Genomic DNA, 143,342 nt, shown 5'->3' on the forward strand with positions numbered 1-143,342 from the left:
TGCAAGTTCATCAAAGACACAAAGGCAAGTTCATTATAAAAATCGGCAAAGATTTGGGTCAGATTCGGCCGGTTAAGCATTCTGTTGTTTGATCTGGCTGCTTGGCAACTTGTCTGTGTCTCCCAGGTCTTCCACAACTAACTATCAAACTAACAAAACAAAACAAAAAAATAAAAAGTCTCTCGCCTCCTCCTCTGGGATGTGATTGGTTGGAGAAAAAACTCGGAGCAAGCTGTGGGAACACACACATGAAAAAGATCTGCAGGGATTGCAGAGAGGAGCCATGGTCCATTTAATCCCCCGAATTAAACAGCTGTGAATCTGCTGCGAAGCAGATTCGCTCTTCAGATACCCCACGGCATGAAGCCATGTCTGGATAACTTCCTGCTGAAATAAGAGCCTCCCCATCTCTGAAAACTTTTTTAAAAGACACATTATTTCACCCAAGGTTTTTTAGTTTAAAAGCTTGGTTAGATTTGTGGCTTTAAATCATTTAAAGGTTTTTATGTCTGTTTTGATTTGATTTATGTTGTTTACAGTGCCCAGAGATGGAAGTTTGGGGTGGTGTACTAATTAATATAATATAATATAATATAATATAATATAATATAATATAATATATAATAAAGGCACCTCAGTGGGCTCCATAACCTGGAAGAGGAGGGTAGTACTGAGAAGCCTCTTGCACTGCCTTTGACTTATGTGGTGGCTCTGTGCAAAGTGAGAATTCTTACACAGTTGGGTTGGTGGACCCCTGTCACTGTGGCCACCAGCGATCAACCTTACCACACTCTGAAGCCAGCCCGGCAAGTCCTTGCTGTATCTCCTTAACCATCAAATTCTGTCCTCCTTTCTACCCATTCCTGAGCAGAGGAAACCACATTAGTTACAATGATGTTGGAAAGGGGAAGAGCCACTCACATTCTGAAAGTACCCTTACTATAGGTGTCGTCATAATAAGCAAGATGAAACAAGCACAGTGCCAAAAGATGGCCTGTCCAGATATCCTGAAACAGATGGCAGAGAGTGGTTCACTCTTCAATCCTGTGATTTTCAATTCTGTGATTTTCAATCCCCGCCCCACCCCCGCAAAAAGGACTGGTGCCGTCCATTGTTGGTGGCATAATACTAGGCTAAGTAAGTGGACTATGGTCTGTGTGTGCGAGTAACTAGCTTTCTATATTCTAAACTAAGAGGGTCTAAGAGGAAATGTGTTTCTTTACTCCTCTGATTGTCGGAGAAGAAAGAATACCCTAGTCCTATGAATAGTAAGTTTCTCAGGATGACTGGAGCTTTCATTCTGAATATATCACTGGCTCTGGCTCATTTGTCAGCTTTAGCTACATCTCCTAACTTCAAAGGCAAGTCACACAATCCAGTTCTGGAAATCCTGTGACTATGATGATAGTGAGGCAGCAGCTCTATATACACACAACTCTTCTTGCATAAGATGTGTTATGTGACATCAGAATATATGTGATTCTTTGATCCATTTGAGGGGATGGAAAGATTGTGTGAATTCTTGTTTTGTTTTGATTTGAAGATATGTTTCTTTTGCTGGATAGTTTTTCTTTAAGGCAAAAGAACAACAAATCCCTTGCAGATTAAGAAAAGGAGTGTGTGTGTGTGTGTGTGTGTGTGTGTGTGTGTGTGTGTGTGTGTAAAGGTAGGAGGGATGCAGGATCTCTCTTAAATGAAGAGAAATTACCAGTGGCAGGATTAGGGACATGAGCAAAATTCCACATCCAAGATAACTGAAGCAGTTCACAGATTTTTCTCATGCAATAACAGAGATTGTATAGGTGAGAACGAACCAACAGGCAAGGTGAAACTTGGCTGAATGTTGAATAGAGCTTTCTCAATTTCTTAAATGTCACAGACTGTATCCTCTTACATTTCATGGCCTTTGCATCCTCCTGTTTACAATTTTTCTCTCTATACTTATGAATGTATATATTTATATAAATCTGCTAGCTGAGGGTCTGCTTCATGTTATTTGATGAAGCAGACTCTAGTCCAGGAAAATGCGTGGATGCTATAATAAATCGCTCAGTCTTTAATATGCCACAAGATGCCTTCTTGTGCTTTCCCAGTTGTAAGTCATATATTTTAATATCTCTGTTAAGATTTGGTATGTGGTGCAAAAAGCTTCTTTTTGAAATGGTTCAACTACATAAAGATTTTGTTGCAGATTTTAATAGGGTCAGGTATTTGGAGGGAGTAAAGCTAAGTGACCACTTTGAGAACTGAGTACAGAAAGGGGGAGAGAGCATGTAATGTTGCTGTATCTAAATATTTGGCTCTAAGGGTTTTTAACTGATGACATCATGGAATTATTTGTTCATAATCTTAACACTTTTTTAGTGCATGGTTAAATGGTAGTAGAAAAGATGTTGTTTTACATTGTTGGAATATAACAGAACAAGCTCAATGTTTGTTTAAAGGATGTCATATCTGTGATATGCAAAATTTCTAACTGAAGTTATAATTGATCCTCATCCAATGTTTATAAAGACTCTTATATGGTTTTACATAATCTATTTACATCTTCTATAAAGGGCCATATGACCCAAAATATGAGGTATTTTATATAAGTAGAAAGTACATTTTAAAATTTGAATGAACAGTGTGGTTTGACAATAAAGACTTTTATATTATTTCAAGACACTGTAGCTTATTTATATAGACTATATATTACTCTACCAGTTATGCTGAATGTTCTCCTGTTTTGATTTTCAGGTTCCAATAAGTGCTTTTGGGAGGGTTCTGAAAACTACTACTACTACAACAAATATTTATATACTGCTCTTCAGCCAAAGTTCTCAAAGCAGTTTACATAGACATAAATAAATAAGATGGAACCCTGTCCCCAAAGGGTTCACAATCTAAAAAGAAACACAAAGGTAGACACCAGCAACAGCCACTGGAGGAATGCTGAGCTGGGGTTGGATAGGGCCAGTTGCTCTCCCCCTGCTAAATAAAGAGAATCACCACTTTAAAAAAAGGTGCCTCTTTGCTCAGTTAACAGGGGTAAAACGTCCTCAATACGCACTAAATTGTGTGAAAATTCACCCATTTCTATTCTGTTCTCTGCATCTCTACTTCGGCTTCAGAGCCACGTTTCCCTTACTGTAATCTTCCTTGACTGGCTGGGATCACCCACATGACTAATCAGCTATCATGTTGTGAAAGGAATGACATCACAATGGCCAGTTAATTTCACTATCTGTGTATGTCAATGAGGACAAATGAAACCAACTCAGGAAACATTGTCCTTTCTCTGAACAGATGAACATCTTGCAATTACCCAAAAACAAAATTGAAGGGTAGTCATCTTTCAGTGCTGACAAAAACATCCACAAACATGCCCCTCTGTGAATTTGTGCTGAAACAAGTTTGAGAGTCACAGTCTGGTACTGTGACTTCTGGATTTTTCCAATGGACTGATGCAGCTAACTACAATTTTTGTGAGGTTTGAGAATGTTTCTAGGTGGGAAGTGCGGTAATTGTCTTCACATGTAATCCAGCATTTACTAGTATTAAATTTTTCATTTGTCAATCCCGTGACAAAGGTTGTTTTTTAAAAAATAATAATAATAATTAGCCAATATTAGGTAAGTTATTCCCTTTTGTAAACCCTTAGAAAATCTCTTAGTACTTCCTTATATTTGGATGATATTCCTAAATGAATGTTCAATATGATTACATTATAACAAATCGACCACAGATGCTGAAATGTATAGTTTCGTGCAGAGAAGAGATTAAAAAATCACAGGGCCTGGTCTGAAGGCAAACTATGCAGCAGACAGTGGCTCAAATGTTTTATAGCAGGAGATGGGCGGAAGAAGTGCTGCACAGTTGCAGGGAGCCTTCAGCGTACCTACAGGAAGTGAGGAAGTGCTACTCCCACAGTTGAGGGGGAACGGGGAGTGGTTTTTTGCTTCTTTCCTCTTGCTACAAAACAGCTCTCTACTTGCAGGCATATGTCTCAGAGAGTTGTGCAACCGTCAGGGGTATGAATACAAATACAGCTAATATTTATATACCGCTTTTCCATAAAAGTTCCCAAATTTATTGCATATCAATAAATAAAATGGTTCCCTGTACCCAAAGGGCTCACAGTCTAAAAAAGAAACATAAGATAGATACCAGCAACAGCCACTGGAGGGATACTATGCTGGGGATGGATAGGGTCAGTTGCTCTCCCCTGCTAAACAGAGAACCGCCATTTCTCTCAAAGATAAAATTGTAAAGCACATAGAAGAACAGGCCCTGCTGGGAGAGAACCAGCATGGCTTCTGCAAAGGTAAATCTTGCCTCACCAATCTTTTGGAGTACTTTGAGAGTGTCATCAGGTGTGTGGATAAAGGTGATCCAGTTGACATAGTATACCTGGACTTCCAAAAAGCTTTTGACAAAGTTATTCATCAAAAGCTCTTGAGAAAACTTGCTGTCATGGGATAAGGGGACAAGAACATGTGGATTGATAACTGGTTGAAGGACGGGAAACAGAGGGTAGGTATAAATGGAGAGTTTTCACAATGGAGGGAAGAAGTGGGGTCCCCTAGGGATCTGTAGTGGGACCGGTGCTTTTTAATACATTCATGATAAGGTGGCCAAATTTGCATATGACACCAAACTATTTAGGGTAGTGAAATCTACAACAGATTGTGAAGAGCTGCAAAAAGAGCTCTCCAAACTGAGGGAGTGGGTGATAAAATGGCAAATGTGGTTCAATGTTGGCAAATGTAAAGTGATGCATATTGGGGCAAAAAACCTCAACTTCACATATAAGCTGATGGGATCTGAGCTGTTGGTGACTGACCAGGAGAGGGATCTTGGGATTGTGGTGGACAGCTTGTTGACAGTGTCGACTCAGGTGCAACAGCTGTGAAAAGTGCCAATTCCATGCCAGGGTTGGGATCATTAAGAAGGGGTTTTTAAATAAAAATGCTAATATTATAATGCCCTTATACCAATCTATGGTGTAGCCACACTTGGAGTAATGCATACAATTCTGGTCACCATACCTAAAGAAGAACATTGTAGAAATGGAAAAGGTGCAGAAGAGGGCAACCAAGATGATCAGGAGCCTAGAGCACCTTCCTTATGAGGCAAGGCTACAACACATGGGGCTATTTAGTTTAGAAAATAGACGACTGCACAAGGAGATATGATAGAGGTCTATAAAATCATGCATGGTCTGGAGAAAGTTGACAGAGAGAAAAATTTCTCCCTCTCGCATAACACTAGAACCAGGGGTCATCCCATGAAATTGATTGCCAAGAAATTTAGGACCAACAAAAGGAAGTACTTTTTCACACAATGCATAATCAACTTGTGGAATTCTGTGCCACAAGATGTGGTGACAGCCAACAACCTGGATGGCTTTCAGAGGGGTTTGGATAACTTCATGGAGGAGAGGTCTATCAATGGCTACTAGTCGGAGGGCTATAGGCCACATCAAGCCTCAGAGGCAGGATGCCTATGAGTACCAGTTGTAGGGGAGTAACAGCAAGAGAGAGGGCATGCCTTCAGCTGCTGCCTGTGGGCTTCCCAGTGGCATCTGGTGGGCCACTGTGTGAAACAGGATGCTGGACTAGATGGGCTTTGGGCCTGATCGAGCAGGGCTGTTCTTATGTTCACTTTTTAAAAGTCCCTCTTTACTCCGTTAGCAGGGGGTATATCACTGCTAGCAGAAAGGTATTTTGCAGCAAGAGGGGAAAAGCAAAAAAAATTTCCCCTCAGCTGGAGGCTTTACACACATGGCCTGTAATTCAAATCCACTCCAGATTGGAGTGTGCCAGTACACACATTAGTTGTATTTACCCCGACGTCTCTGCGGGCTATCATGGACCAATACAGACATGACTCTGTTTTCCCCCAAAGTGAGGCTGGGCATTCTGGCTTAGCCTGAAGTGTTTCTGGCTTTTAAAAATCCTGTATTTCCAGCAGCTTTTGAAGAAAACTTGATGTTTTCCTTTGTTGTGCAGAGGGGCTATTGCTGACAATTCGGCTTACTCACACTTTCCTCGTGTTTGTTTTTTTAATCAGCAAAGGAGAGTTTGACAGCTCAGTCTGGTGTGTTCTTTGAGTGATTTGCAATTGCAAATGCTGGGGGTGGGGGGAAGGGGTTGTAGCAGATTGATGCAATTCTGTGGGGTCCAAAAGGGGAGGGGGAGGGAGGGAGAAATTCCTGAGTTAAAAGCAAGCACAAGCAAAATGTGTGTCTTCCTGTGCTTTAAAGTTTGATCACCATAACAACACAGCTTACATATGCAAATGTTTGGATATGCAGATGTTTGGAAGCTTAACAATGGAGACTGCAGGTTGGAGTTAAGTTCTGTTGCTTTAGCTTGTCACTTTTGTGGACATCCGGCTGGCTGTCAAACTAAAAAGTAATACTGAAGGGAGGCGTTTTTTTCCAGTGGGAAGGAATGTCGAAGATCCCAGGGAGTGCAGGAGGAGCCGACAGCTATGTGGACTGTCAATTTAATCCCCCAAAGTAAACTTGCAAATCTGCTGCGAAGCAGATTCGCTCTTCAGACACCCCAGGCATAAAGCCATGTGAGAAAAACCCTCACTGTAGGTATGCTGAAGGCTCCCTGCAACCACACAGCCCTTCTTCCACTCACCTACTACTGCACAGCATGTGGGCTTCTTCAGCTAAACAGGTCTGAGGCTGGCAGTGCCTCACTGTGAGACCGCCTGCCAGGGCATCCTATATATGTCTCCATGAGTTCCATAATAATAATAATTATTATTAATTATTACATTTATATCCCGCTCTTCCTCCAAGGAGCCCAGAGTGGTGTACTACATACTTGAGTTTCTCTTTCACAACAACCCTGTGAAGTAGGTTAGGCTGAGAGAGAAGTGGCTGGCCCAGAGTCACCCAGCTAGTTTCATGGCTGAATGGGGATTTGAACTCGGGTCTCCCCAGTCCTAGTCCAGCACTCTAACCACTACACCACACTGGCTCTAATGCAAGAAAAGCACAATATAAATGTAATAAGTAAAAATAAATAAAAGCAATTCCACAGTTAAAATGCCTTTTAGTTCGGGCTGCAAGGATTACTCTACTAATCAATTGTTTGAGCCTATTAGTTGTATGAACTGGTTGAAATTGTTGTTCCACCCGAACACACTCAGACATTAGAACTCTCCTATACTCCTTGTCAGGAACTGAATGGTTCATCTACTCTACTGCCTAATTCATTCTCTTGTGGCTCCTTCCAGCCCCTCTTGCTTCTGCCAGTGCCAGTGGATCTAAACCGGATGCCTTTGGACACGGATTTGAATGAGGAGAGTAAAGGAAAGTGATAGAGATGTTTACAGAACAAGGCAGAGCTGAAAAGAACATGTGCTCTTTTAAAAGACAGCACTACTAATAAACCTGAAAGTTATGACTGCCATTCTGTACTTATGTCTAAATTAAAGGAGCTGCACATAATTGCCAAGATCGCTCTCATGGGTTTACAACCTGCATTTTTGTGCTTGATCACCATGACAGGGCCTGTTTACATGACTGCCTTGACAGGAATCAGTCTGGAAACAGCAGGAGCAAGTCTCCAGTTCACATATACACCCTCCCCACCCTCAAGTCTCCTTACCATATGTAGAGCATAACATTTAAACTGGGTTGGGCAGCATTTATATTTATGCACAGAATCTCCCCAGGATGATGGATCCTCACCACCCAATGAAATGTAGGAGGGAAGATGTATTGCTGAGTCTGGGTGGGACAGCCTGTGTATAAATAAACACAATATAGTCTGGTTCAAATGTTATCTGGGCAAAGGGTGTGCGAAGAAGGGCACTTGAGAATCCAAGATCGCCCCTGCTGTTACTGTGTTAATTATGGGAAATCATGTCTGACAAGCCTCAGAGTTGGGTCTTTTGTAGGAATGAGTGCAGGTTTCTCTAAATATTTAAAGAAGATAAGTATAAGGGAGAAAAGAGATTCGGTGGAGATGTTGCACTGGAACATACCTCACACAGCCATGAAGCATTGCTCCTGGGAGTTAGAGCTCTTGGGAGCTGTTGATCGCTTTGCCTATCCAGTTCTTGGTGTGCTTGTACATGCGCAGAATTTCAGCACTTTGCCCTCTCCATGCCATAGGTGCTCAGTGGAACAGCTGGTTGAACAAGAGCTCTCTATCCCCATAATTTCTCTTGACTGCTAGTTAACCAGAACTATGGCATCTCCTACATGTATCAATCAGCAGTGCAAGATGGCTTCTTGGGCAATCATGCTGGTTCTTCCCCTAGTGTTTATAGTATGGAATGATCGTTCACTCCTCTAGCCAATCACAAGGAAGCTTCCATCATACCGTTAACAGTCATCTCCAAGGATGCCAGGTCACTGGTTTCACCTTGCTTATGTGACAGGCTCCTTACATATTTCTGGAAGGTAAGGGCTGGCTAGAGCGCTAAGTATGACACTGTCTCCGCACTTCCTCAAGGTAGCTGGGGACAGCTAAGTGTGCTTTGGTTTGGGCACCTGGAGGGAGATGGAGAGGGGCACTCTTTTTCCTACCTGAGCTCAGTAGGGATCTGATGGTCTGCTTGGCCCATCAGGTGAATGAGGAAAGCAGCTAGGATGCAGCATCAGCACTTGTTTCCCTAGGGCAAGCAGGAAACTAGTGGTTCTCCCAATGATTACTTCTGGCTCCTAATCCTTTTTGTGTTCATGCTGAAAGGGCTTTCCTGCAATTGGGGAAAGGGGCAGAATGAGGTTTGACCCTTTCCTTCATTTGCTGCACAGGAGTGTACAGAATCATTTAAGGTCAGATGAAACCAACAAAACATCTTTGTCTTGGCCTTGGCATGAAAAGCATCTCTAGAAGCAGAGAGTTAGTTGAGCAAACTGTGAGATATGATAGCTGGTCATAGGTAGCTGGCAACTTCCAAGCCTGAAAGATAATCCATTAGTGGTGGCATACTGATACTCCTGATGAAAACGCTGAATATGATCTTGAGTTGGAGAAAGAAATCAGGAAGGCATCTAAGGGAGAAAGTGTTGTAATAATGGATGACTTTGATTACCTCACACACAGGGGCATAGCTATAATTGAACGAAAGGGTTCAAAGAACACGGGCCCCCAGCTCCTGAGGGCCCTCCAGCTCCATCCTTTCCTATTTTCTCCATTGTCTCCCTCAATCTGAGGGGCCGCCAGAGAGAGGGATGAACACGGGTCCCTTCTTCCCTAGCTACGCTCCTGCTCACACAGACTGGGTCAATTCATCTTCAGCTCATGGCAACATTTCTAGATACAGTACTCTAAATGACTGTGTCTTAGAACAATTGGTTGTGGAATCAGCCAGAAGGGAGGTGATCTTGGACTTCATCCTAAGTAGCACCCAGGACTAGAGAAACTAGTAAATTTTGAGGGGTTCAAGTTCCCAGATGAGATATGGGCGATCAGAATGGGAGCTCATATATAAACTGGGCTCCTCAATCTCCCATACACTTTGCAGACTCTCATTCTGCTGGAATTAGGAAAGACACCACCAAATCTAAGAGGATGACAGCATGGCTAACGAGTAGAGACAGGACAGCTATAAAGAAGATCTCCTCTGGAAAACTGAAGCTTTGCTAAATGCGAACAGAAAGGAACACAAACTTTGGCAAAAGAAATGTAAGCCGACAATAAAAGATGTGAAAAAGTAATTTGAGGAGTGTGTGGCTAAAAACATCAAGGCAAACAATAAAAAGTTACTTAAATACATCAGAAGTTGGAAACCTTCCAGGAAGGAAGTTAGATGGCAAGGGAGCAAAAGGGATGCTTAAGGAGGATATGGAGACTACAGAGAAACTGGATGAATTCTTTGTATCTGTCTTAACTACAGAACATACCCATGCCTGAACTGACCTTCTCAGGGAGGGAGTCTGAAGAAATTATTTAATCTGAGGCGACAAGTGATGAAGCTCTAGGGTATATTGACAAATTAAAAATTAACAAATCAGTGTGGCCAGACAACATCCACCTGACTTAACTCAAATGTGAAAATGTTGATCTTCTAACAAAAATATGTAACTTCTTCCTAAGATCTGACTTCATGCCAGGGGACCAAAAGGTAGCCAATACAACTCATTTTTTTAAAAAAGCGATCAAAGAAATTACAAGCTGGTTAGCTAAACATCTGTTCTGGGTCAATTCATGAACAATATAACAATAGCATATAGAACAAACCTTGCTGAAGGAGAATCAGTATGGTTTCTTCAAAGGTAAGTCTTACCTCACTATCCTTTTAAAGTTCTTAAAGAGTCTAAACAGGCATGCAGATAGAGGTGATTTGTTTGGCACTGTATACATGGAGTTTCAGAATGCTTTTGACAGACTTCCTCATCAAAGGCTCTTGAGTAAACTTAGCAGCCATTGGATAATAGATGAGGTCCTTTTATGGGTTGGTAGCAGTAAAGAACAAGAAATGGGGAGTGGGAATATGGACAATTTTCATTCTGGAGGGAAGTAAGAAGCAGAGTTCCTCTAAGAACTGTACTGAGACTAGAGTTGTTTAACTGGTTTATAAATTACTTGCAGTCGGAGTAAGCAGTGAGGGGGGCAAATTTTCAGATGTTTCCAGACTGTTAAAGGTGGTGGAAATGAAAATGGATTGTGAACAGTTCAAAAATTATATCACCAAATTGGAAGAGAGGGCAACAAAATGGCAAGTGAGGTTCAGTGTAAATAAGTGAAAAATGATGCCCATTGGAGCAAACCATCCAACTTCTCTTATACATTGATGGGATCTCAACTGTTAGTTACTAACCAGGAAAGAGATCTCAGGATTGTGATGGATAGCTCAATTGATTTTTAACTTTTTTAGTTATTTTAGTCTTTAAGCAGCTGAGAATTTATTTTTTGGTCACAGGAGTCTGGCATCAGGCTCCATTAATAGAGATATGTCTGGGAAATGGTCAAAACTTCAGTTGCCATTTCAGGGACAGTACAGATGTACTCAAAAGTTGGAGTCATGTATTCCTTAAGCACACTCCATACATCATCCAGCAAAGAATCTCTCCAGGACTGAGGTCAAGACAAAAAAAAAACACCAAAAACCCACATACACAGAGTTCTTCCAATTTGCATCAGAAGCCACGTGTGCACTGCAAACTACTTCTTAGAGTTTTTTAAAGAACAGTTAATTAAAAAGGCCAAATGGTTATTAAATATATAAATGCATAAGCAGCACATTAAACAAAGAAAGCTGCTAATCCACCTGAAGCATGGAGGAAAACGGAAGAGGAAATCAGTGTGGGAGTAGGTACATCTGTCATTCGTGGTGTGGAGGCAGGAGAAGCAGGACTCACCCAACAGAACCAAACAAACAAACATGCTGGCTCCTGTTATAAGGTATATTTGACCTTTCCTTCAGAGTCAGCTTATTGTTGCAAATCATGTTTTGACCCCTCTTCAAATGATCCAGAAAAGTTCTCCCGACAGAGCAGAGGAAATTCTATTAGCCTTTTCTGCTGCAGGCTTGAAAATAATCACTCGCCTCCTCCCTGGGAACAGGAAGAAATATCTTCCAGGCAACTGGCTCTGCTCACCCAGAACCTCTGATCTGGAGCAGGTTTTCACTACTGAGTAAAGTAAAGAAAGGAGTGAGGGAAGAGGAACCTCCATCCAGGCTGCTGTGTATGTAGTTCATTCTAAGGACTTGCAAGATTTCTCTGTTCCTAGATGTGCATGAGCAAATTAGAATTACTGGCTGATAATGAAAAATATGCTCAGGAGGAGCTCTCTGTTACTTCACAAGTTCTTGGATTTGCACCTCACATTCAGTGGGATTGGGTGGGTGTGTCTGGGTGGGTTTATTGGATGGTAGTGGCAGCCATGAGAGACTGGCACAGAAGTGAGAGCAGAGGCAAGAACTCTTTTTAAAAAAGGCTTCTTTCTGTTTGTAAGCAGCCCTCCTATCATCTCCATCAAGAGCTGTAGTGGCCAGTTCTGCAACAACAGATTTGTCCTGTTTGGCCACATCCTTTGTTGTTTGAGCTTTGAAAATAGGATCCCCACCTGGTTCTTCAAGGCATGATTGCATGCACCTGCTCTCTTACCAAAATCCTGATTGCAAACAGAGATGGCCTGTCCATCAGTTCTGCTAACAACAATTGCAGATCACTGAGGCCTTCATATTAAAGCCAAACAACCTGCTGTGAATTGCAATAGATCTGTAATCCTGCTAATTTAACAGCAGGCTTTTTCTACCTTAGAACTGATAGTCACTTTGGGGGATTATAACTGAGGAAATGGTGTAGGTTAGTCCATCCTCTCCAGGTATTGCTTTTCCTATAACATTAGTAGGTCCCATGGCTGCTTTCCAGTAAAGAAGAAGAAGTTGCCGCCTATCTTTAACATCATGTGTAATTTGGCCCTCGCTGAAGAGGCCTCCTGTGTCTAGGCTGTAGCGGTTAACACTGTCAGTGGAGGCTCACATGACTGAATGGGTATTTTTGCTAGGATTCATCAGGTGTTAGCACTGAACCTATGAAGTCAGTATAGATGAGCTGGTGCATTTTTTCCTTACCACTGAGTAATGACAAGGAGAATCCCTATACATCAGGAAGTAAGGAGATGGGCCTCCGGATCCACATCAGGACTGTTTACAAACAAGTTTGAGCCCCTGCATCTCTCCCTCCCTCCCTCTCTCTTATAAATAGAAACTAAGCCATGGCAAAAGGGTACCTCTATGCCTGAAGGCCTTGGCAGCCTCATGTGGACCTTTCCCAGTACTGACAAATGGAATGAACACATACGACAAGAAACGGAACGAGTCCAAGACTTTTTCTTTAAAGAAGGTAATATGTTCAGTTGCCATTCAGAGTGCCGAATATGAAGTAAGGGGCAAAATACAAAGTGCTGGTGATTACCTTTAAAGCCCTGAATGACTTGGGCCCGAGTTACCTCAGAGAGCGCCTTCTTCTGCATGATCCCCACCGCACATTAAGGTCATCTGAGGAGGTTCGTCTCCAGTTACCACCAGCTCGTCGGGTGGCGACTCAGAGGCGGGCCTTCTCTATAGCTGCTCCGGGGATGTGGAATGCGCTCCCTGCGGAAATCCGCAATTTGAATTCTCTATTAGCCTTCAGGAGAGCCCTTAAAATTTGTTTGGCCTGGCTTTCCAGGGTTTTAAAATCTGTTTTAATATTTTAACCTGGTTTCAGGGTTTCTAATTACTGTGACTGTTTAACTGTTGTTTTAAATTGTTAATTGTTGTTATATTGTTTTTAATTTTTGTTTTAGCTCTTTACTGTTTTAATGGTTTATTTTAATTGTAAACCGCCCTGAGCCATTTTGGAAGGGCGGTATAAAAATCAAATAAATAAATAAATAAATAAATATCCCATACTAGTAGGTATCCTATATAATAAGATGCTTGGTGTCTGCGTCCGTGTCTTTTTCGGGTGTTCTGCGCATGCATGGAGCGTGTGCGCAAAACACGGCGAGGGAGACACGGACGCAGGCACCGGCCGCCATGTTGGGTGTCTTGCAGGCGGCAGTGGGCAGCGAGCGGAGGAGGAAAAGGCCAGGCGAGCGGAGGAGGGGGAGGCCAGGTGAGCAGAGGAGGCGGCGGGGGAAGCCGGGCGAGGCGGAGGAGGGGTGGGCCCGGCCGGGAGGAGGCAGCGAGTGGAGGAGAAGTGATGGGCTGAGGAGAAGCAGCCACCACCGACGCTGGGCGGGGGGAGGAGGCGGTGGGGGAAGCTGGGCGAGGTGGCGGCAGAGCCGCCGCCTCGGCCAGAGGACACGGTGCGGGCGAGGCGGTGGCGGGCCTGGCCAGGAGGAGGCGGCGGCGGGGGAGGCCAGGGAAGACGGCGGCGAGCCGCAGCGGCGGGGCCCAGCGAGGCGGCGGGGCCAGCCGAGAGGGCGGGGGCAGGGGCCCGAGGATACAACAACCTCGGGGAGCCCGAAGACACAACTAGCGCCCGTAAAGGTAACAGGCATGCGTGACGCGGCAAAACCTGGTGGGCGGCGGGAGCAGCAGCCGGAAGCCACCAGCTGGCATGGAGGCCCAGGAGAGGGGCCTGGAGGCGGCGGTGAACGGCTGGGCCCTGCTCTACTAGGCTTTCTGGGCCGGGCAGAACCAGGACTTCCGCCAGCTGCGTGACGTGATCAACAATGGGCTGGAGGAGGAAAAGCCGCTCCCGAGCCAGGCCTCGGCCCAGCAGCTTGCTCGGCCTCAGGGTGGCCTGCACAGACTGGCAGCGGCGGGGGCGGCGGCTCCTCCCTCTCCCCACCCGGCTGCAGGCAGGAGCCTCTCCTAACCCTAACCCTACCTTGGAGGGGCTGACCAGGCAGGACCTGGGGGGCGCCTGCTGCATGATGCCAGGCAAGCGAGCTTCGCAGAGCGACCCCATCCCCAGGATTGCCTACCAAGCCAAAGCTCCTGCATGGAGCTAGCACTGCCGCAGCCCCTAAGAGGAGACAGGTTGCTCGGGTGGTTGCCATGGAGTCAGAAAGGGCCTACGAGCAGGGCTTCGTGGGGATCCGCTTCTGCCAGGAATGGTGAGGAAGGGGCGAGAGAAGCGGGGCGAGGGCTGTCGCCGCTTCTAAACCCACCCAAGCTTGGGGGCGGAGGAGTCTCCCTTTCCGTCCTCCCCGATCTCTGCTTCTGACGCCAAAAGGCAGGCGGGCCGGCCGAGGAGAAGCTGGCCCCAAAGGTCTACTAGCGCCCGTTAATTTAATGGGCTTAAAATTACTAGTTGCAATAATAATACTGTTGAATGTATATGCTGCTTGCACTTGCATTCTTTTTAAAAATATGACCATAGCAGTCACTTATACTGAAAGAAATCCACTTGGGAATGTAAGCTAGGGATGTGCACGGAACCGCGGTGGGGCAGTTCGGCATGGGGGGGGGTGTAGCTTTAAGGGGGGGTGGTAGTACTTCCCCCTCCGGCGCTGGTGTTTCCCCCTCCGTGCGCTGGTCTCCGCCACTGGTGCACGCGTGCGCAGTGTGATGTATGTGGCGCGCACGCGCCAGTGGCAGAGACGAGCGCGCGCGCCACGAAGGGCGCATGCGCGCCACCAGCTCTTCCTGCTTTTCAGCTCACAAGGACAACAACGGGAGCAGGAGCGGCAGGGAGGAACTCTGCCGCCCCAAGAACGTTTTGAAAAGCGCCAGCACCGGAGGGGGAAGAGCGGCGGGGTGGGTGGGTAAGTACTACCACCCCCCCTAAAGACACACACTCCCCCCCCCCCGGGCCAAACCGAACCCCCGGAATTCCGGACCGGTTCGGAGGCCTTGACAATGGCCTCTGAACTGAACCATGCACACGACTAATGTAAGCAACCAGTGCAAGGCAGGTGGGAGAATGAAAACATTAGGGAGTGCATACATCCACACGCACCATTGTTCCTGCTTCTGTATCAACAGGAGTGGGAACAATGTATAGCTTTCCCTTGTCAACAGAAGTTCTGAGTAATGTATTCATTAATACTTACTCTCAGAGGTGCACCTAGGTAATTCTGGAGCCTGGTCCTAAAGGCCTTGCCGCTGCTGCAAGTTAAGCATCATTTTTTAACATATAGGTTCTTGAGGGCACAGACCACACCACCCAGGACAGACTAGAGAGGATTTGGGGGTGCCCAGGGGGTGTGGAGGCCTTGGACTTTGGCCCCCAAATCCAGGGGTAAGAACGCCTCTGCTTACTTTTGCTTTTGGATAAAAAGAATTAATAGGTTTAAACTTGCACTCTATCACAATATTATTTAACACATGCTTATTGTTGGAAGTGAAGGACTCTGCGCTGTCTCATGTCTCAATGACAGAGGGGGACAGATTAGTGAGTCAGAGGGCTAGAGGAGTCAAGACTTTGGTCATCCTTTCTCTACTGATCTGACACTATCCCTTTGATATGTAGATTGCTACTCTCAGGGACTTCCTACCTGCCTGCCTCTTCCTCTTCTCCCTTGCAACACCCACACTCCTCTCTCCCTGGACCATGTGTGCAGAGATGCAGAAACCATCCCTCTGCATCCAGCTAGCTAGCTAGATTAGAGATCCTATCTCTCCACTTTACTATCTAGAATGGAGTTCACCAATAAAGACTCCTTATATTGATTTGAAACTATGAACTGGCTCCGAGTTTCTTTTACTCTCAGCATACACGCATGCCTCGGCAGACTCGGCTGTGTTGTGCCTCAGTGCACTCTGCTGTAATAGAAGGGTATCTCTTACCAGAGAGAATTCCCCACACTTATGTCACCAGTTAAGGCGAGTAAACACATTTTCATTATTCAGAGCTTAAAACAGTAACTTAGCATATTTCTTTGGGTTTTCTGAGTATCCTTTTTGTTTGATATTTGCCTGTAGGATGAGTCTGCTTTTGTGCACATAGGCCGAAATCCAGGCTAACCCTCTGCTGATACCCCAGGGTTTTCCATTGTGTGAGCAGCGATTTTTGGTGATTTCTCCTTCCCTCTACAGCCGGCTGTGCCTCCCAAAACTATCTTCCTGAGGGTCTCCCAACTCTCAAGGATGTAGTTTAAAGAGCCACAGGCAGGTGCAGATAGAAAGAGAGATCACCAAAAATTGCACACATATCCTGTGCAATGCAAATTGTGTTTCATTATATTGTTTTTTTTATTGTTTACTTTTTTATTCCAAGCTTCCATGAGCAGCAGCTGGAGGAGTGCGATATAAATACTTTAAACAAAATAAATGAAATAAATAAAACCTCAGAACTTTGATGGAAGGTTACTCTGGATGTTGGTCATAGTTCCTTACTGTAGCTCCCAGCATTTTTGCTAAAATTGCTGTAATGAGAATTTATTGTCCTAATTTGATTGAGGGTATCCTAATTGAGTGATATGGCATTGGTCTTTAAGAGGCATATTCCATATGATTTTTACATGTTTTGATGAAACTGATACATACCATTCCCGTGATGGTGAAGGTTTTACCCCACAAATTGTTAAATGCTTTGTACAATGCCTCAGCCATGCCTTCTGGCCTGGGGACTTCTGTTCTTGAACTCCTTTATTAGCCTCTTCTTCCAAAATGAGCATACAGTACTGTATTAATAAACTGCTTATCGTTTTCTTATCATTTGGTGATCTGTAAAGCTGTGACATTGGGGCTTTAAAAAACAACAACTTTCTCATGATCCTGAATTTCATGAAACTCCCTATTTTATCTTATTTTTACATTTATATCCATCTCTTTATCTCAGAAACTCAGAGTGGTGTAGATGGTTATATTTATCCTCACAACAACCTTGTGAGGTAGGTTAGATTGAAAGATGTGACTGGCCCAGTGTCACCCAGTGAGTTTCATGGCTGAACAGGGATTTGAACTCTGATCTCCCTGGTGCACAGAACTGGCAAACTTTCCACAATGTTGTAATAGGCCATTAGACATTTTGCCCCCCTGCACCCCTAAATTGTAACACCTTTATGTACCCAGACATATTTGACAATTTTCTAGCTAACATTCTGCCATGCTTTCTGTATTCAAGATTGTGAGTATCTATCGAGGCCTTTTGAATGTTACTTGGTGCCAGTTTTATAGCTGCTTTCCTCGTAAACATAAAAGCAATCTTATGTTTGTTTTAACTAACCTTTATTCAGAAACAACTCCGTTTTATCCTTCTCCTTTCCCTCCCTTTTCTTTCTGACTCCCCACCCCACCCCACCCCACCCCGCACACACACTCTCTCTCTCTCTCTCTCTCTCCAGGATCCCCACCAGGACAAACTTCTCATTCACAAAATATGAAAGGTTGCAAAATAGAATACAACCATTCCAAAATCTCCCATTTTTATATTGTACTATAACTTTTTGTTTATTGGCAGTCTCACAACTATTGTTCTCTAGGTGACTCACAAACAAACAACAATGGAATAAAACATGCAATTAAAAGTCACTCTAAAACAGAAAAGCTACAATAAAATATAGAAACATTTTTTAAAAAAATGTTAAAGACATTTTGGTATCCATACTCTTTAAAATCTTTTGAGTTTTACTTCCCATTCTGCCTGTCTGTTTTTTTCACATAGGATGCTTGGCTTCTAAAGCAGGCACCTACATTGTGATGTCGAGTCGGTGTCAAATCCTGGAGACCACAAAGCCATGTGGTTGTCTTTGGTAGAATACAGGAGGGGTTTACCATTGCTATCTCCTACACAGTATGAGAGGATGCCTTTCAGCATATTCCTATATCACTGCTTCCCATTATAGGTGTTTCCCATAGTCTGGGAAACATAGCAGGGATTCTAACCGGCAACCTCTTACTCACCAGGCAAGTTATTTCCCCGCTGTGCCATTAGGTCTAAGGCAGCTTTAAATATTTGCTAAGCAATTTGCTGATCAGTTTTGTTATCTATGTTTTCCTTAAAGGTAAATGTATTCTTTTTTCTTTACTAAAGTTATCATCTTGCAAAATTAGAAGACCAGGTTCTCGGTTCCCGCTTTAGTTCTTCACTCTCTCCATTCGATGCTATATTTAAATAGGTAATGGTAAGACCATGTAACTGGAATTATGCCTCACTTACTAATTTCAGCATGTTCTTGCTTAAATAAAAATAATTTTATTGAATGTGACAGTTTTGTTAAGTGTCTAAATAGAATGTATAGTCTTTTGCTGTTGTATTTAATTATCTCCATGAATCAATTAAATGTGTCTCTTTACAACTTTCAACAGTATCATTATGTTTTTATACTATTTGTTTTCCTTTCTAGACGATAAACTTCTTCGACTTCTTGGGGAAAGGCAACATCAATGCCTTTTATTTATTTTTTTAAACAATGTGCTCTTTCTCTTTTGACAGGCAATTCCTTCCTTCTACATTACAAGTAGTAATTACCATTTGCCTGCTCAGCTACCTATGATGAAAAATACTGTTGCCTTATATTAATATTTTGGGTCAACTCATTTGGCTATTTAATAGGGCTATGCATTTGACAAAACAATTCTGGATTGGATCAGATCCAACCCAGTCTCGATTATGTGTGTCATCAGTCTAATACATGGGGGCTGGATGCATCAAATCAGCCCAATAAATCATATCAGTTTGATGCATCAGTGGGAGGTGGAGGCCTTACCCAATAGATGAGCAGCAAGCTCCCTTCTAGCTTCTACCTGGAAATCAGTTGTCTTCTGGGCAGCGGAAGCACTTTAAAATGTCACCTCCCCCCGCCCGGCAATTGCCCCACAGTGCCACAGGGAAGAAAGCAATCAATGTCATTACACTGTCTTTTCCCTGGCGCATTACTTGGGGGGAAATGGCAGCCCTCTATAGGACTGGGACAGTGGCATGGAAGGAGGGTGGATTTCACCCTTTGCCCCTTGGCCTTACCACAGTCCCTGTTGCCAGAGGAGAGCTGGTCTGGCAAGAGGAGAGCTGATCATGTGGTAGCAAGTATGACTTGTCCCATTAGCTAAGCAGGGTCCACTCTGGTTGCATTTGAATGAGAGACTAGAAGTGTGAGCACTGGAAGATATGCCCCTCAGGGGATGGTGCCGCTCTGGGAAGAGCATCTAGGTTCCAAGTTCCCTCCCTGGCGTCTCCAAGATAGGGCTGAGAGAGATTCCTGCCTGCAACCTTGGAGAAGCTGCTGCCAGTCTGAGAAGACAATACTGAGCTAGATAGACCAATGGTCTGACTCAGTATATGGCAGCTTCTTGTGTTCCTCCACATTGTAAAAATCATGCATGTCATCCCCATTTTCAGTTTTAATATGACATGATTTGGCCCTCAACAGAAACTTGGGGCTGGGTTGAAGTGTGTGTGTGCCTGTCCTGGAAGGCAGGTTACATTTAGAAGATGGTGAAGAGGAGTGGGAGGCTTGAGCTCCAGAAGTCTGAGAAAAGCTGGACTACAGTGTTCTAAAACATTCTCATTCTCACTTTGTTCTACTAGGTATTGGACCAAACTGAAGACCTGTGTGTGTTGGCCACTTTTTGCAATAAAATATTTTGATTCCCTCCCCCCCTTCCCCAGAGTTTTAAAGCCAGATTAAAATCACAAGACCATGTCCGAACCTAAGCTTCTTCGGAAACCTCTGCCTCCAAAGGAGGAAATTGAACTGTATATGTCAAAGAGAAAAGGCCGTGAAGGTAATATGACAGAGTTCAAGGTTGCGCCTGTGTTGTTCAAAAAGTATTTATTTATTTTTACATTTATATCCCATGCTTCCTCCAAGGAGCCCAGAGCGGTGTACTACATACTTGAGTTTCTCCTCACAACAACCCTGTGGAGTAGGTTAGGCAAGTAAGCTAAGTATGGGCTTAGCTTGCAATATACCATGGAGTTTCCTGCATACCTGGAGGATATTTCACTTTCCAACACAACCAAGAAGGAGGGAATGTACACTTTGGTGGAGAGCAGACATTTGAAGCCCCATCCCCCACACACACCTGCTGCCATGCTTTCAGATTAAGAGAGTAAGAAGGAGCAGATGGACTAACAGCAGAGAGAGATCCTGATCTCTTCCTCCTTTGAGTCTGCCCTTCCTTCCTAGATCTGAACAATCCCTGCTATAGAAAGTACCGAGCAATGATCACTCATTTCAAGTCACACTGAGGAGTGGCTCTGCTGCCCTAGAGGACGATAGATGGATTTGGGTGTAGAAGATATAGAGAAGTCATGAAGTCATCTGAATTTTCTCCTGCCCTGACCAGGGGTGGCTCCCCCATAAAGCTAAGTGTGGTGAAGGACACAGGCTGTGAATGTGCTGCAGAGTGGCGCTAGTGAAGACACCCCCCCCTTCAGGAGTCACTGCCTCCACAGCTATGCTGCTGTTGCCCCATCTCTGCCCCCCCTCACTTGGCACCCCATCCTCCACCTCCTTGTCTGGCCTGCCCCCCACCTCACAAGCTCAGGTGCCACCACTCTCCCCCTCACTGCTGGTTTGCTGTTGGCCTCAGCTGCACTTTGGTGCTGGAGGGAAGAGACAGAGAGCTGGTGTTGGTGCAACAGCACAGAGGAGTGGCTGGCCAGCCAGAACTGCTGGAGGCCTGTGCCCTGCTGCCTCATGCTGTGCAGACAACCAGCAGCAGTGCAATATCCCAGCAGCTGAGGTTGGTGGCAAGGGGAAGAAGGATGGTAGCTAGGCTGGTGAGGTTGGGGAGTAGGGCCAGCAAGCAGGGCAGGGGGGCTCAATGTAGTTTGCCTCAGGTGGCAAACAGCAGTGTACCAGTGCTGGCCCTGACTTCCTTTATCCTTCTGCTTTTTGCTTACTTCCTGTTCTTTTTCCTTACCTCTCTCCCAATCCTTTCATGTCTGTCCTTCATCCATTTTCATCTTAACTGCCCTAATAATTAATTCCCTAAAGTTTTTTGTTTTCTTCTTCCTGCTCTAATCTCAACATTATCTCACCAGAATCTTCAAGTCTCTGTTTCTCCTGCTCTTTGGTGCCTAAGAATTTTTGTACCCCTGCCACTTTCTCTCTCCATCACCCTAGCTGTAACTCTATCTCACCCTAATTTGCCTTTCACCCCTACCCCCGCACTTTTCCTTCCACCCCATCTGCTATTATCTGCCTACTCCTTTCCTCCAAATTCTAGCACCCAGTCTGAAACCCTGGATAGCTGTTGCCTGTCAGAGTAGACAGTACTGACCTAGGTGGGCCAAGGGTCTAATTTTGGTAGCAATAGCAATAGCACTTACATACTGCTTTATAGCCAGAGCTCTCTAAGCGGTTTACAATGATTTAGCATATTGCCCCCAACATTCTGGGTACTCATTTTACCAACCTCGGGAGGATGGAAGGCTGAGTCAACCTTGAGCCCCTGGTCAGGATCGAACTTGTAACCTTCTGGCTACAGGGCGGCAGTTTTACCACTGCGCCACCAGGGGCTCTTTCTCTGCATATGTAGCTGCATATGTTCCTCACACCCTGCCTTACTTTTGAGTAGGAATAGCAAGAGTGTGTCTTTTGCAATTTGCTGTATCTCTTGGACACTAGCAAGCAAATTCACTCTCTAGAATCAAGATCAAGTTAACTTACTGCATTTTATTTAATTGGTCTGTGTCTGTGAGAGAGCGAGAGAGAGAGAACGTGCATATTTGCAAATATGAGAGTTAACCCTGCTTCTTTGTGTCTGCCACATTTGGTTCTGTAGAATATTTAGGTACTATGGATGAAGGCCTAGACTCCAAAGAAAAACCTGGAGCTGATGGCATCCAACTTCTGGTGCCTGTGAAGAGCCATCCAATTGATCTTTCTTTTCCTGTCTGTGATTTTGGAAGCCACACTCTAGGCCATATCATCATGCCAAACTATCAATCTTTTCCAAATATCAAGCGAGACTTTGATATTTCCCCACAGCCTACTGGCCCCCCTAGCTTTCCAAAGCAAAAACGTTCTGTACCCCTGAGGATGCAGTTGTCTAGACTGGCAGGGCATCCATTGAATATAGCAACTGATTTCATGCTGGAAGGTATTGCTGCAGCTGCAGTTACTTCTCTTCATGTACGAACTGTGAAGCCCGCACCTACAAAGCCGGTTCTTTCTCGTTTAAACTATGAAGTATTCACCAGCCAGTTGATTGCTAAACAGAAAAGAGGTTCACAGACAGCCAGTACCGTCACATTCCCTCCAGAAGATTCCCCCCATCTTTTGAATGTTGTTGAACCAAGAAAACCTGAGAGACAAAGGCTGATAGGTACTGTCTACTACAGTTTTATGAGTGTTGATTTGTTTCATGCACTGTATTTATTCAAGCTCTTGATCATTTCACTTCAGTTAATGCCATCCTTGAAGACTTGATCATGTTCTCCATGTCTTTGGGCACCTAAAAATGTGGATGGTGGTACTGAATTTGTCTACAAGAGAATGTCAGATTTCAATTTGGCTTTCTAAAAATCAAATGTACAGTTAAATTTGAAAATGTACAGAATCAAATTACTGTTGGGCTTTGGCAGTTCTTTCAGGGGCTAGAGATAAAGCAATGCTTTTTAGACTTAGTGAATGAATAAAATGAATCTGTTTAATGATGCAGACCCTAATCATTAGGTGTAAAAGACCTCAGAGACATAGAATTCTTAGCCTACAACGTTTCTGAACTGTGTCAGAAAGAGGGAGAGTAAGACGGTATCCACACCTTTCTCTTTCTCCCCCATTTTTCTTCTTCCCTTATCCCATTCTGTTCCTCTGCTGCTTTTTTTGGTTTATGCAACATGATCTTTGTGCACAGGAATAAATACATCAGATATGATGAGAAATAAATGGTCTGCCCAAGCCCATTCCCCACACTTGCCTAAGATGGCATGGTGAGCCACTTCTTCCTTCCCTTGTGGAGGGGGGGTGGGAATTGCCTGCCAATTCCCCCCCACCTTGAATCCAGTCTTTGTTGTGGCCACCCTGATGAATTATTTGAGAGTGTTTTGGTCTTCTTTCTACTTTCTTGCCCAGACTGTACATGGTCACTGTATAAAGAACTGGTCACTTTGTGACACTGGTGAAACAAGCCTAATTTCGTATGCTAGCTCCTGAGCATATCTAGTGTACAAATCAGGCTTGGCTCACAATATCTTCCTCCAGTTCTTGCCAGTTTCCCCTACTCACCGATCTTTGCTCTTCCTAATTGTTCCCTTGCTGATTTCTCCCACCCTGCTGATTCCCATGGTATCCCCCCCCCCCGATCAATTCCCCTTGCCCTCACCAATCTCAGCCCCCGCTTACCAGGTGGTGGTGGTGGTGGTGGTGGTCAGCATCACCACTGCTCCCATTCATCACTCCACCTGTGTTTTGAAAGGGAGGGGGGAAGCTGGAGCAGCAGGAAATCATACCTTGCAGCTCCAATTTCCCCATCCTCTGCCTTTTCAAAAGGCAAGGTGGGATGAGCGGGAGGGAGGATGATGGTGGTGGCAGTGGTGAACCCCTCCTTTATTCTACCAAGAAAACCACACTGCTCTGTAGTCACCAGGAGTCGATACCAAATCGACAGCATAACCTTTCTTTTTCCTTTCCTTTCCTTCCAGTGTTAAAGTGGGATCTGTACCCCTGGAAACACTCCCTGCCAAAATCCCAGTTGTGAGATGATTTTTTAAAAAAACCAACTAAAGTTCATCTTTTTTTTTTTTAATGGTAGCAATCTCTTTTTTGTAGTAATCTCTCTCTCTCTCTCTCTCTCTCTCTCTTTCTTTAAAGTAACCTAGTTTTAATAGAATGAATAGAATGTGAAACATGCTAAAACAGCATCTATGCTCCTAAGTGCCTAAAACGGAATGCCTGGCCTTCTGTCAAACACATGAGGCCAGGCCTCCTGAGGGAAAGGTGAGGCTGTGAGGCTTCCTCATCTGGCTTGACCGGGACCAACCGCCATTTTGACTCCTCCCCTCCGAGAGCCATATCTGTGGGCATGCCAGCTGGCTGTAGGGCTGGCCTTAGGATTAGCAGCGCCCTGGGTGAGGAGGAGTGGCGTTGGCACTTCCTCATGGCTAGTTTATCAGTGTTGCCAGGTTGTGTGGCCTAAGGAAGCTCAGCACCTCAGCGCCCGCTTCAGGTAAGGCACCCTGTGTGACTGCCCAGCTTGCCCACCCCTAAGGCCAGCCCTGCATCTGCATCAGACAGAGAGGTGAGGCTGTGAGGCTCCCATCATTGGCTCAGCTAGGTCCAATTGTTGTTTGGACTCCTCCCCTCCCAGAACTGTGCCCTGCAAGGGCCACTACCGTGTTTCCCCCCAAATAAGACAGTGTCTTATATTAATTTTAGCCCCAAAAAATGCACTAGGGCAATTAGCGGTACATCAGAAATTACTGCTAGGTCTTACTTTCGGGGTAGGTCTTACTTTCGGGGAAACAGGGTATGTAACTTAATTGGATTGGCTTGGATGATACTTCCAGCCCACACAATTAAAAGGGGGTGCATTGTGAATGCACCCAAGGGAAGGAGATGTCTTTCACAGGCATCCTAATGTCAGTGTGTTCTTTCATCATTTGTGTGTGGGGAGACTGTCCAAATTGCCCCCCTACACATGCTGGTATTTGGAGCATGTGTAAAGGGACAGTTTGGATGATCCACCCTCCACATGTGATAAAGGAGCACATGAGAGGATATCAATACATCACAATGGATGCACTTTTGCCACATCCCCTTTTTTAGTCACATGGACCAGAAAAGTATCATCTGAACCAGCCCACAATGTATGTAACAGTGTGAAGGAGCTGGTACCTGAATATGCTGTTTTGTTCTTTGCTTTCATATACTTCCCCCTTTTGTATCATGTCTCTTAGATTGTAAATTAGTAATACAACTATTATTGTCTCCTGCTAACTGAGCAAAGAGGCACCTTTGAATGTGGTGATTCTCTTTATTTAGCAGGGGGAGAGTGACTGGCCCTCTCCACCCCCAGCATAGCATCACTCCAGTGGCTGTTGCTGGTGTTTATCTTATGTCTCTTTTTTTAAGATTGTGAGCCCTTTGGGGAGAGGGAACCATTTTATTTATTTATAGATAGATAGATGTAAACCACTTTGGGAACTTTTGTTGAAAAGCAAAATGAATAAATATTTGTTCGTTGCATTATTATAAAATGTAAACTGTCTGAATGCTTTGGCAGGAAGGCAACATATAAATGTATAAACAAAATGCAGCTTTATTTACCAGGTTGTATAAGTCTCTATTTAGTTATAGATTTAGTTTAACCATCATACCAAGCAATTAGTGCACTTTCAACTTTATTTAAATCAGTCTTCTTTCTTGGTGGCTTAAATCAGCCTATCTTACCACAGGAGATTAAATGGTGATGCATACTCTGAATGAATGTGGTGTATGCAAAGTAGCTACTTTTAAAAGCCAAAATGAGTAAACATGTGTCCCAAGGGACCCTCTCATTTTGCAAAGAGGATCTGAAGATATTTCTTTCCCGTATGAACAGACTCTATTCTAATAAGGCTCCAGCTGCCAGGCTCCAGAAGTCCACATGAGAGGTGGAGTCTGGGGGTTTTTTGGTTTAAAAAGTGACCAGTGCTAGCCGGAGGAGCAGCCGCTGGAACAGGCTACCTGTAGGCAGCTGCCAAAGGGGGCTGGCCTTTGGTGGCAGCCTTCAGTGGTGGGACTGAGGGCTGTGGCCAACTTATTGTTTTGGAACACTGGAAAAAAAGAGTCCTGCTCACTTCATTGTTTAGTTTTCTGGTTAGGCTTGATACAGGTATGTGTCTTGGGTTGAACAGAGATGGGTAGGTAGGAGAAAACCCTGGGGCAGCTAGACCGTGGGGCAGTGGTGGTGGGTAATCGAAGATATGGCATTCATAGGCCAGCGGGTCATTATAGGGGAAGGGTATTCAGGAATTTAATTGCTGTTGCCCCTTCCAGCAGGCCTACAACCTCTTTGACCTTGGAGAGCAATGCCAACCACCCACAGAACCTCACCTTATTACTCTGTAATGCCAGGTTGGTTCACAATAAATCTCAGATAATGCATGACTTGATCATGGATGAAGGAGCTGACTTGGTATGTATCACAAAGACCTGGTCAGGAGAGGCTAGTGGTTCGGTTTGGTCCCAGCTTCTCCCAGAGGGTTACTCCGTGGTGGAGCAGGTGAGAGGATGTGGCAGGGAGGTGGGGTGGCTGTGATCCCTAAGAAAACTATCACTCTTCGCAGGATCCCTGTAAGGGATTTGGCCTGTATTGAGTGTGTGTACCTAAGTCTAGGGGCCAGGGATAAATTGGGACTTCTGCTGGTGTATCACCCCGCTGCCCAGTGGAGTCCCTATTTGAGCTGACGGACCTGGTTGTTGAGTTGGCATTGGAGTGGCACAGGTTGTTGTTGGGGGCCTTCATTTTGGGACCAGCTTGTTGGGAGCAGCTCAAGAGTTCATTGCGGCCATGATGACTGTGGGCCTATCCCAATTGGTCTCTGGACCGACACATGATGCCGATCACATTCTCAGTTTAGTCTTTTGCTCTGATCAGGGTGGTGTTCCATAGGTGGGGACTCCTGTCATCTCCCTGTTGTCATGGACAGATCACCATCTGGTTAAGGTAGAACTTGGAGCCTCAGCCCACCTCTGCAGGGGTGAAGGACCTATTAGGTTGGTCCACCCAAGAAGGTTATTGGATCCAATAGGATTCCAAGAAGCCTCGGAAGGGTTTAGGGTTGGCTCTGCTAGTGATTCTGTTGATGCTCTGGTGCAAACATGGAATAATGGACTCACTAGAGCAGTAGACACAATCGCTCCTAAGTGTCCTCTCCGACTTGCTTTAAAGACAGCCCCGTGATATTCAGATGAACTATGGGAGCTGAAGTGATGAGGTAGATGACTAGAGCACTAGTGGAGAAAGACCTGGCACGAGTCTGATTGGGTACAACACAGAGCACATTTGAAGATCTATGCTCTGGCAGTGTGGGTGGCAAAGAAGCAGTTATTGTTTGTCTGCACAGCTTCCGCAAACTGACATCCAGCTGAGTTGTCTAGCGTTGTGAGGGGGCTGGTATGTACCCCTCCCCCCTTGATTTTAAACTTGGAACCGTCAGTTACTCACTGTGACATTTTTAATAACTTTTTTGCGGATAAAATTTCTCGCATTTGGGCTGAGCTAGATTCTGCAGTTACTACAGAGTCTACTGTGGAAGTGTCCAGCAACTCCTCTTATGGGATTAGATTGGATCATTTTCAGTTTGTGACTCCCGAGAAAGTGGGAAAAACTGCTTCGGACTGTGTGTCCTACAATCTTTTTTCTTGACTCTTGCCCAAATTGGCTTATCTCATCTGATAATTATATTATCAAAGAGGCTCAGGTAAATATTATAAATGCTTCTCTGAGGGAGGGCAGGATGCCTCCTTGTCTTAAGGAGGCTATTATCAGACCACTTTTGAAGAAACCTGCATTGGATCCCTCAGAGTTAGCTAGTTAGAGACCTGTTTCTAACCTTCCATGATTCGGCAAGGTGATTGAGTGGGTGGTAGTCTCTCATCTCCAGGCAGTTTTGGATGATCCAGATTATCTAGACCCATTTCAAACTGGCTTTCATATGGGCTATGGGGTTGAGACTGCCTTGGTCGGCCTGATAGATTATCTCCAATTGGCTATCGACAGAGGGAGTGTGACTCTGCTGATACTTGTGGATCTCTCTGTGGCTTTCAGTACTGTTGACCATGGTATCCTTCTTGGACCACTTGAGGGAGGTGGGATTGGGTGGCCCTGGCACTGTTTTACAGTGGTTCTGCTCCTATCTCTCTGGTAGATTCCAGATGATGTTGCTTGGAGACTGTTGCTCTGCAAAGTGAGAACTGAAATAATGGAGTTCCACAAGACTCCATACTGTCTCTAATGCGCTTTAACACCCACATGAAACCGCTGGGAGAGATCATCAGGAGGTTTAGTGCTGGGTTTTATCAATATGCTGATGACACCCAGATTTACTTCTCCATATCAACCTCATCAGGAAATGACATATCTTCCTTAAATGCCTGCTTGGAGGTGGTAATGGGTTGGATGAGGGATAATGAACTGAGGTTGAATCCAAGTAAGATGAAAGTACTGACTGGGGGGGTTGGGACCTGAGAGATGCTTTAGATCTGCCTGTTCTGGATGGGGTTACACTCCCCCTGAAAGATCAGGTATGTAGCTTGGGAGTGCTCCTGGACCAGGTCTCCCTGGTTTCTCAGGTTGAGGTAGTGGCCAGGAGCATTTTTTTATCAGCTTCGGCTGATTCGTCAGCTATGTCCATTTCTAGAGGTGAATGGCCTTAAAATGGTACATATGATGGTAAGCTCCAGGCTTGACTACTGTAATGCACTCTACATGGGGCTGTCCTTGTATGTAGTCCAGAACTACAATTGGTACAGAATGCGGCAGCCAGATTGGTCTCTGGGACAACCTGAAGGGATGACATAACACCAGTTTTGAACGAACTTGCTGATATGTTTCTGGGTGAAATACAAAGTGCTGGTTATTACCTATAAAGCCCTTAACAGCTTGGGTCCAGGCTATTTAAGAGAGCGCCTCCTTTGTCATGAACCCAGGGGCATAGCTATAATTGGGCGAACGGGTTCACAGAACCCGAGCCGTGCCCACTCAGGAGCCGCCATTAGCGGCCCTGATACGCCCCCCGTGTCTGACGTCAAATGCAGGGGCGGGAGTTTAGCTCCTGAGTGGGGGCCGCGCGGCCCCTTTGAGAGCTAAACAAAGGCTGGCACTGCGTTCGCAGCGCCAGCCTAACTAGCTCCTGAAGGGGCCACCCGGCCCCTTCAGGAGCTAAGACTGGTGCTGCGTTCACAATGCAGGGAAGAGCCGCTTCCCCTGCAGGGAAGAGCCGCTCCTGGGCTGCGCTGCAAACGCAACACCAGCCTTTGTTTAACTGCCGAAGGGGCCGCATGGCCCCTTCAGCAGTTAAGCTGCTTCTCCTGAACGGAGCCTCAAGGCTCCGTTCGGGAGCCAGACCACGCCCCCCGCGTCTGACGTCAGACTTGGGGGCGTGGCTATCCCCTGCGTCTGACGTCGAACGCAGAGGGCGGGGCTATTGGGGTGCCTGCCACGGCCGCACACAGGCCGCCGGCGGGCTAGCTATGCCCCTGCATGAACCCTCCCACCTTTTACGATCTTCTGGAGAGGTCCAGTTACGGTTGCCACCAGCTCGTCTGGTGGCAACTCAGGACCAGGCTTTCTCTGTGGCTGCCCTAGGACTTTGGAGTATGTTCCCTGCTGAAATAAGAATATCTCCTTTTCTGTTTGTTTTCAGGAAGGTACTCAAGACTCTCCTGTTCTCGCAAGCATTTAATTATAATTTTAATAATTTGTTTTATAGAGTTTTTATTGTGTTTTATGTATTTTAACCTGTGATTTTTAATATTATAATTTGTATACCACCTAGAGATTTACATATCAGGCAGTATAATATATGATAAATAAATAAATGATACTTTTCAGAAAAGATGCTAGAAGAGAAGAACACACTCTCTTCCCTGGTACCTCACATTTCAGAAGGAGCTATAGAAGAGGGAAGTCAAATAGTTGAAGAACGTAAGCAGAAGAAAAAGAAAAGAGTGGCCTATGAAGGTAGAAATAATATATGTGATTAAACAATTATTACTACTTTTTAAATATTTTTTTAAAGCAGATGACTTTTGTGTACCTAAAGATACAACATATATGTACATAATGCAGTGTAATGAACAATTATGGGGAAACCTTCCATCAAACTTTCAATCAATGAACAGCAAGCCTTATTAATCAGTTTTTAAACATCATGACAATCCACTAGGTCAGAATTCACAAACATTTATTTTCATTTAGTGGCAACTGCTGCAAACTACTCAGTCTTGTAGGTTACATATTTATTTTGCTAGCAAACAAGCTAATTTCAAGAATATACTCTCTGTAGTCACTCTCCTAAGTAAATATATGTGTACATAATTACATAAGTAATTGAAAGAAAAACCTTTGCCTTGGGGATGAATATACTTGAGCAATCCACCATGGAGCACCATCATTCTTTAACCACAAACCCTCCATGAAATCTGCATAATCTTTGTTCAGAAGGTATTCTGTTAAGTCCAGGATGCATTCACCAGGTTGAATTTTTTTTTATTCTGGCAAAAGCCACCACCCTGCCTCAGAAATTGAATGAGGACTCAATGATGTAACAAGCTCTGAAGGGCCTGTGTGCAAGAACTGATTGAACATGGACCTCATCGGATAATTTCCTCATAGGGATTGATGGGAAACGCAAAAAGATTTATAACTCCCTAATGGCTGGGCAGAATGTTCTGACACAGTTTTAGAAACTTTTTAAATAATTCAATTCCAGAGCTTTTTGTTACTTTCTGTCATGAAGCAAAGCAGTTACAATACTTGTAAACTGTTGAATCTCTCACTCTGTCCAACATTCAAACCTCATCTGGAGGAAACTGCCTTTTGCCTTCATATGAAAGTAGTAGTGGTAACCCTAGAATGGCTGAGCAAAAAGTTCTCAAAATTCATATGCTGGTAGCACATGATGGTAGCATTAATATGTGGACTTTCAAGCAGATCATACTTCTAATGTAGGGATGCACAAGTCAAATACCCTGGTGGGCCAGAACCAACCATGACTTGGTAGGCAGGGGCCGAGGTAAATTTTCAGCACATTAATGATTACATTAAAATTAATTATTGAAAATATTAACGAAAGCAAGTATTAGTTACCCACAGCATGAGGAGGGAAGAGGAGGCTCCTAGCAACCTTTACTCTTCCTTGTCCCCCATGCACTTTCAACGCCTTCAAAGGTCAGTTTTGAAAGGGGGTTGACTCCCGCCAGGTCTATGGGCCAAGGCAGCATTTTGCACCTCACCTCAAGCACCACAAAACTTTGGGCCAGTTCTGGAGCCAATAAAGAAGTCCCCGTGGGCTGGATCTGGCCCCTGGGCCTTATGTTGTGCAGGCTTGATCTAATGCTATGTAGGAACCCCGTGTGAAATTTCAGAGCTTTCTGCTTAGCCATTCAGGAGTTACCAATATTTTTGAGTCTTCCATTGATCCCCTATGTAGGGATGTGCATGAACCATGGTTTGAACCACGGTTCAAGCACTTTTTGGGAAATTCAACTTGGATCTTTAAGAAAAAGGAGAGCAGATCCTTACCTGATCTCCACTGCCACTGGTTATTGGGAGGTGCACTGCCCCAGCAGGAAACTGAATGGGGCGGTGGACAGCAAGTAAGGACCCGCTCTCCTTTTTCTTAAAGTGCTTGAATCGTGGTTCAAACCAATGCATGCACATCCCTACCCCTACACAGAAACTGGACAGTCCAGGCCAGTTTTGAAGGTTGTCAACCTTACTCTAAATACGGAAGAATGGGGTTAGCACATGCTGTTCTAAGTAGCTGATTGATTAGCACTAAAATTTGAGTTTCTGGAGGTATATTAGAAGTTTGTCAGCACTGTAAACTAATCTCAAGTTATTACTTTGATTGTCCTAGACATTGCTAAAGTATGTGCTGCATAATTAAAACATTAACCTGTTACGTTGCATGAATTTTTGTTTTTGTTGCTAATGTCAGCATTATATTTATTCCAGAACCTGACATGGATTTTGGTGTATCACTTGTCTCTGGTACTGGATGCACTCGATTCAGTGCAAAAGATGAGGAGAAAATATTGATGACAAATGCTGAAATGGCAGTTCTCTGTTGTCTAATGCATAAAAAAACTGGACTTAGTCTTAAGGTACTCTCTCTAAAAGTGCAGATGTGTTCCTTTTCACAATATACTGTGCAGCTGCTCAACTTTAGCCTTCCTTCCTGCAGGTGTTGGCCTGCAAATTCCATAATCCCTGACTAATGACCACTGTGGCTGGGGTTTATGGGAGCTGTAGTCCAAAAATAGCTGAAGGGCCAAAATTGAGCAGCCCTGATCTGCTGTCATGCTAGCAACTACCCAGTTTTTATGTTAATGGAACTGGCCCAGGGGTGTTTGGTCAGCACCCCAATGTTTGGGCTTTGTGGGAGAATTAGCTCTTAAAGGGGGCCAGCTCCACCTGTTTTAATTTGTGCAAATGATTGGACTCAAGAAATGACTGGATTGAGACAAGGAGATAGTTTCAAAATAAAAAGATATTTATTTGAGGGAGGGGGGTACAGAAAAGAGAATTGTGTGATGAAAGAAAATAAAAATACGTTTCTAGATAAATCTACTACTATGAGGCGTTTTAGCTTAAAGTCTAATTGTGTAAGTTCCCAGGTGGGCATGAGAGAGAGAGATGGGGTTGGATTTAAGAAAGGGGAGCAGAGATCGTTTCTGGGCCGAAGGAGGGGCAAAGGTTTATAGTCACCTGATCTGGATGACGAGACCCCAGAGTCTTGCTCCTCAGTGTGGGAGGGTTGCAGAGATTAGTAGAGGGAGAGGTGTAGCAATGGCAGGTGGACAGCAGATTGCCCAAGTTATTAGTGATTTCAGGCTCTTTGTAGGTTGCAGGAGAGCAAAAGGAGTGTTGAGTCTCAAGTATAGCATACAAGGGGGCATGAAGATCGCTTGTTGGTGTCCCAGGTGGCAAGACCAAAGAAGCACACTGGGTCATGGAAGTGGGGATACTTATATTCCAAAACATGCCTTGGGGGCAAATTCCTACTGTCCTACTTGGCTGATTAGAGTGGCTGATTAGGGTGATTAGGGTGGACTGATTAGGGTGGACCTTGGCTGATTAGGGTGGACCTGTACTGAATGCATTGTTGCTGATCACTCTTTCCTGATCACAATGTGGGGATCACCTTCTGTATGCTGCGAAGCTTGATTGTGATGAAAATCGGAGTAAGCAGGTGTGCACAAAAGTATCTGTGCCTGGAAAGGCTCTCCAGTAATCCTATCAATAATTTTATTGGGTACACCTCTAGAGCTAGGATGCTGACTCATCATCTTTGTGATGGGGAGACCATTGCCTCACTACAGTGGCGGAGCCAGACCACGAGCGGCCCGTGCCGAGCTGCCGCGGCAGCCCCACTCACCCCGCCCCTGCGTCAGACATCAGACGCGGGCGGCAGGGGAGAGCCGTCTCTGGCTGTGCTGTGAATGCTGCATTGGCCATCCAACTCCCAAACAGGGCTGTGCAGCCCCGTTCGGGAGCTAGATTGGGCCAGCACTGCGTTTGCAGTGCAGCCAGGAGCAGCTCTTCCTTGCAGCACCACAAATGCAGCACTGGCACGGGCCCTGAGGGGTGGCGGCCCGGGTTCTTTGAACCTGTTTGCCCAATCGTGGCTCTGCCCCTGCCTCACTACCTTATCTACTTTTCTTCCTGCTTGGCATAATTGGCTCGTTAGTGCACTGTTATCTCTAGCGCGTGGATGAGGGGAGTTAAGGCAGTTCACTCTGCATTCAGAGTGGCCTTGGATATTAGTTAACTCACTATAGTTAACTCTGGAGTCTACTTAGTCTCATAGGGAGGGGGGAGGGGGTGCATCTTGATCCCCATTCCAATTTGCTTTGTTTGTAGCCAAATCTAGGGGCGACTAGCCCATTGCCAACTAAGTGACCTGTCCCAAATATATACATACACACACAATTGAGAGCTCACGTTGTTGTGAAGCTCTTGAGCATATCTAAAGTGCAATCTCCAAGCCTGGAGGTGCAACTGCAAACACGGAGGCTCCTGGAACCAGGCAGAATAAGCACAGCTAGCAACATCTACTTGGCCATATTTTAATTTATTTTTTATCACATTTGTTTCTCACCTTTCTTCCAAGGAGCTCATGGTGACCTAGAAAGATATTTCCATTTATCCTCACAACAACCCTTTAAAGTAAGTTAGCCTATGAGACTGGCTCAGAGTCACTTGGAGAGCTTCATTGTGAATGGGAACTTGAACCCAACTCTTCCCAATCAAAATCCATCACTATCTAATACACTATGCTTATATGCTGTGTATCTACAAATTGATTTCTTAAGCTTCTTTCTTGCATACCCATCAGTGGGCTGGTTGAAATGAACAGTGGCCCGCCACAGCCCCTACACACAATAACATCAGGGCTAGAGCAAGAACACACCCACCCCAACATCCCTCAAAGACATGCCTAATGTGATCTAGGCATGTCCCTTAATGACACATATATGGGGTGGTAATCCAAATCACCTCTCTACATGTGCTACAAACCCCTTTTTAAACAGGGTTTTGTAACGTGTGTAGAGGGGCAATTCAGATTATCACCCCTCATGGGCCATTTAAGGACATGCCTAGATTACATTAGCACATCTTTGAGTGACATTGGGGCAGGCGTGTTCTCACTGTGGCCCTGACATTATTGCATGTAGGGGCTGCTGAGGACCGCTGTTCATCTGAACCAGTCCAGTGAGACACACAAGTCTGATTCATACAGAATCTCAAGACTATGTACAGACTCCATGTGGGGCGCAGGATTGCACATGCTGCCCTGTCTTGTTTCTGGAGCCTCAAGTCTACATTGTGGATACCGCGCTAGAATGGTTCTATGTACATAGTCAAACATGCATGATCTTTACCATCTCTCCAATCCCAAAGTTAATAGGCAAGGATTCCGCTGATCAGGCCTTATACCCTCTGTCTAGTCCACAGTCCAGTGTTTCATCCAATGCATAGATGCAAGTCGTACCCAAGTGGTGGAGTATGCACTACTCTGCTGAATCACTGCATGTTAATGGAGCAATATTCACACCACTTCTTGCTTAGTAAGATTATATTGAGATTAATTACAATTTTATTCCACTCTTCTCTAAAGAGATCAGGGAAGTGTTAATGATTCCTTTTTTAAAAAATTCCTTACAGGAACCCAGTAAGAGGTAGGCTGAAAAATTGTGAATGGCCAAAGGCCACCAAGTGAGCTACATGGCTGAAAAGAGATTTGAATGCAAGTCTCCCTGGACCTAGTCAGATGATCTCTCTCTTACACCACACAAGGGCATGTAGGTGCAGTGAGAGGGAAACCAGTGTAACAAAAGTATACATGAGTTATTTGATGTTTGCTGGGTTGTAACTGCTTCCAGAGAACAATCTGATCAAACTTTAGTTTTTTAGCATTTTCTTTTTTCTTTTTACCTTGCATCTGGGTTCTTGGGAGAACTAGCCAGTGTCAGCTGTTGATGATGATGATGATGATAATAATAATGCAACACTTAGATTTGTTTTTCTTCTCTTGTAATTTTAGAAAATTGCAAGAGAAGAAAAACAAATCTAAGTGTTGCATGGACTGACTACAAGAAAGCCGCCGACTCATTGCCTCACACATGGGTACTAAAATGTTTAGAAACAACTGGTGTCAGCAAAAACATCCAGATATTTATTTAAAAAGCAATGAGCATGTGGAGTACACAGTTAACAATCAATGTCGAGACACTTGGACAGGTTAACATTAGAAGAGGTATTTTCCAAGGGCACTCACTATCCCCTCTGTTGTTTGTAATCGCCATGACTCCACTTTCACGAAGAATAAACAAAACAGGCCTCGGATACCAAACATCTAAAACATCAAGTAAAATAAACCATCTGCTGTACATGGACAATCTGAAGTTGTATGGAAAGTCCCAGTCAGAAACTGAATCACTGCTAAACACTGACCGCATATTCAGTAGTGATATAGCAATGGAGTTTGGACTAGACAAGTGTGCTGTAATAATAATGAACAGAGGGAAAAATAACAAAAACAGAAGGAATAGAACTGCCCAATGGAAGCAACATCAAGAACCTAGAAGAGAAAGAACATTACAAATACTTGGGCATTCCCCAGGCTAATAACATCGCACACACTGAAGTTAAAAGAAAAACTGGAAGTGTTAGGAGAGTTAGAAAAATCCTCAAGTCCAAACTCAATGGCGGGAACACCATACAAGCCATAAACACCTGGCCTATATCTATTATCAGATACACTGCAGGAATAATAGACTGGACCCAGGCAGAGCTAGAGACGCTAGATCGTAAGACCAGGGAAATAATGACCATCAATCATGCTCTGCACGTCCGCCCACAGTGATGTAGATAGGCTATATCTCCCTTGCAGCTCAGATGGAAGAGGAATGCTGCAAGTCCATCAAACAGCAGAGGAGGAGAAAAGAGGCCTTGAAGAATATATCAAGGACAGTGAAGAAGATGTACTTCAAATGGTCAATAATGAGAAACTATTCAACACCAATGAAACAAAGCAGGCCTACAAGAAAGAACAAGTCAAGAACTGAGCAGAAAAATGGAAAAATAAGCCACTGCATGGTCAATATTTGCACAATATAACTGGAAAATCAAACATCACCAAGACCTGGCAATGGCTTAAGAATGGCAACTTGAAGAAAGAAATGGAGGGTTTAATAATGGCTGCACAAGAACAAGCACCAAGAACAAATGCAATAAGAGCAAAGGTAGAAAAATAAACAACAAACAGCAAGTGCCGCCTTTGTAAAGAAGCAGATGAAACAGTGGACCACCTAATCAGCTGTTGTAAAAAGATCGCACAGACTGACTACAAACAAAGGCATGACAAGGCAGCAGGGATGATACACTGGAACATCTGCAAAAAATACAAGCTACCTGTAGCCAAAAAGTGGTGGGACCATAAAATTGAAAAAGTGGTAGAAAATGAAGATGCAAAAATATTATGGGACTTCCAACTACAAACAGACAAACATCTGCCACACAATACACCAGATATAACTGTAGTTGAGAAGAAAGAAAAACAAGTTAAAATAACCAACATAGCAATACCAGGAGATAGCAGAATAGAAGAAAAAGAAATTGAAAAAAATAACAAAATACAAAGATCTACAAATTGAAATTGAAAGGCAGTGGCAGAAGACCAAAATAATCCCAGTGGTAATTGGCACCCTAGGTGCAATTCCAAAACAACTTGAAGAGCACCTCAACACCATAAGGGCCACAAAAATCACCACAAGCCAATTACAAAAAGCAACATTACTGGGAACAGCCTATATTCTGCGATGATATCTATAATAATAGCAGCAACAACATTGATAATAAAATTCAGCCATCCCAGGTCCTTGGGAAGGACTCGATGTCTGGATAAAACAAACCAGTCAATAACACCTGTCTGACTGTGTGAACAACAACAATAATAAATAAATAATAATCTTTATTTTGTAGCTGCCCCATAACAAGTTGTTCTCTGCGGGGGTTACAACACAACAATAAAACATGAGATAAAAACACATTAAATCATAACAAAATATAGTACAAAAACCATTTTAAAAACTTTTTAAAAAATCAGTTACAATTGGATTTTAAAAATTAAATTTTAAAAGGCCTGAGTGAACAAAAAGGTCTTTACCTGACGTCTAAGAACAAAGTGATGAAGTTAGGCCAACCTCACTAGGGAGGCTATTCCATAAACGGGATGCTGATTGCATATGTTTGAGCTCCCAGCTCGCTAGGGACTCTGTACACTTTTGCTAGGTAGTTTTTGAGGTTATGCATTCGAAACCAATTACACACCAATTAAGAATATCGAGCTTCAGTAAATGTCTTATAATTTTATTTCTCTTATTAGCATATTTGTTTCCGATTCATTTTCCTGTATATATGTTTGAATGTGTAAGACTTTTAACAAGTTGGGCCTGTGTTTTTTGTTTGTTTACTTGTAGGCTTTTTTCCTGCCCCAACTTCCAGACCTCTCACCTTTGGCTGACTTTTTAGTGTACCTCAACCTGTCTTTTAATGACTTGCATGACTTTCCTAGGGAAGTGAGTATGTGCCTGCTATTTTTTCTCTTTTATTTATTAGAGCCCTTATTAATATAAGAATAACATAAGAATATGTTAGAAGCAGCTGCCTCTAACATAACTGTGACTTTAAGCAAACCTTCACAGCATAGGTGTAATATATTCCTCATTTCTTTCTCTGTGTCGATATTGAGGATTTAAGAATTAACTAGCTGGGCCAGGCACAGAGCATCTGTGCTTCCAGCTGGCCCAGCCACCGCCGCTGTTTCCCCTCACCCCCGCTGGCATGCCCAGCTTTCTGGCCGCCCACTTCTCGCCCTCCTCCCCGCGCTTTCTGATGGGCCAGTGGGCCGGCTGCTTTCTCTCCCTCCCACCCCATGCTTTATGGCTTGTGGGCTGGCCAGAAAGCCGGCCCGCCACCTCCCCCCACCCCCTCTTCCCGGCGGGTGGGCAGGTGGGCCCGGTTGTCCCGCCACCATCTTCTCCAGCGGTCAGGCCAGGGCCAGGCCAGCCTGCCACCACCTCCAGCCTCTTCCTCCAATGGGCGGACAAGCCGGCCTGCCGCCTCTGGCTGACTGGTGGCCAGCCTGGGAGATCTATGATCTGGATCCTGTGCTTTGATGGTTTTTACTTCAAAGCAGCTGTGTGAGCCTACTAAATTGATAGAGAATGGGTATCAGAAAAGGGCCAGGTTCCCAGATGTGGACTTACTCCGGATTTGCAACTCCCTGCAACTATTTCTGTGCTGGAGGGGTTTTTTGAAGTGCCAGCAATCCTGCTGCAAGTGCTGAGTGGCTCAAATCAACCAGTGGCTGTTACCAACGAGTAGGCCAATTGGAAACAATAGGCTTACCTGTGTGTAGCATTTGCTGTGAAGTGGCAGGAGGAGCTCCTTTGCATGCTGCTGCTGCTGTGCTGGCAGTTCCCATCCCATTTCCCCAGCCACCGTGCCTTTTGCAGCAGGCTGCCTCCTCGTTTCCTCAGTGACTGAGTGGCCCAGGGGCCCCAAGGAGGGACTTCTTCTTCTTCTTCTGACTGGGCCCTGTGTCTCTGCTGCTCCACAGCTCTGGTGTGCAGCCAGCCAGCTCCCCCCAGGCCAGGTCAGGAAACTTGTGCTTCCCCATAGGCACCACTGTGGAGGGGAGGCTAATGTTGAACTGTGGGGAAGGGGGGTGTTCCCTCCCCTGCCATGTAACTCAAAGGCACCATTTGTCCCATGGGATTCTGTGATCCAGAGGCGACTGGTGTTTGAACTGTGTGGAAAGGGGTCTGTTGTGGTTTCCCTCCCCCTTGAAAATGAAAAGAAAATGCACCATCTGTCCCATAGGATTCTGTGACCCAGTCAGAGGAAGGCTGCTGTTTGAACTGTGTGGAAAAGGGGGTTTGTGGGTTGTATTTATTCTCAAATTATCCTGGTTTTAGCAAGGCATGCATATATTATACCAATTAGCATATGTAAATTTTATGCAATTTTTAATGCAAAATTGAGACTTTTTTTGGTGAACAGCACCAACTGTTTCCACTTTTTTGGTGACAGATGTCGACCATTTTCACCACCTGGACCTGGCCTTTAAGTCCAGGCTCCAAAATTACCTAGGTGCATCTCTGGTCCCAGATTTTTTAAGAACTTAGCAATGCTCCTGACTGAAGATAGTGGGCCAGGATAATAGCAATCAAAGCTTGGCCCGGACTTCGTTTATCACCTTCAGATCTATAGCCCAGATGTAACATCACATCTAGCTTGGCTCCAGTGTCTATTCATGTTATACAAACAGCTATAATTTTAACCCTTTACCTGGTAATATACATGACTAAAGTTAAAGCTATAAAAATCATCAGCCATAAGAAGCTTCATACATATTTTATTACATTTCTTCCCCCATTCCCCCCCCCCACCACAGGTACTTAATATTAGAACGTTAGAAATACTGAAGCTCAGAAACAACCCTATCAAATTCATCCCAAGAGATATTTACAAAATGAAGAGTCTTAAAGTCTTGATTATGTCCTTCAATTTGCTAACTGCTCTTCCATCCGGGTACAGTACTGGTTTTACTTAATAGATTACGTATGACGGAGAAGATGTCCAGAAGGGAGAGTATCTTCTTGCTACTGTGTCAACACATGGTGGCCATGAGAAAATGCCTGCCTGTGTTGATTCCCAGATAGGGTAGCTGACCAATGGGCGGGAGGCGGGGGGAACAGGCTTACTCCATTTTTCACTTTCTGGCAGCTTGATGGAACAATGAGGGACACAACCATTTAAAACATTGGGTGCTTACATGGGTTTTAATTCATTTTAATATTAATATTTTTATTTTGAAAATCTTTTTCTTTGTACACGTGTGCATTGTGCACACATAGGTACTGAGCAGGGGAGACTGGTCTGGTTTTATAGGAAGGTATGGAGAGGGCCAGAATATTAGCTATGTGTGCTAGTAGAGTTGACAGCAATTAAGAGCACACATATAGTACTTATGAATGGAGAAGTCCTCTTAACGCATTGCAATGAAGGGGGGAAATTCTTTTAAACGTTTTTTAAAACAAAAACAATAAATCCTAGAAACTTGGGGCTGCCTGGGGGGAGTTGAGGCCCTACCTGCCATGCCCCCAAACCCACTTTGGGGTGCCCTGGCACCCCACAAAGGGAGGAATGGGGCTGCCTCAAATCCCCATTATTCCCTATGGGAGGAATAAAATTTTGGAAAAATCTTCAGAAATTCATCAATAATCACAGAAGTGTCCAATTGCTTTGGGGTTTGGTGGGTGGTTGGCACCCCTGGGTTCCTACCACCCACCCTGGTTTTGTGCCCCTAGATGCTCTACATAGGGAATAATGGGCTGGTTCAAGTCCCCATTATACCCTATGTAGAACCTTTCAGAACCGGTTCAAATTGGGTTCAAAGTTGAACCGAACTCGGGGTGGGGGGTTCGGGAAAAATCAAAACCGAACCTACCCACCCTGGTTTGAAGCTGGTTCGAACTGAACCAAACAGGCCAAGCCAGTTTTGTGCACATCCCTACAAGCCACATGTTAACTTCTTCTTATGATAACTTTGTAAGATAGGTTGCTGAATGTGCATTTGATAATGCTTCTCCAAATCCAACACAAAAAAATTTCAGGAGACACCATGTATGTGGAAAAGATTCCTTAAATCTATTGTTCTAGAGGTAACTATTTCAAAAGGTGAAGACAGACTTTACATGGGTCTAAGAGTAATGGATCATAGAACAAATCCAGAATTTTCACTTGAGGCACAAATGACCAGGCTCAAACTATCATACTTCAGACACATTATGTGGAGACCCAGCTCGCTTGAGAAGTCCATAATGCTGGGAAAAGCTGAAAGAAAGAGAAGAAGGGGACGACCAGCAGCAAGGTGGACGGACTCGATTACAACAGCAATGAATGCACCACTGAGAGACCTTAAAGGCCAAGTTGAAGACAGATCATCCTGGAGAGAATCTATCTATGTGGTCGCTAAGAGTCAACACCGACTTGATGGCACTTAATTAATCAATCAAGAGTGAATAATTAATTTCAAAAGGGATTCCAGCAGTACTGTGCTCACTTCCCATTGCCTGAAGCAATCCTGTCATTGTTAGCCATTATTTTGCTTCTCTAAGACTAGTCTCAAACATCTGAAAAATACTGTCCATGTGTGTAGCCTCTGTTTCTCCCTCCCTCCCTTGTTAATACACACGCATAGGCATGGGCACGTGCAAACACACACACACTTTCTTTAGACATGTTTGCACTATTTTGCAAACCATCTGTCTTTTTAACACAGTTACCATTTAGGGGCTTCAAGGACTATTTTCTTGATTAAGACTTTCTGTGACAGTTTAAGCCCCCCTAAATTATAGGATTATGTACATACAGTGTACATTATTGGCAGAATGTGCAATATGTTGAGTTTCATATGCTTTTGATATGATTCGTTCTCTTTATATAGGCTGTTTGAATTATCAAATCTTGAGGGCCTTGATGTTTCCTACAACGAACTTGAATTTATCCCTAAGGAAATTGGAAAACTCAGGTATCCAGTCTCCAACTATATTTATTTTCCTACTCTAATGTCAACTGTCTGTCCCCCTGCCCCCCATTAGATTTCCAAAACTCCCAACTCTTTATGCCTTTGGCCACAAAGTGCCTTCTGTTTGTGCTCTTTTGAAACCTGTACATTTTTCTGATCACTTCTTGGCAACTCAGAGAAGGAACTATTTTATGTATTAAGAACCCATGGATCGGCTATTTTATGCAGTGCCCATGGATGGCAGCTGTCTATGGTCTCAGGGAGAGGTCTTTCCCAGCCATGCTAACGAAACCTATTGTAGCTGGAGACACCAGAGATTGAACATGGGACCTTCTGCATTCAAAACATGTGCTCTGTCACTGAACAATGAAAAGGACCATCCTCAGTGGTACAGCACATGCTTTACATGAAGAAGGTCCATGATCCAATCCCCGGCATCTCCAGGAAGGGCTGGGGGAAACATGCCTGTCCTGAAATGCTGGGGAACTGATACCTGTCTGTACTGACCTATATGGGTTAATATAATAGGCAGTTCCATATGTTCAGATCCCACCCGCCCCGCTTTTATTTGTTTCTGGAAAGGGTGTCTTGCTGAGATTTGAAAAAGGAACCCACCACTGTGAAGTGTGCCACAAAGTGATTCTTCAAGCTCTACGATAGCCATTCTTTTCTGCAGTGTGCACTTTATTTTGTGGGGTTGAAGGAGGCATGATACCTTTGTGTGGTGGGAAACTATTAAAAATAGTCTCTGCTAGCAGATTTAGATGCTGTACAAACTTGGACTGTTTATGCCCATGAAGATGCATGTGAGAGTTTAGTGGCCCAAGAATAACCCTTACAGAGCCCCTCATTTGTCCCTCACACCAGCACACACAGGCGCCAGCTGCAGGTAAATCTGTAGGTACATTTACATGATGAGCTGTAAAATGTCTTTTGCTCTGTAAATTCCCAGCAAACTTACGTATCTGAACGTGGAAGGGAATTTCCTGTATGTTTTGCCTTGTGGGATTTTGGAGCTTCCACTGACCCGCCTTAAAGTGGAAAACAACTTCTTGCATCCCTATTTCTGGGGCGAAGTCAGCCAGCTTCAGCCGCAAAGACTCACTGACATGGCTGCCCTTTGTTTTGCCAAAAACAACCTGTGGGAAAAGTATAAAGAGATTCCAAGCGACACTGAAGAGCTATTGCAGAAGTAAGTAAGATGAACATCTCCAGCACCATCACGGTTTGTCAGGGAAACTCTGGGAGGTATGAAAGTTCCTCCAGTGATGTGACCAGGAAAAGCCACCTTAGGGACAACAAAACCATGATATAACAGCAATAGCAATAGCAGTTACATTTATATACCACTCTATAGCTGGAAGCTCTCTAAGCGGTTTTACAATGATTTAGCATATAGAAGAAGAAAAAAGTGATAACATTACTATCACCACCCAAGATAATAAATATGTTGTTGCACTGGGACTATTTGAGAAGTTCATAAATCAAAACAGAAAAAATGAGACGCTGGGCTTAGGAAGGGTTCTTCTTGGGGTGCTTATATTCATAGGAACTGGGCTTATCTTGAAAGCTGATGTACACAAGGTTGTTTTGGTTTTTTTAGCACTCTGATTTGATTTAAGCTCTCTTTTAAGCTTAAAGCACAGCTGTAGGTGGGGGCCCAAATTAGAGACTCTGGGGTGGGAGTATTTAATCCTCTCCAGCTTTGGAGGGTACATTTTCATCAACATGAAGTGAGGTTTAAATACCTGATCCGAGTCATTATCAGACTACCTACCTGTGACTAGTTGAAACCTTTTAAATAAATTTAAAAAAAGGGCTGAATTACATTTTTAACCTAACATGGTTTGCTATGTTCGATGGATTTATATCTTGCTCTGTTTCTTAGACTTGGAGTAGCTTACACTGGTTTATATTTTGCACAGCAAGCTGCTGATCCAAGGGAGGAATGCACTTGCTGCTTCCTCAGCACTCCACACCCTGCCCACACTGCTTCCTGTGGCAGGGAGGCTCATGCCTACTAAGGAGTGCATCATCACACTCCTATCATTCTCAATGGGAGTATCATCACAAGTGCAATGATAGACTCTTTATTAGGCATGGCGCCTCCCCGCCTTTGGAAGCAATGCTGGAAGGGTATAGAGTGCCATAGAAGCTGCTGCGTATGCCTCTCTCTTGGATCAGCAGCTCGCTGGGCAGAATGTAAGCCAGTGGATTTCCCCCTAAATGTTAAAAAGAATGTTAATAGGGCAACAAGCTAGGAAGTCCTTGGTTCAGATCTCACCTCTGCTGTTAATTCTGTAGGTGGCCTTCGGCAAGTGACTATTCTCTGTCTCAGCGCCCATTCTACAATAGGTGGATGATACTAACCTGTCATACAGTTGTTAAGGATTACTGATGCTTATGCATGCTTTGAGCATTCAAAAGCGTCATCTATGCTAGGTAGTATTTGCATTAGTATCTTCTAATTGTATTCAAGTTCAAGTGGAACTTTTCTTCTTCTTAATGGGTTTAGCATTAGGAAGATAATAAACTTATGATGACTTTTCCCTCCACATTTTAGCTTTACTGCCTGTAGTTGCTGCCAGGGATTCTTGTATGGTGAAGGCCTTCAATTCATTCGTGTTTATAGGAGTATCTATGGACTTCGGCTTCCGTATCTCTTTTCTGCCTGCTCGCCTACATGCTTTACAGATTTCGTCTCTCAAACTGTCCCAGCCTGATATGTCACTGTGTTTAATTTCTTGGGGTTGCAGCTGAGTCAAATAAAAAGCTGAGGCATGCAGTGTGTGTAGCTCTGAGGCCTAGTCCAGTTCCTGCTTTAAGGCACAGAGTAAGTTGGCATAGCCTGCACTATACCTTGCTGCCCTGGCATCTCTAGCAGTTGGAGATCTGCAGCAGGCAGCATGTGTTATCCACTATATTTTAATTTGAACTTTTTTGTTTAATAATCCTGAGTATGACACTGAATGTACATTGCTTTGTTTAAAAAAAATTGCAATAGTTTTACCATAAAAGACTACAAATGTAACAAAACTAGAGCTTATAACCTTAAAAGGATCCATACCCAAAATAAATGAAGTTCATCAGCATTCCCATTTGGTGGCAACAAACCATTTTTACTAGCTGAGTTTTAAGTACAATAGGATGGCAAAGAGAGGCTAACTAGTTTACATTTACGTGGTCTGGAGCTTCTGCCTGATATGTTATGCTATATTTACTGCTGTACCGTTTGCAGTTTCAAAATACAATAAAACTGAGATTGTGCTAACACATTGCTTGGTTTTCTTTTGCAGCCATTTTAAAGTAGACAAAATTATATGTGACCACTCACCCACAGTAAATGCGAGCGCTCCCTTACCCTCATTTTACTGATCACTTGTCAGCCACAGATGCTTACAGCTGCGGGTAACAAACTCGGGGAAGGGGGATCCCTATAAGAGAGCTCCCATTATTGGAGCTCTGGTGGGCGGGGCAACACGTTCCGACACCCCACCCTCAGAGCAACCAGCAGCATCCGGTGATCGTCTGGGCAGGCAATCTGCCGTGCCCCCTCCCCCCCTGTGGCAGCCTGCTCATCTGCAGGGGAGGCAAACCTTTCGTGGCTTTCTCTCTTCGCCTCATCAGATCCCTTTCTCTGCTTGTGAGAAAGGGCTCATTATGTTGTATGAGTGTGTCTGTACATTTGTATATGTTGTGTGGATGACTGTGCCTGCATTCTTTCCCCCCAGTTCATATCCTGCCCTTCTTGTGGCTCAGGGTGGTTTACATTAAAATAAAAAAATCATGTAATACAATTTTTTAAACCAGATTGAAATTATAACTGGATATCATTAAAAGCCAGGCTAATTTTAGAAGTGAGCCTGGGCACAAGCTCCTCCAATGCATGGTACAGTTAGGAAGTGTACTGCTGTACCTGTGCACAATATAATGTGTGAATAACTGTGCCTCTGTATACCGAACACAATGTGTAAGTAGAGTTCATATCTTATCTGGATGTGGGTGTTTGTGCATACACAGTAGTTCTGATGAAGCATGTTTACTGTGTGAATGAATGGAAAGGATGAAGTATACATCTCCACTTTCTGCTCTTACTTGCTTGCTTCCTCCTAAAGTGGCTTTTCAGGCTAAAAAGAGCTACAGTTAGGTGTGTTAGCATATAACATATGATTCTGACCTTAACTGACTAAATGCTTTTTTGCATACAGAATGCTAGACAATTCTGGAAATGTTACACTGAATATATGAAATGTCTACAAGTATATTACAGGGATCCTCTCTACATCTCTTATCTCTCAAGCAGGCTTACAGCAACATGTTTTCCTGAAGTTTGAGAGTTATGTGTCCACAAAGCAATCATTTGGTTGAAGTAGGATAACTTTAACATCATAGCTGAAGGGACCTGTCCTGCTGGTATTTGTCAGTTTCCCTGCAAGTTTCCCTGTTGTCAGGCTAAAGTATTGTCATTTTCCCTGCAAGGAAAATTGAAGCTTCAGTGATATTTCCAGGAACAGTTAAATTCATTTAAATTAAGCAGGCATATTCAACATATTTGAGACATGAAATCAGGATCTCATTTAATTAAGTAATTATACAAATACGAATAGTTGTTATTTCCACTGATATCTTCAAATGTCAGGAGATGTCCATGGCAAGTATTCAGTCAAGCACTGAGATATTTTGCATGGTGCCTGATGTGGTCACTAATGAAAGTCGCTATAAAGTAATAGCTGTGATCATAACCCTGGGAAACAAAACACAGGATAGTTTCAGTGCATGTATCTACCATGATCAGTCAACACACCCTGAGAATCAGTACTTTTACCTCCAGAAACCGCAGTAGCATAGGAAGCTGCTAGTGCATTGATCTCAGGTTAAACGCAAACATTCATGTTAAGAGGCTATCCTGAAAACATCTACTTATTGGGCGGGGGAGGGGGGAAGTATCCTCCTCTACTAACATGTATCAATCATGGCAACTTTAGAAAGCTTGAGTAAGCATGTTTCAGAGTTTGTGTTAAGGCCTTACCTTCTGCAATCTTAAAACCACTGGGATTTTTTGCTCTGTGCAGGCAGCAATGAAATTATCAGGCAGCAACTGTCCTGCCAGAAGGAACTGGTCATCTTTGCCTTGATCAATTAAAATATCCAAAGGGGAACCTTGGTAGGACTTCACAATATATGTAGCATCATATGCCTGCAACAGATAAAAGGTATATTTCTTTTTTTTTTTTTAAAGCAACCTGGCAACATTTTAAAATATTGAATGTCTGACAGAAAGGGCCAAGCTCCTCTGCAATTCTGCAGTCAAACAGATATAAAATGCAATACAGATCAGGATTACATTCAAATGTCTATAGTGGACATTTTGAGGTGGACCTAAAGAACAGAAAGTCAAATGAAATAAATGTATTATGCTGCTGGAGAAGAATTTCAGACACCCCAAAAAGGGAGCCATGGTCACCAGAAAGCAAGAAAGGCTTCTGCTCTTAGAACAACCCTAATAGATCAAGCCAAGGCCTATCTAATCCAGCATCATGCCTCCGGGAAGCCCACAAGTAGGCATATCCATTCTCCTCAGATTACAACTGGTATTCAGAGGCCTATTGATTTTGAACTTGCAGGCAGCATGTACAGGTGAAACTCAGAAAATTAGAATATCGTGCAAAAGTCCATTAATTTCAGTAATGCAAATTAAAAGGTGAAACTGATATATGAGACAGACGCATTACATGCAAAGCGAGATAAGTCAAGCCTTAATTTGTTATAATTGTGATGATCATGGCGTACAGCTCATGAAAACCCCAAATCTACAATCCCAGAAAATTAGAATATTACATGGAACCAAGAAGACAAGGATTGTAGAATAGAACAATATCGGACCTCTGAAAAGTATAAGCATGCATATGTATTCAGTACTTGGTTTGGGCCCCTTTTGCAGCAATTACTGCCTCAATGCGGCGTGGCATGGATGCTATCAGCCTGTGGCACTGATGAGGCGTTATGGAAGACCAGGATGCTTCATTAGCGGCCTTCAGCTCTTCTGCATTGTTTGGTCTCATGTCTCTCATCCTTCTCTTGGCAATGCCCCATAGATTCTCTATGGGGTCAGGTCAGGCGAGTTTGCTGGCCAATCAAGCACAGTACACTGTGTACTTTTCAGAGGTCCGCCGGCGATGGGGGGGCGGGGATTGAAAGGCCGCCTCCTCCACAGCGCGTCTCGGCAGCCGCTCTGGCGAGGCCGTCCGGTGTCTGCGCGCGCTCGGCAATGGTTCCCGCTCGGAGTGCTTGCTCTTCTTCTTCTGCTTCTTTCGTGGCGGGGATGCCGAGCGGAGGTGATCGTGCCTGGTCACAGACCTGGCACCCACACCCTGGCCTTCTAGCTGAGGGGACAGTCGCTGTGGCCTGGAGGTGCCAGCAAGACTCCCCCTAGCGGCCGACATTGTTGTGGCGTTCTTTTCACCCGCTCGAGCCTTAGGCGGGAAAGACCGTTGGCGGGCTGCTTGCTCCCTCAACGCCAAAATTCCAACCACCTTCCTTGCGGCCATTGAAGGGAGGACTGACCAGAGGTGAAGAGAGATTGAAAGGGCAGTAACAACGGAGAAGGAAAACGAGGATGAGTAGTGGAAAAGAAAGGTTTGTGGTTGTTTTTTAAGGTCTATAACAAGGGTAGAAACAGTCAAAAGTGTAATAAAGGTAGATAATGAGCTGGAAATATGAGAGAAAAGGAGAGAACAGGGAAGATCACGAAGCGAGCTGAGTAGAAGAACCTCCTGGAGCGAAGGCAGGAAGTAGAACTGAAGGTATACGCACACATGCACTGGGTTGAGTTCTTCAGTTTTTTCTACTTCCTGCCTTCTGGAGCATGTGGAGGGATATAATCCCATGTTGGGTGACCTCCTACACCAGCCGAGAAAAACTTATATCCACTTTCTTCATACCATGCATAATCTTTTAAGCTTCAATTATGTACCCCACACATACATACACACACACACTTAGCTTTTTTCAAAACTAAAACAGCCTACATATTGTAACATTTCCTTGTACAGAAACTGCTCCAGCCCACTGATCATTTTGGTGCCCGATTCTGAAAGGTTGCTCCCTACTTTAAAGGGAAGGATAATGTTGCCACACACATTGGAGCAATAGCATCTCACTGTTTCAGGTAAGTGTGTACACCTTATTTTATCTGGCAGTACTATAGCTGCTCTACCCCTTGCTATTTAGCAGTCTTAACAAGTTCAGTTTTTGCACATCTATCTTCCAAATAGTAGAGACAGTTTGGTGGCCTTACTGGGGTTACAACATGACATTTCCAGTACATACCTCCCAGTCCTTTACGTTTGATCCTAGATATCCACTAAAAGCCTTTTTCCCCCATGGACACTGAATTGGATTGCAGATTGGTGCAAATGCTGAAACGGACTGTTAAGAAATGGAAGATTAATACACTAAGTTATCATTCTAAAAATCTAAATATTAGATTTCCCCCAGTAACTCTCTTGTAGAACATTACAACTGCAACTCTAAAATCAATAGTGGTTTATTTTAACCTTTAGTCAGGTATAGGGAAGGTGGCTTCAAACCCTTCTTGTTTTGATGTATGGAAGATCATCCATACATGAACACTATATCATTATTATTAATTCTCATAGATGTGCCTATCCTGGATGTGTGGGGATGCGTCCCGGCACTCATGCGCAGCAGGACTCAGGAGGCCGTTGAGCTGCTGCTGGGGGAAATGGCAGCAGGCGGGCGGTGGGACCAGCCGCGGCGAGGAGGAGGATGTGGCGCCGGCAGGAGCAAACGGACCAGCAAGCAGGCCAGAAACCACGAGTGAGGAGAAGCGGGCCGGGTGGGTGTCAGAGACGCCCGGGGGAAGAGTTAGGGAGAAGTAGGGGCGCAGATGCTATGCGCCCGGTCAGCTAGTATACATTTAATTCTATTAGTAATAAAATAAAATTATTAATTTCAGCTGTACAAATACCAGATCAGGTTTCTTTAGCACACATTTGTTCATTTTGACCAGCCTGAGAACAAAAATGATCTGATTTTATTATGCTTTTTGCCAAGACATGCTTATAATCAGGTTTTCAAGACCTTTATCACACAGTCTTACCCTATCTTACCCATTTATTAATTGTAAACATTTAGAAAGCCACTTCTTGATAATTCAAGTTTCTATTATCTTCTTGATAAAAGCAAGTCCACTCTCCATGTTTTCAGGAACATTTATTATACCAACACTATTTCTCCTTGCATCATCATCTAAATCACTGGTTTTATTTTACAAAGTGTCTGCTTCAGACTCTTACTTTATATTTTCCAGGGTTCTTCAGAGCAAGAATTAGAGCTCCATGGCCTCCCATTGAATGGCCTGAAATAGACATCCTTCCAGAGTCAACTGGAAAATTGGCATTTATCAGATTAGGCAACTGAAAGACACCAGTGGGAAGGAGAGAGATGCAAGCATATTCACATTTTAATCCTCATAGGCTGAAAATAGATACACTATCCTCCATTTCCTCTGTCTTCCTCTATATCTAACATAAGCAAACATGTTGCCAGTCAAGCTCTCTGCTTTAATTAGCTACAAACTGGGAAACCTTCAGAGAAGTTCTTCTTGGGGAGGTTTACTCAAACATAGCTTTAGGGCTCCAACTAATATATTAATATGGAATTTAACATACAAGAGTTCTACCTATTTGGGATTGCCCTCAATACACCTTGCGGCAGCAGGGGGGTGGGGAGGGGAAAATAAGAATTTTAAGTAAAATAGGAACATCTCATAAGGAACTGTGAAGTGCTTTACCCCAAAGTTTCTCAGGGGTCTTCATCTGACCCTCAGAGGCGAATGGGGAAGAAGTGGTGAGAAATATGTGGAGGACAGAGCAAGACAAGCTTACTGGGTGCCTTTCTGGAGGTGGAATGTGGGGAGCAAATTAGGTCCTACCTGTATGGGCATGGGGGTGTGTCAGAATTTTATGTTCTCTGTTGAGAAGGGAACTCAGATGGGTGTCGAACCATCAGACAGATGGACTTAGAAAAGGCTCAAAAATCCTCGGTTTGTTTCATTCTCTAGCTACATAATTAGGACAACTAGACACATCAAACTGAAAAGGACATTACATTAACCTAGCCAAAAGTCACCTCATCTTTTATGTAGGAGTACATTCGATAATTATTTTTCCACAAGTCTTCAGTGGCATCTACATAAAAACCAGCTCCAGTGCCAAAATCCCAGCTGTCATCTTCTCCTTTAATATTGCATCCACCTACCAAGGAAATAAAGAATTCTACATTGAAACACAGTCCTATATTTGACATACAGCCACTGGACAAGAATAGCATTGCCACCTGGTGCTGGTGAAGCCCAAGTACATAGGAAGCTACCTTAGACCAAGTCAGACTACTGGATGATCTAGCTCAATACCTTTTACACTGACTGGCAGAGGCTCTCCAAGGTTGCAGGCAAGAATCTCTCCCAGCCCTACTATACCTGGAGATGCCAGGGAGGGAACCTAGGACCTTCTACATACAAGAATATGCTCTACCACTGAGCTACGGCCCCATCCCCTAAGGGGAATCTCTTAGGGCAGATAGCACTCACATGCCAACCATCCAAATGCATAGCAGGGTGGACAATTCATGCTTGCTACCGGAAGACCAGCTCTCCTCTACTAACACAAACCATCTTGTGACACAATCACTGTAGCATGAGCTTTCATTGATCACAGTCCACTTCACCAGATGAATTAGTGGCTGCCATGTAGCAGAACCATAACCTTTCACATTAGTCTGGGTCAGACTTGTATCTGGAAATCCTGGGTTTGAGTCCTACCTTCTTCATAGATTCACTGTGGTTTTGCACAAGCATCTTTCACTCTCTCAGTTTACCATCTGTAAATGATTATAAATTGACTTAAATCGGTAGGAGACTTTTCTTTTATTGAAAAGGGAACAGGGGAGAAGTTTTGAGCTTTCACTGACACAAAGGTTAAAGATAGCCATGCTATTGGTATTTAAAGCAAGCAGTTTACAGACAGAACCTGCTTGAAATCTCTCTCCCAAAACAAAAGATTTAACAAGTCATTCAGACTTGATAGCAAAATATGCTAAGTAGTATCAAAAGGTGTCCTCTGAAATAGAGAGCTTTAACAAGATGCAGAAAATACTAGCATAAGATACTGAACTGTGTGCAATCTAGGTCAGATCACTGTGGAGAAAGAGGCAAAACATCTCTGAAGAGAACTGCAGATGCCTGGCTCCATTCCCTGGATGAAAGTATATTCAAATGCAATAAAGGACCAGTTCACACACTCACCTGGCAAAGAATTATACCATTTGAGTCATGAACTCCATGTGTAGGCCCAATATGTGAGAATCTCCCCCCAACCTTGAAGACAACAAGGGAGGGAGACACACAACCTGTGTGTGCCCAGAAATACACATGCACCACCACAAAGCAACAGTCCTCAGCCAGGTGAGTGCATCAAGCATTCCACAGAAAACGAGGATGACATACAATAATTGATCTGAAAAACTGAGGGCACAGCAGGAAAAAGTGGGTCTATTTCCAGTGGCAAAGTCACAAGACAGATAGACACCTCAAACAAGGTCTCAATGGGGTTTTGGCAAAGTTCATATACTTTTTAAAAAGAAGCCTCATTCATGCATTTACAAAGAACAAAATGGATCATGCTGATCAAGTACAGAACCTTAATTCCATGCCCCAGGGAAGTTTCACAGAAAACCCTAACAGACAATGTCGGGCTGCCATCACCTAAATGCAGCTAGACTGGCAAGGAAAATTTTAACAGTAGTGTATGTATGTCAGGGAAGGGTGGTGGGGCGATGGACCAAAACTTCATGCTCCGTCCCCCAAATGACCTGCTACCAAGTCCCATTACCAAAAAGGAGCTGCAATTCCATACCTCTGTTTTCACATCGGTGGCTGACAACACAGGAGGGGGCAAATTCAGCCTGAGGTTGCCAGTTGCTGACCTTGCCAAGTAGTATAAACGTATATAGTTATCTCCCAATCGAGCCAATCCTGAACAGCACACATATTACTGACATATTGTTTTTTAAAGTATTTTAATTGGTTTTAAATGCTTTAAATTGTTTTTGGATTGTTTTTAGCTCTGTGTTTTGAATTGTGTGTTTTTATGTCTTTTTAAGGTTGTTGTACACTGCCCAGAGCCTTTGGATGGAGCAGTTTATAAATGTAATAAATAAAATAATAAAATAACATTAAATGTGAATTGGTAAAAAAAATGACAGCATTCTAGATTTGTATGCATCATTTGGTTTACATTTCCTAGCAATCCAAACTGCAACAAAAAAAACACAATTTAAAAACCATTTAAAAAACAAAAAACAATTAAAAGCCATTTTATCTTTACGGATTCAGCACTTACGTGGGCTGGTATCTGGTGCTACTACAACAAGGCCGTGTTCAGCTGCAGCTTGATGGAAACCTGATTTTGTTATAAAATTTTGTTCTGTACATGTTAATCCTGGAATGAGAGCCAACCACTGCATTAGTAAGAATGTTGCCAATAGCATTCTACAGTTGCTTTGAAGCCCTTCTAGTAAATTTATTTTAATCTAAAAACAAAAGGAGATTAAATGTGTCTTTCCAGTTACCTTTTCCTCACATAAGAAAAAAGTCAATAATTCATCAACAACGACTCTGAGAATCTGCATGACCACTGTGGGAGGAGGCATTTAATGAAGCAAGAACATTTTGGAGTCCCAACAGACAACTTTCTAGCATACATAGCTGCAAAAGAACTGAAAACCATGTTGGTTGTTTTTACGAGATATAGAGAAGAGCTATTTTCACCTAGCAAGGTGTGTACAAATTTGGCCCTCCAGCTATTGCTGGACTACAACTCCCATCATCCCCAGCCATAGGAGCCAACAGTTAGGGATAATGAGAGTTGTAGTCCAATAACAGATAGAGGACAAATGTTGTGCACCCAATCCAGCAGCTTGCTCTTTAAGCCAAGGGTTCTCAAACTTGGGTCCCCAGATGTTGTTGGAAACAGAATACAACTTTCCTAATTCTACTGAAATGCACACACGTGGCTGTGCAAACAGAATTCTACCAAATGTGCAGCTACACAAACACTGCAACATAAATTAGGAATACCAATGATCTGCATAACGTAGTCTGCACTTTCAAAACTGGGGCAACTAAATTTGTGATATTTGTCATAGGATAGCAGAAAGCGATGTTGTAGTGATCAGCCACCCCTCCCCTAAAGAGTTAACCAGAAGTGAACCATGTCCTGACAGACAAGCTGGTGAACTCCAGGGATCAGCCAATCAGCCCACCAGGAGGGTGGGACCTAGAGAGTCACTAGGAGGAAGGGGACTTTCTTTGTTAAAAGATGCTGGCTGGGGGTGCAAAGAGGAACACATGTGGCCAGGGAAGATGGCTCCTGGAGGATGACTGCAGTTCTTGGAAGACAGAACTGCAGGGGCTTGAATTTTCATCCAGGATTTGGTGAGTTCAAGAAAAAGGAAGCCAGAGCTTTGGCTTTAAGAAGTTTAGTCTAGGGAAAGTTTGTTTAGTCAGATTTTGTGTAAAGACTTTTTGTTTCTTTGGTGAGTGCTTTGTCTCTCCCTGAAACTGTTCTATGATTGTTTACCTGTAATGTAACTAAACTAAGAAACACTAGTCTTCAGCCAGACAGGACATTGCAAAAGACTGTAAGCTTTTAAAGGTGCTTTTGTATTTTCCTACATATCTGTTCCTTGCTACTGGGTAACCACAATTTTTAGAGTGTGCTGCCCCAACATCAGTTGAAATGCTTTTTGAAGTATGATTGTAACCTACTGAGTATTTTTACCTGTAACTAAAAGCTGAGAGAGCCTCAGACAGAAGCAGTCTGTAGCATTTGAATGAAACTGTTTTTTCTTTTTGTTCTTTTCTTTACAAGTCTCATCCGAGTGGATTTTTAACTCCCAAGAAAGGAGGGTCTGGAAGGGAGTCTTACACTGGTACAAGCACCTCCTCAGACATTCATCAAACTACCAGTTTTCTCACCACGTGTAGATTTGCATGTGGAGGATTTTTGTGTACTTTTCCAATATCAAGAGAAAGAGTTTTCTTGGGATTCCATCCCATGCCCAGGGTGGGTCAGGCTCCGTTGAAAAGAGGGGTGGTGGCAGCAGCCATTTTTGAACATACCAGAAATACAGAACAGTTTTAGGAGTAGCCTTTGCCAGAAAGCTCAGGAGGGATGATTCAGCATTTTTCCTTCTCCTCATGTGAGCTTGCTCTGAGACAAAGGGTATAATCTGCTACAGATGTGTAGTCTGCAAGTTTGCAACAGCCCTACACAAGAGCAAGTTTTAGATGATGTCTGGATTTATAATCCAGAAAGTTCCAGCTCTTTCTCTATCTCTTAAAGAGAGTTTGTAGCACTTATAGATGCTTAGGTACATTTGCCTTTTCAAAGCCAACTTCAAATCACTCACCAGAGAGCCAGTAAAGCACAGGGCACTTCTCAGTTTCTGCCTTGGGGGGCAAATAAATCCCAAACTTCATTTTGCATTTCAGCTCAACACTGTAACAACAAAGCAGTTAATATATAGCAGTCTAGTAAAACAATCATAATTTTATTAAAAGGCTCAAATTAGAATTGTCAGATTTCTGCTTGAGCCAGACACAGTGGCTGACATCCAGATTAAATTATTCAATAATATTACTCAGGAGTTATTCTAAAGATTACTTAATTTCAATAGGACTACTCAGAAGGAATTTAGTCTGAATGTCAGCCAATGTTTCCCCCCTTAATGAAAATCTACGATAGACAAATGACATGTGGCAAGAAGGAATAGGATGTCTATTTGTTTGTTTGTTTATTTGTTTATTTAACTTCTATGCTGCAAGACAGGCATGACTGGCTGGAGCTTTTAGTAGGCTGGATCTAGGAATCATGAAAAACTGGAAAAGGATGCAGGTTATCAGAGAGGGTCTGGATATGGGAGGCTATACACTTGCACTATCCTTCCAAAGCCTTGTGAAATAGGCAAGTGAGTGCTATGGAATATGGCTGGTTGGTTGTGTGCTGCTGTTGCTACCTCCTCCTGCTTTCTTTGGCCAGATGTTTTCTGATCTTTTTAGTATGTTTATTATTTTATAATATTTTATTGGATATTGTTATCTGCTGTAAATATCTCTTGGGACAGATGAATGGGAAGTAAAACTGCTTAGTGCAGACCAGTTAAAACTGAATGATTATCTAATCATGAAGGATAAACAGTTTTATTTGTCCCTAGTGCTGTAGCACTGAAAGCAAGATGTTCTTTAGCTACTGGGATGCTGACATAAACTCTTCCAGAACAATGCATAAAAATATGCTAGGTTCAACTACTAGATGATACAAATAGCTAAAGTAGACTGCTATCACTCGTGACTGCTAGATTCAGACGCAAGCTGAATCCACAGTTTGGTACTTATTAATCACATTTAGTGATTTAGATTTAATCACAATCACTTGCTTGAACTAGTCGTGCATAAACTAGTGAATTCAGACCCATTTCACTAACTAAACAAAGTCCATGTGGTCTAAGGACAAAATGTTAAACTTAATCTGATCCAGGTTCAGATTCTGCTTAGCTATTAACTCTCTGGGTGGGTTTGGGGAAGGTACTCTCTCTCGCTAATTATTCAACTCCAAACACAGGTCCCTGTAGGAACTACGGAAACCAAATTCCATTCAGACTGTACATGTGATATTTACCTGTCATGTTCAAACACCTTCTGAGATCCCCCAAAGCATTTATTGCAAGAAATTTCTTTCAAGGCCATGATCTCTGCTGAAAATAAGATTTTTTTAAAAATGCATCTTATGTAGTTTCAATCTTTTCAGTTTATTTATATTGACATTTCTAAGCAGTATTTTCCATCTAAAAGGGCCCCACAAGGTAGCAGACAACACCCCTCCCCATAAAATATAACAATAAAAGATGAGTGCAACAAAACAAACAGGAACAAAACACAGCTGTTGTGTTGTGACAAATATCACTCAGTCAAAAGCCAAAGACTTTCTTCAGGAAAATCTTCTGTATCAAGGCTTTCTTTCAGAATATTATGAACAGTAGACCTCTTAACAATGCTTCTATTATTGGAATGTAAGAGATAGCCAATTTTCAAGAATTACAGCTCTTTTGAAGGTCAATATGAAAACCTGCTGAGTCAGGAACTTTTATGAGATAATATACACACCCCAGTTCAGCTCAATGTAGTCTCCAGAAAAGTATCTATCATTTGATAGCTCTGAGGTTCATGTTAAAACACTAAATATTAAGTACTATTGTCAAAAAAAGAGCATTGATTTTTCTAGCCATATCTCTGTTTTTATTTTGTTTTACAATTTTCAAGGAAGTCACTTTGTGGACTATATAATATGATAATTTAAAAAATAAAGTTTATTTCTGATTTCACAGACCCTTGCAATAGCCTGCTGTGTTTAGTCTGATCTAGATGTTTTCTGCTCCTTAATCCCAGATGCTTGGAGAGGACTAGGATTCTACTGTAGCAAGGTGATTGCATTCTTCTTTAGTAGGACTTCACATGTTCCTGGGACATAGGCTGGAACAGAACCCTCCCAAATCTCAGTTCAAATTAACCTTTGGCCAGGTTGGGAGGAGTTCCCAATGCCAGCAACTGAGGGAGTCTCACATGGCAAATTGCTGCTAGAAAGTTGAAAGTTCAGTTAGAGGAAGAGAGTTTGTGTGTGTTGCAGTGTATGTTTTCACACTTCCCCTCCCCACTCTGAGTCCCGGCCCCAACTTTTTTAAAAATGCAATTTCAACCGATGGATAAGGCCCAAATGAAGGGATTGCGCAACTGCTAAGGTAGCGGAGGGAAACCAGAGCAGTGCTTGATTTCTAAAACCAAACTAGAGTGCTGGGGCTGAAGTCTGCCTGGAAGGAGCACCCTTTCTGCTAGAAGCCTTTCCACAAAGTGAAAGCTGCAACTTTGAACCACTCTGCTCCCACACCTGCAAATGCCAAAAACACTCAGGGTTCCTTAAACAGCACAGACACTTTTCCATACAGACAATTCCCATCCTCTTCTCATCCCCTCACCCCATCCTCGGCTGCAGCCAGAGCAGCTCTCTTTATCTAGGCTGGCGCTGTTTAACCCTCAAACCAACTCCTCTCCGCCCAGTCCTCCTTGCTTTGCAACAGAGGGATCCTGAATCCACTCATACACGTGAAAAAAGCAGCACACAGAACAGGGTATGGAACAGCTCACTTTGGCTATGAACACGTAGTGGAGGAGGAGGCGGCGTCATGAAAACAGAGCTTCTCTTTCCAGAGGCAGCTTTCAGGCAATACCACCACACACACACACCCAGCTGCTGCCGCCACCTCCACATCTCCTGAGGCGGCTGGAGTCTTACTTCATGCAGGCAGGGGGAAGAGAAGCAGCAGCAGCAGCCAGCAAGCTCTCCGTATCTTGCTGTCCGCCCCAACAGCAGGCAGGCATTCCTACCTGAGACCGAAATAGGTGGTGCAGCCTGAGAAACAAGAGCAAATGGCGCCTTCGGTCGGCGCTGCAAGCCCACCTCTTTTGTCTCTCTGCCCACCGCAAGCGTTTCCCTAGATAAATGCGCCACACACAACGATCACACTGTAAGCTTGAAGGTGATTTCAGGTCTCTTCTTTTGTTCTTGCTCACTTGCAAATTCTTTGGGTTTTTTTTTCAAAAACATTCCTCCACCCCCACCCATATGTCACATTTTAGTCCAATCAGAAGACCTTTTCCATTTCCCCTTCCAAAATCAAGTTACTGTGCTGTGTGCGCACACTTCTCAGCATGACTGAAAGCCTGGCGAGCCAATCCGGAACAGCTACAGTTCACAGGCAGCCACACAGAGAACATTTGCAATGGGGTGCAGCGTTCTTGTTCCTTGAACAGTTGGGATCGTGGCAGTGCAGCTTAAGGGCAAAGAAAAGCTGTATTCACATTTTATCTTCGACTAGTATTTTTAAGCCCGTTTAAATAACGGGCGCTAGTAGGGTTGTATAGATACGTTTTTAAGAGCCTACTTTCCATGTAACAGCTGTACTTGGGAACCTGGAGAGCTTCTTCTAACATGGGTCCATCTAGCTCCTATCTGGAGATGAGTGGGGGCCCTTTTCTGAGAGTACTGCCCCACTCTCCCTCCCTCCCCCGCCCCTCTTGCCCTTCCCCCTCCCCCACTCCCTCCTGCTCTTCCCCCTCTCCCTACATTTTGAAAGTTCTTCTTAACCGGGAAAGTCCCGCTGCCTGGTTCCTTCCCACATAGTCTTAGGCCCGTCGCCCTAACGGTGTGAAAAGAGTGCCACTGGCGCGGGCGGGCAAGCCGAGAGTGCCGCCGTCGCTGTGGGCGGCCGGGCGGAGAGTTCCGCCACCTCCACCAAGAGTGACGCCCGCCGACGCCAGCCTCCGCGGCCGGTCTGGGCCCTTGGATGGCTAGCCCCGGCCACCGCCGCCTCGCGGCCTGGCCCTCCGCCGCCTCCGCCACTTCGCGGCCTTGCCCTCCGCCTGCTCTGGCTGAGGCCGCGGCTCTGCCGCGGCCTCAGCCGTTTTCCCTCGCCGCCTCCTCCTCCCGCCCGTCTCTTCCTTCCTGCGGCGGGGCCGGACCCGCCGCTGCCGAAGCTCCCCTCCCCACGGCCGATCCGGACCCGCCGCCGCCTCTGGCCTCCTCCGTCTCTGGCGGGGCCGAGTGCGGCCGCTGCCGCCAGCAGGGCCCGGCCCACCGCCGCCAGCGGGCCGGGCCCAGTCCTCTCGCCGCTGCCGCCATCGGCCCCAGTCACCCCGCCGCGGCGACCGCCGCCAGCAGGCCCAGTCTTCCCGCCGGCGGCCACCAGCGAGCTCAGTTCCCCTGCCGCGGCCACCACCGCCAGCGGGCCCAGTCTCCCCACCGCGGCCGCCTCTGCCCCCCCCCCCAATCCTTGGCCCGCCGCTCTCCTAAACATGGCCGCCTGGTGCCTGCGGCCATATCTCCCTCAGATGTCGGCCGAGGGAGACACGGGCACAGAGACATGGGCAGACACCCAAGCCTTTTATTATAGAGGATTATTCAAAGAAACAGAGGCCCTTTAACTTTTTTTTTTTTTTTTTTTTTGCACTTGGTCATTTATAACAGTGGAGCAGACGGTTTGGAATTCATTTAGCCTAGAACCTGTTTAAACCTAGCTAATCATTCTTAAACACTGGACTTTGCCAGGTTTATATGGCTGAAGAAGAGTTATTATTCAGGAAAGCTAAATAATGCTTCTGCATCTGTGGCCTAATCCTGGGCAACCAAGAGAACACAGCTGTGCCTAAACTTGATTCAGTTCAGCAGTACCAAATGCTGGCCTGGCCTGCACCTGTCACAGACACCATGCCACAATAACGCAGCAAGGCCAGCAGTTGCATGCAATCAGCTTTGCTGATGCAGTACTGAAAGGCAAGGCTGTGTGTGCACTGAGGAGAGAGGCAGGCAGGCAGAGGAAGCAAGCAGTACAGTGGGCTGATTGTACAGAATCTCATGATCTCTGCTGGAGGCCTTCCCCCTTTTCTAGTGTTAGTAATGTCACTCCAGCGTGGTGTAGTGGTTAGAGTGCTGGACTAGGACCGGGGAGAACCGAGCTCAAATCCCCATTCAGCCATGAAACTAGCTGGATGACTCTGGGCCCGTCACTTCTCTCTCAGCCTAACCTACTTCACAGGGTTGTTGTGAAAGAGAAACTCAAGTATGTAGTACACCACTCTGGGCTCCTTGGAGGAAGAGCAGGATATAAATGTAATAATAATAATAATAATAATAATAATAATAAAAATGCAGCAACAAGATAGCCATCCAAACGAGAGTCATGGGTATTGCCAAGAAAATAAGTTACAGAAGAAAAGAAACAAAGCTATAGGCTGGACAAGATGTTAGCATGTCTCTTAACCAAGAGCCTTCTGCTCAGGATTGGATGTGATTGAAGGTGCCCCAAAGCTTTTTCTGGGGTACACAGCACCAGTTCCTTATTCTTTTTATACATATATGGGACATAACTGGACTGGGACAGTGTGTTTGGCCATGTCCTGCGCAAAAACAAAGCACTGGACTGAACATGATGCTAGGGCTTTTCATAAAGAAGAATCTCTTAGTCATATCAATGCATAAACTAGGGTTGTGCACAGCTTAGTTTGCAGTATAAAACTCCCAGTTCGTTGTTGGTAAGCATTGCCTGAGGCAGCACATGTCAGCACACTGTGCACCAAAACAATGTTTTGGGTTGGGCAGAACATGTGTGCATCTTCTAGATCAGGGATTTTCAATGTTGGGTCCCCAGATGTTATTGGACTTCAACTCCCATGATCCCCAGCCCCAGTGGCCTTTGGTTGGGAATTATGGGAGTTGAAGTTCAATAACATCTGGGGACCCAACATTGAGAATCCCTGCTCTAGATGCTAGTCTTGTACCTCTGCCCCACCCCCCAAAAAAACTATGGAAATCCTGTGGTTGACTTGGTGGAATCAGGCGGTGAGGTACTTAGCAGTAGGGACTGATATTGTTAACCAACGGGTTATTATCTACTTGGTAGACGAATGCCAATTCTTGCTTTACCAAGGAGGAGAAAACTTTATAGTTCAAAGAGACTTTAGTGGATTCTGCAGAGTAACAAAATTGCTGTCTAGGAGATAGTTCCCAAAGACAAGACGGACCCCCCCCGGGGGGGGGAGTCCGCCCACAACTTTTATACATAGTTAAGAAAAAAACATCAAAGCATACTTGATACAGATTGGTACATGCAAGCAAACCACCAATCCCATCACAGGAGGTGATCCATCATCATACATAACCTTGAAGCTCACAGCAGGATCATTGTAAGGACCCTGAAATGTATCTACATTGAGTAAACATGGCAATAGTTTATCAGCTCATCTCCCCCTAGCAAGAGCACCAGAGCCTAGTAATAGGGAGTGAAAGCAATAAATAGCTAAAGAGATAGTGTCAGCCAACCTAGGTGACAAAGAACAGAGCATCCTGTTGTTAACACAGCAAAGCTAGCTTGATTAGGCGCTGACCTGATTACCACAATATACTCAATGTCAGGCTAACAGGACTCCCTATGGTTCAGACATTATCGTAGGTATGACCATAGACCCATGGTGTAGGCTCACAGACATCAATATGAAGACACATAATGGAAATAGCTTGCTGAAGCTAAGTAGTTCTGGCTCTGGTCATTACTAACAAGATGGGGGGTTGTCTGGGAACTCAATGAACAGTTCTATTCGAGTCTCATCATGGAAGAAAGGCGGGAAATAAATGCTCCCCCAGTACTGTGTATGTTTCTCATAATAAGCACAAAGGCAGTATTGTGCAGTGGTTAGAGTGCTGAATTTGTATCATTTAGTTAAGCATTAACTAGAGACTAGGCAACACTGCACCCATGCAAGTGTTTTTATAGTATTCACACACACCCTTTGATAACAGTTAAAAAAAAACAAACTAGAGAAAAGCCAATCCTATCAAGTTGATTCTTTTTCCCCCCTCCCTTTAAAAGTACCTTATTACAGATACTAACACATTAACTAGCTCGGGAATTAAAGATTCAGCTTCTAAACATGTCTGTATTAAACTAACAACATTACAAGTACCTGCAACTTTGTTACATATGAAATATGTTGCTAACAGCTAGTTTTTTTGTCATTCCCCCATCCACCTGCAGCCCATTACTGCCATTATCAGAGGTGCTCTTACCCTTGGACTTCGGGGCAAAGTCTAGGGCCTCCACAGCCCCTGGGGGCCCCCAAATCCTCTTTGGCCTGTCCCAGGTGCTGTGATTACCCAGCCAAGCATGGTGATGCTTAATTTGCAGGGGAGGGGGGCCCTCCAAGGGCCTCTAGATCCAGGCTCCAAAATTACCTAGGTGCACCTCTGGTCTTTATGTAGATCACTCGTTTACATACACGCTAGCATTTCTACAAACACATCTCACTAGTTAATCATCTCCCTCCACCACTACTGTTTTCTCCATTACCCATTTCAGATAATTGATTTAAAAAATTTATATCCCTCCTTCTTTCAAATAGGTTCTGTGTAGCTAAGTCTATAAGAAACCAGGGAGTTAAATACACAGGAGTGTTAAATACACGGAGTTAAATACTAACGAAACCCAGTATGCTAGAACTAAGAAAAAAGGGAGAAAAAAATAGGTTAGCAATTAATTGCCAATCTTTTTATAACAAGATGAAGTGGGGCAGGGTTGAATGCACAGAGAAAACACACAGCTCGTTTAATTGCACCAAGCATAGCTTGCAGCAACATTTCAACGTGAACAAGAAAGCCACAGAAGCAACGCATACAGCTTCCCCATTTAGCCAGGCACCTACCTGAGTTCTCTAATTCCTCGCTACAGCTCTGCCCCTTAATCATCAAATGCACACCGAGCAGAACAGAGCACACATGGCCCGATCAGCCTTTCTCCTGACTTCTGATAGGCTCTTCTTGCCCCACTCCCTCGTTTCGTCACTGTGGCTTCATGGGAGTTGTAGTCCTTGCGCTAACACTTCGCCCTATTCTGAATAAAGAAAAGAACTACATCTCCCAAGAACCTTTTCTCTAACCGTTGCGCTCCGTGGGCAAAATGAGCCGGGCATGCGCACATCACCCGGAGGTGTCGTTATCTGCCCCGGGGGAAAAGGAAGTTGCTTGCTTGGGTGTATTAATGGGGGTTCGGCAGTATTACCGGGGTCGACTGCTGGTGGTCAGCGCCTCGTTACTGTTGCTGGCAACTCTGTATAAGATTGGGCTCGGATCTCAGGTGAGTAGGCATGTATAACTGTAATTACAATGACAGCAGTAGTAACAAACTATGTATATAGTGCTTCTGAGTTACTAACCTGTGCTTTCCCCCTTCAAAACGGTGGTTTTATGGTGTTGTATACGGTGCTTTGATGCAGAACTCATGTGATTACTTGAAGACAGTTTCTTTGATGATGGCTGTAATAAATACGCATTGGAATCAAGCTTGGGTGACAGCAAATCGAGTTCTTCCCCTATGCAGACGATGATAGGAGAGGAGAGGAGAGGAGAGCTGGTCTTGTGGTAGCAAGCATGACTTGTCCCTTTAGCTAAGCAGGGTCTGCCCTGGTTGCATATGAATGGGAGACTAGAAGTGTGAGCACTATAGGATATTCCCCTCGGGATGGAGCCGCTCTGGGATCATCGGAAGCTGCCATATACTGAGTCAGAGGCAGCTTCTTCAAGGTTGCAGGCAGGAATCTCTCTCAGCCCTGATAACGTACTGTATGCTTTGGTAGTTTGTTGGTTCAATAAAAAATTCTTGTCCTATTAAAAATAAATAAATCTTGTCCTATCTTGAAGAAGCCAGAGAGGGAATGTGAAACCTTTTGCTCTTCCCAGAGCAGCCCCATCCCCTGAGGGGAATATCTTACAGTGCTCACATGTGGTCTCCCATTCAAATGCAACCAGGGCAGACCCTGCTTAGCTAGGGGGACAAGTCATGCTTGCTACCACAAGACCAGCTCTCCTCTCATCTAGGTTCCAAACTCTCTCCCTGGCATCTCTAAGATAAGGCTGAGAGAGATTCCTGCCTTGCAGCCTTGGAGAACCTGCTGCCAGTCTGTGTAGACCAGTGTTTCTCAACCTTTTTGGACTCAAGGACCGCTAAATCATTTGTGCGGAGTGTCAAGGACCGCTACATTCTTTGTGTGCAGTTTCCCGGACCAGCAGTTAGTAAAGGGGTTTCAAGTTTAATTTTATTTTAAATATCTAACAGATATAACATCTAACATTGTAATTAAAATAATATCATAAAATAAAATTTGTTAAACAATAAATGTTAAACATCCTACGCTATTTGAAAATTGTGATTTGAGATAGTAGTATCTAGCAGGATTAAGATTAAATTATTGGATTCCAAGGAAAACACTCTTCGGGATCAAAGATTTTTTTATTTGTGCGTCCATATAAAAAATGTGCTGTTTAAGAGCTGCTTTAGCTTGAGCATATCCCATTCTTAATAAAGGTTCCGGGCTGAAGCCATATAAATTTAATTTCTGGTGAACTGCTCTTTTCAGAAGAGAGTATTGTCTGCCAATATCAGGGGAGCCAGACCAGTAGGATGATAGTTTTTTAGGGCCTAAACTTTAGGCTTAATCAAAGACATTCAACCATATCCTGGATTCAGCCTTAGGGTTGGCTGCTTCTACATGGGGAACTACATTGGATATGCATTGAGGAACTTGAAAAATGTTTCTGATAAATGTTTGCACCATGCCTCTAGTGCAGGGAGTTGCTATACAAAGAAAGTTGTGCTCCGTAGAGGAGTCGAGAGCGGGGTTTTGCCAGAAATAATTTTACTGCCGCAGGAACACGTATCATATTTGAGCAGCAACATCCTCTGTAGAAATCAATACTGGAGCTGAATCAAACTGCCATTTAGAATCTTTAGATTCTTGGGCAAACTTGGGAAATTTTAGATTCTTGGGCAAACCACACTTGCGAGGGAGGCGCGTGGGAGGGAGGGAGGGGGCGCCTGTGGCCCGATAATGATGCCTCCTGCCCCCGATACGAATTCCGTCACCCCCGAGCTGCTGCTTCTGCCGTGCTACTTACCCAAAGCGGCTCTCCGACCCTGGAGCTACTGCCACCGCCGCGTCCTGCCGCTCCTCTCGTGGACGCTGGCTCTCGCTCGCTGCGGGGCCAGAGCTTGCAGCTTGCGCGGGAGGCGCAGCGTCCTGCTCTCGGTCTCGGGCTGGCTGGGCTTTGAGGCAGCAGCAGCAGCAGCAGAAGCAGCTGCTGCTGCCTCTTGCTCGCCGCCGCAGCCGCCGCCGCCTCCTGCGGGCTTCCTTGCTGCTGCTGGAGCTCCTAGTGCCTGAGGTGCTTCCAAGCTGAAGTCTGCCGCGGGAGACGCCAGCAGGCAGGAAGGGTGGGTTCCCGCCTCGGCACAAGCCTGCCCCGATTCCTGCACTCACAGGCCATCTTCCCGCCCCTGCTCCACCCCTATTGGCCAAGCTTATACTGGGGATAGAAAAACAAATGGAAATGGTTCGGCTCCGATTGCTGCCGCTGCCTACTCTGCAGAGCCCTGCCTTCCTAGCAGCTAGGTCGCGGACCGGCACTCAACCCTCCGCGGACCGGCAGCGGTCCGCGGACCGGCGGTTGAGAAACGCTGGTGTAGACAGTACTGAGCTAGATGGACTAATGGTCTGACTCAGTATATGGTAGCTTCCTATGTTCCTATGGTTTCTGTGAGATGGACAGTGCAATTCCCCAAATTGTTAAAATTATTCATTACTTCAAATTATTAACTTAATAAATCTATCTATATATGCATAAATCTTAATAATACTTAATCTTAGTAATAATAGTATTGTTAATAAATCTTAGATAATCTAAATCTGAGCACTACATAGTCAATGCTATGTAATGCTGTTGATAATTTTTAATAATGCTTGCACTGTTCTTGTGCTTTCTGTGTTTCCTTACAACCTCTCTCGCCTTGTAAGGGTAGGTTCAATATTACCCCCATATTGCAGGGCTGAGAGTCTGAGAAAGCAGCTTACCAAGGCTACTTAATGAGCTCAGGGTGCAGGGGGAGACTTAAACTGGGGATTTGCTGGCCTGAGGTTCAGTCTTCTTCTTAGCCCCTACACCAGCTCTCCACCACTCTGGTAGAGTTCTCAGACAAATGTTATGTTCCCTCTTCGCTGGCATAAAGGGCAAAAAAAGCATCTTCCAGATGCTGATTAGCTGCTGAAGGCCTGTCAGATCTGACCTTGTGTGTGACATCTTAGGAATCTTCTAGAGGTACTATTGCCCTCTAGATCAAAACAGTGAGAGTGACCTGGAATTGGAGAAGCAAATAAGAGAGGTGCCAGACAGAGCAGTAATAATGAGTGACCTCAACTACCCACACATAGTCTGGATAAATTCAAATTCAAGTAATGAAAGAGAAACCAAATTTCTAGACATGCTAAATGACTGTGCCTTAGAACAGTTAGTCGCAGAACCAACCAGAGAGATGGTGACCTTGGACTTCATCCTTTCCGGTCCTTTCTTGGAGGGAGGGTCCAGAAGGTGGTGCTGGGGGACTACTGCTCCGCTCCGTTGCCCTGTGGGGTCCCGCAGGGTTCGGTCTTGTCCCCCATGCTGTTTAACATCTACATGAAACCTCTGGGAGAGGTCATCCGGGGACTTCAACTGAGTTGTCAGCAATATGCAGATGGCACTCAGCTCTATCTCTCTTTGTCACCTGATCCTAGGGAGGCAGTGGATGTCCTGAATCGGGGGCTGGAGGCCGTGATGGGTTGGATGTGGGCTAATAAACTGAAATTGAATCCAGACAAGATGGAGGTAATGTTGGTCAGTAGGAGAGCCAATCAGGATGAGGAGATTTTATTGGTTCTGGATGGGGTTGCACTTCCCTTGAAGGAGCAAGTACACAGCTTGGGGGTATTGCTGGACCCAGCTCTGCTTTTGGAAGCTCAGGTGGAGGCGGTGGCCAGGGCTGCCTTTACACGGCTTCGGCTAGTGCGCCAGCTGCGTCCCTTTCTCGAGAAGGCAGATCTGGCCACTGTTTGTTTGTTTATTTATTTATTTATTTGATTTCTATACCACCCTTCCAAAAATGGCTCAGGGCGGTTTACACAGAGAAATAACATATAAATAAGTTGGAACCCTGTCCCCAAAGGGCTCACAATCTAAAAGAAATGTAAGTCAGACACGGCAAAAGTCACTGGAGGTACTGTGCTGGGGATGGATAGGGCCAGTTACTCTCCCCTGCTAAATAAACAGAATCACCACATTAAAATGTGCTTCTTTACCAAGTTTGCAGGGGCACAGTTACCCATGCCTTAGTCACATCACAGCTGGATTACTGTAATGTGCTCTATATGGGGCTGCCCTTGAAGAATATCTGGAAACTGCAGCTAGTGCAAAATGCGGCAGCGAGGGTTTTATCCGGAGCTGCCTGGTGGGAGCACATCACACCCATTTTGAAAGAGCTGCACTGGCTACCAGTTTGTTTCCGGGTCCAATTCAACGTGTTGGTTTTGACCTTTAAAGCCCTTAATGGTTTGGGCCCGGGATACCTGAGGGACAGCCTGCTCCCAAGGGTTGCTGCCCACTTTATGAGGGGGCTCTGCTCTGGGTGCTGACAATGAGGGAGGCTCGGTTGTTGTGCATGTGGGACAGGGCCTTCTCTGTTGCTGCCCCCAGACTCTGGAATGCTCTCCTGGTGGCTATTCGCTCCTCAGTCTCCATCACAGCTTTTAGAAAGCACGTTAAATCGTGACTTTTTACCCAGGCTTTTATATGATTGTCTCTACTGTTTTTCTTTGTACTTTGTATTGCTTTTATGCTTGTGTGTTAAGTTTTTAATCAGATTTGTTTTATATTTTTATCTTAATATTTTAATTGTGTCTTTTTTACAATCTTGTTTTTAAATTTTGCTGTAAACCGCCTTGGGATTGTTTTAATGAAAGGCAGTATATAAATTTAACAATAAAAATAAATAAAATAAAATAAAAAATAACCCTGAGTGGTGCCCAGGACTTGGTGCAAGATGTCAGAGTTGCAGAACCATTGGGGAACAGTGGCCATAGTGTGATACAATTCACCATATATGTGAGTGGAGAATTGTCAAGGAAGTCCAACACAGATTAGTTAAAAGGAAGTTGAAAGGGAAAGTCAGGAGGGTCAAATCACTCCAAAGACCATGGGACCTATTTAAAACCACAATACTAGAAGCTCAGTTGGAATGTATACCAAGAAGGAGAAAAGGTACCACCAAGTTCAGGAGGACGCCAACATGGCTAACAAGTAGAGTCAGGGAAGCTATACAAGGGAAGAAGACTTCCTTCAGAAAATGGAAGACTTGCCCAAATGAAGAGAACAGGAAGGAACATAAGCTCTGGCAAAAGAAATGTAAGGAAACAATAAGGGATGCAAAAAGAGAGTTTGAGGATGTAGCAGATTACCAAGCCTTTGTCTCAGAGCAATCCCACTATGAGGGGAAGGAAAATGCTGAATAATTCCCCTCAGCTTTCTGAGCATGGCTTCTCCTCAGACATTCCTGTAATCTTGGTAGGATCTAAGGCTGCCACCACCACCCAATTATTAACCACCCACCCACCCCTCCCGGGGCTTGGGTGGAAATCCCAGGGAAAACTCATTCTTTTGCTACTGGAAAAGTATACAAAAACCTTCTGTGTGCAAGCCTACACATGATGAGAAAACTAACAGCTGCCAAGCTCCTGAGGCATGTGTGCACACCAGAGTGAGACCCCCTCCCAGCCCCCTTTCTTCTGAGTCAAAAATCTACTCAGAGAGGCTTTTAAAAAGCAAAGCGGGGGAAAGCTTTATTCAAAATACTACAGACAGATTCCATCTGAGGCTCTCTCAGCTTTTAGTTACAGGTAAACAAAAGTAATACTCAGTGGCTACAAGAACACTTCAAAAGCACCCCAGCACACTTTAATTGGGGCAGCACACTTTAAAAATCGTAGTAACCCAGTTGCAAAGAACATGGATGTAAGAAAATACAAACACACCTTTAAAAGTTTAGAGTCTTTTGCAGAGCCCTAGCTGGATGGGCACAGGCTTAGCTTAGTTATGTTACAGGTAAACAACAATTAAACCAAGATCAGGGATATACAAAAAACACACAATAAATATAAGTTTCTAACGCAAAATTTGACTAACGAACTGTTCCCTATGCTGAATTCCCTTTCCCTTGAAAACTCACCCATCACCTGATGCGAATCAAGCTTCCTGCAATCCTGTCTCTCAAGGACCTATAGTTCTTTCCACAGCCATACTTCATGGCCACACGTCCTGCTCTCACCCCCAGCCTACTTCTTTCTAACAAAAAACCTCTTCTCTTCCTCCCAATGTCTCTCTATGTGCCACCCACCTGGTGTGCTGATTGGCTGAGCCCTGGAGTTCACCAGCCTGTCAATCAGGACAGGGTTCACTTTCAGTTAATTCTTTATGGGTGGGGTGACTGACTAGTGGCTGATCACTGCAGAGAAACATATAGCTAGAAGTATCAAGGGGAATAACAAAAAATTCTTTAAATATATGAGAAGTAGGAAACCTGCCAGGGAGGCAGTTGGCCCCTTAGATGATGAGGGCATGAAAGGGATTATTACGAAGGATAAGGAGATTGCAGAGAAAGTGAATGAATTCTTTGTGTTTGTCTTCATGGCCAAGAATATTGACTATATACCCTCTTCGGAATTGAGCTTCTCAGATTTAGAGGCTGAAGAATTGGGCCAATTTGAGGTGACAAGGGAAGATGTTCTAAACTGTCTTGAAAAACTAAAAATTGACACATAGCCAGGGCCAGATGGCATCCATATAAGAGTTCTGAAGAAACTCAAATGTGAAATTGCTGATTTCCTAGCAAAAATATATAACTTGTCCCTATAATCAGGCTTTGTACTAGAGAACTGGAAAGGAGCTAATGTAACTCCAGTTTTCAAAAACTGATCCAGGGGGGATCCAGGAAATTACAGGCTGGTCAGCTTAACATTGGTGCCATGCAAATTGATGGAAAGCATACTTAAGGACAAAATTGTTAAAACATATAGAAGAAAAGGCCTTGCTGAAGGAGAACCAGCATGGCTTCCGCAAGGGCAAGTCTTGCCTTACTAACCTTTTGGAGTTCCTTGGAAGTGTCAACAGGCTTGTGTATCAAGGTGATCTGGTTGACATAGTATACTCGGACTTCCAAAAAGCTTTCGACAGAATTCCTCACAAAAGGCTCTTGAGTAAACTTAGCAGTCATGGGATAAAGGGACAGGTTTATATGTGGATTGGTAATTGGTTGAAGGACAGGAAACAGAGAGTAGGAATAAATGGATAGTTTTCACAATGGAGGTAGGTAGGAAGTGAGGTCCTCCAGAGATCTGTACTGGGACCAGTGCTCTTTAACTTGTTCATGAATTATTTAGAAGTTGAGGTAAGCAGCGAAGTGACCAAATTTGCAGATGACACTAGATTATTTAGGGTAGTGAAATCCAAAACAGACTGTGAGAAGCTCCAAAAGATCTCGCCAAACTGGGGGAGTGGACAACAAAATGGCAAATGCAGTTCAATATAAGCAAGTGTAAAGTGATGCATATTGGGACAAAAAACCCCAACTTCACATATACGCTGATGGGATCTGAACCGTCGGTGACTGACCAGGAGAGAGATCTTGGGGTCATGGTGGATAATTCATTGAAAGTGTTGACTCAGTGTGCGGCAGCTGTGAAAAAGGCTAATTCCATGCTAGGAATCATTAGGAAGGGGACTGGACACCCCCCCCGCTAATATTATAATGCCCCTATACAAATCTATGGTGCAGTCACATTTGGAGTACTGCATATAGTTTTTGTCACCATTTCTTAAGCAGGATATTGTAGAATATGGTGCAGAAAAAGGTGCAGAAGAGGGCAACTGGAAAAGGTTCAGAAGAGGGCAACCAAGATGATCAGGGGCCTGGAGCACCTTCCTTATGAGGTTAGGCTACAGCATCTGGGGCTCTTTACTTTGGAAAGGAGGTGACTATGGAAAGACATGATAGAGGTCTATAACATTATGCATAGAGTGGAGAAAGTGGACAGAGAGAAATTTCTCTCTTGCACGCACACACACACACACACACAACACTAGAACCAGGGGTCATTCCATGAAACTGAAGGTCGGGAAATTTAGGACCGACAAGAGGAAGTACTTTTTCACACAGTACATAATTAATCTATAGAATTCTTTGCCATGGGATGTGGTGATGGCCACTAGTTTGGATGGCTTTAAAAGGGGCTTAGACAAATTCATGGAGTACAGTTCTATCAGTGGCTACTAATTTGGTGGCTGTGGGCTGCCTGCAGCCTCTTATGTTATGTTCACTTCTGCATGTGAAATGTTATCTTGTAATCCTTAAAACGGTGTGATACATTGTAACTTGATATTCAGTCTCCTAGCCCACTGTTCAGTCTCCACTGTTTTTGAAGTGGGGGGCCACTTTAGCAAATAAAACAAAAACCAAAACAAAATCCACCCTTCACTGTGAGAGCCATTTCTCACTGTGCTGACCTCTGCACAGTACTGTACTTTTCTCAGGGCTAGGAAGGAGAGTGACACCATGTGCAAAGGGGGCATGACCCGGGCTCTGTAAAGCCCGAGCAAGCTCTCCAAAGCTCATTTCCAGCTAACGTTTGCTGGCTGTTGCGTTTATGTCAATTGCTCTCTCTCTCCAGTGAGGAAGTGAAATAAATGCACCCAGCCAGCAAACGCTAGCTGGGAATGTATTTGGGAGGGTTGGGGCGGGTCCTCAGGAGATCGGGCCACACTCATGTGCGCATGATGTCATGTACACGGGACGTCTTGCACAGCCCTTCCCACTGGTGGCCCAGGTTCTTTGAACCCTATTGCTCAGTGGTAGCTCCTCCCCAGCTCAGTCTCTTAGACATTACACTACACCAGCTCTCTCGGCTGGCATTCTGTTTCCATTGCGGCCAGCCACATGCTTTTAGGTTGTCCACAAGAGGGCATAAAGCCTCTCTCACTTGTGTAGTCCCAGAATTCAGATCCACCTTTGTTCTGAACCTGAAGATTCTACTTAGTCATCAAAATCTGTATATGATGTACATCTCAAAGTACTGCTCTTAGGTTTTCTTTTGTGTTGATATTTTAGTTTTGTTCTGGTCAAAGAAACAAAACTTTTTTTAAAAAAAAAATAATAATTATGTTATCAGGGCTCTAATCCCCATTTAAATCTACCTAAGTGGCCATTAGTAATGGCAGGAGAGAGGGCACGCCCTCAACTCCTGCCTGTGGCTTCCAGCAGCATCTGGTGGGCCACTGTGAGAAACAGGATGCTGGACTAGATGGGCCTTGGGCCTGATCCAGCAGGGCTGTTCTTATGTTCTCTTATGTTCTCATCTTCTAGCAGTGAAATCTGTAAGTTAATTGTGTGCCAGAGAAACTGTGGAGAAAGGTATTTGTATCCTTTAACACTAGAACTCTGGACTACCTATTGAAACAGATAGGCAATAGAATCAGGAGAGACAAAAAGAAATACTTCTTCATTCAACAACAGCAACAACAACAAATATGTATATACTGCTCTTCAATCAAAGTTCTCAAAGCGGTTTACATAGAAAAATAAATAATACATAAATTAGATGGTCCCCTGTCGCCAAAGGGCTCACAATCTAAAATGAAATATAAGGCAGATACCAGCAACATCCATTGGAGGTATGCTGTGCTGGGGTTGGATACAAATACCTTTCTCCACACTATACATAATTCCACTACTGTGATACCATTAAATACCATTTCTTCTGTTTATAGTTTATCTTCTCAAAAGGCCCTTGTTTCTTCTCTGCCCTGGTGATCATCCAACATGAAATTAAAAAATGAAACAAACTGTATTCTGTACCACTAATCTTCACTCCTTCCACTCTGCCCTATTGCTTTAAATTCTTTGTCACCTCATATTTGCAACACCTCTGTTTATCTGTTTAAAAAGCAGCAGCAGCCACTTTAAGGCTTCTTCTGTGCATTCATCTTGCATTCTGGAGTGTGTTGAAGGTGACCGTGGGTCAGCAGGAAGGAAGGAATTCTTTCCTACATTCTTGCCAATTTCCCCTTACATTTGGGGTATTTGTTACACTGCCCCAAACTTGCATCTCTGGATGGTTTACAGTACAATAACAAGAATTAAAAAATTAAACATTAAAACAATTTAAAATAATGATAAATTCTGTAAATGGTAAAATTTTTCACCTGACAAGCAAGGATGCTTACTAAACAACGAGCTGGAGGAACATGTGAGGTAAGATTAAAAACATGATAAATGTTGGACTTGGGGAGACCGTGATTTGAATACCTGTTCAACCATGACGCTTCCTGGGTGCCACTAGATCAGTCACACACTCTCAACATAACCTACCTCATAGGGCCATTGTGAGAATAAAATGGGGGAAACCTCATGGATATCACCTTGCAGTCCCTCAGTAGATGGGATGTAAATGTAACAGATAAATAAACATTGCTCTCTGGAAAAGGCCCATTTAACAGTGTTGCTCTTATAATTTATTTCAAGGTGTTAAACCATTTGTCTTCCTATGCCTCCTGGAAGACAGAGAAGCAGCTCTACAAGCTTGATGTTGCCTGGCCTAAATTTCCTGAACAATTCACTGGTCAAACATTTTGTGTTGCTGTTGACCACATCCATGGATTAGTTTATGTAGGACAGGTAAGAAAAGATCTTACTCTTCTGTCATGATAAACAAAGATGTCTGTCTATTAATATACTTATATCCTTCTCTGTGTTTGAGAAGGAATTCAAAGCAACTAACACAATATATTAAAAACAGCAGTCAAAATACACATCAAAGGAAGGAAAAACAAACATAACCAGCCCATATTTTTTAAAAGCACAGGTAAAGAGGAATATTTTAGTTACCATCTGAATTTGTGTAGGGAAGGCATCAATCACACCTCAAAGGAAAAAGAGTTCCAGAAGCTGGGGGTGACTACAGAGAAGACTTGCTTTCACATTGATGTCAGCTTGCCTCTGATGGAAAGGCAGGAATGGTCTCCCTAAAAGATCTGAACAGGGCAAATTCCGGCTGCAAGAAGCAGTCCTCCAGGCATATTCACAGTTTTGGTGGTTAACAGTTTGCTTGATTGCTCAAACAAATCTGGTATCTTCTGTACTGAGTGGACAGGTGCAGATTCACCCTTAAACATAATAATGATATAATAAGCTAACACGTTTTAGGAGTAGGAAAGGATATCTGAACGATTGTCTTATTCCACATTTATTTTTATTTATTTATTGTGTATATACCCCGCTTCCTAAAGTGGCTCAGGGCAGTTTACATTGGAATCAAAAACACATAATAAAACAATTAAAATCAGAAGACATTTAAACCAGATTAAAAGTAAAACTAAATATTAAAAGCCAGGCTAAAAAGATGGATCTTTAAGCCTCTCCTGAAGGCCTCCGAGGAAGATAGTCCTCTTATATGCACAGGGAGCACAATCCACAACCGAGGGGCGATTACTGAGAAGGCCCAATCCCAGGCTGCCAGAAGATGAACTGTTTGCACCCGAAGACGGGCCCCTCCTGATCTTAATGAGCGGTGGGGATATAGTAAAGAAAGGCACTCCCTCGGGTAACCTGGACCTAAGCTATTCAGGGCTTTAAAGGGAATGACCAGCACTTTGTACTTTGCTTGAAACAGCCAGTTTCAAGCAACTTGGCAGCCAGTGCAACTGTATAAGAAAAGGCATAATGAACATGAATCTGTTCACCCTATAAGAACTGATGGAGGGGCCCTCCAGTGTGTGCCTCTTCTAGCTGAGGTTTGTTCAGCAGCCACATGTTGTATGGCTTTGTTTGCTGTGGCCCCTTTTTCGGGAATACTTTCCCAAGGGATATTTGATTGGCTCCCCTCCCCTCCCTGCTTTGGATGACTTGTAGAGACTGTCTTATTCAGACACACGTTTAAGATAGTTTTGTAGTCTACCCCTCCCCTTAGCCGAGGTTAACGGAGCGAGCGCTCTGTTAACCTCATCTTTTTGATCGTGTGTTGCCATGGTGTGCCTCTGTGCCACGGCAACACACGAGGAGACCCCTGCCGGGAACAATTTGAAACAAGCTTCTTGGCCCTGGGGGTCCCTCCAGAATGCCCTGTGTGCTCGTGTGGGGCATCCTGGAACTTCCAGGGGACACACGGCCCCCAATCCTTGCAGCCCCCGCCGGCTCTGTGACTGAGCTGGCAGTCATGTGGGCGGCCGATTTGGCTGCCCAAGGCTGCAATTGTAATTTGTCTGCGGGGAGAGTGGGCTAAGCCCACTCTCCCCGCAAACCCTTTTAAGGCAGGTCTCACTGACCGTGAGACTCGCCTCATTGTGTTTTGAAACTGTGCATATGCTTTTAAAGAGGGGGATGCATCTTTCTTTGTTGAGGGACGCAAACATTTCCAGATTTTCTTTGAGTGGAAGTATACTTTCCCTGCACACTAGTACTAATAAATGTACTAGTGTGCAGATTAAAAGTGTCATGTGGGAAAGTGTCATGTGGGAAACAAGTAAAGGGCTGAGTTCTTGACACGAATGGAAGAAACCTTCCAGAGTGGCAACAGCTAGCCAAAATGATATACCTGTTGCACCAGCTAAGTGAGCAGATACAAAGATATGGGCTTTTTTGAAAATTTTGAACTGGAAAGTTTTCTGGCAGGGGAGGAATTAATATTTCTTGTGGAACATTTCTCATGCAAGTTTATCCTCATTTATGTAAAATTAGCATTAACTTTCTCAAATTTAATATGCAAAATTTTCCTAAATAGAATGTCATCTGATTTGGCTTGTTGACTAATGATGTGTCTGCACTACGGGTGGGTGGATGTGATTTTCACCAATCTCCCCTTCCCCCTGCGGTGCACTGTGCCTCCTGAAAATATGTTCCTGAGGGTCCTACATCTCTCACAGGCATATTTTCAGAATGCATCATAGCTGCAGGAGAAAGGGGAGATTGGTGAAAATCATCCCTTCCCCCATCATGTGTATATAATGTCAGTCTAGATTTCAGCCCCTGTATTTTTATCTGTCTGTGAATTGGAGATAACAGTAGCTGTCAAACTTGTAAGAGTTACTATGCTTCTTTAAATGAATTGTACAAAAAAATACAAAATGCACAGACATATTTATACTGAATACATAAATCATCTCTTAAAAACTAAGAGTGTATCTTATTAGATTGTACAAATATATTTTCTTTCTCTTCTTTTCAAGAAACAAGATAATATAACCTACACACAGAAAGATAGCTCTCTCTTCCTTTTCAAGAGTTATCCTTTGTGTCTTCTTAATTGCTGTTCTGCTGGTTATTTTAAACTTTATGTTGTTAGCTGCATAAAACATTCCATTTGAGAGTGGAGAAGCAGGGAATAAAAATCATAGAATAAAAGATGTTGTTGTAAAAAGAAATAGGATTTCCCTCTGTGCTAGCTTCATCTGACTAGTCTTCTTTGATTATGTTCATGTAATTTCCAGAGAGGCAATGATGTGCCAAAGGTCTTAGTGTTTTCTGAAGATGGCTATTTCCTGCAAGCATGGAATACCACCCTTGAAATGCCTCATGGTATCTTTGCAATAAACACCCCCAATGCAAGTTCAGTGTGGATCACAGATGTTGGGACTGGTATGTAGAATGACTGCATATTAGAAATTTTGCATTGGGGCAAGATAGTATGGCTGTTCTACTCATGAGCAGCCTAACCCAGGCTAGGGCAGCCCAGTCTGGGTTAGGCTGCTTATGTGCAGCACCAGGTTCCACACGGATCCCGGTGCTTCCTGCCGGGACTCACCCTACTTTATACCCCGGCCTGTAGCCAAGGTTAAGAGCGTGTGCTTGGGCTGCTTGTAAGCCAAGCATACACAGATTTGGGTGTCTAGTGCTCCTGATTCCTGAGGGAATTCCCTCAATGCAATGTGCTCATTGTGTGGTGCAATGGGGAATATCTGGAGGCCGGGAAAATGAGTCCCGGCCTCAAGCAATCTGTGCTGCATGGAGTGGCGCTGATTGTCTGTGTGCGCACCAGTGCACCAATGACTTGACAAAGAATTGTCTGGGTGTACGGTAGGAGAGCTGGTCTTGTGGGAGCAAGCATGATCTGTCCCCTTTGCTAAGCAGGGTCTGCCCTGGTTGCATCTGAATGGGAGACTAGATGTGTGAGCACTGTAAGGTATTCTCCTCAGGGGTTGGAGCTGCTCTGGGAAGAGCAGAAGGTTCCAAGTGTCCTCCCTGGCATCTCCAAGATAGGGCTGAGGGAGATTCCTGCCTGCAACCTTGGAGAAGCCACTGCCAGTCTGTGTGGACAATACTGAGCAAGATGGACCTATGGTCTGACTCAGTATATGGCAGCTGCCCATGTTCCTATGAAATCCTCCCCCCTCCCTCCACCGCCACACTTCCCACCCTCATGGGGAGCGTGTGAATAGCCTTAATATCTCTGATATCCAGCTGAATGTCCATTTTAACTACAGGATAGGCCACACGCTGCATCTCTGTACATTGCAGGCAATTGCTATCTATTGTATTCATATTTTTAAAAGCAATTCTAGGCGCATAAAAATCAGTGGGAAAGTAGTTGCTAACTTGGACACATGTTTGGTTTTGAACACTTGAAACCTTAATCACGTACTTAAGGGCCATGTGGCTATAACTGACAAAGCTATAGCCTGATCCTTGACACCTGAAAACTAGTTTGCTTTGAAGTGTTGCAACACGCATTGTTATCAGAAATCCTCCAGGTCATGCTGCTTGCTGGAGTAATTTGAATGAATACTGACTCAGCTTCTTTGTTGGCTGCTATCAGGCCTTCAGCCCAAAAACTACAACTTTGTACTTCTGCAGATCTTTCAGGTTGCTTTGTACAAATTCAGTCATAGTGCAGGAGGTGGTGGCTACAGTAGGTTGAGGGACAGGAACAAAGATTCATGGCGCAATGCAAAGCAGGCACCACAACTGAGAACTGGAAGTCCTTTCAAAACTTCCTTCAGTTTCTGTCCAATCCTACACACTCTTGCTCTGATCTACGTACAGAGAAAAAGTGGTCTTGCTGAGAAATCTCTTCTCTTCTTAATGTAGGCAAGAATGGACACACAGTTCAACAGTACAGTCCTTCAGGTAGACTCCTTCAAGTCATAGGCACTCCCGGTAAAGCAGGTTCAGGTACAAATCCCATACAGTTTGATCAGCCCGCAGAAATCTTTGTGGAAGAAAATGGAGACCTCTATATTGTGGATGGTGATGGAGGGATGAACAATCGCCTGCTCAAACTGACACCAGGTAAGCAAGCGGGACATAAATGGCCGTTACAAGAAGCTTTCAAAGTGGTATATGCTTGTCGTGTGCATGTTTTCCCCATGTTGCATAGATGTAGAGCACAGCACCACTAAAGTGCTTTCTGTTCAGTACTGTCAGCTGCATTCATCATTCCAGGACATGTTCTCGATAATGTGTGTCCCATTTCAGTGTTCATGTACAGCATTTCAAGCCACTGTAGAATTTCAGCATTCAGACCATAGTTGAGTAACTAATTAAAAATAACCTCTCAAATGAACATATGCAAAATATTGTAAAAATGAACCAACTTACTTAGAGGGAGCAAACAGAAAGGGAAGGCATGTCATTGCTGCCCCCAGACTCTGGAATGCTCTCCCAGTGGCTGTTCGCTCCTCCGTCTCCATCACAGCTTTTAGAAAGCATGTGAAATCTTGGCCTTTTACCCAGGCTTTTATATGATTGTCTCTGCTACTGCTCTTTGTATTCTGTATTGTTTTTATGTGTGTGTTTTAAATTTTTAATCAGACTTGTTTTTATATTTTTAGCTTATATTTTAATTGTGCCATTTTTATAATCTTGTTTTAAATTCTGCTGTAAACTGCCTTGGGATTGTTTTAATGAAAGGCGGTATATAAATTTAACAATAAATAAACAAATAAATAAATAATACAACTCTCACTGTAATAATGCAAATAGTATTTGTATTGTAACCCTTACAATAAGCCTGTAAGTTGCGGCTGCACAACTTCAGCTTTCCTCCACATGTTGGACTACAACTCTCATCATCCCAGGCCACTGTGGTGAGAGAAGATGGGAATTATAGTCCAACAGCAGCTGGAGGGCTGAATTTGCGCAGCCCTCTTGTAAGGCAAGTAAGTAAATAAATAAATAAATGAGTGAGTGAGTATTATCGCCATGTTGAAGCTGCGAATCTGAGGCTGAAAGGGTGTGGGTTACTCAGTACCATCTGGTGAGTTCATGGCACGGTGGGATTTGAAGCAGGGAAAGTCCAGATTTACAGCTCAGTCTGTTAAACCCTTGCTACACTACACCTATGCTGTTCTCATTGGTTAGGAGTCCCTCTAGTTCCAGTGCTGCTATTAATTGCCTGGTCAGTTTTAGTAACAATTGAATCTGTAAGTCTGCTGCTTGGATTAGATTTAAACAGGCACATATTCTATTCACATGTACTTACATCAAGGTGTTCTGACTGGGTTCTAGATTTCAGCCCAACATTCTGCCATCTATAGCTTGGCATAATCTTCAGAACTAGCTTGACTGGTGCAGAGCATCTGCAGACTGGTAGATTGCTATTCTTGCCCCGCCCCACCCCCATCACAGCCCCCTCACTCCAGAGACCTCCCCATCCTCACCTAAACCCTGCTTCTCCTCCTCTTTCCTCCTGCCTGGGCCTGAGTTCATTGAGGTTCAAGCTCTTTGTGCACAGAAAGCCCTGAAATGGGCCGAAACAACCCGACCTGTCATTTGGGTGGCAGGCAGTCTCATGGAAGGAGCTTTTGCTGCCATCTCCACCGCCATCCCCACTTTGGTCTCCCCCCCCCCCCCCCGCCGCCAGCACCAGTGGAGCACAGTGCCCCTCTGGCTGCATTCCTGCCATCGCCATCTCGCCACCCAGTGGCAGTTTCTAAAGGTTACAAAAATAAGATTTAACTTGCCCCTGCCCCAAGCTCTCAAGCTGGGGCAGAAAATCTTTTTTGTCTACGGGTGGCGACAAGCTTACTCCGCCCCTGCGTCCTCCTCGCCACAGCAACAGCAGTAGCGGCAGTTGACAAGCCCCTTACTTGCCGTTGCTATAGTGACTTCCTTTCTGTGTCACCAGCTCCTCTTCCCTCCTCCAGGCACCTTCAGCTGCTGCTGGCCTGCATTTTCATTGGTCATGGCTGCAGCAGGGGCAGCGCTTGGTTGTGGCAAGGGCGGGGCTTGCCACATACCACTTAAGCATTTGATAGATAGATAGATAGCTATAGATATGTCTAGAACTATGAGTTTGTGGGATTACAATCACACTTTGGCTGTTCATAGGATTCAAATATTTCTAGGTATTATTATTATTATTATTATTTGTTATTACATTTATATCCCGCTCTTCCTCCAAGTCGCCCAGAGTCTACATACTACATACTTAGGTTTCTCTTTCACAACAACCCTGTGAAGTAAGCTAGGCTGAGAGAGAAGTGACTGGCCCAGAGTCACCCAGCAAGTATCATGACTGAATGGGGATTTGAACTTGGGTCTCCCCAGTTCTAGTCCAGCACTCTAACCACTACACCACACTGGCTCTCAGGTACTTCTGTGCGGTAATTTTGTATCATAATTCATACATCTTGAAGCGGATTAACATAAGGCAATGGTTATTTATTTGATTCTGATCTTTTTATTATAAATGCACAGCAATGTATGGTATTTGACCAATTGCTTTCTCCTCACAGACCTACAGGTGATATGGCTACGTGGGGAAAATGGTTCTGGCATTACACAGTTCAGGATTCCACATAGTGTAACAGTGGACTCTGTTGGACGGGTAAAGTACCAATGATATCTGCAACGTTTTTGTAAAATCTCCCAATGCCGAGGTCCTGAACTACTTAAAATGTAAGTTCCGATAAGTTGCTTGGAACTTTCAAGCGAGGATTGAACCTTCAGGGCTTTTTATACTCAGTTCCTGCAGCTCCAACTTCTTCTATTGGTTCACAGGTTTGTGCAACATTCTGCCACTCACTGTTGCCAAACTATAAATCAGGGCTGCACAACTTGGGCACTCCAACTGTGTTTAGATTGCAACTCCCATCAGCTGCAGCCACAATGACCAATAGTCAGGGATTATGGGAGTCGTTGTCTAACATCTGCAGGAGGACTAAAGTTATGCAATCCTGCCATAAATGAACCCTATGTGTACACTGCATTGGGTTATCCTCTGTGGAAAAGATTCTCCCAAGACTTTTCTTGGCAAACGCTCCTTTCTGTGGGATTTCGTCCTATATATCATTCAATATATATGGATTGCTGTCATGGAATGTATGAAGGAGGCCTAATTAAGGCTGCTGAGGATGATATACAGGTGAAACTTGGAAAATTAGAATATCGTACAAAAGTCCATTAATTTCAGTAATGCAAATTAAATTAAGGTGAAACTGATATATGAGACAGACACGTTACATGCAAAGCGAGATAAGTCAAGCCTTAATTTGTTATAATTGTGATGATCATGGCGTACAGCTCATGAAAACCCCAAATCCACAATCTCAGAAAATTAGAATATTACATGGAACCAAGAAGACAAGGATTGAAGAATAGAACAATATCGGACCTCTGAAAAGTATAAGCATGCATATGTATTCAGTACTTGGTTTGGGCCCCTTTTGCAGCAATTACTGCCTCAATGCGGCGTGGCATGGATGCTATCAGCCTGTGGCACTGATGAGGTATTATGGAAGACCAGGATGCTTCATTAGCGGCCTTCAGCAATTCTGCATTGTTTGGTCTCATGTCTCTCATCCTTCTCTTAGCAATGCCCCATAGATTCTCTATGGGGTCAGGTCAGGCGAGTTTGCTGGCCAATCAAGCACAGTACACTGTATACTTTTCAGAGGTCCAATATTGTTCTATTCTTCAATCCTTGTCTTATTGGTTCCATGTAATATTCTTATTTTCTGAGATTGTGGATTTGGGGTTTTCATGAGCTGTACGCCATGATCATCACAATTATAACAAATTAAGGCTTGACTTATCTCGCTTTGCATGTAATGTGTCTGTCTCATATATCAGTTTCACCTTTTAATTTGCATTACTGAAATTAATGGACTTTTGCACGATATTCTAATTTTCTGAGTTTCACCTGTACAAGTGTCAAGATGCATATGGTAATAAAATACCCTCTTTCTTACTGGTACACAGATTTTGTTGGATGATGAATAGAAACAATTGATCCTTTCCTATATAGTACAGTAACGACTCAACAGCACACTTTACCTTTAACAAGGTATGAAAAAATAAACCAATCTGCTCAGGATTAGAATATTTTGATCCCTACTTGAAACTATATTAAGTATTATGATTATATTGTCAAGTAAGTGTGTGCATAGTGAAACTGTTTGCATTTGCAGATTTGTTGAGGAATCTTCTTTTTTAAAAGGCTTAGAATAGTTTCTCTGTGTTCAATAGGTTTGGGTTGCTGACAGAGGCAATCAAAGACTCCAGGTTTTTGACAAAACTACAGGGGAATGGTTGGGATCTTGGAGTTGCTGCTTCACAGAAGACAGCCCTTATTCTGTCAGGTATTGGACTTCTAGTTCCATGCAAATATGAGGTGGTGGTGTTCACTGACTAGGGCTCCGATTGATTATGAACAGTTCACTCATGTGTTAGGTGGCTGATAAAGGAAGAATTCCTGGTTTAGAACCAGCCCACGCTTTATGCAACATTGTGGGTATAGTGTTCTAGTGTGTTGATCTACTGTTTGCATCCCCAGCAAACACTGAAATGCACCTGCCAATGAACTGCACATTCACTTTACCCTGTTGTCACACACTGTTATGTGACGCGTAGTGATTTCTGAACAGATGATCCTTTAACATATCTGGCTCCAAGGAGAAGGCAACTCATTCAGTGTATCCACAAAAATAATCTGCATATTCTGTATTTTCATAACTAACGTGAATTATGAGCTGGCCGGACTGGCGGTAGACTTGTTCTTTCTGTAGCACTTTTATAGTCAAACTGCAGTGAAGTTGATACAGCTTCACAAATGCTAAAGTAGGGCTTATATCTCTGATTTTTTTAAAAAAGCTTTTTAATTGGTGCCTGATCTCTGAACAAGATCATGTGTGTTTCCTTGTCTGTAACTGTAAGGATTTTGCCCATTCTCATGAACCTGCAGCAGCTTAGAAACCTCTTTTCCTTATTGGAATGCTTCTCTGGAAGGGTGTGAATATCATGTAGACTTTCCCATTTGTTCATTGGAACCCATGTTTGTAGCAGTAACTAAGTCTGCAACTCTGTCCACTTACCTGGGGGTAAATCCCATTGAACTCAGACTTATGTCTGAGTAGAGATGCACAGGGTTGTACTGCAAGTCCAATAGATTCAGATTTATAGTGGGCCATGGCGTTTGCCTGATTTGGACATACATGTTCTTTCTGCAGGTCAGACAAAAATGGTGTGTCTTAAAAACCTACAAAAAACACAACTCGGGTCGTTTCCTTGGGCAGAAAGAACCTGTGCACGAATGGGACGCACTGCTGACCATGGGTGGAAGGGAGTGTATGTGCCTGTCTGTAGCTCCCCCCCAAATTAGCTCTAGAGGGTCAGGAATCCTCCAGAGCAGCTGCCACACTCAAAGGATCTGTTGGGGATTGGTTGATCTTCCAGAGCAACTTTTCAGAGGTGTGGAGGTCTGCAAATAGGAAGGTCACTGATACCACCACCCCAACCCCATACGAGCAGAAGTGTTTTTTATTCAAAGCAGGGGGATCTTTGGATCCAAACCAAATTTCATAATTTCTTTTCTTCCTTTAAATCATCTTTCTCTTTCTCCTGGTAGATTTACTGCTGATAAGAAATATATAATCATAGCCCATCTAAACACGGATAGAGTGTCAATCGTGGCTGCCCCACCAGTTGGATCAATTAGAGATTGTATTGTGGTGGGCACGATTCAGCTTGCAGAAGAAGTCAAGCCCCATCTTGTGGATGTCAGCATGAAAACTGGAGCCATTTATGTGGCAGAAATTGGAGCCCAGCAAGTGCAGAAATATGTTCCTTTAGACTAACAACTTTCACATTGCACAAGTAACTATGGGATTTTCCTCCTAACAGATTGCTATGAATGATTTGCACAAAAGTGACCAATTACATGGGAACCCTTGGATAAGGTTTGTTCACTTGAATTGCACACTGATTTTAATCTTCTGTGCCTATCTCATGGACTTGATTGTTGGCAGTTTTTATTTCACTGGGTTCGATATCAGTGTTGCATGCTTTTAATCATTTAAGGATACAAGGTTTAGTTCAGGACAGGCTACTTCTTCAGGTGACTAGAAATTTTTGTCATTTTGTAGCCTATACCCAGCTAAATAACCATATTGATTTCACTCCTGTCAGTATGAATGGGGGCAAAAAAACCCAGACTAGACTAGTGTGTACATAAACAGGAACAATTTGCACTGCAAAACTGTGTCTTTTAATGTCTTGTGGAATGTCTGCTCCCGAGTGTGAGTCCTGCCAAGGAAGGCCTTCTCGGTGGCAGCCACGCTGCTCTGCAGTTATCTTCTGCAAAAGGTATAAACTGCTTCATCCTTGCTGTCTTTTCAAAAACAGGTTTAAAACTTACTGTTTCAGGAAGCTTTCAGTTTCTGAACTCCTGCCTTTGTTCCATGCTGCTCCAGTTTATCTCTTTTGATGGTTTATTTTGTTTTAATATTATGTCATAACATTTTTACATTTTTTGTACACTACTGTGATAATTTATATGAACAGAAGTCTAAAAAAATAAATACTGAGAACTGTTCTGCCACCTGGTGCTTTGAAGAATGACCCAGGAATTTATATTTCAAACCAAACATGCATGTTGTATCATCACAAATTTGTGAGGGAATGTTACATCTAATCTGTTTGTGGTGGTGCTCACAGCTTTTGCAAAACTGTAAACAGTTCTTGTATCACTAAAAATCCAGGGGATTTTTTAATTTATAAAGCACCAGATATTAACTGGTGCTATATGAATTATACAGAGAGAGAGAGAATATTGTCTGAAAATAAGCTAATACTTTTAAAAATGAAGTAAGTGTAAATGTGACATACACATTTATGAGATTACAGAGAAAGTATATATTCAACAGCAATTCCAGATTTGCTGCTATGTATTATTTGAAATGACCCTAGGAAAAATGGGATAATCTCTCATAGATGCTTTAGGTAAAGAGTTGTGCTGTGTGACCTACATGAAGGCTATGATTCTCTGGGGGGGGAAACCAGCTTAAACACAGGCTTCTTGTTGCTCAGTGCTTGTTTCTTAGAAATTCTAAAAAAAATATATAGCACTCTTCAACACAAGACATTCTCAAAAGTGGTATTCACAGCAAAAGGTATGAGAAAATTGTTCCCTGTCCCAAAAGGGGCTCAAGAATGAAAGGGAGACACCAGTGACGGTCACTGGAGAGACACACTGGTTTGGATAGGGACAGTTGCTCTCCCCCTGCTAAGGATGAAAGCTTTAACTTTCACAGGTACCTTTTTGCCCAGTTAGCAGGGTTGCAGAAATACAGTAATAGGGTTCCTGAGGAGCAGACCCAGTGTTCATTAACACTTTGTGGGAAAGGTAAGGTAGAAGGTGAGACAAAGATAGAAATGAAAGAGCTGCTGTGAGTGGAAGGAGATATTAGAGCACTTGGGTGCCTGGGTCAGCCATTAAAATGTAAAAGGACAGGGAAACAGATTGGAGAAGTTTCATTCTACCTGGCCCCTGGAAGCTGCCATGCTCCTTTCTAAATGGCAGCAGATGCTGTTCACACACACTCAAGGAGGCTTGAGTTTGACTGTCCATAGGAACTGCTGGGATCTATGCAGATCCCAGCAGTGCCTCAGCGCCAAACTCCGCACCAAGTTCTTAACCCTGCCGGTTCTTAGCCAGTTACCTAACTCAGCTCCCGGGATTGTGTATCAGTATGAGTTTGGCATGCAGTGTGCTGTGGGATTTTTGGAGACTCGTCCTGGCCTCTGTTTACCTGCACTGCTCCCAGCAGCACTTGCACACCACAGAGACTCAGAGTGATTGTCTGGTAGACTGAACCCTGCCTTCCCCCCACCCCGGCCGCCCTCCTGACCAACTCTGCAGGCGCACTCGTGTGAATAGGCCCAAGGTTCCCACCCCGCTACAATTGCATAGGCCACAAATGTTACATTTCTAATTTTATGTTGAAGGGGACACATTCCTGGCTCATCAGTGCGCTTAAGTCATGCAGATTCCAAAATACTTTTTCCTCACAGTTTTATAGTCAGTCCTCTTTTCTCCTATACAGTTGATTGTTCTCATGCCCACAGTAGGTCAGGAAGCTTGAGTTCTGCAAGAACAAGTAGTTGCAAAATGAGCTCGTTGTTTGAGAATGCAAATATAAAGCTTATGTGAGGCCTTATTCTAAATCAGTGTTGACTGTGTAGCTCAATGGAGTTTAAAAAAAACAAAACAGGCCCTACTCCATCTATCTCTGTTTGAGCACAAAATAAATCTCTGTGGCCACATGTCTGGGTTATAAACTGTTATAAATGCTGTTAATCTTCTTTAAATGAGGTATAAAATCAGATAAAAATAGCACAGCAATACTGGCCTAGTACAAATATCATACAGAGCCAGGATTGAATCTTGGTCTTGTGTGTGATGTCCCCTAGCCTCAGGTACACATGCTCCTGCCTCCCTTTCACACACAAGGAAAAGATTCATTTTCCCTGCCTTACTAGAAGTCCGGATCTGTCATTATGTCAGAATTGGCTGAACTGGAGTCAGAGTTTGGAAATAAGCCAGGGTTTGAAACTGGGATTGTATTGTAAAAAATCACCTTTTATTGCACAAAGTGCAAATAGCCACATGTGTCAGTTTTTCCTCTTCAGTGTTTGACGCTGACAATAAGAGAAGCAAAAATTTTGAGGCCTAAAGGGAGAGATGGAGTTTGTCTAAGCAGAACAGTGCCTGTAAAACTTCCACCATAGCAAGATCGGAGGTCCACAAATGCACACTTCATAAGATCATTGACTTGGAAATTTGTGTTGATCAGAAAGGTTGAGTTTGGATCAAAAACTAAAGCTGTGTGTATCTCATTTCATTGATAGTGCAGTCTTAACCCCATGCTACACCACTTGTATCCCAACCTACTGCTTGAAGACCAGTGTTCTCCCCGACATTGGATCTGATATGTATGGACCTGGGTTGTGCAAAAACGTGCAAAGCTTATTGGATTCTGGCTCTCGGTTGTGAATGAGGGTGTCTTTTGTTCAGCAAAGTGATCATAGACATCTAGAAAAACCTACTAAGCATCAAAGCTATATTGGTGGAATAATCAGGAGGGCTTAAGCCTTTCAACAATCACTCTCTGACACTAAGGGAAGTCATCCTATCAGAATATGTAAATATTGGAGAGGAAAAAAGATTGTGCCTTTTATGAATATTCAATCTGCTGTTTGCATACAGCAGTCTCTGAAATTTTCTGGCTTTTCCCCAGGGTGAAAAGCCTCCAGTTGCCATTGCATGGCATTATGATTGTCCAGAAGCACTCCAAGCTTGTAAATGTGAGAGCCCTTCTTGTCCCCAGTGTGCAAAAACATACAGCAAAACAACTTGAGCCAATAACCATTAAATCAATTATGTACAAGAAGCAGCTTGATGTAGGTTCCATACAGGTACAATGCCATACCAATAAGTCTGACCTGGTTTTCGTTTGTTTTAAAATCTTTTCAGGGGAAAAGGTTGTGCAAGCTGGACCTACGCTTGTACAGATAGGAGGTGGCATTCATGTTGTTCGTTATGTGTGGAGAGTTAATGCAGGCATGTGGCAGGCATATCCATGGTGTCTGAGAAGAGCCTTTGCAACTCTTTCTCCCTCGTCTCTCCTCCCGCCCCACCCCGCAAAGGTCAGCAGTCTGTCAATTCTTCTCTACCTTCCCCTCCCCTCTGGCAGCCTCCGGCTACACATGTGGACATACTACTTTTAAAATAGATATAAACAGATAACAGCTGATATTTATACATGTTCAAGAAAGGCTAAAGCCACTGGTATTAAAGAAAAGGGAACTTGATTTACAATATGTTTGAAGTTATCATAGATAAGACATTTATGTACACAGTTTCTAAAATACAAACAAAATAGTACATTTTATATTACATTACAAAGATGACTATTAAAACATACAATACAGCACAATACAACAATCGCCTAACATTATTAGTAACAAAACCTGGAAGATGTCTGTCATTGCTCTTGCATAAGTAGTTATACTACTGTGCCACACATTTAATTTTCAATGGACAGAACTGTCCTTTGCCCTTCATTAGAATATTCTATCAAAAAGGCTACATATGCTGAGTAAAATATTGCATTTTTTTAAATAAACACCGAAGTTAATAAAAATTTATATAGGTCTGAAAATGCCACTAATAAAAGTTGAGAACACATGTACACAGGTTATACAAAATACTGAAAAAATGGCCCATTAGGCTATTAGGTTTTTAGTTTAAAATGTGGTATAATACTGCAATTCATATCATCTAGCAAAGGAGAAAAATTAAGAAGTGCACAGTTTTCACTGTAATTGCCCTGTGTGGGTGCTTGTGTGTGGATGATAGTTCAAAGCAGTGACAGATGAAGCAGGAACTGTAGTGGTCTTCAACAAAACTGACAGAGTAAACAGGAGTGACTCATGTCACATGTCCTCCATTGCTGTTTCTGTGTCTCATGTGATGACAAGGCATGCATTCTGTCCATGAAACGGATGCACAATATAGATATTTCCCCTTCACATGAGGCCCAGGAGTGGCAACAGAGGAAGCAAGTCAAAAGATGTTGCATTTATGTGTGTGAATAAATGTGGAGAGAGCGTGTGTGTGTTTTGAAGGGGGAATTGTTGGTGGGGGGAAGTATGGGCCAAACAACATGCTACACCCAAATATGTGTAATGGCAATCCTCTGATTAGCATGAAATGATGCCTCAGGAGGCAGCTGACTGGGAGTAGAGAGGTGGGGGAGAAGTCTGTAATCTTTCCTGCCTGTGTTGTTTCTCTGCTTCCAATCCCACCCACCCTCAAAGGAAGATTTGACAATAGCCTCCTTCAGAAGTTATCAAATGGAGGCTCTACCCAAGTACAGCCTCTGAAAAACAGGCAGAAGTCCTGGCAGGCATGCTGATCACTCTCCCCTGCCCAGGGGTGGGGTGGAGGGAAGGACTCACACTTACAGCTTTTGGCTGAAGCAGTGAAGATGCTGTAAGCACATTGGAGGGTGATTCCGTGAGTGGGATGCTCAGGTGCTGGAGCCTCCTGCTCACAGAATCTGCCTCCAATAGGCTTACAGCCACTGCTGCTTCAGACAAAGGCTGAAAGCATGGGACACTGGCAGCTGGCAGGGGGGTGTGATTGATGTGCTAGGTGGAACTTCTGCCTCTTTTTCAGAGGCTATACAGGTAGACCTTGTTATCCATGGGAGTTCCATTCTCCCTAACAACCATGGATAATGGAACCACAGATAATGAGGCATTTTGGCAATGGGAATGTGGGGGCTATGTTCCTGGAGGCTGGAGAAAAGAGTGAAAAATGGCAAAAGAAAAAAAAAATCAAAATGAAGTGTCCTGCTGTGCTCCACAGGTCTCCAGTTGTCCCCTCCAAAATCCACCATTTCCCTATGAAAAATCATGGGGGAACCTTCTTTTAAAAAAAACAAAAAACAAATGAGCCACAAAATGGCTTCTTTTCTCAAAATGCTAAAACCACGGATACATGGATTTTAACCCTTTTGTATCTGTGGATATTGAGGTTGGGTGCCTAATCCCCAACTGCAGATAAGCAGAACCACAAATAGTGGTAAAGCAATTAACAAGGTCCATCTGTACTCTGGTACAGCCTACATTTAATAAGATCTGAAGGAGGCTATTGTCTTTATGTGGTGTATGTATAAATGAGAACTGGTGTGGGTATATGTGAAGAGAGAGAAAACGAATATGGATTTTCTGTGCTTTATAAGATGGAGGTGAAAAGACTGCTTCAACCTTGGCCATTTGCCTGAGTAACGGTGCCTTCCACAGTGTGCAGGTTTTGCTACTGCTCAGACTGCAGCATGGCACACAGACAGGAAGACTGGTCAAATTGTTTGGAAGCTAGTGCCTCATTATTATTACTTATTCATCTGCAAAGCTACCATATACTGTGTGTGCAAGAAGAAAAAGTGTCTGTGCAAAGGTAGGCAGATGTGCTTTCAGGAGTCTCCTGATAAGAGAACGTTTGCCTCTTTCAAATCGCTAAACTAAACTCCAAACTAGGCCAACACATCAGGTTGGGGGAGCCTCTAAAAGCTAATACTTTAAGGCCTGGAAATAGGTGCCCTTCACACCCACCCACACACGCAGCAGCCACTCCAGCTACAAGCTGGTGTGGCTGATCATTTCAGGAAAACCATTAATTACTCACATCCACGTGAGTACCAAAGCTGTTAAGAAATGCCCTCTTTACATCCAAATTGTTGACATATGAAAGAATTCTTTGTAAATCTATATCCTTATCTTCCAGCATAGTATTTTTTTAAAAAAACTCTTCCAATTGATGATCTGCTAAAAGTCCACCATTTGCACTCCCAGTCAGGAGGTACATCCTATAGTTCTACTATACCACTGTAGGTTAGGAATAATGTGGTCAGATCTCTTGATTTATAACCCTAAGATGCAGAGACCCCACACACCATTCACAGCGTCACACATCAATTCCAACTTCACTGACTTTTTTTTGTATTGACCTGACTACAATGAAGAGCTAATGCTCCTTTCTGAGAAAGGTTTACATACTCATTTCTCCCCCCCCAACTTTCACTTTATCCAGGGTCTTTCTGGTCTCAGTAAGGATACTGTTTCTGTTTCTTGCCAGAGAAACAGGCCAGCCAAGTGCAGATCAACATTGCTGCAGCAGCTCCTCCACCAGTACAGTAATAAGCCCAGCCAATTTCACAGGTACCTATAGGGGAATAAAATACACACAGAAGTTATGATCAGAGGTGGTTTCCTTTCACCACATTTCAATGAGAAAACCCAAGGGTACCTTGTTTTCACGTCTATCATAATTTGATATAACAGCTTGAAGAGGTCCATCTTGTAATGGGCCAGAGAGTGTTTGTTTAATCTGTACCTATAAGGGATGTGATCAATTGGAAATTAATGTCTTTTTTTAGCATGCTGAGGCTATTCTCACGCACAGTGGGAATCGAGCTAAGGGAGCCCAGCCTCGTTCCCACTGCGGGTGAGAACTGCCAGGTAGTGTGTGAGAACTGCCTCTTGGGTAGCCTGCTGCTTAACCTTGGTTTCAGGTGCAGGAGTGCCCGAAAAGTGGGTTACCTGCTCGTGTTGCTGCGGCTCTGCACCACAGTGACTCATTAGTAGCCCCCCAACTGAGAGGCTGTAACAAGCCTCCCCACAATGGGGGAGGCCACAGAATGCCCTGTGCACTCGAGCGGGTCATTTTGGGACTGCCAGGGGGTCCCCAAACCCCGCCACCTCAACCGGCTCCGTGATGAAGGCAGTCATTGTCTTGGCGGCCAATCCAGCCACCCAGGGAGGGCTTCCTGCTCATTTCCGGGGAGAGCGGGTCAAGCCTGTTCTCCCCGCAAACCCCATTCAGGCTCTCCACACTGCTTGTGTGGAGAGCCTTGCTGATTATAGATCCCTACAATTATGCACATAACTTATTTAATACACAGAACAAACAGTATGCTAAATATTGGAAAATAATTCTATAACCCTTATTAGAATATGTAAATTCATCTGTAGTGCTGTGGTTTTGATACCTTTTGCTCAGAAGATTCAAGGCGAGTAAACAGTGGAACCCAAACGTCATCCAAGTTGTTTGACTCACTTGGGCCCATCCTTTCATCTATTTGACAAGCGAGCTTAGACCTACTAACCAGCTCCTAAAATATCTGGCATTTCATTTGAAACAATAAGCATTCTAGGTAAAGGTAAGCTAAGGAAAGGTAAGTTAGGCAAAGGTAAGTTAAGTAAATACTTTTAAAGGTATTTTAACTTCAAAAGAAGATGTACATTCATGCTCAACTTCTTCACCTTGAAGTCTTTGAGATTTCAGAGCCTAGTTTTGGCTGCATCCTGCCCACTGTGTACCATTTGGTATCTTACCACCATGGAGGTTTAAAAATGTATTTTCAGACCCCGTTCCCCATGCCTGAGAAAGTCAAATTGGGGGTACAGGGATGGTACCAGAGAAAATGCCAGACAAGAAGCTTAGGTTACTTCCAGATCAGGGGATGGTAGTAATACGTCATTGCTCTTCTTCTCTAGGGTCCATACAGAACTGCAGCTGCCTTTTCACCCTGTGGTAGAACTAGCATTTTTGCATGCATACATCCTGTAGTGTTGCATCCACACTAGTGGTAGATGGCCATATGCAGAAACAATAGATATATCTGCGTGTACCTCCATGTACGTTTCCCTCCTCCCTGCTATTTATCAGGCAATTTGTGCAACAGCAAAATAGGGTTCTGCCACCTATGCTCTATTAGACTCTACCAGATTTACTTCTGAATAAGTGGTGGAGGGCCAGTGCCAACTGCTGTTGCTTTCCAACAACACAAATGAATAGGTTAAGAGGCAGGACCCTGCATGGATTAGTGCCGAGGCCTTATGTCCTCCTTCTGCATGGCATTGGCAGCTTGGATGGTCCCTTGGAAAGGGAAAGAAGATGCAGGGCAGGCAGGAGCCTGAAGCAGAGAAAAATCCACCTACTCTCTACTACCTTACTTTCCATTCAATTAATTTGACCATACACTTTTTCAGTTTAAATGTTTGATATTTTTTTAGATGATTTTTTTGTACATTCACATCAGCACAAAAACAGAACAGAACAGAATTTAAAACAAAAAAACAAGAAAAAAATTAGTGGACACACAATGCTGTTCTTTAAAGTGTAGGAAAAAGGTGTTTTAGCACAAACTTCTTTTTAAAAAAAAGCATGCTACTACAATGCACTGATAGTAACTGGTGAACGTGCAGTTGGCTCTGGAAATGAAGAGGTGTGACTATAAGTCTCCATTTCCTGAAATATCCCTGCACATGTCAAAACCATACTACCAATAAGACAGAAGAACACTCTACACCTGTGGACACTGTGCGACTCTTTGGGTTTTGTTTTGTTTTGAAGTCTTATTAAAATTAGCTCCCTAGAGAAACTGAAGGAGCATGGGGAAAATACAGAAAAACTATTTGCTGATCAAGTCCTGCAGATGCCCTGTAAAAAAAAAGAGTGAAGGAAGAGTGGCAGTTCCAGAGCAATGTGGAAACTAGTGTGGCAACATTTCTAGACTTAGATGTGGATTATAGGCCAAGGAATGCAGCTACTCGGAATGACAGCTCTTAGTCACTAATAAGCTGGTCTTGTGGTAGCAAGCATGAATTGTCCCCTTTGCTAAGCAGAGTCTACCCTGGTTTGCATTTGAATGGGAGACTACATGTGAGCACTGTAAGATATTCCCCTTAGGAGATGGTGCAGCTCTGGGAGGAGCATCTGCATGTTTGCATGCCAAAAGTTCCAAGTGCCCTCCCTGGCATCTGCAAGATAGGGCTGAGAGAGACTCCAGTCTGCAACCTTGGAGAAGCCGCTGTCTGTGTAGACAATACTGAGCCAGATGGACCAATTGTCTTACTCAGTATAAGGCAGAGTCCTATGTTCCTAAGTAGCAAGCTGAAAGCAATCCTTGCTTATTTTCTGGTGATATATCACAGGAAATACATCTGCCAAAGCATTTTAAATTTCTTGTGGTGGTCACTGAAGGCACTTTGGATGACCACAGGTGTGTGTTTTCATTCTAGCATGGGCAAGATGCTGGAGTTGGCTTCTAGTTTCTAAAATGTGAACCACTCTGGACTACAAAATAATTTCGAGCACACAGTCTTAATCTCTTCCATTGGCAAGACAAAGAAAGTGAGTTGGCCAGCTTTGTACTTTAAGATAAACAGGCATGTTATTTTGGGGTTCTTTGTAGAGCTATTCAAAATCCACTGCCTTATTCAGGCTCCATCTGGGCCACTTCCTTTAAATAAGAAGGAACTGCAAATGAGGAACTAGCAAACTCAGCCTTGTAGCATGAGCACCCTTGCATACAGTGTCTGCTTGGATATGGGGTAGGGGCACTTGTTTACTTCCTGTGGGTAGGATCACTGCAAGTGAGAAGCACCATGGTGATTAGACAGAGGGGGTTCCATATGCAGATAGAGAGGAGGAGCCTGTGATGGTTAAGGTCAGTTGGAATGCAAGTGTTATTGGTCAGCTTGATTGCAGAGGAGAGAAGAATCCATCTATCTATCAAAGGATAGTGGGCAGGGGTCTGCGAAGAGAGGGGTCATGAGGGAGGAAAGAGCCCCCTCAGGAGAAGGAGGCTGCCATTGTGTGAATTAGATGAGGAAACAAGATGAACAAGATCTGTTAACTCAGGGAGGGAAAGAGAGAGAGAAAGAAAGAAAGAAAAGGGAGGGGAAGAATGAAAAGCGAGCAGAGGGGAGAGAGGGAGATAAAGATAAATAAGGGAGGGTAAGAGAGAAAGAAGGGCGAGGGATGGGCCCAAGCCTGTCAGCGTCCAGAGGGGGACAAGTGGCCATGGCAGCAGCAGTAAGGAAGGGCCCTGTCAACCGCTGCTGCTGCTGCTGCTTCTGCGGGGAAGAGCAGGAGTAGGGTGAGGGTGGGGAGGTCTCTGGGGTTAGGGGGCTGCGGCTTTGCCAGTTGGTGCCAGCAACACTGCAGCCGCAACCAAGAGGGGTGAGGGGAGTGGAAGCAACAGGGTGGAGGAGGAGCACGGCTCAGGTGAGGGTGTAGAGAACTCTGAGGTGAGGGGAGCAATCAAGTACTAGCGTGCAGATGCTCTGTGTGGGTTAAGCTAGTATTTATTATTACATTTCCATATTGCCTGAAACAACCAGTCTCTAGGTGGTGAACAAAAATTAAGAACAGCAGTTAAAATTAAACAAAGCATTATCTGGACAGTTTAAACACAGATTAAACACCTCCAAATGTCTGGAATTTGAAGATAATGAGTTTTTCACTGACAGAGAAGTCAGACACCAAATCTTGGTGGGGGAGAATATAGCTCAGGAGTGGCTATTGAGAAGGTTATCATTTTTTTCATTTCTAACCCACTCTTCTTCCAAGGAACGCAGAGTAGTGTTCATGGCTATGTTTATGCCCACAACAACCCTGTGAAGTAAGTTAGGCTGAGAGGTAAGTGGGTATAATTACAGCCCCTCACCCACGTTCCCAGGAGTACAGAAAGGCCAGTGTGCCCTGAGAGGAAGGCAAGCAAGGAGGCACCCAGGCCAGGGAGCTCTTGTCCTCAGCTCCTGAAAAGACCAACAGCCTCAGACAACGTTTTATTAACATTCTGTAATTTGCTTCTTTTAATACTGTAAACCACTTAGGGTCCCTTTGTCAAGGCAGAAAGGCAGTATAAAAATGTAGTAAATATATAATCACCCAGCGAGTTTCATGTCTGAGTGAGGATCTGAACTCGGGTCTCCCTGGTCCTGTTCCAACACTCTAACCACTACACCATGCTGTCTCTATTGGAAGGACATCTTCCGTCAGCTGTCACTTACCCAGTTCAAACTGGTTGGAAAGGTTACCACAGGTTTGCCTGACTTCTTCACTGTCCCAGCCCAGAGGATAAAGAGCACAACCAGAACCAATTAACAAACCTGCAGATTAAAAAAAAAAAGGGGGGGGGGAGAAACAACAGGTTTCAGACAATAGCCTTTGGTTCTCCTAAAAATTAAGCAAGATGAGAAGGTTGTCCTTGGAATTACAAATTTTTCCTCCCTGCCCATAATCAGCTATCTAGGCAATACCCAGACAATTGTCACTAGCTGCTCATCTTCAAAATAAATGAACTGGCCTTCTGTCACAAGATGCTGAAAAGAAGACCCATACTTCAGCTGCCCTGGGCTTAGGATTTGGTCTGCAATCAGTGAAATTCAAAGGTTTTGCAACCACCATTATCTCCTTTACAGATGGACAAGTGGCTCATAAAATCAATCATAAGATACTGATAGGCTAAGAGAAATCTTGGCAACTTCCCTACCTGGAAACAAGAAAGCCTTTGCATCTTCTCTCAGCACTCTTAATTACTCCGGACAAGGGGAACAAAAAATATTCTGGAAGAATGGCACTTCTATAATCCCATGTGTGGTTTTGCTCCACTCTCTGTCCAGATTACTTAGCTTCCTTTTGCACTAGGTATTAGCAATTGTAAACAGTTTGTTTAGATTGTTCACTTCATCCATGCGCTATTATGCAGCGCCATCTGCATTTGTGGGAAATCCATAATGAAAGTCAAATGACTTTTAAAGTAGTCTCAAAAGTCACAACCTTTATCACAGATTTCCAGCAAATGCCCAGCAGGTGCCACTGCATAATAGCACATAGAGGAAGTAATCAGTCTAACTGACCAGTTTACAATTGCTAATACCTAATGAGAAATGGAAGCAGAAGCTGGAAAGAGAGAAGGTAAACACAAACAGTCACCTTAAGTGGCGCAGCGGGGAAATGCTTGACTAACAAGCAGAAGGTTGCCAGTTCGAATCCCTGCTGGCACTACAGCAGGGATATAAGAAGATGCTGAAAGGCACAGGGACCTAGCAGGGTTGGAGTGGGCCCAGAGACAAGATTTTAAAATACCCCCCTCACTGAAGCTCAGCTCATGAAGTAAAGAAATCTTAAATGAGGCTGAATAGTGGTAAGAAAAAGCATAGTTTATATATCTATATCTATAGCTGTGTGTGTGTGTGTGTGTGTGTGTGTGTGTGTATAGATAGACAGATAGATAGATAGATAGATAGATATCTCCTATGTGCCACAATTGAACATCATCCTAAATTATTTTTTTTTTAAGTTTTGTCAGTTGTGGACAATGCAAGTCATGTAATGGTACTAGAGAAAGACATGCTGTTCTGGTAGCTCCAGGTCTTAACACTCACATCAATTTTGGAGGATGAATACAACTGAAGGAAGCCTGGGTGGGTACGTGGCTGGGGGAGTCCGTCATGTGACTTGCCTCGGGGGGGGCAAGGCAGTGGGCCCCCAGACAACTGCCTCCCCCTGCCCTATTACAGTTATGCCCCTTGAAAGGCATCATATCCTACTGCATGGGAGGAGGCAATCGTAAACCCCTCCTGTATTATACCAAAGAAAACCACAGGGCTCTGTAGGTGCTAGGAGTCACAATCGACTTGATGGCACACTTTACCTTTAAACACAAACAGCTTCCATTTTCAAATAGAATAACCCTTTCTCTGAAAATCTCCAGGATTCAACCCTTCAGAGGTCTCTGTATTTTCCCATCATATACAGTAATACTTTATTTTATTGATTTAAAAAAATATATATATACCCCACCCCTCCAGTACATTACTGCTCAGGGCGGCTCACAACCTTTATAAAATAGAATCAGACTAATAAAATGAACCAAATAAAATAAATTAAAAATGCAAGCTAAAACCACAATCAGAATTAGCTTTTAAAATTTCAAATTAAATTCTTTAAAAAGCTAAAAACTAAGAATTATAAAAACTAAAGACTAAAGAACCTACCAGACATAAGCAACAGGTGAAACATTAACAAGCCTCTTTTAAAAGATGTGTTCTTAGTTTTTTTTTAAAAACAAACACTGAGGGTGGGAGCATGGTGAAGCTCTTTAGGGAGGGCGTTCCAAAGCCGAGGAGCCACAACCAAAAAGGACCTGTCTCTAGTCCCTTGGTAGTAGCGAGGCCATGAGCAGGACCTAAGGTGATGAGTGGAGGGCCCTAGCAGGTTCACATGGGCAAATGCGGTCCAACAGGTACTCCAGCCCCAAGCTGTGTAAGGCTTTAAAGGTCAACACCAGCACCTTCAATCTAGTCCGGAAGCGGGCTGGTAACCAATGAAGCTGCCGCAGGATGAGTGTGATACCAGCTAAAGCTTCCATACCATCTTCAAGGGCAGCCCCACTTAGAGCGCATTGCAGTAGTCCACATGTCTGTACAATTTCCAAGAGCATCCATTTTGTTGTCTTGGGGATTAGTGAACTGGTTTGAAAGGACTGTGCCCAATCAGTACAATCATAACATTTGAAATGATGTGTCTAGCTAGTGGACCCTAACCCAGAATTATTATTTATTATTATTTATTATTATTTATTCGATTTCTATACCGCTCTTCCAAAAATGGCTCAGGGCGGTTTACAAAGAGAAACAATACATAAATAAGATGGCTCCCTGTCCCCAAAGGGCTCACAATCTAAAAAGAAACATAAGATAGACACCAGCAGCAGTCACTGGAGGTACTGTGCTGGGGGTGAATAGCGCCAGTTACTCTCCCCCTGCTAAATAAAGAGAATCACCACATTAAAAGGTGCCTCTTTGCCAAGTTAGCAGAATCTGAAAAGAAATCTGAATGGATTAGAAGAACATTCTTCAAATTTCTTTGTTCTTTACAAATCAAAAATAGTTTGCCACTTCCAGCTATACCATCTCAATTGTGCCAATGATATTCTTAACGTCATTAGCCAAAGGACTGCATTACAGAATACACACTATTCAGGGTTTATTTGTTTTCACTCAGTCACTCAATGTATCAACCCCATGTATGGTCTTCACTCTATGGGAAGATGATTTTATGTCTGGGTGATGAGGACCAATCTACTCTACTATGTTTTGATTTTTTAGCCTACTTTCCAGTAGGCTTACCCCTGCTAAGTGGGCAAAGAGGCACCTTTTACCGTGGTGATTCTCTTTATTTAGCAGGGGGAGAGTAACTGGCCCTCTCCACCCTCAGCACAGTACTTCCAGTGACTGTTGCTGGTGTGTGTCTTATGTTTCGTTTTAGAATGTGAGCCCTTTGGGGACAGGGAGCCATCTTATTTATTTGTTTGTTATTTCTCTTTGTAAACCGCCCTGAGCCATTTTTGGAAGGGCGGTATAGAAATCGAATTATTATTATTAATAATAATAATAATAATAATAATAATAATAATAATAATCATCACCCAGCATTCCGTTTGTGTGTGTGTGTCCATCAACTTTGCAATGCCTGGACCAATAGGAACCGAATTGGGTACAGATGTAGGGACACATAGGGACACCTCAACAACGTAGTTTGTGATGATGTCATCCACCCCAGTTTAAGATGGTGGATGTGTAAATGCTTGAGGTGCAAGTGGGCTAATTTGTGAACCGCCTAACCAATTTGAACTAGTGATGTGCACGGAAGCACAGTTCAACGCGGGCAGGGGTCTCCCTTTAAGGACAGGGGGGTTGCACTTACCCCTCCTGCCTCTTTTCCCCTGCCGGCGCAATTTTTTTAAAAAAAAAGGTTTTGGGGCGTCAGCATTCCTCCCTGCCGTTGCCCGGAAATACAGGAAGTACAGGCTGTGCATGCGCCCGCCATGCACATCACATGCATGACATGCGCACGCAACATGCAAGGTGTGTGGCGGGTGCGTGCACAGCGGCGAGCACACGCACAGCCCGTACTTCCTATATTTCCGGGCAACAATGGGGGCAGGGGAGGCAGGGAGGAATTCTGCCGCCCCGAAAACATTTTTTAAAAATGGAGCGCCGGCTGGGGGAAAGCAGCGGGAGGGGTAAGTGCAACCCCCGCCATTAAAGGGAGCTCCCCACCACCACCAGCAATGAACTTTGAACTAGCACCAGCACGAACCGGTTCGCAGACCTCTTGCATGGCCTTCGGACCAGTTCGTGCACATCCCTAATTTGAACCTAATTTGGTACAGCTGCAGAGAGTGACACACAGGGACACATCAATAGTGTAGTTTGTGATTATGTAATCCACCATGATTCAAGATGGCGGATGCGTAAATGTTTGATGCATAATTGCTTAAGCGATTTGAACCAAATTTGCTACAGCTGTAGGGACACATAGGGATGGCTCAAGGGCATAGTTGTAATGATGTAATCTACCCTGATTCAAAATGGTGGATATGCCAATGTATGAGATGCAAGTGGGAACTGATTTGGACCAAATTTGGTACAGTTGTAGGGACGCATAGGGACACCTCAAACGCATAGTTTGTGATGGTGTAATCCACCCCAACTGAAGATGGTAGACACATGAATGTTTGAGCTGTAAGTGGGCTAACTTGTGAACTGATCTGGACCAAATTGAGTCCAGTTGTAGGGATAGTGAAAGGAAAGTAGGCGGATTAGTTATGACAACTTGTCTTATTCTGTGGGACTAAGGTAGCTTCAAAGAATTTGATTGTCCTCAGTATACAGAAGTTATGTAACAACTCATGCCTCTATAATTCAGTAGGCGGCCACCAACTTCCTAAATGGAAGATCAATGTGAGTTAAATCACCAATCTCTCACTTGAAGTCTAGGCCTGGTTTTTGGCATTATAAGCCCTTATATCACATAAGGTATACAACTCAAAAATACTGCTTTGGTAGTGCATATCCAGGGGTTGGTTGATAGGTATGTATATTATGAGTTTTAGGAGTGTGGCTGGCTATACTGTGCCAAATGACGGAGTAATTTTCTCTCTATTTACAATCTAACCATAGCATTGCAAACTAGTCTGCCACTGCAACTCTGGCTCTAAGAGTTCAGGGCAGTCAGCGTTTGGGAAGAACGTGAGGAATGAGGCCTGCTCACAGACATGACAGCAGGATTCCTGACTATCTCCCTGCACAATTAGGAATAATCTGTTTGCCAGACTGGCTTTCCTTGACAGTGCAATTATTTACAAACTGCTAGATATTTGCTTGTGAGAGGCTAATAAATCACACAGCAATGGAATGGAAAGCACCGAACTTGCATCCTGATAGAAATCCAAACAGTATATTACAAAGATCCCTGAGGGAGTTCATAAAGTACACCTGGTTCTTTGGGGGGGAAATGTTACTGGCATTTCATTCTTCTAAACAAACCAAAGTTCTGAATGCGTGGGCACACATTCAGAATTTAAAAAGCAAAAACTGGGCTGAGTATATACATGAAGTAAGTAAGTCAGGAGTAAGTCTTGTTAGTTTCAGTGGGGCTTACTCACAATCAGGGCAGGTTTCAGATCTTAGAGGGCCCTTGGCACAAGTGCTATGGGCCCCCTCTTCTGTGGAGGAGGAAATTAAGAAGATCATGGGATGAGTGGAGGTAGCTGCCAGCAGTGCCTTCCTTTGCCCCATGCCTCTTTCAAAGCTTGTAAGGGCCAGATCAGGAGCTCCCAATGTGATCCTTACTGTAGGATCCTCAGCATTGGCTGAGGAGAAGCGGCTGCTGCAGTGCCTCCTCCAGCCCTGCACTCATCTCAAAGTCAAGAAGGGTTGGCTTTGGAGCTGCCTTGGTCTACCACGACCCCCCTCAAAGGTCCAGGTCCTTCAGCCACCGTCTCATCTGGCCAACCTCCAACATCACCTATGCTCTCAAGTAAAGGTGCATAGGATTGCAACCTTAAATAAGAATGTTGAACTCCTTGCTCTGAATTCGTTAGGCAGAATTTAAAAAGCAAGAAGCATTGCAGCGCTGGCTTTTATTAAGATGGCAAGGAATGCAGACAGTTTAGATGGGTTTTCAAGGTGGAAGCTTAACACGTGGATGGAAGGAAAAACAACCCATCTCAATTTGATTAGAAATCCAGAGACAATTCCTCCCAACAGATTACTATACACAAGGATGGCTCTTTGAAAGCCTGCCAATCCTAGGAGTCCCCCACCCCACCCCAGCTCTTCAGCTTCCAAGCAAATATGTGAGGCAGTTGGTGACTGAAGTGTGGAATTCTGCAGCCAAACGGCAAAATACGTTGCTTGAGCCAACCCTGTCCTTTTGGCCCCCTTGCCAAAATCTCAGAGGCCATAGGGAACTTCATACAGGTCAGGTCAATCCCAGACATCTTCTTTCCTGCGTCTGAAGTCACCTGTTCATATGCTATCTTTCCCCACTGATACTGCTAAATGTTATTTTTATTTCTGCGTTCAAGCTTGTGAAATGGTGGTGTTTTCATTAGGCGAATTACCCCAAGTTTCATGAAAAATTTAGTTCCCGCTAGATGAGAAAGTTTCCAGTGCTATTAGTACTGCACAGTTTATGTTTGGCAAGAATCCCTTGCCTGGGGAAAGAAATGACCTAGCTATTATCTGATCTGCTGCTTAGATGCAGCTGGATGTATCAGATCACAACTCATTATTATTGAAACAATCATTTCTGAACAGCAGGGGCCCAAGAAAGCAGGAATTAATTTAGTAATATGCAGTCATGAATTGCGGAGAACACAAGCAACTCTATTTGAGGATAAAGGCTGCACCAGTAATTGCTGAATTGAAGTTTTTTTTCTTTTTAAGACCCACTGGCACCAAAGCTACTGTTAAAGAGAGCTATATTTTCTGCAAAATGAACATTAAGGCTCTGTAAATACACTTGCTTGCTGGATATCATCGTGGTGATTAAAGGTTCTGCAATAACTAATAATTACTTCCCAAGTGACCATTGTTCATAAAGATGCCTTATAACCAAGTATTCACTGCAGTCTATTCAACTCACTACATTCATAATAAAGGTTACATTTAATACTCTGGCTCTTCTCATATTACATTCCATGTGGCTAATTAAAACATCTTCAATACAGTAAAAAATACAAAAAGCCAACACTAATAGGTGAATCTGAGAACAAAAAACAATCAGAGCAGAACTGAATCAAGTCATTAAGTCTTTCTGAAAACAAAAAGAGAGAGACATTTAAACTTTTCTGAAAACATGAATGTTTAACAAAATTAAGGATCTCTGGGTTGAAACTTAGATCCAAAGGTTTGCTACCTCTAGAGGAAGGAGCCTTTCCTCCAAAGAAGCTCCATTCTCCCAAGGAATGGAACCGTTGGATCCAACCAACCCTCTAAAAAGACTTTATCTCCTATCCAAGTAGTCTTTACAGATGTCAGAGTTCAGATGTCATGTGGTTCAGATGTCACACAGAAGCTCAGTTGAAGTTGGGCTCCATGCAATGTCTCTGAGCTTAGGGAGTGCGTGTCCCACATTCCATCCCCATGCAAGCATCCACTTCTCATCTGGGTTAAAATAAAACTATCTGTCATGATGTCTGAACTCACTGATCTCAGCTTACTCAAGTAAAGTGTGCCGTCAAGTCGATTTCGACTCCTGGCACCCAGAGCCCTGTGGTTTTCTTTGGTAGAATACAAGAGGGGTTTACCATTGCCTCCTCCTGTGCAGTGTGAGATGATGCCTTTCAGCATCTTCCTATATTGCTGCTGCCCAATATAGGTGTTTCCCCATAGTATGGGAAACATACCAGCGGGGATTCAAACCAGCAACCTTCTGTTTGTTAGTCAAGCATTTCCCCGCTGTGCCACTTACTCTAGTCTAGCCTATTTCAAATAAATCCAAAGTTTGAAGTAAATTACAGAACTCAGTTTATATGAAGTAAGTAGGCTAGAATAAACTGAGATCAGTGGGTATGGATGTCATGACCAATCTTGATTGATTTTAACCTAGATGGGAAGTGGATGCTCGCATTAGGATGAGAGGGGCTCAGAGATATTACACAAAGCCCAGCTTTAACTGAGGTTCCTCATGACATCTTAACCAACCCATTGGGCAGATACTGTATAACCTACAGTAGGGCCTGCCTCTCAAACATCTTAATCCGCATGTTTGCTAGGGATAGCAAAGAAATACAGTGTAACCATGTGAAACAACAATCATAAGGAATTCCATTTCCTGTGTGATTTCCCTAATCTTCCTGACCAATGGATTTCCATGTTCAGAAAACCCACTTACCAATTCAAATTCAATTCATTTAATTTTAGAAAACAAACATTTATATCCCGCTCTTCCACCAAGAAGCCCAGAGCATTGTACATGGTTCGTCTGAGAGATACATGACTAGCCCAGAATTACTCAGTGAGCTTCATGGCCAAATGGGGATTTGAACTCGGGTTTTCCCGGTCCTAGTCCAACACTCTAACCACTACGCCATGCTGGCTCTTAATATTATCAACTGTTTGCTTTAAAGATGCTGGATGATCTTGTGTGTGTATGTTGCACTCTTAAGCGTAATTCAGATGTCACATGGAACCAGGATGAAACCATGGTTTCTATATCTGATCCTGGTTGATAATCTGATCCATGCAAATGCATTAGAGACAAGATGCACACACACACACCCATTCAGAGGTTTAATAAACTAGAATTCACAATGACATCCAGTAAATGCTGTTTTGTTCCACCCAGAGTTTGAAAACAAGAGAGGATATGTAACTAGGGTTCAATCTATTGTCATGGTCAGATGTTTATCTTCTGAAATCATATTTCCATCTTTCAATGTCCTTATCAAAATGGTGTACCAGTTAAATCCTACTCTCCAAGACTCAAAGACCCAGTAGGTTTTCAGAAATCTCTGTGGCCATTTTAACAGACTTTGCTAGTTAATGTGATCATTCACACAATCAAAAAAATTGTTCCACCTGGATTTGGGAGCAGTATGTGCTCCCAATTTCCAGTTGTGTGAAAGCAAGCTAAGAGGACGACCTGGGTAGAAGCAATTGTGTGGAAGCAAGGTAGGAAGAAAAGCTACCCAGGTATTCCTCCTACCTTGCTTCCACACAATGGCTCCTACCCAGATTTTCCTCTTACCTTGCTTCCACATAACCGAAATGTGGGAGCACACGCAGCTTCCAAACCCAAGTGGAACACAGTAAGGCTCTACACACGATCTGTGTGTAGAGCCGAAAGGGGTTTGCCTGACCCACTCTCCCTGCAGATGAGCAGGGAACCCTCCCTGGGTGGCCAGATCCACCATCCAGACGGTTACTGGCTCTGTCGCAGATCTGGTTGGGGCGGTGGGGTTTGGAGGCCTCCCGCCCCCAGAGAGTCCCATAATGCACCACGTGAGTGCGCAGAGCCTTTTGGGGAGCCTCCTGACGCCGGGAGGCTTTTTGTAGCCTCTCGGTTGGGAGGCTACTGATGAGCCGTTGTGGTGCAGAGCCGTGCTGCAGAGACACATTATCATTTAACCCGGTTTTCGGGTGCTCTCACGCCCGAAACCCAGGTTAAGTGGTGGGCTCCATAAGTGGGCTTGCCGCTGAGCTGCCGCCAGGAGCTGCACAGCTCCCGTTGCTGCACACAAGCAGCAGACCGGGCTGGGCCCCCTTAGCCCAGTTCCTGCTGCTTGTGAGAATAGCTTCAGTTTTTGATTGTGCGAATGACCTCATTCTGTAGCTCCTTTTCTGCTGCCATTGCATGTGAAAATAAGAGAGCTTTTCCAGGTGATGAGTGGCCTGGTAAAGCTAAGTTGTGTCTGCTGGAAACGGAGATCTCTTTTGCTCACTCTGATGAGTTTGCACCCACTTCATACTAAAGTTGTTCAGATTTGGCTCGACCTACAAGTACATTTTACCCATTGTGCAATTCTCCACAAGTGGCTTTCCATGTCAACAGGATGATTGCTTCCCTTCAGGCACACAAATTTCCAGCTGAGGGCTTGCCCCAAGTGCTGTTCTCTGATGCCAGGGATTTTCCCCAACAGCATGGTCCTGGCAGGTAATCCAGAATGCATGCACAGCCCTTGGCTGGAACCAGGTTTGGTGGGAAGGCAAGCATTGTTCTGACCTCCTTCCATTATTTTCCTACAAGGATAGAGGCCACTCCTAACCAGAGAAAGCCACAGTGGCTGACAGCACACAGGCATTAACAGTTTGTTATTATTATAGAGAAGAATATATTGTGTAGCATTTCCCAGAACATGAAAAATGTGATTTAATATTTCATAACTGGCAGCATTTCACCGACAAGAGGGGACTCTTGCATATTCACAGCATTACTATACCGAGGATCACTGCCTAAGCCCTAAGGGCTTCCCTCCCCTCCTGCTGCACACGCTGAGAAAGCTTCTCCCCCTGCACTTCTCCTGAAGTCTGTAACCTCTACTCATTTACCCTGTAACTGCCTGTCCTTCACTAAGAGGGTGTTAGCTCTTTGGGGTAAAGAAAAGCATAGTTCGATATTATGGACAAAAACAAACATCACCAGCTGCAGCATGTGAAATAGCAGACTTTGTACTACTTGGTTCCTTAGTATTCATGCCCATTCATTTACATGCACATGCACTAGAGACAAGATGTACCCCCGCCCCCCATTCAGAGGTTTGATTTCTTAAAAGCTGGGGAAGAGGGCTGAAACCCAGAGTGGCAAGCCTTAGTATTACACAAAAATGTTTTGAAAAGGCATCCCCATAATGTCCCCAACAGGCAAAATGAGGACTATAGTTATCAGGGACAAATATCAGAAAAATCAGGATGGTCTTGTAAATAAGGGTGATTCGAACAATCAATATCTAAGAATGTACAGACAGTTAAAACACCCCCTTCTAGGTAATATTTTCAATGGTTTGTTAAGAAAATAATCTGCAGCATACATGGCAAACTTGAGTTAAATTAAACTAGCTGAACCTGCACAGATTATGTGCGCTAGGACTTTGTTGCTCTTCTTGTCCCCCGCCACAGCCCCTACTTTAATGCTCAGTGTCAGCCACCCACTCTTGCTCGCCCCCCTCCCTGCCGCTAGCTCCCTCCCCGCCACTCGCTCGCCCCCTCACCACTCACCTCCTCACCACCAGCTCACTCACTCGCCCCCTCCCCACTGCTCGCTCACCTCCTACCTGCTCCTCTTCCCTATCTGCATATGGAATCCGCACTGCCCAATCACCACAGTGCTTCTGTTCTGTTACCTCCAATTGGTAAAGCACTGTGTGGGCGGGATGTGCACATAGGGATAGGGATGTGCAGAATGTTCTCACTCAAAACATGCCATTGGAAGTGTTCCATTCTGAAATGGAACACCCTTCAAATGAAGGGCTTGTTCTCTCGGAACAACCAGCAACTGGTTGTTCCAACAGAACATTGTGGGCATTTGCATTCCCAGGGGTGTTGCTAGGGGAGAGGGGGCCTGTGTTCGCCTCTCCCCGGCAGCCCCTTGGAGTGAGAGATAATGAAGAAAATAGGGAGAGGTGGAGCAGGGGGGCCTTCATGATCTGGAGGGTCAGGTTCTTCGAACCCATTCGCTCAATTATAGCTACACCCCTGTGTGTTCCACAACACAAACAGAACACTCGCAATGGCCCATTTCAAGTGAGAATATTCTGAGCTTGGAACATTCCACACATCCCTATAATTTAAATGTTCAAGAGATCTGATAGTCCACTCTGGTGGAAAGATGAAGCAAACTAGTTTGACCTACATTCTTCCGCGGTTCCAGGTAACATGCAAAACTAGCCAAATACTCAAAACTTCAGAAAGGGGGAAAATGCCTGATTTCTCATGTGCTCAAGCGCTCTACCTTGTTCCCAAAAACTGTTAGTAGAAATGTCACTGAATATCAGAGGAACACATATTTGGACTTGATTCAGAAAACCATGCCTTGCTGATCTTTTCTGGACTCCAGATCCAGTAAACTCCAGATCCAGTAAAGCCCAAGTCCAGACCCCAAATTATCTGAATTGGCCCTCTGCACTGTGTATCAGAACATGCATTCTCAACTCCAACTCAGGTCTTCACATTGTGAATACAGCCTCCGCTACACACATACACCCTCCACTCTAGTCCTGTTCACACATTATGTTCATCATCGTACAATCTGTGTACAATGTACACAGGTACAGATCTGTACACAAGGACAATTCTTCATAACTCTCTTCATATGTTATTTTAAAAGAACAGTGTTCTCATGTACACCATCCAAAGCATGAACAGCCCCTCTGGCATGCCAATCATTCCCCTCACTCCCCCTCAGGCTATTCACACTTACAGCCTTTGTATGAAGCAGCAAAGACTGTAAGCATGATGGCAGGCAGTTCCATCAGAGTGGAATCATGATGCTTCCGTGATAGCAGGCATTTCCTTTTCTGTTCGTAAGCCCGAGGGCAGAGCCTGTGTCTCATTTTCACTGATGTACAGTGCCCCCCAACAACCTTGTGTAGCAAATTTTAATTGCTGGAAGCTGCTTTGGGTAATAAATAAGCACACCTTATCACAGAAGCAAGCAAACAAAACCACATGTGGAATGGAAAATTTGGCTTTGGGAGTTCGGCTGCCTTTCACACACTTTAATGAGCCTTGGGGGAATTTTCAATGGTTTCCAGGAACACTAATCTATGCTTGAAGAATGGAAGCGGAATATACTAGTATTATTTATATGTGAAGAAACTCAACCATGCAGCAGCTGGGGGGGTGGGGTGGGATAGCATCCATGTTTCTTTTGCTCACTCCCCCCCCAGCATGTTGGCTTTCTGAATTGACTAAAGCATCCTACCAACTACATGAAGGGTTTCCTTAATGGATTCTCTCTAGTCTCAGATGTCAGTCTAGAGAGCCTACATGATATGAATTGCCTGTCCCAGAGTAGTGAGGGCAGAGAAGGCACTGCCTCACAAAAAGCTGTCGTATTGGACACCAAGGGTACAAACCATCACATTCTTATTTCTAATGCAGGCAGTGTGCTGCCATAGCTGTGCCTGTATGAGTTTTAGGAAGACCTTCATGGCCAAGCAGTATCTTGAAATGCTGTCCCCACAAAATGGAGCATCCACCATCTTGTTGCTTTTTCTTTTCTTCAGTTGGCTGTTCACTACACTTAGTGTGAAACCAGCCAGCCCTGGGATGGGTGGTCATGTGGGGAGGATCATAGATAGCCCAGGCCTCGTCACACTTTATTTGGCTGTAGAAGCTAGCCCCCAAATGTAGGAATGACACTGCCCTCTGCTCCATGGAGGGCATGGACTCACCACACCTCCTGCAACACCCTCCTGCCTTACTTGCCAACTCCTCCTCCTAGTCCTGTTTGGCTCAGGCTGGTGATGGACTGGGGGGCAGGTTGCTCCCTCCTCCTGGTCTCATTGGTCCATTACTTATGTGACAAAACAAGATCCCCATCTTAGCCCAACTGTTTCTCACTTTTGTTATTGAGGGGACAGGGCCATCAAGCTACAGGCCTAAACCTTTTTCACAGTAGATACCCAGTTCAAACCGGATTCAGCTTAGACATGCTAGTTCAGCCCCATTAAGGAGGAGGGACTCCAGGCAGGCTGGAGGGAAAACCTCTCTCCTGGATTGGCCAGCGTTACATTAGAGATACACTGACTCTTTCTCATGGATCCCAGAGCCGTCCATCTCTGGAGGAGTGGGCAAGTCTTCCCCCTTTTTTTGTATCACTATAAAACAGGGAACAAGAACCCCTCCATTTTGTCACCTGTACAGTCTTGAGTTGCCAGCAACTAGGCGCCTTGTCACCAGTGGCTGTTTGTGTCCAGAAGGGGAGAAGCTGTAGCGATTCATGCTCCCTCAGCCAAGGACCGGTCTTCTGCTAGTCTAAGGTAAATCTCAGTGCTAGCTAGTCAGTTACTGTTTTTTGCATTTTATTTTGAATTCCTGTGTGCCTATCTTTACACCCCATTCCCCTATATTCTACCAATTCCTTATTCTTTATACAACCCTTGTTCCTAAATAAAGTTTATATACTTAGAAGTGGCTTCAGTCTGATTTAACAGATTCTGGAGGGTTATTTGCAGAACTCTTCCCCATGTGCCTCATAAGGTCACTTCCTACTGTTGAGTGTTTCTGAATGATATACGGTTGTCTAGAATTGAGTTGTGGGTACTCTGGCTGTACAGTGCCTAAAAGACCCAAGCCAGACAGTTCTAGCTTGCTGAAGCCATGTCTAAGCCTGGTTAGTGACTTTAGATCAGTCTTCAGCTGATGGCAGCCTACCTTGAAGGAGTGGTGTTGCTCCTAGATTGGAGGGAACAACCCGCTTCAGCCTTATTTGCTCAGCCCCCCTCCTGGTCACATCCATCCATGGTCTGGCTCAAGTGCCATGCTTAAATTTCCAGCCTGGAAATTGTCAAGCCCTGACATAGGTAGAGTTTCACTTTCACCATGCACAAGGTTTTTTCTGTATGTGCACATCCATTTTTTTGAAACCTGGCCCCCGCATCGCTAATGAAGTAGGCTGTTTATTACAAAACTCCGTGCCACAATTAATGTGTCATTAATACTAATACTCTTCTGGAAATTGGTCACAGGTAGGAAGTTATTAATGGTTAAGTGCAGTCCAGACTAAATCAATATCTCCTGCTCAAAAAACTCAAAACAGAGAAGAGAAAGCTTAAAGTAATTCATTGCAAAACTACTGAAAGCATGCATTATACTCTAGCATCAATGGAGCTGAAAGAGATGAAAAGTAACCCATTATCCTATTTTAATGCCATCACTTCTTTACTATGAAATTTCAGCCTTTTCATTAGAAATCCAACTTCTCTCCCATAAAATGTTGCAGAAAAGAGGTCCCTCCTCTTTCTCCCTCTCTCCACACAATTCCTTACATGTTCCCACTAGTCTTATTTTAGATCTTTAGATCTCTTATGTATAATTATGCTTATATAATATCATGTATTTTGGTACTCATTTCTTTTCCTCATTGTTTTGAAGCTGGGAAAGTGACACAGGATTCAAACTCATGTCTCCAAGTCCTACCATATAGCTTTTCCCAATGAGCTACAAGTTGAAATTGAGAATATCAGGGGATGTTTGCTCCCTCTGCCTTGTCCATTGCTTGGATGGATTGCATGGATGGGGGAGCAATGGGTTAAGCACCAGCAGTCTGTATTGCTGTCCACAATTGGTGCTTTTCACTCTGCGGTTGCTAGGGGTGTTGCCTGTGGGTGGTGCTGTGACTGGAGCAACCTGTGCTGTTGCTATGGTCCCCGTCCAACTGGCAGCCAAAGTTGCTGCATTTGTTAACCTTGTAACATTGTTCATTGGTGGAAGAAGGAGCCTCGGATACACACTAATTTGCATAGGTGCAAGTAGCACCTTAGTAGTACCCATCTTAACCATCCATTGTAAGACTGAGTTGCTCATCTATATAGTCTCAAGGGAAAAAAAGTAACTGGGGGTGGGGGAGTGTCAAATTCAGTAAACAGGACTCCATAAAAACAACTGTGCTGAATTCATATAGGAGCTATTCAACATTTCAGCTGAGCAGGTTTTCAGATCTCTAAATGCTGGTGAACAAAATTAATTATACCATAACATGTACAGTTTAGTTACAAGAATTACTAACCAATGCAGACAACACCACTTCAGAATCTGCTATTTGCCTTTTAGTTTCATTGTCTTTTTAAAAAAGAGAACTTTCCTACTTGTCCAGAAGAAACTAGATAGAAAAGTGCAATCTTTCAGGGTGCAAAGTTGGGGGGTGGCATTTTGGCAATTTTTAGGGGGTGCAAAAGGGGGCAAACTTACCACCACCAGTAATGGTGCTCCTTGAAACCTTGGCAGCAGGTGGCCACAATTTTCTCCCCAGAATTTCCTAGAGCACTTCTATAATATCCCTAGAGTAAGGGCAGGAAGCATTGCCCTCACCTTGACTGAGGAGGAGGAGAGCTGGTCTTGTCGTAAAGGTAAAGTTGTGCCATCGAGTCAGTGTCGACTCCTGGCAACCACAGAGCCATGTGGTTTTCTTTTGCTAGAATACAGGAGGGGTTTACCATTGCCATCTCCTGTGCAGTATGAGATGATGCCTTTCAGCATCTTCTTATATCACTGCTGCCCGATATAGGTGTTTCCCATAGTCTGGAAACATACCAGTGGGGATTCAAACCAGCAACCTCTTGCTCCCTAGGCAAGCAAATTACTTCCCCACTAACTACCCCATTAGGTAGCAAGCATGACTTGTCCCCTTTGCTAAGCAGGGTCCACCCTGGTTGCATCTGAATGGGTGACTAGAAGTGTGAGCACTATAAGATATTCCCTTCTGTACCATGCATTTGAGGGACCTGTACCAAGGTTTCATTTTTAAAACGAAGGCAGGTATAGTCATTCACACAAAAACATGTACAAGTGTACAGACATCTGTACACTTGTATATCTGAAGAGAGCTTAAGTCAACATGTGCCATCATCATGAAGCCAGTCAGGGTGAGGGCAATGCTTCTTGCCCTAGGAAATCTTGGGGTAAAGAAGGATAACCAACATCCACAGAGGCTCCAGGAAAGGCCAGAAATGTGAAACGCACACTTAAACCACCACCCAATGGCTTACCTTTTTTTGCTCTCACCACCATTTCACCAAAATGTGAAATGGTGGTGAGAGAGAAAAAAAGGTAAGCCATGGGTGGTGGTTTAAGGTAAGCCATGGGGTGGCGGCCTGTAAGGAAATTTTCTCTTACCCCAACATTTCCTGAAAAAGTCAAGCAACAACTTTCAGCTCAGTCCTACAACTGTTAGACTGATATTACATGCATGCTGCACACTATATAAATGTATGTCACTGTTACACACCAACACAATGTCACTGTTACACACCAACAATAGCTTGAGTGTACCAAAACTCTAACTAATAACTGTAGGAAACTTGGTAACCAACTGAGATGAATACAAGTTACTGTTAAGATACACGAACCAGAAAGTTAACATTTGACACATGTTTAATACAACTAAGTCTGAAAATGAGGCACTTTTACATCTAATGGATAAAACTGAGGATATGAAACATATAAGAAGAGCCTTGCTGGGTCAGGCCCAAGGCTTATATAGTCCAGCATCCTGTCTCCCATAGTGACCTACCAGACACCTCTGGGAAGCCAAACACCAGGAGATGGAGGCATGCCTGCTCTCCTGCTGTGGCTCCCCTGCAACTGGTATTCAGAGGCATCTTGCTTCTGAACCTGGTGGCAACCTATAGCCATCAAAACCAGTAACCATTGATAGACCTCTCTTCCATGTATTTATAAAAGCCCCATAAGAAAACAAGAACCACCTTGCTGGATCAGGCCCAAGGCCTATCTAATCCAGCATCATAAATCAATAAAGCTAGTAAATCAAATCACACTTGGAAGGAAGTTGGGCTGTGGAAGCACCATTGCCTCTTAACAGCCTTTAATCAGCCTGTGGGGAGCACTGCCAATAGCAGGCACAAACACAAACTGCATCTAGACTTGCGGGGTGCCAGTTTCTCTTATGCTCTGCACACATTTCCAAGTTGCAGACCAGAGTGCCTGCATGTAAAGCTTCAAGAGTGCTAAAAAAGCAGGGAGAAATGCAGCTGTTAGCAAGCTGATCCAAGTTCCCCCTTTTGCAGTATCACAGAGTTGTCTCAACATTTCAGCACAAAACATCACCGTAAGAACAACAGGAGAGACACAAGTTTTGCGATTGTTCTTATTTTTCATTCCTCAGCAGTGGCTGCGGAGGCTGGAGCAGTTGTGTGTGTGTGTGGGGGGACGACAAAGAAATGGGGAGTGACGCCACAAAAATGGAAAGGCTAAAATTAAAACCACATATTCAGAAACAGCAAAAAGTGTACAGTATCCAAAAGACTAAAAAGCCGACTTTTGTGGCAATTAAACCCAAAAGTGTGCAATGTTAACTCACAAATTATGATGAGGGCTGCAGTCCAAACAATACTGGCTAGTATTTACTAGCAATCCAAACCATATTTACTAGTAAGTAACCCTTACAAGAAAATAAGCTATATTCTACACAATAGGACTTTGATATGGACAGGATAGCATATTTTGTCTCACTATAATCCAGGGCTTCCCAACCTGTGGTACTCCAGATGTTGTTAAACTACAACTCTCATCATCCCCAGCTACAATTTGTTGTGGCAAATTGTACAGCAATATCTGGAGTACCACCGGTTTGGAAAAAAGGAAAAGTGCCATCCTGTCGGTGTTGACTCCTGGCAACCACAATGCCATGTGGTTTTCTGAAGCCCTGCTATAATCAGCAGGGCTTATTTCCAAGTAAACAAGAGGACTGGATGATTAGTCGAAAACCCTTTCCCTATATGTAATGGGGCGGGGAAAATACTCTCACTTCAGGGACTATGACAGTAAGAACTAATTCTGAAACAGCTTTTTTTCTCTTCACATTGTCAAATAAACACACAATAAAGTCCAGTTGTTCATTTGAAAATTCAACAAAACCAAAACTGGATATCATAACAACTGTCTCTAGAAGACATGTTGAGTAGTTTTTGCGGTGTTATTTTCCTCCACAAAAATATATTGCCTAACAGCTACTGGATACATGCTGAGAAAGGTAATCTGTGCTGCCCAAATTGTATTATGTTGGGGTGCACTTCATGGAGAAAAGCCCTTATCATTCAACAGGGACACAACAGGGCCCAGCAGCTAGCAACCACTAGTAGCTGGAAGGTTGGGGGTGAGAGTGGCAGACTAACACCTAAGACCATCCCCCACATATCATCAGGAACTGACAGCACAAGCAACTCAAAACAGAAGAAGAACATGAAGCTGGAATAGTGGGGTGTAAACCATCCTATCTCCTCATCACATGCATATGCACACAGTGACTTATCTTGTATTTTCTGGTGGATTTTTAACTGTAAACTGCTTTGGGGCCCAATTATGGATAAAGGTCAGGGTGAGACTATAATGGAGTGGTTCACATGATCAGTTCAATGGCAGATTACTGGTAAATCAGAGATCCATGAGCCACATGCATTCCCACAGCACATGCCATGTGAGCTCAGAAATTTTCTGTCAATCATGTCTAGGCCAACTGACATTTAACCAGGATCATTAATCTTAGATCTGAACTCGGCTGGTCAATCCTGGTTAAATGTAGGCCAGTCTTGCCGTGGACCCGGGATCGATGAAAATATCCAAATTCACATGACACCGCTGGAGCGCATGCAGTTTATGGATCTCAGATTTACTGATAATCAACCATTGAAATGATAACATGAACCTGTCCAATCAATACATGAAATCCCCAGCATAGCTCAAGCATAAGGTGTAATGTAACAGTACCCAATAAAACAATTCAGGAAGCGTAGGAGCAGCATGGGAACTGCATACATAATGACAGGAGGTTGGTTCCAGAGTCAAACGTCCGCTGTTACTCACCACCCAAGAACTGGATGCCTCCAGCCACTCTGCCCACCGTCCTGGAGATGAGGTCAGACACACAACATCCCATGAGTGCAGTCAGGGCCACCAGAAGGAGAAGACCACAGCCCAGACCCGTCACCACAGTGCAGATCCTCCACTCCACACTCGGAATGGCCTGGAATGATGCATAGCGTCCACATTGCTCCACCATCACCGTGACCTGGCGACTCTCATCTCGTACCGGATAGGAGCATCTCCGAAAAGTGCCAAAGGAAACGGATTTCTCCAGCTGGGACCCAAGCAGCCAGTAAGGCATGAAGAACCCCACGCAGGAGACACCAGCACAGAGGAAGGAAAAAAATGCCCAGATCACTCCTGTGCAAGTAAGGCTAGATGCCATTTTTCCAGTCATAGCTATTAACTGTGACAAAAAGGAGACTAGGTCACAATTTCTTTACGTACTGTACAGGCTAGGAGACAGTCGAATGTAAAGGCCTTTAGTCCCAACAACTTTGCATTCTAACACAATCTTCCCTAAGGGCCATCATATTTCCTTCTTCTATCATTGAAAGGAATGTTTCTGGTGTGGCTGAAAGTTTTCTTACTCTTCCTGATTCTCCCTCCTCAGTTGCTGCAGTGATGGAAAAGAGAAGAATAAAACAGAAACATCCATTACTACATCAAATCATAACAACCTGCAGCTTCTGTAATGGAGTGGGAAGGGTGGGGTCAAGGAAACTAGGATGGGAGCAAACCAGGGTTCCCTGTTATAGGGATTTCCAGATGTTGACTACCACTCCCAGCATCCCCAGCTGAAATGGATTATGGGAGTTGTATTCAACAACATCTGGGAATCCCTGTTACAGGGAACCCTGGAGCAGACCTCTTTGTTTGGGGGGGGGCATGCTGCCTTGGTGGGAAGAAGATAGAACAAAAGAAAGTGAGTGTTGACTCAGCATGGGAGTCTCAAACTGCAGCCCTCCAACTGTTGTTGTACTACAACTCTCATCAACCCCTGTCACAACAGGCAGCAGCCACGGAAGATGGGAGTTGTTGGCCAACATCTGCAGGAGGGTCACAGTTTAAGACCCTGGGTGAGTGGATGACTACCAGATCTCACCCTAGATGATCCACATGTTTCACAGTCATAAATCAGGAAAGATATCCCTCAACCTGCACTGTAGCAGTTCAGTCATCAACTCACCTAGGGATGCCAACTGTTCAGAAAAAAGGCCTGTCTTGCTCTTGTGTCTTTAACAGCAGCTTGATATCCATCAGAAATCAGCAGGTTCCAGTTTTCCACAGTACTGAGAAAAACTGATTTGGTTTGCGCATGAAGCAGCTATTCAAAGGCAGAGCTACAGTGACCGGTTGAAAAGTTGGCAAACCTACACCTGCCTCTCAGTCCAGTGAGCCTGGTGCACAGCCAAATTCAGTGCTGGGTTCCATGGAAACAAATTGTTAATAGCAAAGTGATATTATGAAAGCATCATTAGAAAACAATTAGGGCAAAAGAGCCACAGTTAAGGAAGTTAGGAACTGCCAGGTCTTTGCCCTGCTCTGCTACTCTCAATAAACAGGAGAGCAGATTGAAGCTTTTTGGTCCAAGATTTGGGAACTCTTAAGAAAAAAGTGCTGGGGCTGAGATGCACAGACATTTCTTCCCCAACTTAAGGGAACACTTCGCCTTCCATGAGAAACAAAGGAAAGGGCTTGACGATATTAGTGACTGCTCCAAGCAATGGAAAAGAAAAAGTAGGGGAATTAATTGTGTGGACTGGATGGAATCTGGCACCCTTGGGAAGAACACTTGGCAGATCGCTGCGCAAATCTTGCCCCTTCCCCACAAGTGAAGCAATAAGCCCAGCTTAAGCACTCCACCCCTGCCAGATTCACAGAGGCAGGATACGAGCGCCTCCCGCACCCCCCCCCCTCCACCCCTTTTGACGGCTTCCTTTCATTCCGAAGAGGCTGTAATGGCAGGGAACTGAGGAGGGACCAGCACAGCCCGTTGCAGAGTCTTCCCCTCGCGCTGTCAAGCGGGGCCACGGGGGGGGGCACCCAAAGGTGATGAGTCATGGCCTTTGATGCCAACCTCGTGCCAGGCTCTCCACCCACCCCCCGCTAGCCCGCGCTGGACTTGCTGCGAAGTTTGGTCCGGCCAGTCCCTCGCGCCAACTCCTCGAAAAGGGGCAAATCTCGGGTGGGGGGACGGCACGGGATTCGAGCTGACCCTGCCCTGCTCAGGACTGGGGGGCGGGCAAGGCGGCCCCTCCCCTCCGCCTTGGAAAGCAAGCAGAGCCTCGCCTCGCCTCGCCTGCTTTTGCTCGGGCCGGGCTGTGGCGGGGGCTGGAAGCCCCCGACAGGAAGAATCGCGTCCCGCCCCGCAACCTCAGCCGTCGCTCCCACTGACCTGCCGCCAGGGATCCTGGCCGCCGCCGGGCACACATGGACGTCCCTGCTGCAAGCGGCCTTTCTCCAGCTGCTGGACTCGCGAAGCAGCAGAGGGGCGAGGAGGAGAAGGAGGAGCAGGAGCAGGACAACGCGGCAGTGCACGGGAGGCGGCGGCGGCGACTCGGCCCGGGAATGCAGGACCAGCCGCGACAGTCCCCGGGGCTGTTGCTGCTTTGCTGCTGCTGCCGCCGCCGCGCTCGTCGTCGGCTCTAAGAGGGAAGGGCCGGGCAGGGTCCCCAAATCCCAGCGCGCGGAGCTCCGCCCCCTGCCATCCAGAGAGAGGAGGGGGTCCCTCGCACGAAGCCTTGTAAGGCAAGGAAAGGAAGGAAGAGCGGGAGGAGGCAGAGGAGGCGGGAGGCAAGCGAGGGCGCATCTCTCCCCGATCGTAGCGGGCGGGAAGGAAGATGGTCTCTTTTGAAGACCTGAGGAGGGGCGTGGGGCAAGCCAGGAATGCCGCGCTGAGGTCTGGACATTAGGGCTGCCCCCCTATTAAAGACATGGCTCAGATCTAGGAGGCTGATTTGTTTATATATTCCTGTGATAAATCGTAGGATTAACCCTATAATAAATCGTAGGAGGCTTACTTCTTTATTCCTTCAATAAGGAGACTTATCCCATTTATTCCATCGAATATACCAGCTGGCTTTCATCTAACGACCTCTAAGCGGTTTATTTCTTATTTATGTATTTGACATATTTGTATACCGCCCAAAATGCAGGTCTCTGGGCGGTTTACAACAAAACAATACTACAACAAATAAACAGGTTAAAACGTTACACTAATTTCGGATGTGAAGCAACGTCAAAACTATTAAAAACCATCAAATTGTTAAAACAGTATCTAATTGAAAGCCTGGATGAACAAATGTGTCCTGACTGCTTGTTTAAAAGTTGTAAGAGATGGGGGAGGAGGCTCTTATTTTAGCAGGGAGCGGCGGCAGCGGGCGCTTGTGAGGAAAAACCTAAGTATGATGTAGTATGTTGGGGGGCGCGGGGGGGGCACCATTTCAGTGCTTGCCCGGGGCGCCGTTTTCCCTAGTTACGCCTCTGGGTGGGGCTCATATAGTGACAAAGACGTTCTCTTACCCAGGGCCCAAGCTGTTTAGGGCTTTATATAATCAAGACCTTGTATTTTGCCAGGATACTTATCAGCAGCAAGAGTAGATCTTTTAAGATAGGAGTGATATGGTCTCTCTGAGATGACCCTGAGACCAACCTGGGCGCCGTATTCTGGACCAACTGCAGTTTCTGGACTACGTACAAAGGCAGCCCCACACAGAGCACATTGCAGTAGTCAAAATCTGAGGTGACCAGCAGATGCACTACTGTTCTGAGGTCATTTATCTCAAGAAACGGACACAGCTGGCATATCAACCAAAGCTGATAGAAGGCACTTCTGGCCACTGCCTCAACCTGGGACACCAGGGAGAGGTTTGTGTCCAGAAGCACCCCCAGACTGTGTACCTATTCCTTCTGGGGAAGTGTGGCCCCATCCAGAACAGGCAGATCAAAATCAGGCAGATCAAAATCATTGTACACCGCCCAGAGATGAAAGTTTGGGGCGGTGTACAAATTTGATTAAATAAATAAATCTCCTGAGTTCTGACCCTGCACAATAAGTACCACATTTACAGACATGGTGAAACATTAAAAACAATGATAACATCACAAGAAAATATATTATGTATTATAATAATATTATTATTATTTCTTGTTTACACAGTCAGACAGGTGTTATTGACTGGTTTGTTTTATCCAGACTCCGAGTCCTTCCCAAGGACCTGGGATGGCTGAATTTTATTATCAATGTTGTTGTTGGATGGCTGAATTTTATTATCAATATTGTTGTTCTTGTTCTTGTTCTTGTTAGCAGAAGGTCAAAAACCAGCAATTAAGGAGAAGACAGGAGGAGTAATGGCAACAGGGAACAGGGAAAGCAGCTTGCAAATATTTTTAATAATAATAAACGTTGCAGTCTTACTGGCAAATTGCTCAGATGCTAACTGCCCTGGTTGACCAGGCAAACTGAGAGCTCTTGAGCAGCATAGCATCACAGAAGAATAGAGTTGGAGTGACCCTTGTACACCAGCCCCCTGTTCAAAGCAGGAAATGCAGCTAGAGCATCCCTAACAGATGCCTGCCCTGCCCAGTGTCCTTTTGAAAGCCTCCAGCAAAATGAAGCCCACCCACCTCCAGGTAACTGGCACATTGCCAAACTGCTCTTATCATTTTAAAGTTTATCAATGTTAAGTTGAAATCCACCCTCCTGTAACTTAAGCCCATTAGATCTAGTTCTGCCCTCTGTCCCCTTTTGTGTGACCATTCTCCAGGTATTTCAAGAGTGCAGTGCCCCCTCAGTTTTCTCTTATAATAGGCATTTGTTTCTCCTTATTTATAAGCTTTTATGATAAGACATAAAATTCTATGGATGCGAAAGCTGGACTTTGAAGAAGCAAGACAGAAAAAGCATTGACCCTTTTGAACTTTGGTGGCGGAGAAGACTTATGAGGATACCATGGACAGCCAGGAAAACAAACAAATGGATTATGGAACAAATCAATCCAGAATTTTCACTCAAGGCACAAATGACCAGGCTCAAACTATCATACTTCGGACACATTGTGCGAAGACCCAGCTCCCTTAATGCTGGGAAAAGTTGAAGGAAAGAGAAGAAGAAGACAACCAGCAGCAAGGTAGATGGACAGCAACGAATGCACCACTGAGAGACCTTAAAGGCCAAGTTGAAGACAGATCATCCCGGAGAGATTCTATCTATGTTGTCTCTAAGAGTCGACACCGACTTGACGGCACTTAATCAATCAATCAATGATAAGACATGTTTGCGAGTTCATTTTTTAATTTGCAATTTTCAAGGGCATCTCACTGACCCTGTGCCCACATGAAAAGGAGTAAAGCAGGGCTACATTCTTGCTCCACTTTTATTTTCTGCCTTCATTCTCTGGTTGCATATTTGGACAGACCAGACTTACATTTCCCCAAATTAGCGAATAAGCATATATCAGTATTGTTCTATGCAGACAATACACTTGTCCTTTTGCAGACACCTATTGGGATGAAAAGAGCCCTATGAGCACTTACATGGGAACATCTGCCTTCTACTGAGTCAGAACCTTGGTCCATCTAGCTTAGTACTGTCTACACTGACTGGCAGTAGCTTCTGCAAGGTTGCAGGCAGGAGTCTCTCTCAGCCCTATCTGGAGATGCCAGGGAGGGACCTTCTGCCTGCAAGCATGCAGGTGCTCTTCCCAGAGTGGCCCCATCCACTCTGGGGAATATCTTGCTGCATATTGTAAGAGGTACGATGATTGGTTAACTACCAAAAAACAAAGATTGTGGTCTTTCCTAAAACATCAAAATTGCACAGGAGTACTTCAGTAAGGTCAAGATTGAACAGGTAGAATGCTTTAAATATTTGGGTGTGTGGTATTCCTTGCAAGGAGTAAGCGTAGTGAAATGCTATATAATTGGGTGGACAGGTTCAATGAACCTGAACCACCCAGCTCCCTGAGAGCTGCCTGGCTCGCCCTTCACCTCTCCTGCGAGCTCCAGTCTGGCCTAATTCCCAGCCAGCTTCATTGTGGGATGGGTTGTTGTTGTTCTCTCCCTTGTTCCAAGCGAGGAAGAGAACAAAGAAGATACCCAATCCACAATGAAGCTGGCTGGGAAATCTCCAGAGGACTGTGCTAGCCCTTCTGGGTGCTGGCCACGCCACCTGTGTGTAATGTCAAACGCTGAGCAAGGGAGAGACTGAAGAAAACATCCAGCCTACTTCATTGTTGTCTGGGAAATGAATTCAGGAGGGCAGCACAGACCCTTCTGGGTGATGGCCAGGCTCCTTACATGTGATGCCACACACAGGGTGTGTGGTTTATGTGTGCAAGGGGCCGCCAGGGAGAGGGGCAAACATGAGCCTACTCTCAGCAACACACGTGGATAGGCACAGAAGGCCCAAAGCAAACACGTTACTCGGGTTGCTCAAAGGAGTGCTGCAGCCATCCTGTGTTTTTATCGATCCAGAGGAGGTTACTGTGTCCTTGTAGCCATCAAGCTATTTGAGGCTAAAACTATGTCTCAGCTCCTGTACGGTGGACAGCACAGGCCATATTCTAACATCACCGCAATGGAAGTTATTATAACAAAATTGTTGAGAGCGGTCCTTCAGGCAGTTGACTGTGTCCCAAATGTGGTTCTACATTTAGAGACAGGGTTACAGGGGGTGGAGACCAGGGTGTGGATTCTTATTTTTAATATCTGGTTAAAGTTAATTCCCCTCCCCCCACCCCACCATGGGCCTAGCCCCACTAAAGCTAATTGTCAATTTTCAGCTTGTCTAGAAATAGTCCCTGGATAAACTCCAGTCATATGGATTCTCTCCCAGCTTTTTGATCTCGCTGGGAAACGATCAAGCAAAATTGATGCTTACGCAGCACATTATGGATGTTGAACAGCAAAATTATTTAAGTCTGGCACCTAATTATATTAGTTTAGGAAAGCCAAACAATATTGGTATGTCAGCTGAATACCTTACCATGCTCACAGTAGCAAAACACTGTGAGCCTTGGCATGATTTAACATCCTTCCTTCTGTGGTGTGTGAGGGTAAATTTAAAAAAATACCAAATGCAGAATGGTTAAAACAGTGGGGCATGTTATCTTGCATTGCACTTTTGATTGTGATTTATGTAAAACTTTAAAACTTCCTATTTTTATGTTTTTAATTAATCTGCCAGTCATTTGGATCAATTTTGTGTTTGTCACCTTTTGACCAGTCAGAATCCAGCAGCAATATAGGAAGGTGCTGAAAGGCATCATCTCATACTGCACAGGAGGAGGCAATGGTAAACCTTTCCTGTCCAAGAAAACCACATGGCTCTTTGGTCACCAGGAGTCAACACCAACTCGATGGCACAATCTTTCCTTTCTTTTCCCTTTTAACACTGCATTGGCTTCTGCTCCAAAAACGGAGACAAAAGAAGTACTGGTGTAGTGAAATGGATTATTCAGCAATTAATCAGGAAGCCCCTAGTTTGAATCTTTCCTCCAGGAAGTCACTAGATAGCTTTAGGTAAGGCAATCATTTTCTCTGAGGCTCAGTCCATGCTAGCCTACAACAGGATTGTTGTAAGGACTACCAGATAATGCAGGTGAAGTGCTTTAAACAGCCCAAAGCACTATATAAATATGAACAATCTTTCAGACTAAAGGGGCATTCTTCTTGCTCTTCTGCTGCATCAAAAACAACCAAGAGTCTAGAGTTGCCGATTCTTACTCAAGCCTTTTCTAGGGATCCCCACACGCCGAATATTTTTCCACGTGTCAAGCCATTAAAATCTCCAGGATTACTTTCAATAGTTTGGGAGATTCCTGGAGGGTTGGCAACTGGTTGACTGGGCAAAAGAGACATCTTTTACAGTCATGTCTCCCAGTCCCTCATATTTACTAGGCAGAGAAGAACTGTCCCTCTTCAGATCAGCATAAACTTTCCTCCAGTGGCTATTTGCTAGCATCTTTCTCGTGTTTCTTTTTAGATCGTGAGACCTTTGAGACGGAGAACCATTTTTTTATCCCTTTTGCGATCTAAACCACTTTGAGAATCCTTTCTGTTGAAAAACAGGGTGTTTTTAATCATTAATAATTGAATTTCTTCTTCTTCTTCTTCTTCTTCTTCTTCTTCTTCATGAGCAGATATATTAAGACATATACTCCCGTGAACCAGCATCGAAAGACTTATAATATACTGTTATTATCCAGATGCTGCTAGGGGCGATCTCCTGTACTCTGTGTTTCACTTTCCCATGTGCCAAACTGTAGTCTACGTGCTGGGGCCACCTAGAGGGACAGAAAAAACACCCCCACCCTCACCCTACCCCGCCCCTTATTTTTATGGCTTTTCTCTACTGGGCAGATCGCCAAAGCGGAACTACTCTTTTCGGGAGAACGGGAGTAGGGGGAATCGGTGCAGCAACACTCCTGATCCGGGTCGCGTCGCCGCCTTCGCCACCGCAGCCTTAGGGAAAAGGAAAGGAAGGGAAATGGCGACAGTAGCAGCAGCAACGGCGCCTGAAGAGCACCAGCAGCCACAGCCGGTTGTGGCCGGGGCTTCCAGCACGGCGGGCTTCTCCTCGCAAGGGCTAGCGGGGGGCTCCGGGCCCAACCCGCTGTCGCGTAAGCTCCGCAAAGTGCTGGAGACGCGGCTAGAAGCCGACAAGGTGAGCGGCTGAGGCTGGCTGGCTGCCTCTGTTGAGGGGGAGAATGTGCAGCCCCCCCCCCACCTTTTTTGTTTCTTAGGGTGGCGTCTTTCCCGACGCGCAGCCTGCCTAGCCCACTCCATCCTCTCTCCAGTTGGCTCCGCAGGCTGGCGCCTTCGCATGCTCGCCAGCAGTCTCCATATGAAAACAGAAACGTGAGGGTGATGGAGACTACTGTAGCCCCTCTTTCTAAATTACTTCCTCTGGCGCAATCCCATTTACTTCTATAACACGCCAAGGATCACTGCCTGATCAGCATTTATAATATTGCCCGATAAGCAATAATATAGCACATTATTTCATCGATTGTTACAGTTGGCAGGGACCTTGGAGGTCTTCAGCCCCCTGCTCAGTTCAGGAAACTGCTACAGCATCCCTTACAGATGGCCATCCAGCCTCTAGGGAAAGAGAACTTTCACTGCAGAAGGCTGACTGCTCCTGAACAGCTCTTGTTTGGAGATTGTTCCTCCTCAGTCAGCACCCTCTTTAAAAAGAGCCCTGCTAGATGAGACCAAAGGAGGCTTCTCACCTTGTCCAATGAAATGCTTCCTGGAACTCCACATGCATTTCCCCTCAGCAAATAGCTCACACCTAGCACCAGCTTCTGAAACTGTCAGGGCTCCTTAGTTAAACTGACCAGAACAGTTCCCTATGAATGTTTGACCTCACAATGGATTTGATTGTACTCATTACTATATGGCTGCAGCTCAAACACATTCAGCAACCTTTAGTTGATGAAGAAACTGGGGGGAGAAGGAAAGTTAACTATTCTAAGGCATCCCAAAGGGCTCTCTCAAAACCAAACAACATTTCCTTTCTTTTTAAAAATTGGGGCAGGTACTGAAAAACAGACAATCTCTGTGAAAAGGAGCCTATGACTATTTATTTAGTTATTTGGTGTATATTCTGCACTTTTGCAGAAAGTCCCAGGGCAGCTTACAAAATTCAGATTTAACAATAAAACAGTAAAACAAACTACCAAAAGTATTTTAATATACTTTCAACGCTTTGTATGAACAGATGTATTCATACCAAGCATTGGCCCTGTTTTACATCTGAGAACTGTACACTTGATGACTGGCAGCTGAATGTGAATTGGCTCAATTAAAAAGTATTGCATTCAAAATGATGCAAGGAAATGTGAAAGTGATGGCCACATTCACTCCCATGTAAGTCATCTCTTGATGCTACACAGTAATGAAGTGATAAACATTAATGTGTGAAGCAGTTCAGAGCTACTGATTGTACACTTTATAAATGTTCATTAGTTAATCCATCTGTTTTAAGCAACACGATTAGTTGAATGATAACAGTAAGTGTGAAGAACTAGGTCTGATGGTTGAGATTGTCACTGACTATGTAATTTCTGTGGGAACTACTGTAGAATGTATATGGACCCTATGATTCGTGGTGCCATTATGGTATAAACATCTAAATTCGAGTCATGAATCCTCATAGTTTTTACATGAAGATACTGTACTACAGTCATATCCATGTCTATGCACTGCATCATAAATGCTATTGATCCAGCACTTTATGCAAAACCTAGCTCTGAGGCATGGATCCCGATGACCTAATCACCCCAAATGCATTGTGTTATGGTTCACATCCATCTGTGATTTGATGCTGGATTTTGAGCTTTTGTATGTAAATGCCATGGGAATCCATGTCTCAGCTGGTTTTGCATAAAGTGCTGGATCAAAGATGTTTCTTGTGCAGTCCATGGGCAAGGATGAGATCTATGATTTGATATCTCTCTCTCTCTCTCTCTCTCTCACACACACACACACACTGTTGTACTGCCCTGGTACAAAAACTAAATAGAGCAGATACATGGAGATGGACTCAATCCTCTGTCCAATCACAGCTTACTGTGCTGTGATGACTGCAGAGATAGCATTTCCTGGCACTCTAGGAAATCTCTCTCTCTCTCTCTCTCTCTCTCTCTCACACACACACACTTTGTTGTACTGCCCTGGTGCAAAAACTAAATAGAGCAGATACATGTAGATGGACTCAATCCTCTGTCCAATCACAGCTTACTGTGCTGTGATGACTGCAGAGATAGCATTTCCTGGCACTCTAGGAAATCTCTCTCTCTCTCTCTCTCTCTCTCTCTCTCTCTCTCTCTCTCACACACACACACACACACACACACACACACACACAAACACACACATTGTTGTACTGCCCTGGTGCAAAAACTAAATAGAGCAGATACATGGAGATGGACTCAATCCTCTGTCCAATCACAGCTTACTGTGCTGTGATGACTGCAGAGATAGCATTTCCTGGCACTCTAGGAAATCTCTCTCTCTCTCTCTCTCTCTCTCTCTCACACACACACACACACACACACTTTGTTGTACTGCCCTGGTGCAAAAACTAAATAGAGCAGATACATGTAGATGGACTCAATCCTCTGTCCAATCACAGCTTACTGTGCTGTGATGACTGCAGAGATAGCATTTCCTGGCACTCTAGGAAATCTCTCTCTCTCTCTCTCTCTCTCTCTCTCTCTCTCTCACACACACACACACACACACACACATTGTTGTACTGGCCTGGTGCAAAAACTAAATAGAGCAGATACATGGAGATGGACTCAATCCTCTGTCCAATCACAGCTTACTGTACTGTGATAACTGCAGAGATAGCATTTCCTGGCACTCTAGTGATGGATCTGAGGCACAGATCTCATGGATCCTCATGTTTTTGTATGGTGGCACCTCAAATCCACCATCAAATCCTAGTGCACATCTTTGTCAGTTGTCAGTTACACTATAAAAATAACTGAAAATTATGAGAAGGCAGAAGTCCTCCTTGTGTTTTACATACATCTGAGGCATCTAATGACTGTTACTTGCAGACCACAAAAATCCACTATCTAGTCATAGATCACAGCCCATGTGTCCATTTACCCATGCACTTCATTGTGAAAGTCTAAGATCTAGCACTTAGTGTCCCTCCTAACTGAGCAAAGAAGCACCTTTTTTAAAGTGGTCCAATGGCTGTTGCTGGTGTATATCTTGTGTTTCTTTTTAGATTGTGAGCCCTTTTGGGGACGGGGGAGCCATCTTTATTTATGTTTATTTCTATATGTAAACCATTTAGGGAACTTTTGTTGAAAAGCGGTATATAAATATTTGTAGTAGTAGTTAGTGATGCTGGTGTGGAGCAAAAATGTAGGTTTTTGCAAATGTAGGTTGAAGACATGAATCTTCATGGTTTTTACAGACAGAACAAACGTCCACCATCTAATCCCAGCTATCAACTGAGCACACAAAGTGAACTGTAAAAGTCACTGGTGGAATGATGGAACCATGCTTTTTATGATGCAATCAGTACAGAAAATTGCTATGTAAAAACCAGAGAAGTGGTGTGGAGAATTTTTTTATGCTTTATTCTTCCATGGAAAAATTCCCATTTGTAAAAAATTTACTTGGCTACTTGAAAAACCTTGGAGCTACAGTGTCAGGGGACATTAATATGAAGGAGGTATTTGGGTTTTTAAACAATTGTATAAATAAGTCAAATAACATGCCAGATCATATCACAATCAATGTAGGACATGAGGAAAATTTGTATAATAACTTGTTGAGAAAAATTAATGCAAATTTTATGCAAATGAAAGAGAAATTTACGTGGGAAATTTCCCCCGAAAGCCCACATCTCTGATAAAAACCATGAGGATCCATGTCTCAGACCTACATTTTTGTGCCAATGTTAGTGCTATGGAACATTGGATTTGACCTGAACAGTGCAGGCTATGTGCAGAGATGTGATTTGAAAGATAATTATCGTAGCCCACATGTAAAAAACCAAGAAGCCATGCCTCAGTCCCATAGTTTTGTGCTAGATTCCAATGAATCCAAGTTCTCTCACAATACACAGTGCTTAGTTTGTTGTGCCAAAAGTGGAGGCAAGGTTTTTGTGTGGTTTATTTTATTTTTGAAGATTCCACCCCCCCCCCTCAAAAAAAGTTCTGGTTTACTGGTGTTTAGTTTTTTTTTAGCTGATGATTAATCACATTCTAAATAAGGATGCTACCTTTTACTGGACCAGATGACATTGTTGGAAGTCAGGAATTTGAAGTGCACACAGCTGTTCCTTAGACAATATGTTCAGAACACAATGGTTATTAAAATAGCTTGTTTTGCTAAAAACAACAACAACAAAAACCCAAACCTTTGCTTGAGGAAGAACATTTTAGAGATTCCATGGCTCACAACCGGAACGATGCTTTACACCAGCAAAGGAGATCCAGAGAGGATCATGTCACTACATATCTGTATTATAATGTCCTTTGAGCACCACTGAACTGTTTAGAAATGTATCTTTTGCTGTGGATAGGAATGGGTATTCCTGTCTGGATCCGTTAATTGTGTGCTCCTAGAGCTGAATCAGGGCCCTGGATTTGGTCTATGCCCTGGCTGCACATCTTCAGCCCGCCTGCAGATGTTGGCCTACAACTCCTATCATCCCTGACAATTGGCCACTGTGGCTGGGGATGCTGGGAGTTGTAGTTCAAAAGCAGCTGGAGGGCTGAAGTTGTGCTGTCCTGATCTATGCTAATCAGAGTTTAGAGTTGCAAGTAATTAGTTGATTTAAAAACAACAACAATTTCTGACGTGCGTTAAATGCAATGGGTTCACACAGTAGGATACCTTTTGCTATGAATAGTATCTGAAGGCTCTTCTGTAGTATCTCTTCTGATGTCACATGTCCTTGGAATTTTTTTAAAAAATCATTTTTGTATGACCTACCAATATGGCTTCTAAAATGTTTTTGTAGGAAATGCTAGAAGCGCTCAAGGCTCTTTCAGCCTTTTTTGTGGAAAATAGTTTGCGTACCAGAAGAAATTTGCGTGGGGATATTGAGCATCGCAGCTTAGCCATCAATGAAGAATTTGTCTACATTTTCAAGCAAGTGAAGGAGGTATGTTATTGTAATTCATTAGCTCTAAATGTCCAGTGTGAAGATGACCGTAAAATATACTAGTATTCTCAAGGCAAATCCACTCTGTACTGGCTGTGATTCAGTTTGGTGTCATCTGCTATGTGCAATAGGTTATGTATTTGGTTTTTAAAACACATTATCAGGGTTCGATAACTTCAGTATATGAAGTTGATAACTTCATATCCTTAGAATTTGTATGTGTGCATGTCTTTAATTAAGGAGCACAGAACTTGGCAAATGCGGTAATGTGTATAGTCAAAATATTAAAAACCTGTTTTTTATATATGGAAGAGTTCCACTTATACTACTTGTGTACATTGTCATTTGCATCAGAAATGGCAGAAAGGCAGTTCAGGAACACTATCTGAAAAATTAAAATAATAAGAATGCCTGCCAAAGTTGAGCACTTTAAAGTCCCACTGATTTCAACAGGAATAGTGAAGCTTGAGCTTAGTCCTGCAATTGAAATCAATTATTTAAATTAGCTTAATGTTGGTAGGCTTGTGCCCTTAGTATTTAAAGTAAAGTGTGCTGTCAAGTTGATTTCAACTCTTGGCGCCCACAGAGCTCTGTGGTTTTCTTTGGTGGACTACAGGAGGGGTTTACCATTGCCTCCTCCCATGCAGTAGGAGATGATGCCTTTCAGCATCTTCCAATATCACTGCTGCCCGATATAGGTGTACCAGTGGGGATTCGAACTGGCAACCTTCTCCTTGTTAGTCAGGTATTTCCCTGCTGCGCCACTTAAGGTGACTCGCCCTTAGTATTTTACATTGTTCTTTTCCTCTTAAGAATTCAAACACTTCCCAATTGAATAATCTTTATCACAACAGTGTAAGTGAATCCAGTATTGTTATCCCAAAATATATTGCTGATGGGTTTGTATTGTATTGTGGAACTGTTCTTTACTTCAGAAGGAAAGTAAACACTTCCCCTCTCCTCCACTCTTGCCCAAAAGGAGAAGGGAGATGTGGAAGCTGAAAACCATGGTTGTTCATTATGTCTGAATTGAGCCTATGTATACTGGCATTTTAGGCAACTAAAATCCCAGTTCTCTTGACCAGCTTGGCTTACCTCATTTGGTAATCGTATTATCAGAGAGGGTCTGGTAAATATTATAAATACTTATCTGAGGGAGGTCAGGATGCCTTCTTGTCTCAGGGAGGCTATTATTAGGCCTTATTTGAAGAAACCTGCATTGGATCCCTCTGCGTTAGCTATTTACAGATGTGTTTCTAATCTTCCTTTGTTGGGCAATGTGATTAAGCAAGTGGGCGCCTCTCAGATCCAGGCAATTTTGGATGATACAGATTATCTACACCCATTTCAATGGGTTGGCTATGAGGTTGACACTGCCTTGGTCAGCCTGATGAATGATCTCTAACTAGCTATCGACAGAGAGAGAGTGTGTGACTCTGCTGATCCTTTTGGATCTCTCAGTGGCTTTTGATACCATCAACTATGGTATTCTTCTGGATCGCTTGAGGAGGGTGGGATTGGGTGGCACTGTTTTACAGTGGTTCCATTCCTACCTCTCTGGTAGATTCCAGATGGTCTTGCTTGGAGACTGCAAAGCGAGAACTAAAGTCTGGAGTTCCGCAAGGCTCCATGCTGTCTCCAGTGCTCTTTAACATCTATGTGAAACTGCTGGGAGAGATCATCAGGAGGTTTAGTGCAGTGTCATCAATATGCTGATGACACCTAGATCTATTTCTCCATATCAGCCTCATCGGGAAATGGCATAACTTCCTTAAATGCCTGCCTGGAGGTGGTAATGGGTTGGATGAGGAATAACAAACTGAAGTTGAATCCAGATAAGACGGAGGTACTGATAGTGAGGGGTCAGGACCTGAGAGATTGTTTAGATCTGCCTGTTCTGGATGGGCTTACACTCTCCCTGAAAGATTAGGTACATAGCTTGGGAGTGCTCCTGGATCCAAAACTCTCTGTTTTTTCAGGCTGAGGCAGTGGCCAAGAGTGCTTCTTATCATGTTCAGCTGATATGTCAGCTACGTCCATTTCTTGAGGTAAATGACCTCAAAACAGTGGTGCATATGCTGGTAACCTCCAGGCTTGACTACTGTAATTCACTCTATGTGGGGTTGCCTTTGTATGTAGTCAGGAAACGACAATTGGTACAGAATGCAGCAGTCAGGTTAGTCTCTGGGACAACCTGAAGGGATCATGTAATACTGATTTTAAAAGAACTGCACTGGTTGCCGATATGTTTCTGAGCAAAATACAAAGTGCCAGGGTATTTAAGAGACCCTGACAAATTTCTTTGTCATTATCTCTGTCACCTATTAATATTTTCTGGAGAGGTCCGGTTATGGTTGCCAGCAGCTTGATTGGTGGCGACTCAGGACTGGGCCTTCTCTGTGGCTAGCCCGGGGGTTTGGAATATGCTCCCTGTTGAAATAAGAGTATCTCCTTCTCTGTTTCCTTTTAGGAAGACATCCAAGCTGCACCTATTTTCTCAGGCTTTTAACTGCAAATAATTTTAAATTTTAATTTGTTTATATCTTATGAGATTGTATTTACTTTATTTTGTGAAATTTTAACTGTTTTTACTCTGTTCTATATTGTGTTTTAAATTCTGTACACTGCCTAGAGATGCACATATCAGGTGGTATAAAAATATGATAAATTTAAAAAAACTTAGAGCAGCAGTGTCTATTTTTATGCTCTTTCAGGAGCTTGAAAGCATAAATGAAGATGTGCAGACTATGAGTAACTGCTGCGAGGACATGACCAATCATTTGAAGGTACTGTTAAAAGGGGAGCAATCTCTTGTACTTTGCCTTGGAAATTGTGTTTTCAATGACATGGTGCTTTTAATAGAATTTTTGACTTTTGCTGTCAGTGAAGATATTGTTTATGTATATGAGGAATTCTTATGTATACGAGGAATTATGTATATGAGGAATTGTTTATTGTATATGAGGAATTCTAGTGTACATACAGACCCCTTACTGAAGGGGAATGCTAATGTCTGAGGAAGCAAATTTGTGTGGGTATCCCTTTGGTATTCAGGGATCTGCTCCATCTGTTGCAAATAATGGGATAATCCATATGCACAAGAGCTATATATGCACATCAGAGTGTTGTGAAGCTCTGGGTCTGGGAAGGTGACTTTATTTGGTGCACCAAGTTATTTTTAAATCTGCATAAGTTATCTTCTTATGCTCCATGAGTCAGAAGCTCATTTATTTCAATGAACCATAATAGCCAGTTTGATGAGAAAAATATAGTCGTTAACTTAGCCATGATTTAGATATCAGCAAGGCAGTCTACAAATGTAGTAAACAAATAAATTGGATTCTGAAAAAAATATTAATTGTAGAATTAAAACTGAACACACTTTTTGGTGTGATACACATCCTCAGTGTTCCATTTACCATGCCAGCTGAAGGCACTTAAATTCAGTGTCTGAGAACCAAAAGCAGCAAATGGATAATAGACAAGATGTTCTAGTAAGAACTAATCTGCCTGCTTTCCTTTCAGTATCCCTTCAACTGGACTAAATTTGGTCCAAGTCAGTTAGGCAGTTCATAAGTTCATCCACTTGCGTCTCAAATGTTCATGTGTCCGCCATCTTGAATTGGGGTGGATGACATCATCACAAACTATGCAGTTGAAGTGTCCCTATGTGTCCATAGAACTATACCGGATTGGTTTCATATTGGTCCAGGAATCACGAACTTGATGATGGACACACTCAAGCATATGCACATATGTATCACCCAATTTTGTTCGACTTTTATTATGCTGCATATCAGCCAGATGGTCTTTATATCTTTTCATAAGTGGCCTTCCTGTTTCTCCAATGTAGAACGCTGCACATTCCACACATTCAATTTTATACACTACCCCCTTGATCTCACACCAGCCCTCATCCTCTTCACAAACAGAACAATCCCTCCCCTCACATCTGTTATCATACAAGCAGGATTTAACCAAATGATTTAACGTTTTAGGTGTTATACAAACTACATTAGCCTTGACTCCATGTTTAGTCAAATTTTCTGTACCTGCCATGCAAATGTATCTGTTACAAAAGGTATTTTTAAAATCGGCCATCCTTTCACAAACATAACACTCCCCCTCCTACATAGTGGAAGTTTATACCAACTCTTCAGCCTTTTCTGTAGATGTCACATTGTGTTCACTAGATGACACACCAATAGCCCAATACCTTTTGTGCACTGAAGAGGTCTTTTGAAGTTTGTCTTTGGAGCAGTGCAATGTGTATTTAATCACTAATATAACATTTTAATTGTAAAATTGTTTGTTTCTAAGAACAACCTTCTCCTCACCCCCTCCTCCAAACATAGACCACAATGCTATATTGAAGTGGCTTGTAATGAGACTGAAAAGAAACCACTAGAAATGTACCTTGAGATGTTAATAAAAAGTGATACAATAATAATTAAATATTCTGGTCTATATTCCAGGCAGCCAAAGAGCAAACCCAGGATTTAATAGTAAAGACAACTAAACTTCAAGCAGAGAAGTATGTATCTAGCCCTTTGGTTATGTTCTAGCTAAAATGAGCATATTTTTGTGTATTCTGCCACTTTTACATTGAATGAGATCACCTTTTGACTGATTCCATGGCTCTTTTTGACACAACTGTTTGTCGTGATTCACTCTGGATTATGTGGCATTATGTGGTAAGATGGCATTGTAGTTTTTAAAGGTGTTGCATGAGAAGTAAATGGAATTTACAGCTTGATTCTGAGACTTGCTATGTCAGCCTGAACATGCTTAGGATGCAGAGAAGTAATTGTGGTGTCAGCACAGGGTTACAAAATGTTTCACCATTGCTGCAGTCACAGGCACCAGAACAAATGTTTAGGATTATTAGGATGTAAAGCATGAATGTCACTGAGGCCTTTTTCAGTATGCAGCTTTGTATTCCTTTTGCATCACTGCACAAGGCACACTTGAAAGAAATTCTGCTTGATGTCTTTTGTGTATGCTTCCTTGAACTTCAGCATGGTGTCCTCATTGTTGCTCTCCAAATACCTACTTTAAATTCTTTTCCTATATACCTCATCAGGAAAGGGTCTAGAGTCCTTCTGTCCCCTCTTTGTGTGTTCTCCAGTTAGAAAATGAGATAATGTTGCATTAGCTGTCGCTCTGCATAACACATTCTGAGCAGTGTTCTCTCTAATTTTTTTCCATTCTGTGTGTAGAATGAGTTTTGTTTTGAGCGGCAGGATCAAGGCAGTGTGTGTGCACATGGATTCAGTGGGATCTTCCTGATTCAATCCGAGCAGGATCTAAAATTAACTGAGTGGACGTCAAAAAATGTGTGAGCGCGCGCACGCCTTAGAGGGAACACTGATTCTGAGCACTGAAAACTCCTCCCTGCTTAGTTTCTGAGCCTTTAACAGACATAGTTCTAGGGTTTTTAGGCTTCTCAACAAATACATAGTCACTAATATTTAAGCTGTTATCATGCTATTTCATTTGTAATTAGCACAATGATTGACGCTGACAGAACAGAAAAAGGTAGCAAGTGATGGTGGTCTGAGAGTTAGTTTCTACTCACTGAGGAATAATGGTAGTTATTTGACTGCCTTGGCCAGTAGAATGAAAGTCACGTGGCAATTGTTTTCAGATGTTCAGTTTATTCTGTCTGATGTTATTACCTTGTTGGTTGTATAAACACTTGGCATAGGTGGTTGTACTGCTGGATGCTAAGAGAGCTTTCAGTATGGTCAGCAGGGGCTGCTTGGTTAATGTCCTGAAGTGGTATGGGTTGCTGGATACTTTTCGTTAGTGGGCCAAAATACTGTATGGTAAAACTATTTCCAGGAGAAGATATTTCTTTAAAAGGCCAGTGTCCTTGCTTTCATTTCTGTCATGCTACGTTGCTTCCCTCAAGCTTCAGCTTGGAGGATCCATGTGACAGAAATGAAAGGCTGACAACTGGCCAGAGTGTATGGGAGGCGTGTCAGGATGAAAGGGAGGAGAGCCATGCCTAATCCCTATTCACTCCAACCTTCCCTCTCACATCCTCCTGATGTTATTCTCCCTGCATCCCCTCTATCTCCCTGGCGCTCCTCTTGCTCTCTCCCTGCTCCCCATCTCCTTGGCTTTTTCTTTTTCTCTCTCCTCCTCTTCTTACTTTTCTTGCCTATCCCACGTCATCCCTGGCCTAGGGCTGCCCTAGTATAAGGGGCTGGGGGGCCCCTTCTTACATTTCCTTCTCACCACTGCCATATTCTTGGCTGCTGCTCCTCCTTGCCCACTTTCCCTCCCTTGCCTCGCCTCCTCTCTCCCACTGTACTCTTGTCTCAAGATGCTGCCACCTTTTGGCTCACAGCCATTTCTCTGTGTTGAGCAGAGAGCGAGCGAGCGCATCACTTCAGCGACTGCCAGATCTACTCCTTGTCTAAGTGGGATAAACTCAGTGTGATCTGAATGGATCAACTCTGAGATTACTCCTTTCAGCCTCTCAGCCAAGACTGCTAATAAGATTTTGCAGTCACAATTAATGAGGGACATAAGCCTATAATTATTACAACTGTAGCCAGTATTGTTGTGTGTGTATGTATGATTTTCAAATGCAGTAAAAAAAATAAAAATAGACAATCGAAAATAAAACAACATAGTCCTGTGTCTGATGCATAAACAGCTCAACAGAAGAGAAAAGCAAACTTATCATCAGTACGGTTGTAATACTGATATTTCCAGGGACACATTCTGCTTGCATTGTCTCTTGTAAGCATATTACACATAGCCAAATAATTTCTATACTTGTTGAGATTCTTCTCTGTCTTCATGAAAACTTCTCTACCTGCTATTACATGTGTAAATTTACATATAGGGAGGGTGTTGTGAATTCTGTTTTAATCAGCCTCTGTTTATTAGGCACTTTAGTTCTTGCTGATACTGATATGAGATGAATGACAACTTCATGAAGTTATTTTAAAACCAGATTGGTTATGCTCTGTATACAAATATATACAGAACTTAAGGGAGATAGAGACAGAGGTGAGAGAGAGAGAGAGAGAGAGATATTTTCCTTACGCTGATAAATGGTAATTTCATTAAGACAATTTTTCCATATTTTTCTCACCGCAGTCACTCCATTTGTATTTCAATCTCTGCATTCCCGCCCACCCCACTTTTGCATATATATCTTCTGTTTTGAGGTAGAACTGTGTAATGGTTCCAATTTCAAATTTGTCTAAAAATCAAGAGTGGCTGACATCCTCACTGACGTTGCACACGTGCAGCAAAAAAAATAACCCACGTGTGTGCTGCTAGTGACTCTGCCTCTGGAGCACAAATGCTTGCATGGGTGGGGCACCATTTTCTCCAACCCCACCTTCCCTTGCAAGCACTCCATGTGACCTGGAAGTAGCTCCCTGGGGGCTCTGTGATCCTGAAGGCCGTATGGAGTGTTTCCTGGCAGAGGAAGATCAATGAAAATCACTCACACACGAGTATCAGCACTTCAGAAGCTGAGCCTTCAGCTGTGTGCATGTGCTTCTCACTGCACATGCACACCATTAGTGAGGACGTCAGCCAGTTTTCTAGCTTGTAAGAAAATAACTTAACCAGTTTGTTATTCCTGTGAATCAGTCAGTCCCAAGTCTATATCTGATACAGAAACATTTGTGGATAGTATCCCCTTATAAGAAATGCTGCATTATTTTGGGTCTTGAGGATACATTGAACGAAGGAATTACCTAATGATTTCAGAAGAACACCAGAATTCTGGTACCATAAAAGCTGGCCAGTTTCTTTCTTAAACATATTCTATGGTCACGGAACCTTACCTTAGTCCAGTAGGTGGTTGCCCATTTCTTTTTGAGCTGGCTTGGGCTTCCCCATCATCTCCTTGCTGACTCTCCCACTCCTCTGAGTGGTGAGCTGGGCTAGGCCACCACAGAGCTCTGAGACTGGTGTAGTTCCGATGACGTCCTCTGTGTGTTTTTGCTACAGAGGAGAGAGAGCGAGAGCTGGGCAAGGCTGCTTCTCCCACTGTACAGTGCTTCCCTGTGACAGCACACATGGCCCTGCCTGGTCTCAGTGGCTTCTGAGACATGGCTCAGACAGAGCTAGTGTCTCAGCACGGCGGTGTGGAGATTCTCCACATGGCTGGGGTGAACCAGCTTACAAATATTAGGTTTCCCACCTATATTTACCTGATTTCTGCTCTCGTGTGCAATTGTGTTGTGTCTCTTTGGGCAGCCCATAAGTGGATGAAAAAGCCAGAAAAGTCTTTTCTGCTTCCAAAACAGGAGTTGAGCGCAGATATATATGGAAACTTACTAAGACATCCATGCAAGCAGAGTATGACAGGGCACTTTGGGCAGCATGAAACAGAACATACATTGTAAAACACATGTTAACTAAATGGGAAGTACGCTAAAGCAACGTCATCCTTTGTATTGCAGCCAGAGGTTAGAATTGAAAGCACAAGTAGCAGATGCTTTCATAGCAGAATTCCAGCTTTCTCCGGAGGAAATAAAAGTCCTTCGAGGGACAAGAGATGGGCCTATTACAGAGGTAAGGATCCTGAGTATGCAGATGTGTAACACAACAAGACTCTAGAACATTATGTAGAACCGATTTTACTGATCACTTTGCTTTGTATCATATGAAGATTTCCGCTGTAGCAAGGCATCCCAGTGTGGGGCACCCGGGTACATGCCAAGGGATTTTTCAGTGCCCTGCCCTTTGTGTAGCATCTGGTTGGAGTGGAAGTGCATGAGTAAGAGAGGCTCCAGGAATCTTGAGGTGAGAGGCAAGAGACCAGAACAGGTCAGCGGGTGCAGCAGGTGTGCGAATAGGCTTCAGCCACACCTTTCTCCTCTCCTGCACCCAGCCCCTGAATGAAGCTCTTGCTGGTTAGGAGTGCAACGTATGGCCCCTCTTTCAACTGCTGGCCATACCTGCTGTGTCACCGGTGTCAGCATGCCAACACGGGCATGCAGAGGCGTAACTAGGGAAAACGGCGCCCGGGGCAAGCACTGAAATTGCGCCCCCCCCCCACTCTCCTTCCCCCCGGAAATATGGAAATGTGTCACAGTCATAGTCAAATGTGGGTTGTGGGCTGCATCCGTGCAAGTATACTGGGACAGGAAAAAGGAAACATGACGCTACAAGGCTCTTTAGAAATATATATTTTAAAGAAATGTCTTGCATACTAACAGCCTAAGTTTGCAGTCCTCATGGCCAGAAAATAAATGCTTTTAAACATAGTAATAGGTTTTGTGTCCCAAAATGGAAAAGACAAGACAGGTATTCTAGTCTTTTCCATCATAGATATTCTAGTCTATTCAAGATTTATGCTTATATTATAATAGAGACTTAAATTATAATAGACATATATTCTAGTCTATCATAGATATTCTATGTTTATTAATTCTATAATAATGTCTATTTGTAGCACACTTTACGTTGGTTGTATTCCTGGGAAACTCAATGGCCACATTCAGCCACCATTATTTGAGCCATGATCTCCTCCTCTTTCTGCTTCCCTCTCATACACAGTCTTAATAAATAACCTCCTGGTTTAATTAAATCACCGTTTGCCTATGCACCTGAACAGCAAAACTGAGGTTTGGGACCTTCATATACCAGAATTGCAAACCACACTGTGTGATCCTAGTTTGGAGGGCTTACTCAGCAGTTTATTGGATGTAAGCTGTGAATGTGAATGCGTCCAATTGGACTGAACGTAAGGGCAAGTTATGGTTTGATTACGTAGGAAGCTGTCTACAGAGTCAGATATTGGTCCACCTAGCTCACTATTGCCCACACTGACTGGCAGCAGCTCTCCAAGGTTTCAGGCAGGAGTTTCTCCCAGCCCTACCTGGAGGTAGGGATTGAACCTGGGATCTTCTGCATGTTATTTGCAATTACATCTGACTTGCTTGAAATTACACAGGCAAATCAAAAAGATCATGAATAAGTAGGGGTGAGATTTTTCTTTGTTTTAAAAAAGCCTTCCCAATTTCCTCTTATTTTTAAAACTCTCTCAAAGGAAAATATAAGTTTAATATGTAAAACAAAATACACATTGAATGAAAAACCGTGATTAACTTTTTAAAAACTATTACGTATGTAATTAGAAGAATTCCATTACATTAAGATACCAATTTCTTTAAAGCCAGAAATAATACCTACTGAAACTTTAATTATTTAAACAAGGAGAGAAAAAGGCATGTTATCTTCCCCAACAAAGATTAAAATCAATTTAATTGGTTCTCCACTGCCTTGACATGATTCATTCTGTGAGTCAAGCAACCAAAAAGGGAAATTAATATCGCAGCTGTTAATCAAGTGATATTTGTGCACTCAATCTTATTAAAGCTACAGGGGCAGAAAGAAAAACTTCCCATTGCTACTTTTTAGACCAATTTGTTCACACTGTATTAAATGGGATTTCCCCCCCTTCAAAAATATAGATGCTGTACTTATGTTTTGGAGACAGAACATCTACAATATGCACCAAATGAACAAGGCTGAAAATGTTGTAGACTGTATGTTGCTAATAAAAATCTGCTATAAAGAATAAACCTAGTATTAATCCAGACAGACTGAACATTATTCAAAAATTATATTAATGAGTTCCAAATTAAATTGCCACCCCACCCCCCATGCTAAGGGATGATCCAGAAGTTGTAATTACTAGCAGAGCTGCAAAGATCTTGTGTACTAGTACTACTAGTTTCCTTTTGCAATCCCATCTCTGCAAAAGGAAACTCATGCATGCAAGCCAGGAGAGTGACTTGTGGCTCCACTTGCATTGCATGAGTTTCCTTTGCAGAGGTGGGATTGCAAAAGGAAACTCGGTCAATGCAAGTGGAGCCACAAGTCGCTCTCCTGGCTTGCATTGTGTGAGTTTCCTTTTGCAATCCCCACGGGACTCACACAATGCAAGCCAGAAACTGCAAGCCAGAAACACATTGCAAGCCAGAAACACATTGCAAGCCAGAAACTCACGCAATGCAAGCCAGGAGAGCGCCACTGGCTCCACTTGCAGGCAGCTACCCTCGGTTTAGGGGTGGTGGTGGGGGGTGAAGCCTGCTATGCAAAGCACAGAAGAGCTAAAAGGAGGACGTTATGCAAGGGAGTAGGGGCATTCTCTCACACACAACACACACAGGGGAGAGAGAGAGATTTGAGCAATGAAACTTACTTTGTTAATGCAGAACAGAAAAATAAAATGCAGCCAGAGGGCAGTGTGGTGGGCAAACGGCAGGCAGACAGAGTCAAGGAACGTCCCCAGCAGCAGCTCTCACAAGCTACTCCGCTCCACTCCTCCTGGTGCAGCAAGCAGGGAGGGAGGAACTGAGACAACCAGCATGGTGGTCATGTGTTCTCCGGCAGCCAATGGGAGCTCCCGCCCACCGGAGATCTCTGTAATGACGGGGGGGGGGGAAATCACACAAATTTTTTTTTTTTTTGCCAAAAGCAGGGAACTGGCAGGGGCACTTTTTGGTGCCCCCCTCCCAAGTGGTGCCTGGGGCACGTGCCCCCCTGCCCCCCCTATCGTTACACCCCTGCGTGCATGGCCAGCACCTGGAAGAGGGTCCATGCAGCCCCTCTCCTGCTGCTTCCCAGCCAATGCTTCCTTGCCGGCTGGGTGCTTGCTTGCTCTCTCTCCCTTGCTTGGAGCAAGAGAGAGAAACAATGAAAGCACTCAGCTGGCAACAAAGCACTCCCTGGGAAGATGTGGAGGAGGGGCTGCAAGGAGCCTCTCAGGTGCTGGCCATGCCCCCTACATCAGATGCAGGGAGTGTGGCCAACAAATAAACACACGTTGCACTGGAGCAAGGGGCCGCTGGCTAGAGCCTGTCTCCAGGCTGCCAGTGAGCTCCCTACACCCCTGCTCTGGCTTTCTCTCTCATTTTGACCAAAGGCTAAATTATAAAGAAAAATAAATCCCCCTACAAAGCAGCACAACAACAAATAAAGTCCAGTGCAGAATTAAAACAACTTAGTTGTGTTGTGTTAACCATAGCGGGGACATACAGTACAGCACAAACTGTTGGGTACCTGCCAGCCAATCGCTTATTCAGAACCAGGACATGTTAAATCTCTCACAGGCATAATTTATGCGATGATGATGGACACTTTCAGTCCGAGGCCAGTGGCAAGTTTCTGCTGCAACGGAGGGCTTTGGGAACAAAAGAGAGTGCTCCAGGAAAAGTGCCCACTGGCCCCATTGTGCAAAAACCAAGTGTGTAAGGGAACTGATGGAGCTGTGGGGATGGTCCCACTGCATGCTTAGAGGTGCTGTTTATGCACGTGCTTTGTTAGGGTGTCAGCCATTGTATGTAGGTGATCCCTGTTGACATAATGCATCCAGAACAGTTCACACCTCACTTAACTAAGGGATTGTTAAGAGACTTGGAGGACTCTCAGGGTATAAAGTAAATGGGAACAAGTCTGAAATGATGCCTCTTGGCCCTGCTCTATCTGAGGAAAATGTGTATACGTGGTCCTTCCGCTGAAAGAAAGATCATATTAGAAATCTGGAAGTCGGTCATCAAAAAGCATTAGGAGTATGACCCATTTAGAGACAGTACAGCTAAGAATCATGCTGGGTTTAGAGAAATAGCAGGCTCCTAGTGCAACTTTAGCAGGGGGTGGGGAGGATTAACATTATCAAAACAAACGCTCTGCCTAGATGAATTTACATCCTGAGTTGCCTTGCCTCTGGGGCTCTTCATTGTTGTTTTAAGAAAATAAGCAGTATAGTTAGCAAGTTCCTATGGGGCCCAGAGGTTAGGTGTAGAGTTGTATGTAGTATGTTGCAAGTATCAGTGAGGAAAAGGAAGATTTAAAAACAAACAGACTGAATGAAAATATACCATATGGCTTGTCTCATCGTGTACTGCTCTGTAAATGTAGCAAAAAACATTCCTAGATGTGTGAAGCTCTAGTTATGTTTAGGACCATTATCCTGATTGGATACTCCTGCTTCTCTTATAGTTCCGATCCCGTTGTTTAACAGCAGCTCTTCAGAGTTCTTTCCCAGCCCTGCTACCTGAAATGCTTTTAACTGGAGAGCTATCCCTACAGACTTAAGACCCTTAGAATGAATATATAAATAAGCTGATTATATCAAGAATGGTGGGTGCTGATCTCTCTTTCCACCAATAGATGGAAACCTGTTGGAGACTGGAGTTCAGGATACCTACAGATATCTGTTTCTGAAGTAGATTTCATCTGCAGTGTTCTGAAATACTGGCTGGGTTCAGATGTGGCCAGAACCTTGGGTTATGCTAACCGTTGTGCTAACCGTTGTTAGAAACCGGCACTGTACTTCCAGATGCATAACAAGTAAACCATGGCTTAGAGCTGCATGACTGCTTTTGTTTCCCATCTGCTTCGAATCGGATCCAAAAGTTCACTCCTCTTTATATGGTGCAGCAGCCCTCTTGAGGTAGAGCAACAACCCTAACTGTGATTGATTTTGATTCATTACATTTCTATACTGCTGCATACCAATGTCTTGTGGTGGTTTACAAAATAAATGATAAAACCTGAATTAAAACAGTTAGTTTGCCAGTGATCTGTGAATTCAGACATAGCAGCAAACCGCTATTAGCATAAACGGTGATTTTCAAGCCAGTGTCAAACTGTGATTTCAGATCCTGTCTTGTCAGCTCCAAGCCCCAGTTTATGGGTATGTTCAGGTTCAGGCACAAGGCAGGCCCATAGTTTAGCAAAAATATGTGAACAAACAATTGTTTCGCATTATGTCTGAACCCAGCAATTACATTTACAGGAGAACCTTGATATTCGCGGGGGTTCTGTTCCGGGCTGCAGCTGTGGATATGGAAATTGCAAATATCGAGTCATTGGGCCTATGGGATCGCGGGGGTTAGGTTCCTGGTTGGCTGAAAATTGACAGAATTTTTTTGGGGGGAGCTTCTTACTTTGCTCCGCTGCTCCCCCTGAGTTGTACTGCGCCCCCCAATCAGCTGAAAATTGGCATTTTTCCTCCTCCCTCCTTTTTTACAAAAATGGGAGCCATTTTGTGGC

At 43.9% G+C, this 143,342-nt stretch overlaps 5 protein-coding genes across 33 annotated transcripts in view; 3 read left to right on the forward strand and 2 right to left on the reverse strand.

Moving 5' to 3' along the window:
• Positions 1–12,519: 12,519 nt before the first annotated feature.
• Positions 12,520–45,373, forward strand: LRRC63 (leucine rich repeat containing 63). 18 transcript variants are annotated; one of them, XM_053284990.1, is made up of 11 exons: positions 12,521–12,808; positions 18,377–18,467; positions 19,871–20,067; positions 22,075–22,617; positions 29,830–29,958; positions 31,957–32,105; positions 37,986–38,084; positions 39,965–40,101; positions 42,020–42,103; positions 43,053–43,292; positions 44,664–45,373. In XM_053284990.1, the coding sequence occupies exons 3-11, from the start codon at positions 19,983–19,985 to the stop codon at positions 44,821–44,823; spliced, it is 1,626 nt and encodes a 541-aa protein (XP_053140965.1). In that variant the 5' UTR covers positions 12,521–12,808; positions 18,377–18,467; positions 19,871–19,982; the 3' UTR covers positions 44,824–45,373. The 18 variants fall into 18 exon arrangements, with proteins under 18 accessions (XP_053140969.1, XP_053140965.1, XP_053140964.1 ...); XM_053284981.1 differs by having other exon boundaries at positions 12,522–12,808; positions 18,377–18,461; XM_053284978.1 differs by lacking the exon at positions 12,521–12,808 and adding an exon at positions 13,441–13,564 and having other exon boundaries at positions 18,377–18,461.
• A 1,278-nt stretch (positions 45,374–46,651) lies between these two features.
• Positions 46,652–63,630, reverse strand: ESD (esterase D). 9 transcript variants are annotated; one of them, XM_053285001.1, is made up of 9 exons: positions 63,489–63,630; positions 56,863–56,938; positions 55,595–55,683; positions 53,524–53,622; positions 51,254–51,378; positions 50,419–50,538; positions 49,430–49,528; positions 47,130–47,297; positions 46,652–46,844 (listed from the first exon to the last, which is right to left on the reverse strand). In XM_053285001.1, exons 1-9 carry the CDS (start codon positions 63,529–63,531, stop codon positions 46,764–46,766), a joined length of 900 nt encoding a protein of 299 aa, XP_053140976.1. In that variant the 5' UTR covers positions 63,532–63,630; the 3' UTR covers positions 46,652–46,763. The 9 variants fall into 9 exon arrangements, with proteins under 9 accessions (XP_053140976.1, XP_053140977.1, XP_053140979.1 ...); XM_053285002.1 differs by having other exon boundaries at positions 56,863–56,935; positions 63,489–63,628; XM_053285004.1 differs by lacking the exon at positions 63,489–63,630 and adding an exon at positions 59,383–59,641.
• A 120-nt stretch (positions 63,631–63,750) lies between these two features.
• Positions 63,751–85,502, forward strand: NHLRC3 (NHL repeat containing 3). 2 transcript variants are annotated; one of them, XM_053284998.1, is made up of 7 exons: positions 63,754–63,919; positions 74,216–74,368; positions 77,176–77,323; positions 78,773–78,973; positions 81,421–81,512; positions 83,153–83,265; positions 84,531–85,502. In XM_053284998.1, exons 1-7 carry the CDS (start codon positions 63,824–63,826, stop codon positions 84,757–84,759), a joined length of 1,032 nt encoding a protein of 343 aa, XP_053140973.1. In that variant the 5' UTR covers positions 63,754–63,823; the 3' UTR covers positions 84,760–85,502. The 2 variants fall into 2 exon arrangements, with proteins under 2 accessions (XP_053140974.1, XP_053140973.1); XM_053284999.1 differs by lacking the exon at positions 83,153–83,265 and having other exon boundaries at positions 63,751–63,919; positions 84,531–84,679.
• A 3,196-nt stretch (positions 85,503–88,698) lies between these two features.
• LHFPL6 (LHFPL tetraspan subfamily member 6) lies at positions 88,699–118,359 on the reverse strand. 2 transcript variants are annotated; one of them, XM_053285010.1, is made up of 4 exons: positions 118,053–118,359; positions 115,655–116,270; positions 96,329–96,427; positions 88,699–91,691 (listed from the first exon to the last, which is right to left on the reverse strand). In XM_053285010.1, the coding sequence occupies exons 2-4, from the start codon at positions 116,049–116,051 to the stop codon at positions 91,573–91,575; spliced, it is 615 nt and encodes a 204-aa protein (XP_053140985.1). In that variant the 5' UTR covers positions 116,052–116,270; positions 118,053–118,359; the 3' UTR covers positions 88,699–91,572. The 2 variants fall into 2 exon arrangements, with proteins under 2 accessions (XP_053140985.1, XP_053140986.1); XM_053285011.1 differs by lacking the exon at positions 118,053–118,359 and adding an exon at positions 116,844–117,537.
• A 1,607-nt stretch (positions 118,360–119,966) lies between these two features.
• Positions 119,967–143,342, forward strand: part of COG6 (component of oligomeric golgi complex 6) — a 46,741-nt gene continuing 23,365 nt past the window's right edge. The window contains exons 1-6 of one of the 2 annotated variants that reach the window (XM_053284976.1): positions 119,967–120,289; positions 124,019–124,322; positions 129,156–129,299; positions 132,014–132,085; positions 133,775–133,833; positions 137,738–137,849. In XM_053284976.1, the coding sequence (XP_053140951.1) occupies positions 124,146–124,322; positions 129,156–129,299; positions 132,014–132,085; positions 133,775–133,833; positions 137,738–137,849 (564 nt within the window). In that variant the 5' untranslated portion in view covers positions 119,967–120,289; positions 124,019–124,145. The remainder of the gene's footprint in view (positions 120,290–124,018; positions 124,323–129,155; positions 129,300–132,013; positions 132,086–133,774; positions 133,834–137,737; positions 137,850–143,342) is intronic. The other variant, XM_053284977.1, reaches the window with a different exon arrangement.

Source organism: Hemicordylus capensis, chromosome 1, assembly GCF_027244095.1.
Source record: "Hemicordylus capensis ecotype Gifberg chromosome 1, rHemCap1.1.pri, whole genome shotgun sequence".
NCBI classification, from domain to species: domain Eukaryota; kingdom Metazoa; phylum Chordata; class Lepidosauria; order Squamata; family Cordylidae; genus Hemicordylus; species Hemicordylus capensis.

Excerpts from the sequence above, each read along its gene's own strand:
- LRRC63 (XM_053284994.1), top strand. The coding sequence starts at position 19,983 with ATGTCCGAACCTAAGCTTCTTCGGAAACCTCTGCCTCCAAAGGAGGAA. Across the intron at positions 32,106-37,985 it reads AAACTGGACTTAGTCTTAAG|GCTTTTTTCCTGCCCCAACT; the intron begins GTACTCTCTCTA and ends GTTTACTTGTAG. Across the intron at positions 40,102-42,019 it reads CTAACTGCTCTTCCATCCGG|GCTGTTTGAATTATCAAATC; the intron begins GTACAGTACTGG and ends CTCTTTATATAG.
- NHLRC3 (XM_053284998.1), top strand. The coding sequence starts at position 63,824 with ATGGGGGTTCGGCAGTATTACCGGGGTCGACTGCTGGTGGTCAGCGCC. Across the intron at positions 77,324-78,772 it reads GATCACAGATGTTGGGACTG|GCAAGAATGGACACACAGTT; the intron begins GTATGTAGAATG and ends TTCTTAATGTAG. Across the intron at positions 83,266-84,530 it reads GACAGCCCTTATTCTGTCAG|ATTTACTGCTGATAAGAAAT; the intron begins GTATTGGACTTC and ends TTCTCCTGGTAG.
- LHFPL6 (XM_053285010.1), bottom strand. The coding sequence starts at position 116,051 with ATGACTGGAAAAATGGCATCTAGCCTTACTTGCACAGGAGTGATCTGG. Across the intron at positions 96,428-115,654 it reads AGGCATCCAGTTCTTGGGTG|GTTTGTTAATTGGTTCTGGT; the intron begins GTGAGTAACAGC and ends TTTAATCTGCAG. Across the intron at positions 91,692-96,328 it reads TTCCAACCAGTTTGAACTGG|GTACCTGTGAAATTGGCTGG; the intron begins GTAAGTGACAGC and ends ATTCCCCTATAG.
- ESD (XM_053285001.1), bottom strand. The coding sequence starts at position 63,531 with ATGATTAAGGGGCAGAGCTGTAGCGAGGAATTAGAGAACTCAG. Across the intron at positions 56,939-63,488 it reads CGAGGAATTAGAGAACTCAG|CAGAGATCATGGCCTTGAAA; the intron begins GTAGGTGCCTGG and ends TCTTATTTTCAG. Across the intron at positions 46,845-47,129 it reads TGGTTTTAAGATTGCAGAAG|GGTTATGATCACAGCTATTA; the intron begins GTAAGGCCTTAA and ends TTTGTTTCCCAG.